The following is a 144,179-nucleotide window of genomic DNA, read 5'->3' as shown; positions in this document are numbered from 1 at the left end:
ATATTCTAAGTATATCCACCATCTTACCACAAACCATGTAATGATATTCTCAAAAGAAAGGCCCAATTCAAGAGATCAATGAACGCTTATCACAATTTACTGCATTTGTAGGCTTTTAATTTTCTCCAAAACGCACATGAATACTTAAGCAAAAGAGTTCTCTAGCTACATGTGTCAAACCACCATCTTACTACAAAACTTGGATGAGTGCATTAAGGGTTCTGTGAATGCTTCAGCAAAAAATGATTATGGTGGGTTTGGTGAATTCATGAAGATGACTATAAATGAGAATGAGTACAAATGTGAAAAAGATGCACGTGTGATGCAAATTAAAAAAAAAAATTGACACATGAAAATATATCACAGAGTTCCAACAAGCAGTTTAAATATTGAATTTGCACCACCACCCTCCAACTTAAATGAAACATTGTCCTCAATGTTTAAGAATCAAATTTGAATGGAGAGTAACTAAAAAGGATAGAATACACCTGATGAATATGTGAGTAGCTCGCTAAGCACCAAAGATGGTAACCTAAAATGACAAAATAAAACTAACCTGCAAACAAAAAGAAAAAAAACAGCAAACATAAAGGAAAAGAAAGAAAATAAGAAAAATAAAATAAAATAAAACAAACAAAAGAAATAAAGAAAAACATACATGTGTGGTGTGGTCAAGGTTGATAAACCGGATCCATAAGTGGAACGTCTTCCACTACTGGAACTTGCCTATCAATTAATAATTTAAGGCGTTGACCATTTACTTTAAAGATTCGACCATCTGTAGGATCCTCTATTTTAACTGCCTCATTTGCAAAAATATTTTTCACTACAAAAGGGCTGGTCCACCTAGACTGAAGTTTTCATTGGTGCTTATGGAGTCTAGAATCATATAAGAACACTCGATCATTAGACTTAAACATTTTTCTCAAAATATTTTTATCATGAAACGCTTTTATTTTAGCCTAATAGATTCTAGAGTTCTCATAAGCATCATTTCTCAACTCCTCTAACTCGGTCAACTAAAATTTTCTAAGCTTACCTGCTTCTCCCATGTCAAAATTGAAATGTTTGATGGCCCAATAAGCTCGATGCTCGAGCTCCACAGGTAAGTGACAAGGCTTTCCAAAAACAAGCCTATAAGGTGACATGCCTAAGGGAGTTTTGAAAGTTGTACGGTAGGCCCAAAGTGCATCAACTAATCTCAAAGACCAATCTTTGTGATCTGGGTTGAACGTTTTTTCTAAAATTTGCTTAATTTCCCTGTTTGCAAGTTCTACCTGTCCACTTGTCTAGGGTTGGTAGGCAGTTGAGATCTTATGTACCACCCCATATTTTTTCATAAAAGCCTCAAAAGAATGGTTGCAAAAATGTACATCCCGATCACTAATGATAGCATGTGGTGTACCAAATCGAGATAACACATTCTCTTTGAGAAATTTAATTACCGTCCTATTATCATTACTCCTGCAAGCTACTGCCTCTACCTATTTTGACATATAATCTACTGCCACAATAATATATTGATATCCAAAAGAATGAGGAAATTGTCCCATAAAATCAATGCCCCAAAAATTAAAAATTTCAATCACTAAAGTTGGGTTTAAGAGCATCATATTACGACGGGACATAACTCCTAACTTTTGAAACTTTTCACATGGGCGACAATAGATGTTTGCATCCTTAAACAATGTGGGCCAATAAAATCTACACTGCAGAATTTTTGCAGCGGTTTTCTTCATTGAAAATGGCCCCCACAAGCTTGGGAGTGACAAAATTCCAAGACGCTAGCAATCTTTTCATCAGGGATGCAATGTCTTAAAATTTGGTCAGTGCAATATTTGAAAAGAAAACGGTCATCCCAATAGAAATTACGCACCTCAGTCACGAAGTTCCTCTTATCCTGAGCGCTCCAATCCACCGGTATCTCACCTGCAACCAAATAATTTACAGTATAAGCAAATCATGGTAGTGAAGTAATAGAAAGTAAATGCTCATCAGGAAAATCATCCCTGATTGGCAGGTGGTCAGAGGTGTCCTCAAATGTGAGCCTCGAGAGATGGTCAGCCACTACGTTCTCCACCCCTTTCTTGTCTTTGATGGTGATATCAGATTCCTGCAAAAGTAAAATCCATCGTATTAGTTGCGCCTTAGCATCCTTCTTTGTAAGAAGGTACTTACATGCTGCATGATATGTGAAAATAATAATAGGAGAACCAATCAAGTAAGCATGAAACTTATCCAAAGTAAACACTACAGCTAGCAACTCTTTTTTAGTGGTGGAGTAATTCATCTGAGCACAATTTAGAGTTCTACTATCATAGTAAATGACAAAAGGCTTCCTCTCCCTTCGCTGTCCAATAACAACACATACAACAAAATCACTAGCATCACACATGATCTCAAAAAGTAAATTCCAATCAGGTGGTTGCATTATGGGTGCTAAGGTAAGCTTGCCAATAAGCATTTTAAGTGCCTCCTGACAAGCTTGTGTCCACTCAAATGAGGTACCTTTAGCTAGGAGGTCACATAGTGGTCTAGATATGGTGCAAAAATTCTGTATGAACCTCTTATAAAAGCCCGCATAACCAAGAAAGGATCTTACATCCTTTACTGTCCTAGGTGTAGGTAACTTAGAGATTAATTTAATCTTAGATTCATCAACCTCTATCTCCCTAGAAGAAATAATATGTCTTAAGACAATACCTGAAGGTGCCATAAAGTGGCATTTTTTCCAATTCAAAACCAATTCATTTTCCTCACAACGAATCAACACTCTCTCTAAATTCAATAAGCATGCATCAAAAGAAGATCCAAAAACAATCAAGTCATTCATAAAAACTTCCATACAATTTTCAACCATGCCACTAAAAATGCTCATCATGCAACGTTGAAAAGTAGCAAGTGCATTACACAATCCAAATGGCATTCTATGAAAAGCATAAGTACCAAAAGGACAAGTGAAAGTGGTTTTATCCTGGTCTTCTAATGCAATTTCAATTTGATAATAACCAGAATATCCACCCAAGAAACAATAGAAAGGATGACCTTCCACACGTTCAAGAATTTGATCAATAAAAGGAAGAACAAAATGGTCATTCTAGGTGGCAGCATTCAATTTTTTGTAATCAATGCACATCCACCACCCAATCACAAGTTTTGTAGGGACTAACTCTCCCAGGTCATTCTTCACCACAGTAACACCTGACTTTTTAGGAACAACCTGTGTAGGACTTACCCATTTACTATTAGCAATAGGATATATGATTCCTGCATCTAATAGTTTCAACACTTCATTCTTCACCACTTCTTTCATAGTGAGATTAAGCCTACGCTGGAGGTCTCTACGAGAGCTAGTTCCTTCCTTCAAATTAATTTTATGAGAACAGACAGGGGACTAACATCTTTTATATCATCAATGCTCCAACCTAAGGCTGACTTATACTCGCTTAGAGTCTTAATTAATTTCTCACCTTGAGACTCGGACAATTTAGATGAGATAATAACAGGAAAAGTATCACCTGGACCAAGGAAAACATGTTTTAAACCTTTAGGCAGAGGCTTCAATTCAACTTTGGGTGCTTCCATATTTGAAGGAATTTGTTTTTTCACTTTTCTTAGGCAACTCTTCAAACTTCGGTTGCCATGCCTGAGTGCCATAATCCTGAGTTCTATAAAAAAATAGCATAAATATCAACTACATCAGATGGATCGCTGATAGAATTAAACTCAGAATTAACAAGAAAATACTCAAGGGGATCAAAATCATGAGCTATAGAAACTCCCCTATCCATGAGTGAGTCAATCATGTATGTCTAGTGGCTCTCGTCATCATCTTCTGGCTGTTTTGCAATATGGAATATATTTACCTCGAAAGTCTTGTTTCCAAAAGACAGCTTCATGAGCCCATTCTTGCAATTAATAAGAGCATTAGTAGTGGCAAGGAAAGATCTACCTAAAATTAAAGAAAATTTAGAAGTAGTATCAACAACAGAGCTAGTGTCAAAGATTAGGAAATCAATAGGATAATAAAATTTGTCAATTTGAATTAGAACATTGTCTACCACACCCCGTGGTACTTTGACTGAACGGTCTGCCAATTGCAATACCACAGTGGTTAGTTTGATTTCTCCCAACCCAAACTGCAAATATATAGAATATGGCATTAGATTCACACTAGCTCCTAAATCTAGCAAAGCTTTCCCAAACTCATGATTTCCAATGCTGCATGCAATGGCTGGATAACCAGGATCCTTGTACTTGGGAGGAATCTGCTGCTCAATTAGAGCACTAACTTGCTCTGTCAGGAACACTGTCTTCTTCACATGGTGCTTTCCTTTTAACTGTACACAAATCCTTGAGAACTTTTACATAAGTAAGAACTTGTTTAATCACATGCAAAAGAATAAGATTGATTTTTTCCTGCCTTAGATTCTCTAGGATTTCATTGTTAGGGTCCAGAGTTCGCTTGCTTGATTTTAAAGTTTGAGGGAATGGTATCTTAAAAGGACTCTTTGTCACCTCAGGTTCCTTGGGCAGCTCGGCATCACTACTATCTTGATTCTTTTCCACATCCTTTTATTTGTTCGTTGTTGGGATGTGTAATGACTTACTACTTCGTGTTACAATGGCATTCACATCCTTCAAATTCTTTTGCACTATGTGTTGACCATGGGGTGTGGACTGAGCTTGAGAAGGGAACTTACCTCGCTCATTCACATTCAAGGAGCTCATCAATTTGGACACTTGGCTCTTTATCTCCTTGTTTTCTTCAACAACCTGTGTAATAAAAAATTCAAACTGTTGGTTAGTCTTACATTGTACCTCAATAAAAGTATGCAACGTGTCTTCTAAAGGATTCCTAGAAGATGAATGTGCATGATATGGTGCAGGATATGATCTAGGTTGGTTGTGCAGGCGACTGATTTTCAGACTTCCAGCTAAAATTGGGGGGATTGCGCCACCTCGGATTATAGGTATCTGAGTAAGGTGTAAAAGACTTTTTGTACATACCTAAGGCATTACATTGTTCCTCATACATCTCTCTCATCTCAGCAAGTGTGAGACACTCTTGGGCGAGGTGGTCTACCCCTCCACGAGGAACCATGAGATGGATTATAAAGGAAATCACGGTGTGAGATCAAGCCACCTAAGCCAAAACCCTAATTAATCCAATATCTAGCATTGTGTTTAATTACTTGATTAAATCACCTTTACACGCCATTAATTCCTCAAATTTATGTTATGAAATCATTATTCACCCTTTTAAACCTTAAAAAATTGATTGGGCCAAGAAAAATTGGATATGGGCTTGATAACATCTCAAACCCTAACCAAACCCTCTTTAAACCCCAAATGAGGCCTATTAGTTTAAGGCCCATGAATTTTGGCCACTTGGCAAAGCTTCTTGAGTGAGTTTTTCCTCCCCCATGGTATACCACCCTCTACCCAAAGCATGCCCCAATGTCAAGCTTGATGTGAAGCCAAAGGCCACCTTACCATCACCCTACTCTTAGATATGTCTGTGGATGAAAATCACTCACTATTCTTGTCTTTTTGTGACATAGCCACCCTATCTAAAGGTGTCATACAAGGTCATAACTTTACTCTTCATAATGTGTAAGAGGCATGTAGACCATTTCTACATTCACTTCACTACTTTCCACTCACATTCTTGCAAATAAACCCTTAGGAGCTCTCTCGGGTAGATTTCTGTGGCTTTTTACGTGCCTTTTTTGGAACCTTTGTAAGTTGCTTCTCACAATGATTTCTTCATGAAAGTTGGTTGTATTTAAGTCTAGTTTTCATGGGTATCTTTTTTAGTTGATTTAATAGTCTTTTGATAGGTCAAAAGTTGTTTTAACCGTGTAAAGGTCAATCTGGGCGACAATCTGGATAGTGTGTTGTGTTTTGGAGTTTTTGACCAAGCTAATGGACAAGTCTTGGTCCAATATTTTTATGGAGTGGTGTTCAAATTTATATATGAATTATGTTTAGAGATTAGTTACATAATTAAAGTTTTTGATGAAAGATTTTCTTAGATCTAGAAACTTAGAAACTGGAAGGGGAAAAAAACCAGTTTCTATTTTAAGAAAGTTTGAGTCTTTTGTAGTTTAATCTTACTCCAAAGGTTTTAATATTTTTTTTATGATTCTAAACCTTTTATCTACTTGTTAGGATATTGGTTTAAAATATTTTTTACGTTGGTTTCAAATATGTGAATTTTTATGCAAGAGATCATATGAGTGGGTCAAAAGGTTGATGTCTTTAGTTATATCCATGTTTTGAGTTATTTTAGTCATGTGATTTTAAGTTTAATTATTGGATCTACTTTAGGATACATTTTTAAACCATGTGATGTTTTGGTTTGCATATCTCACCATAGAATGCCTTAGATCAAGTGTTTGTCCAAAACTAGTTGGGAAAGAAATTCTGTTTTTGGCTAAGTATGGAGCTGAGTGCTTCAAGTGATGTTTTGTAATTTTTGATGACTTTTATGTGTTGATTTAAATCATGTTAGTTCCTGGAAATGTGTTATGAATATGCTAGAAAGAAGTTTTGGATTTTTGGAGGCTTTGGAAATGCTTTGAAATAAGTCAAACCTTAACATTCAAGAAATGTATTTTAGTTAAAAAGTTTGGATCTTTTTACTAAAGAGTTTCGTGATTACATGAATTATAATTTTGTTGGATGTTTCAAGCATGCTTTTAAACCTAGGATATGAGGATTTTTGTTACAATATTTCGGTCTGATCATGAGTTTTGGAGTTTGATAAAATTGCAACAAAAATCAAAGAGAAATGACTTGTGATAGTTTCTGCCCTATGGTGTTTCTCGTAGTTGTGTTTTGTTTTAAATTTTTCTAAATTGATATTTGAGTTTAGGTCAAAATTTACATGAGGAATGTAAATTTTGGTATTTTTGAGTTAGGAAGTGAAATCCTTAAGTTAAGAGTAAAATAATCATTTTTCTACATATAGAGGGTAAAATAGTAATTTTACTCTAAGTTAGCATTTCTTTATGTTTATATTTTTAGTTATTAAGTTTCTAACATTTAGAATTCCTACTTACAGTTTCTCATATTTCATGCTTTATCTCGTAAAATGGGACGATTACTGTAAGTTAGCTCTTAACTTACTATCAAATTACTGTGTATGTGTGACGAGTAATGGAACCACAGTCTATGTATGTATGTTATAATATATGCCATATTATGCCATGTCATTTGATGATTATCTGTTATACAATTTATTCTGTCATGTATTTCTATCTGTTACAAGTATATCATGTTAGGTAATGCTATCTGTTACATGTATGTCATGTTATGAAGTGTTGTACGTTACATGTTATGCCATGTTACTAAATATTGTACGTTACATGTTATGCCATATTACAAAATATTGTCTATCATATGTTATGCTATGCTACAAAATGTTGTCTGTTATATGCTACAAAATATTTTTTGTTCCATTCTACGTCAAGTATTTTGCCTCACGTTTAGGTCATGTTACGTTATGTTAGGGCTTCTGTGCTTTCGTTTCATGTCACGTTTCTTCTCAAGTACAATTTGTGTATCTTGGGAACAACCTTTCAAGTTATGTCAAGTATGTTTACGTCTATCATGACCCTGAGTGCTAGGATGAGGTAATATCCTAGTGAAACTCTTTTGTTCATGCTTTAGTGTCTAAATTAGTGTGAAATTCATTGGTTGATAAAGTACAATCAACCGGTTGCAAATGAGGCCTAAGTAACTGATCACTAGAGTACACCAGGCACTAACGCAGATGGAGCCCTATTTTATTTCACGTTATGCGTACTCGTGTGGGTGCAGATACCTGATACATGATATGTATAATACGTGTGTCCACATCAATTGTGGCACATACAATACGTGTGACCACAATAATTGTGGCACATATGTTAATGCACTCACAACTGGTGCAGATACCTGTATTGTGATGTGGTAATCGGTAGGGACACATCGCTCAGGGGGACCTGTGTAGCACCCACATGGTCACTTTAATCAAGTTATTGAACAAGATTCCAAGTTCATGTAGTACATGTTCATGCTATGATCAAGTTCATGTTCAGTCATGTTTCAAGTTCACGTTCACAATATGTTTCAAGTTCAAGTTCATGTTCAATCATGCTTCAAGTTCACGTTCATGTTATTCAGGTCAAGATTCAAGTCATGTTAGTTTATGCCATGTTACACGTTAAGTTATTTCATGCTTGCTTATAACTTTGATTATGTTTTCATGCCTTTACTGACATGCATGCATCATTAACTTGTGTGGAAGGTCTCTACTAATTTGCTGAGATTTGTATTCAAATCTCACCATGGACTACCATTCCTCCTGAATGGTAGGAGATGTGTCAGGTTGAGAAAAGAGGGAGCAGAGCCTAGCCAATTGGAGGAGGTTGATTAAACGGAACCGACGTGATGTGGAGCTTGTGGCTTCCTTAGTTAGATTTTTGGACAGTATTATGGCATCATTGGCCGAGTTGCGTGAGTTATTCGAAGAACTAGCCCGGTAGTTATTATTTTGATGATGTAATTATGGAGCTCGTTCTCCCATGCTTTGAGATTACAGTCTTCTAAGAGTTGTACTGTAATTATGGATGTTTATTGTAACGCCCCGTTCCCAGAGGTCCGAAGAGTTAGCGCTTGTAACCTAAATATCAACTCAAAATCACAACTATAAATAATCTAGAAACTCCATAAAAATATTCATTTACCCAAACCAAATATCTATGTTCCTTCATAAGGACAATACATAAATTCTTAATCAAATAAATTGAAACTCTCAAAAAGACTCAAAAATATCATTAACTCATCAAATCAAAATAACTGAAAATAACCAAATTACTAACTAAGACTCTCAAATAAAAACTTGTACCCTCAGGTACTTATTCCTCAGCGAACATCAAACCTCTATAATACTGCCTACTCTTGCTCTCCAGTAGGACCATCAAGATTATCTGAAAAGTGTTTAGAGATAAGGGGTGAGTTATCAACAACTCAATAAGCAGAGAATATATATCAATGTGTAAACATGAGAATTTACAGAGATCAGAATGCAGAACAAAATATTTTCATTTTCAGAGTGCAGAAACAGAACATATTATCAAAATATCAGAGCGAAGATTCAGAAACAATTTCATTCAAAAATATCCTTTGGCATAGCATAAATGATCATCATCGTCATCAGAACATCATATCAGAACAGAAACCATGTATAACCCCCGTGGTAGGGTTGTGCATCTGCGGATAGCCAAGCAGAACATAAAACACTCTGTCGCCAAGGTGTGCACTCAAAACAGAGACCACTACCATAACCAGTGGCAGGGCCGTATCTACTACTATAACCCGTAGTTGGGCCGTATCTACTATTATTACCCGTGGTTGGGCCGTATCCATTATTGTAACCCATGGTTGGGCTGTATCCACTATTATAACCCATGGCAGGGCCGTAACTGAACAGAGCGAAAACAAAATCAAATTCAGAATCAAAGAGTCATGCCAAAGGTTTTCAGAAATCACATCTTATCCAAACAGAATACTGAACAAAATCATATCATCTTCGTAATCAAAGCAGATCCAAAGCATATTTACATAATTATACACAAATTTTCATATTCACTCTTTTTGCATAGATCAGAAATAGAATGTCAAAAATAAGCTCATGTCTACACCAGTCATGATGGAAAATACTTTCTTCTTAAACAAAATCTCATGAATAATGCAGAACAAATAACTGAGGTAGTTCAAATTCCTTTTCATAACCAAGTATGTATATTTTTCAAAAAGTCAACCTCAGCTTATTTTATTTCAATGCAAAATCTAGCATAGGAACCCCGCTTACTTAGACTTCTTAGCTTTTTCAGAATTTTCTTAAAAAATGTCGAACAATAATTAATCGTCACCTATAAAATAATTACGTAATTCTCGTAAATTTCCAATCGAACACGTATTTCAACATTTAAGCCTAAGATGCTAAAATAACCTATTTTAATTCCTCAAAAAAACTAAATTCACATAATCCTCAAATATCGTCACATTTCTCAATTCATCAATGCCTAAATAATTAGTCCGACTAAAACACAAAATCTAACTTATTTACTAATGAAATCAAATTATAAGATTTAATACTAGCTAATATATTTATACTAAAATATTTTAGAATTAAACAACTACAACTTAGATTCATTTTGGTAATTAACCTAATCATATTTTAAAACTCATATATTTAGTAATTTAACTTCTATACTTAAACATGAATTCTTATACTGCAAATAAATCCCACACATAGCAGATGATAAAACCATGATCGGTACATACCCAATCAAGGGCATTTTGGGAAAGAAAACTCATAACTCTTTGAGAAAAATAACCTAGAATCAAAATTTACGTGACAGGGGCGATGCATACCGAAACTATGTGCAGCGGTGGCTTGGGTGGAAGTCTACGGTGGCATAGTTGGGCGGTTGTTTACGGTGGTGGGGGCGGCGGCAAAACATTGGTTAGGGAGAGAGAGAGAGAGTGATGAGAGAGAGAGAGAAACCTCACGTAGAAAAAGAGAGAGACGGAGAGAGAGAACGGAAGAACGACGAGGAAGCCGTGGCACTCTGTGAGTTTACTAGTAGGGACGCGGCGTGATAGGAGTGTCGTGGAGTGACCATCGGAGTTCTCTGTGCCGGTGGTAACGACGTGGAGGCGCTAGCACTGTGTGTGGGGGCTTTGAATGACAAGGGCACCGGTTGTGCGTTGCTCTATTTTCGGGGGCTAAAACAACGGAGTTTTTCGGTTCACTATGTAGGTGATGTCCTCGGCAATATAGTGGTGGTGTAGTGGTGTACAACAGAGGAGCTGGAGCTCCAGTGATGGTCAAGTGGAGGTGGCACAAGGCGAGGTGGAGCTGTGATCCGTGGAGATGCAGTGCATGCACAGTTGCATCAATTTTTGTATGGAAGCAGTGAGAGTTCTGGGCGGTGCACGGTGGAGATGGGTTGGTTGATCAGATGCTTATGAGGGGGTGCACTGGTGGCGGCAATACGGACGACGGAGGGCTGGGCTTTCGTGGGGTGACTCTCGGTATGGGGTGCATGAAACCGAGGGGATGGAGGCTGGGGCTTGCGATTCTAAGGTGGTGCGGCGGCAAGTGTTTGGGTAGTTTCTAATAGCATGGGATAATACATGTGTGTCTATATATATGTGAGGTGAAAACCCTAGAGATATGAGGGAGACGTGCGTACGGATGAAAAACAGAGTCGTGCGTGTGCATGGAGCGGATAAAAATATACTAGAGACGTGCAAGACCATGCATGTTGTGGACGAGAGGATGACTTAGGGGTGAAAAAAAAATAGACGGAAAAAAATAAAGCGTACGGGGAAGTTAATGTGTGAAAAAAATAAAATAAATAAATAAATAAAAAATTGAGCTTGACTGGGTCCGGGCGTCACATTTATCCTTTCCGTATGTATGGATCTTGTTTTAAGTGATTGAGATATTATTAGTTTGGTGCATAATGTTGCTCAAAGAAAAACATTTTGCTACGAATATTACATACTGTTAGATGCATATTAGAAATATTACATCTTTATCTATCATGAACGGGGGCATGTAACCTTGTGTTGCATGTCTCGACGCTTCAGATGTCCATCCGATCCCAAGCGAAATCTAAGGACGTCACAATTGATGTATCAAAGAATGCCTTAAGGACGAAATATGGACACTTTGAATTTACGGTAATGTTGTTTGGTCCAGATAACACCCCAACATCATTCATGGGCATTATGAGTGTTCAGGAAATTCTTAGATACCTCTGTGGTTGTATTCATTGATGACACTTTAGTCTACTCCAATGACAAAATTCTTAGACTAGTGATGAGAAAGCTAAGGGAACAACAGTTATTTGCCAAACTCAGTAAGTGTGAGTTTTGGTTGGAGGAGATTAAGTTCCTTAAACATGTGATATCTAAGGAAGGAGTTGCTGTAGATCTAAGTAAGATTGAAATGGTCGTGTGAAGGGATTTTCTAAACTTTGGAGTCCACTCACAACATCTACTAGGAAGAATGCTAGGTTTGTATGGACCAAGGAACCAAAGAAAAGGTTGACTATGGCTCCTATGTTAGCATTGCCCGAGCCCCACAAGCCAATGATGGTGTTTAGTGATGCATCCAAGGATGGAATTAGGTGTGTCCTAATGCAAGAAGGAAGTGAAGTGGCCTATGCCTCACGACAATTAAATGATCATGAGAAAAACTACCATACCCATGCTTTGGAATTAGCGGCGGCAGTCTTTGCAAGATATGGTGACATTATCTCTACGGGGAGGCCTGTGAGATGTACGCTGGCCACAAAGTCTGAGACACTTCTTCACCAAGAACAAACTCAATATGCGGCAAAGAAGATGGCTGGAGATCATAAGCAACTATCGCTGCAAGATTAAGTGCCATGTAGGGAAAACCGATTTGGTCGCCGATGATCTAAGTCGGAAGTTGGATTCTCTTCTCAATGGAATGAGGAGGCTCTTGTTGGAAAGTTCACAACAGGAAAATTCCTTGTCTCGATGCAGGAGATAAGGGTGATGGGCTACGATGGATTAAAGGAGCAGGAAAGAGAAAATAAAAAATTATTATGTATTCAACAAATAGTCATAAAGGCGAAAGAACCTATGCATTTCAGTCTTTGTAGGGATGGCACCCTACTATATAGAACCGATAGGAGATCTCGACAAATTCGAAGATTAAATAAAGAGTACTTGCAGAGGCTCATTCATCATTAGGGGTGTAATTAGTTTGGTTGGTCCAATTTTGGACATATTTTAGAACCGAACGGGTCTAAGTCAGTTTTGAAATTCTGAAAACTAGTAGACCAGTTCATCCAGGAAGTTGAAACTTTTGATTTTTTTCAGTTTCGGTTTTATAGGTGTGATTCATTTTTGGATTTTTTTGTTGGGCTTGTTGATTTTTCTAACCCAAATGAAAAATTATACAAAATATGTAAAAATGTACATATAAAAATGTAATTTTTTTTTTATATATATATCAAAAGCGTACTCTTATGCTTATATCATATTATATATATGTAAGTATGTGACTTGATATATAAAGATAAATAATAACGTATTATTAACTTAATATTAATATTCATGTTTAAGAGCAAGGTAATATTAAGGAAGCATAATATTAAGATTGATATTTCATATTATATTGATTTTATAATTTGTATAATATATATAGTATAAAAATTAAAAAATATATATATTTTAGTTATGTTCGGTCTAAATCGGTGTTAAAAACATGAAAACGTGGCCGAATTGATTTTCAATCGGTTTTTGTTCCGAGGAACTGAAACCGGCCGAACCAGTTGTGAATCGGATCAAACCATTCGGTTCAGTTCGGTTGGTTTTTTGATTTTTCTTACACTCCTATTCATCGTCTTATTTAGTACACCCGGATAGTACTAAGATGTACCAGGATTTGAAGAGATATTTTTGGTGGGAAGGAATGAAGTAGGTCATTGCCCACTTCGTCGAAAGATGTTCCACGTGCAGACAAGTAAAGGCAAAACATCAAAGACCTATTGGGAATTTGCAGCTCTTACCTATCCCATAGTGGAAATGGGATGACATTGGCATAGACTTCATAGTCAGGTTGCCAAGGACTCTAAGCGGAAGGAACGCAATATGGGTGATTGTGGACAAATTGACCAAAAGTGCTCATTTCTTCCAATAACTAACACGGATTCCTTAAAGAAGTTGAATCAATTGTATATTAAAGAAATAGTCAGGCTACATGTCGTGCCCAAGACCATAGTATTGGACCAATATCCAAGATTTACTTCCCATTTTTGGAAGAGCTTACAAGCGGTAAAGGGTACCAAGCTAAGGTTTAGTAGCACGTATCACCCCCGCTTGGGAGAACCATATCCCACTCATTAAGTCCACCTATAACAGTAGTTACCAAGTGTCTATCCAAATGGCCCCTTACGACACTCTATATAGGAGGAAGTGTAGGTCACCTTTATGTTGGGATGAAGTTGGAGAAGGTAAGCTCATTGGGCCATAAATAATCCAAGAAATGAAGAACCAAGTCAAGATTATACAAAACAAAGCCAGCAGAAAAGTTATGCTGATACAATGAGAAGGGACTTAACCTTCAAGGAAGGCGATTGGGTGTATATAAAGAATTTCCCATGAAAGGCATGAAAATGTTCAAAAAGAAAGGAAAATTGAGCTCGAGATATGTTGGGCCTTACCAAGTGATGGAGAAGGTGCATTACCAGCAGAATACCAAGAGATGCATGATGTATTCCACATATCCTCCTTGAAAAGTTTTGGGAACCAAGAACCCCGAATAACTAGCTCAAGTGAGATTCAATTACAATGAATCTTACTTATGATGAAATGTTGGCATGAATCGTGGACAGAAAGGAATAGAAGCTATAGTCCAAAATCGTACCTTTAGTGAAAGTACAATGAGGAAGCTCAGGAAATGAGGAGCTCATGTGGGAAAGTGAAAGGGTCACAAACGGGCAACTTTCCTATTTTTACGAGCCATAGTAACTGAGCTATCACACACTTGATAAGGGCTTTGATGCCATTTAAGAGGTTGGAAGGTGGCTATAAATAACTCTAAACCCATAACCATAGTCACTTTAGCCCTAAAAGTTTTAAGAAGTGTCACTATGATGAGAGAGAAGAAGACTGCGAGAAAGGCAGCTCTATTGCCAGAGGTGATCAGGCAAATCAAGAGACATGAGATAGAAAGGTAGTGGGAAGAATAGTGACGAGAAGAGGAAATGCATTGGAGGGCAAGGGCTTTGATCAACGAAATATTAGACTACGACGATGACATTGTGAGATCATGCAAAGTAACACATTTGGATCGAGAATGTGAGTTCCAAGAAGAGGACAAAGGTGTGGTCTCATTTGGATCAAATATCAACAGATCTAGTACATGAGAGAGTAGTAGAGGCGGATGCTGTAAAAGCAGCCGAGGTAAAATATAAGGGGGAGGACATCCTTGATCTAGTGATAGGAGGGGGATTTAGAGATGGACAAAAGATTGAGTGTGCCTTCACTGCCAATCGAAAAACCATCCACGTTGGCGAAAAGGACTACTAATGCAAGGATGTGAGGACCATGTCAAATCAAAGGAAGGAATCCCTTCACATGGGCGAAACAATGGTGATAAAGATCCAGCCAGGTGGGCAACATGTAGCGGTAGAAGTAAGTTGAGCAGCATGTTGTAGAGAGCTTGGCAGATGTGAGACCACATATGGTGACTAACGAAGGCTTGCCCTACACTAGGCGAGCAACGGTCACGTTTGGTGCGAAGGAGGGAACACCTCGAGATAACTCAAAGGTGCTCAGAGGGTAGTAGGTATCGTACCCATGGCCCATGCTCCATCAGAGACATCACAATAGGAGAACGCCTGTGGAAGAGGAACACAGACCTGTAGAGACAGTGCGCCTTGTCCCATTAGTCACTCATCTCTACCATTCTTCAAATTTAGAGGGCATATGGACGACCAAGATTAAATGTCTCTTATTCAAGAAAGTCAGGTCATAGAAACGTTAGTATCTGTCAAGATTGTGACTGACAGCTTTGCTGTATAAAAGATATTGGACAAAAGATCTCAATTTTGAGCGTATTTTTCTCTTATGTTATTCGAAGACTTTGTGAAGGCCTGGAGTTCAGAGTTTTCATCCACCAAGAGGATGATGATTCCAGAATAACCATTATCATTTAGTTGCTATTCAGGTAGGTTCATTCCCATGATAATACTAGAAATGTGGGGTAAATGTATATGAGTATGTTGGGTTTTGCATTTTCTAATTCTCATCTCTTTCTCTCATGAAAGTGCATATTTCCCACTATATTTATTGATTACTTTGATGATGTGATTTCAAGACAATGTGCTTTAGAAGTGATGTGCTTTCAATGTGCTATGTACTTATGGGATCTGGTTGAGGATTCCCTGTACCATTTTGGGCAACAAATTATCACAAGTTTCATATGGGTAGAGGGATTCCCCGGGATTATCGGGGTGGGGCATTTCTGTATGGTTTTACATGCTAATTTCGGTATAGAGAGTCCCTATGTTGATCAGATGGAATGTTTCCGATGTAATTTGATGAATATATTTCATGTGTTGACCAGGTAGAGGGATTTCCCATTTTGAACGGGTGTAATGATTCCTTGTTATGTTTTGGTCAATGTATTTTACGTATTAACCGTGTAGAGAGATTCCTCGTACTTGGTATTCTTGTGATAATTCTTGAATATGTGTTTTGTGCATATGGTGATTCTTCACCATGCTTACTAATATATGTGTCTTATTCAAAAGGTGATTCATTGCCATGCTTACGAATACAGGTATTTAACTCAGAAGGTGATTCCTCGCCATGCATAAAACATGTGTGCTTTTAGCCTCATTTATACGAACTTATGCATGCATATTCATTGTCATTCTCTCTCATTATTAGTATTGTTATAGGTTTTAACTTACTAAACATTTATTAAAATCTCACTGTATAGTCCCACTACGATTTTGCTTATTGGAATCGTAGACTTTGATGTAGATTTAGCCCAAGAGATCTACCCTAAGGAGAAAAGACCTACCTAACCTGAGGATTAGCCACGGGAGTCTGTCTCTATTTAGTTTATACCTTTGTAAATTGTTAAGATATTTATTGTAATTAGACGTCAAACAATTTATGGTTCTTCATATCTTGATGTGGGTGATAATCTAACGATGGTTTTTAATTACATATGGGATGAAGGAACAGTGACATATGGATATTTTTATTAAATGAATGTGTGTTTGTACACTTCTCTAATACTATTAAATTTGTCTCAAACTAATCCCCTTTACTTATTCTGCTGCAACTTTTGTTACACACGTGTTTGACATACAGACACCCAAGTTGCACAATATAGTAATGGATATAGCCAACTCGCTCACATTTAGGCACCGCAATTCCTAGACGGAGAACTACCTGGGGACCGAGTGCACCACATCAGTTCCTTTTTAGACAACATAACATTAATAGTGGAAACTTGGATGTTAAGCTCAGTTTGTATGTAATAGCTATAAGTCTTTGTATCTAGCTAATTATCTAAATCATTGCCTAATTTTTGGTATGTAATAGCTCATTTTTAGACAACATAGGATTAATGGTGCAAACCTGAATATTAAGCTTAGTTTGTATGCAATCTCTACAAGTGTTGTTAGATGTAATAACTACACAACTCACTACAACAAATCTAATCTTTTGGGACAAAATTAATTTCCTCCCAAAAGGTGACTTTTAGGGATGAAACTCTTCGTTCGTCCCAGAAAGTCCCAGCAGTCTGATAATTATTTGAACAAGAGATATGAAGTTCGAACAGAAGAATTTGGGGTGAAAATATATTGTCCCCAAATAGATTTATTGTTCAAACTAATGGTACACCATTTGAACTAAAACTTCTCGTATAATTGTAGTTTGAATTGACATTTTGGTGGGAGAATTATATATAGTTTGGATGCAAAGTTTTGGACGTTGTTGGAACTGAACTTTTTTCGTTCGAATGTATACAATGTTGATCAAACTCACAGTTTCCGTTCGAACTTACAGTGTTTTAGTTTCATTAAATATAAAAATAGATCATGTGTAAAAATTTTAACATGATGCCCATTATGTAAAACCATTAACTAGATAAAAACTATCTTAAAATATATAACATGTCACAAAACAAAAGCTAATGTATAGTAATTAATTTAGTCAATGCCCAGAGTCATCAATCAACTCGATCTCTTTCAAATGAGCATCCACCCTGTTTATATTTTGATCGATGAGATGCATCATCCTCCTCTCAATATCAGCGACAAGGCTCGTCTACAGCTCAGGAATTGCTGCACAAATCTCTATGGGCAGAATATCAACAATGGCAGAACGTACCTCTGTGCGCACAATATCAGTAAATGCTACACAGAGCTCGATGTGCACAATATCAATGATCTCATCTATTTGTGCAATTGCTGCTGTGGTGGTAGTACGTCTCCCTAAGGGTGGAACACTCGTGGCCTCAGCAAGCTCTGACTGCTGCCTAGTACGGAGGTGGCCCGCATTTTTGCCCAAGTTGATGATATTTATCAGGCCGATTTGTGATTGCCAATGCTCAGAAGAAGTGACCTCCACTCCTGCAGACAGAAGTAGTCTAGAGATTGTTAGCACAAATGACAGACTACTCTCGAACAAGTACTTAGACTCATCTTTGATTTGGAATAGGTAATATAGGGGCAGATCAATCAGATGGCCTTTCTCTAATCGCAATATGAATCTAGCTTGACCGATGTTGAGATTCATCGTATACTTCATCGGGTTAATATTATATGAGAGGATCGATGCCAACATTCAAAAGAATGCTTCGCAGTCAACCTGCCTGATGGCCTTGCCGACATGATAAGGAGGAGCTATATCCTCAACCATCAACTGAGTACCCCCCTCGTCAGAAAGCTCGTCCTCTGGGACAAGTTGACCTATGAGCTCCTCAGTTCCATTCTCTTGCTGAACCACTTCTAATGCAAGATATGAACTAAGCTCACGAGGGATGTGAAGAATCTCAACTATTTTATCAACTGAGAATCTAATACTCAACCCCTGTACAGTGAAGGTGAATGCCTCATATGTGGCATCCATCACATTGACTTCTTGATAAAACTCATACACCAGGTTAGGATAGGCAACCCCTGACTGGTCACAGATGGGACCCCATCCCTTATCAGTGAATCTACCTTCCTAGATGATATCGTTGAGGTCACTGAGCTTAACGGCCTCTTGATAAGTGTCGGCCTGGAAGGCTAGTTCACTACAGTCAACGATGTTCCCTCTGATGATCTAGCACGCTTCAATCCAGAAGTAGACATCATGTATAAAATTTGTGAATTAGAAAAAAATGAATGTTAATATCAATAAGTAGTTGAAGCATTCTGATATACTAGCATTTCAAGTAGATTTTGTATTTTGGTTTGTGTTCGAATGGACAAGAATGTAGTTTGAATAAGAGACAAAATTCTATAGGATCTAGAATCGAAACTCGAGTTTGTGTTGGAACTAATATAAAAGTTGTTTGAACAACAAGCAGTATGTGAACAAGACGTAACTTGAATTACGTATTTTGGTTGTTGTTGAATGAATGTGAACTTCGTTCAAACAACAAGCAGTGTGTGATAAAGTGGGAAAAAAATCCAACAAGCAGATTAAGTATCTCTTCTCGGGAGTTAGATGAAGCAAGATTGCTTAATCACACACTGCTTGTTGATCTCGAAGACGAGGCAGAAGGTTTTACACACTGCTCCAAACCCCTTAGGTATCCAGAATAGGGCCCCAAAACTTGGAAAAAAATCTCAACGTTGCTCGTTGATGATTCTGAAGAAGCAGATTCGTTGCGGAGCACGATCATCTTATCCTACACAAGAAAAATAATATTAACCAATAGATACGAGATAAATATGTAATTAATACTACTGTTTCGCTTCGTTAAGTGTGCCAACACTTACATAGTTTGCTTCTCCTTTAAGACTAGTACATTCCCCATAATGCATAGATCTTGAGCCAGCATGATAATGGATCTTAACGTTTGACCTATTCATTTTATTTACATGACTCATTTCCTACAAAATATAGCAAAATTATAAGTCGATATTACATAACGAAAAATTAATATAGTATAACCTTGAAATAATGCAATTGCTTTATATGTCGGCTCCTCAAACATAGCACATAATTTTCCCACTCACCTGGTTGTATGCCTTGAAAAGGATTCTGGCGTGCCTCCTCAGAATTTTCAAATTTCTGGTAGTGTTCCTGGCATTGACCCTTATATTTGTGGTATGCATTATTCATCAGTTCATCAACGTCTAATGCTCTTCTCATCTCCTGAAATTAATTTCAAGCTCATCCTTAAATATTACAATATAAATAATAAACAATATATATATATCATACAACACACTATATTTAATACTAAAAAAATAGTACATTTTTACTTACCAAGTGACGCTTCTTTTATGCACATTCTCATCTTGTGGAACTTTGGACCAAGATGATGTAGTCATAGGTGCGTAGGTACGAGCAAGAATACCAACGTACGACACTAGCCAAGCCGCTGGATCTCCGCTGCCACCAGTGTGGTCATCATCAATATTAACTTTAATTTTTCCCATCTTGCGCACATTGTCCAAGCCAATGCCTCTTGTAATACCTCAAGGTCTACGAGGTTGTTGACACCTGCATGACTTATGATAGAATATGCCATGTGGTTTGGGCTTCCATTAGGGCCTATTCCAATAAAGGTCTAATTGTATCATTGACTAGTCTTTTTGGAGTATAGGCCATGTGGTTTGGGCCTTCCATTAGGGCGTTACATAAATATTTTGACCAAAATAAAGTTCGGACCGTAACATATATTGTTCGAACCATATACAATTCAATATTCGAACAGATTGCATCCATCTTCGAATGCTCATTCGAACGGGTATAATAAAGCATTCGAATGCTAACAACTCCTATTCAAACAACAATAATTTGACCCAATTATGTTCGAATGAAAATGCAATACGTCCGAACCATTTACGACCACATCGTTTGAACGATTCTAACCCTAATTCGAACATAATTAGGAACTTTCTTATTCGAACGATTCGAGTTACCGTTCGAATGACCTCCCATCCCCTTCAAATGTAAAGGCTGTGTTTGGAAGATGAAATCACCTCAACCCATCTCAAACCAATCATTGATGGAACCCACTACTTTTCCAACTTTCCATAAAAAGTAAAAACCCATCTCAATCTACTTCATACATTCAAACTCATATCTCAACCTATTTACGTTCAAATACATCTCAATGAGATTCACAAAATACTACTATTTACAAACCAACTCAGATAATCTGAAATTACCTCATCATCGAAACGCAACCTTAGTGTTCAAATACTAGCCTTATATTGTAACTATTTGAACAATATTCTATGTTCGAATGAAAGTTGGCCATTTGAATGCTTTTAAGGGACGAAATGCTTTCATCTAAAACTTTTTTCCATTTGAATGAACTTCGAGCAGGTCAGGAAAATTTCGTCCCAAAATATATTTTCTAGGACAAAATTTTTTTCTTGTCCTAGATTGTCATTTGCAAAAGACTTTTTGGGACAAATTAGGGACAAAATGTTTTGGTCCCTAATTGTCTTCTAGGACAAAATCCCACTCTTTTGGGACGAAAAAATCTTGTCCCAAAAGAGGGTTTCTGTTGTAGTGATTGTTAGATGCAAACATTTTGTATGTAATAGCTACGAGTCTTTTGGGTGCATCCGTCAAAATCTACATACGTGTGATTGGAGTGTTCGGAAGACTCATCGATCTCAAAATTAATATAGGCACTCAGTGGCATAATGGGCAGCGACCAACCTCTCCTTTGGTTGTATACCCCTAGATAGTCTACCTAAATGTATTTTGTATATTGACAATAAAAAGTTTCCACCTTGAAACACTATGTACTCGTTTTATTTTCTATTAATATTACGCATACTTAATTAGAAAGAAAATATATATACAAGACATTGACCATTGACATTATTACTAAGTGCAACATACAGGATAGAAGTTGATAAGTTTTTTGATAGAATTAGTTTATTTTGCAGAAACTAAATAGCCGATTCTTTTTAGCGTCTCTTAAATTTATATGCTTAGGAAATGTCATCTAAATGGATCTGAGACAACATAGTACCATCCATCCATATTCAATAGTTGAATACATCATGTTGGAAAAATTAATAAATATGCCAGTTAGATTTTAAAAATATGACCGTTAGATGAGTAAGATAAAAAATTACAAAAACAAATTATTTTAATGATTAAACCAAACCTATAGATAATCTAATCTTATTTCAGATGTATACGAACCAGATCATGTAAAATAGAGAAGTTTCTCTTTCTAGTCAACTTTTAACAACATTACTAGTTCACGTGCAATGAAGGCTGAGCTTAGGGGTGTTACTAGCATGGTGTGGGATTTGGGGGATCCCTTCCCCAAACGCCGCCCTGCACCATGTGGGGGAGGGGTTTTTCCCCCCCGCCAAGATGCTGGGGGGCGGGGGGAAAAATGCTATCCTCCCCACTCCAGCCTAGGCCAACCTATTGGGTCTAAAAAATTATTTTTGATCCAAAAATATTTATTTAGACCCAAATTATAATATAATTTAAATTATAAACTAAAATTTATAAATACAAAAAGAATTTAAACTCATTAGAGTTATATTTTAGATTGTCTTATGGTATGCTTTGAGACCACAATTTGTAGTTTATTTGCTAGGAATATTATCTTAGGACAATTGCTAACCTTGCTATAAAGCCGCTATGAATTTATAATCATATCTCAGTAATATTTGTTTTTCTTTTTTTTTTCCCAAAAATGACTATTGTTGTAATGGAATTTAAATAACTAACCGTCAATGAGGAAGTATAGAAACAAACAATATCTATATAACACATGAGAATTGTGTTCATAACTAATTTAAAGAACATGAGAATTGTGTTCATAACTAATTTAAAGAACATGGTAAAAAAGATGGGTCTTATTTCTATGCCCATGATATGGACATGTTAATGAGTCCATTGACATGTTAGATGTTCTCTATTGGAGATTGAAAGATATCTATAATCTTTGTTTCTAGTTTAAAATAATGATTTATAGGAAGTCCATTTATTTAACTTAGGCCATGTTTGGATTGAGAAATGATATCAACTCATCTTATCTCATCATTATAATTTTCGCATATTTCCACACAATATAATAAACAATTCAACTTTTTCAAATCTCAAAACAATAATAATATTAAAAAATAATATTTTAAAAATATTTTATTTAACTTTCAACTTTCACCTTATCTCAACTCTCAATCCAAATGGGGCCTTAAACTTTCCTTAAATCATTACAATTGCCACTATTAGCGCATTGTCAGAATTGAATGCCGATCTTTGCAACCATATGTTTGCTCCAACATGACCCACACAAATGGAAGACGAGGAGAATCTCATATGACACATTAGAACTAACAGTGGTCATCACCAACGGAAAAAGCCAGCTCTTGCCAATGTATGGTTGCAACCAGTAAAGGACAATCTAGCAAGTTGTAACCAGAGGCTGCTGATATAACTTGTATGCTACAATGTCTAGGAAGTGATCAGAAAGTACATCATTGAATGAGAGAAACCAACACACGATAATTTACAATTGTGTTGTTTTGCCGTCGCAGTCATAACAATAGCCAACAGAGAACTATAGCATCAAACATAAACAGAAGCTGTACCTAGCAACATGAAATAAAAACGAAACACGAAAATTGAATAGAAAGGAGTCTTATGACATCCTTCTACGAATGCTTCAAAAGCAGTCAGTGATAAAGCACCATAGCTTTCAAAGCATTCTAACAAGTCTTTACCCAATTGCTTCAATAAATCTCCCTTTTGACTTTGGCCTTCCTTCAGAAAACACATCCTGAGAGGCACAGTTGATAAGGTTCCTTCTGCAACGATATAATCTATGCTTCCTGAGGCAAAATATGGCAACGAACTCTTCCTGTCAAAGACAATCGGTCATCAGTCAGACATCATATAAAAATTACCAAATGCCCATGGGAAACATGAAGATCTTCTCATTGTCGACAATTGAACTTAAAGAGCTGAGACACACAGCAACCAAGGACATGATCACGTATTATAAAAATAATTTTCTAATAAGGAAACAAGAAATAAAAGGAAAATAGAAGAAATAAAGAACCGCTAACAAGTTAGCACAAGTTGTAAAAGTCAAAACACATCAGATGTCCCGAGGAGACAAACGTGCACACATGATATGCACTCCTATCAGGTATATTAGCTGTGTGATGCTCCCTCGTTACTTGAATCATATCATGATTACGACTGAAGATGGACATATGAATGGATAGAACTTCATTTGCAATATTTGCAATATTTGTAACAATACGTGTGGTTTTAAACAACTTGTTATATGAGGGAACCACTTTCATGAATTAAAACAGTAACTCTTTAATGCCAATAAACATCTACCAGATATTTCAGCAAATCAATTTTTTATATTAGTCATGTGTGATAGAAGTAGGCAGTTCATGCCTAAGTTCATACCATGATTTAATGCAAGCAAGGACAGTCTTGCTCCATCACTCTCACCATGCAAATGGGGATAACAAATCCCTAGCAACACTAGGAAAGCGATATAAACTGCTACCCAATGTTAGCCTCTCCATTCACTAAACTAGTTTCATCCTTGCTGGAGACAGTACTGATTGCTTTACTGCTGCTCTTCTTTGACGTGTCTTTGTTAACGTTGTGCTCATCCCTGGTTGAGTCAACCAATCTTCTGATGAACTTCTTTTGAGGGTGTAGAGTGTCCTCTGCGGGAGTACTTTTATGGGAGCTTCCAAGTTTAGGAGCGCCAACTTTAGAATCAGGCTGACCCTCAGCTAAACCATCCTTTGGAACATTCAGAACTTTTTTAGCCGAGCTTCTTTCAGCTGTTTTTTGCGAAGCCACAATATCTTTTGTGGTGCTACCTGTATCCTGCTTTTCACTGGGACTCCCTGGATCTGTATCAGGAAGTAGTGCTCGGCGGCTAAGGCGAAGTTGTCCCTTATTGTTTACCTGTAATAAATATTCATAATTACCATGACAAATTCTATTATGCAGTTGAAATCCAGAAAAATTGAACTTCGTCAAGGAAAAAATAGGACGGCAGGAAAAACAGAATTCACAAGTATAGAATTCAGTTTATAATGTATAGAATTCACAAGTTAATAACAGAAGAGAATGAAATTTTTCAAAAACCTTTCAGAAAGGATTTCGTGATCAACAGAACAGTTACATGTGGTCCACTGTGAGACCACTTGGTAACTTTTAACATAGGTAATGTACTAGCTAGAATATGTAGTGGAACTCATGGATGGATATCTTCTGTAAATAATAATGGTATAAGGATCTCTCCTGACAAAAGAAGCAAGGATCTTCTCTTGACATGCTCTTGATGGTATATGGAAAAAAGGAATCAATCTGTTTGTCATGGTTTTGTATTTATCAGCATGTTATACATTGGATACAAGGGCACAGTTTCTCACAAAGGCATATAAGCAACGTAATGTCAAAAGCCGTCGGCCAACAGATCAAGTTTCAGAAGGGGTGGGGGTATCTGAAAAATCATACTCCATACCTCAATTAGTTTAACATCAATGCGATCCCCAACATTAACAGCCTGTCACAAGAAAAAGCATATCATTGTTACCATGGTATCAGTATAATCTTTAAAAATATAAACAAAATTTGCATGCTTACATCTTCTGCCTTTGCAAGCCAGTTTGAACTCAATTCGCTAATATGGCAAAGTCCCTGAAGAAAAATTGAAAATTAGCTATTTTCTTTTGTGGATAAATCTTTCTGACCCCCATCCCGTCTATGAAATAAATCCCAAATCAGAAAAGAAGAATGATTAATCCCATAAAGATAGATAGATAGAACATTCATATGGTCACTTCATTTAAATATTTTACCGTCGTAAGATAAAATGAGAAGAACATCATCCACAAAAACATTTTTGAAACTCAAAAAACATAAATGGTTAGCCAGATAACTAGAAGTAGAGCAAAATACCATTTTATTTACTATTTCAATACACACACACACACACAGACACACACACATATATAGTGTTTGTGTGTCAGCACAACGATATAAACAAATATCAGTTATGGGAGGGTTTGTGCTTTAGACAACTAGGGATGAAACACATACCTCTCTTCCAGGTGCAATCTCGACAAAAACTCCATAAGGAGCTATTGATTTGATCTCACAGTCCCTAAAAAGTACGAGGAAAGAAGTCAAATACCTCTTCACTTCGTAAACTAAAGTCTAGCAAATTAAGCACAAAAAATTGATGGAGCCCCTGGATCCCAGTCAACACTGGACTAAGAACATTAGAGAATTATTGTGTGCGCCTTTGTTACGCATACCTTTATCTTAAGGACCATGGATTGTCCAATCACAAATAACAATAAAGAAAAAACCATGAAGGACTATGGATTGTCCAATCACAAATAACAATAAAGAAAAAACCATAGCATCTATATATTCTTTCATTTCCCAATTAACCAAAAGAGTACCTATAGACATCACCAACCGATGGAACCATTGTCAGATTACTAATAATAGCTTTTGTCTTCTCCAAACTAGACAAGTCCTTTGCAGTAATTTTCACCTGCAAAAGCCACAAATATCTAAAACTGCAGTAATAGTTGAATTATAATACCAACATAACAAATAAAAAATAAAAAAAACCTATAGATGAGATCATAATCTGATCTTACTATTCCATCATCTTGGGTATCAATTGACTCTACCCCAGTTTCTTCAATAATACTCTTCACCTTCTTTCCGCCAGAACCAATAATAGCATTTACCTTTTCAGGTTTGACCTGTAAAACAACAACATTGTAAGTAAAACAACAACATTGTAAGGGAGGAGTACATCAGATGTTGCAGGAATTAGTTTTAGTCGGCCAAGCAATGTATAAGTTCTACAAGTAGCAAACAAACCTTCATGATGAGAATTAATGGCGCATACTTAGAAAGCCTTTTCGAGGGCGGAGGCGAACATTTCAACATTTCATCTGAATTATCAAACATGAAATAGCATTAATTTCACTTCAACTAGATAGGACAAACTAACACTCAAATGTTATTTTCGAGTTATAAAAAGACTTGTAAACCTCAACTCAAGCCACCAATTATTTGGTTCTATATATCCCAGGAGAAAGTGTAGATAGAAAGTACCCAAAAATTATAGAGTTATTTTTCAAGTAGACATGGCTGAGTTGATCATGATTAATTCCATGAAAGTTGCTGAAACAGGTTCATTATGAATCAAATCTAATCCTATATTTTGATAAATATAAGGGTATGAAAATGTGTAACATTGGCAGTGAAGAGTAGGTTGCAGATAAAGTGATGTCACACGTGCCATTCTCAAACAATTATCTCAGATGTCCATCATAGTCTTCTTCCATTCTCCCTTTGTGTCTATTTTGGATGAGTGAAAGTGGCCAGACAGCTTAGATTTCCAATTACCATAAAACCGGTCCGAACCCTTCTCTCAGTTTGACACGAGTCACAGACCACTCTTAAAAGAATATTAATCATTCATTTTTTTATAGGTAAAAAGAAACTTCTAAGTTTTAATCATTCATTTAAAACTTTATCACTTTCTCAGTATTCTAGTTCTTTTTAGATATTGGATGTAATGTTACCAATTGGTTCTTTAGATTATCAAAAAACAGTGTTATTCTTTGTTTGTAACACTACTTTCCAAACACTTCAATAAAATATGTTCACAAGCATATTTGCATTCACAAGAGTACTATGCTACTCCCCATGGTAGTATGTGTTTCTCCATGACAAGTATACGGAATTAAAGATGCCAAAAGGAGTCGGAACCCAAGTAATTCTTTTTTTAATGAGTTTTGACTTTTAAAAACTACAAATCAAGGGAGTGGGGGGCTGGGGTGAACAGCCCAAACATAGAGGATGCTGAATGCTATAGTTTTTAACTCGGTTTCACCATCCTCTCAGGGTTTTTCACTCTTGCCAAATGCAGCATATTAAGCACTAAGTAACCTTCTTTCAAGCTTCTGAGGAATGGCCCACTCAATCCCATAAAATCTTTAGCAAAATGACAATGTCGAAAGAGGCGGTCAATCCCATTTTGCTTGCACATAGAACACATTGCTATTATCACAATATGCCTCTTTCTCAAATTATCCATTCCTAAGATCTTCCCCAAAACAGTCACCCGAACAAAAAAAGCTACCCTTGCCTTGTTTTCCAAATACATTCCCAAATCACTCATGAACTGACTGGAGGGATCAGCGGATTGAAGGATTTAACATCGAAGATCCGTATTTTGAATTGGAACCAACAAATTTGATCATCCCCACCTCTACTTTACCTAAAGGAATACAACTTATCAAAGAGCCAAGAGAAAAACTCCATCCTCCAAACCATGGGCAGATCTAATAAAAGTAACATTCCATTAAGGCATACATCAGAGATTGACAAGTGTTCTACAACCAAAGCCTCCTTCATTTGAGATAGATGAAATAATTCCATGGAGACAATCCTCAAAGGCTGGTCCCCGCACCACACAGTACAAAAATTTGTTTTTCGACCCATCCCCCACCTAATATCTAGCAATACATGAAAAATCAACTCACCCGCTCCTAATGTTCTTTCACACCTCAATCCCATAAGACCCTCTGGCCTCATTTGAACAGCATTTACCCCACACGCTACCATATTTTACTTCCACCGCAAACAGCATTATTTATCATCCCCATCGAGAAACCTGATAAGAGTCCCTTGTTCACAGCAGGTGGTAGATTCTACTCTGCCTCCATTACCACTACACACAGTTCGGGGGATAATGGATCCCTCTGTCATAATTACCGAGAGCTGTTAAAGAAACCTGAGGTGGTACCATCTATAAAACTGAGAAACACATCATAAAAATGAAGTGTGTTATCCACTCGCACCATCTCCCTCCGAAGCCAAATCTCCTAAGTAAACACAGCAAGAAGCCGAATTCATGTGGTCATACGCCTTATCCAAGTCTAGTTTACATTGCACACCTGGAAACCCCATATGATTATGCTATTGAGGCATTCATTAGCGATACGTGTTGAGCAAAGATTAGTCTCGTGATGAAAGCGTTCTGTTAGGTGAAAATAATTTTCACTAGCATGATATTCAGCTGGTTAGCATGGACTTTGGATATGACTTTATAATTAAGCTCATCAGACAAAGTCCTTAGTCTCCATTGCCTCTACTACCTATGGAAAATTGCAATGAAAGTAGCATTCAGTCTCTTCTCAAACTTCCCATGAGCATAAAATTTATGGAATACATTCATAAAATCTACTTTGATAATCTCCCAATACTTCTGCAAAAAGACTAATGAGAATCCATCAAGGCCAGGAGCTTTATCACCATTCAATGCCTTCACCACCTCAAAAACTGGGAATGAAAACTCTCTAGGACGACAAAACTCCCTTTGAATTCAGAAGGGGTTTTGTTTGCCAAACACCCTCTTAGTCTCCTAAAAGGCTCTTTCTAGAATAACCACATATTGTTCATCAATGGTATCAAAGTTAAGACAATCCAACTGAAGCCTCCAGGAAAATTGTTCAGAATGTGTTAACTGCAATAACTGCAATATATTCTCACCACCTTTCCCCATCAACAACTAGAGAGTCAGTCATGTGGTTTCTGCAATTTGAACTGGATGTCCAAAAGTTTTTTCTATTCCCGTCTCTTTTGAGTCAAAGAGCTCTTGGCTTCTATCTCCTACAGTTTACAGAAGCATTACTCCTGCCATCAGGATATAATTTAGCAGCCCTATGCATATGATATTGTGCATATGATATTGTTAATTTGAAAAGTATTCCAGATGATTTACATCCTTGCTAAAAACAGTAACACCTCCAGACAATAGAAGAGAAAAATTTCTACGATTTCTAGTCCTGTGTCCTATATAGTTTTGTCACAATGTGCTTTTAATAAAACTACGTTACTTGCAAAAGAAATTAATTTCCAGGAATTCTAGTAATCCTCATTAGTGAGCATACCGAGAATAAGCTTTCGGCCATCTCTTGCTTGTAGGAGTGCCTTTCTCATAATGGGTACAGTAATTCCTCCCACCTATCATAAAAGAATGGTCAATTCCAACAAATGCCCAGAAGAATACAGCTAAATTGGATTCCCTTTTTTTTGGGTCAAATACTGAAGTAGTTCCTGTGGTTTGGTCTTTAGACGGATTACTCCGACTTTTAAAAATGAACTTTTTCATCTTTATAACTTTCAACTGTGGTCGTTTTGATCCTTCCATTACATATTCGTTAGATACACTTTGGAACCCCACAACCTAGCTCGTAACTTACATCACCACCAATTAAAATGTGCCACATGTCAAAACAAATAAAAATTTAATATTTAATAAAAAAAATTTAAAAAAATCTAAAAAAAAAATTAATAAATTAAAAAAATAGGAGGGGGAGGGCCACTCCCATTTTATCTTCGTTTTTTAAGTTCATTTTAATTTTTTAACTTTTAAATATTTTAATTTTTTTGTTTTAATTTTTTATTTGCTATGGCACTTGACCCATTTCAATTGGTGATGATGCGGCTTAGGAGTCATGTGGAGGGGTTCAATTAATTTCTAACGGATTTGTAACGGAAAGATCAAAATGACTGAAATTGAGAATATAAGGATAAAAAGTTCATTTTAAAAGTCAGAAGTAATCTGTCTAACGGCTATTTGTTTTTTGATAAGTTGTCGAATGGCCAAATTATAGGAACTATTTTAGTATTTAACCTTTTTTATAATAAAAATTATTATTATTATTATTATTATTTTTTATTTCGGGGAACCTCTCCAAGGCAGGGCCCTTCGGACCCATCCCTGCAGAGTAAACCCCGGTCTCGTTTCCCTACTCGAAACTAATAAAAATTATTGTTATATATATATATATATCATACTAGGAAGGAAGAGAAATTTAGAAGAACACAGAATGATGTATTCATGGACAAATGGAAGTTACCACTAACCAAGCAATGGAAGAAACAGAGACAATGTGATGAACATATAAAAAATAGATGCTATCTCACCTTTATGTCCATCTGAAAAGCAGTTATTCCTTCTTCATTTCCAGCAACCTACAATCATTAAGTTATTTAACTACACGTGTTATTCTTTTCATCTACGTTGTGTGGCATGGAATCATTTCTGAAATTCACATCGAGTTCCAAGTATTTTCAGACCTTATAGAGAGCATGAAACCAAAAGAACATACAAAAATGCAATTAATTCTGTGTAAAACAACCTTAAAATCCATATCTCCAGAGGCATCTTCAGATCCAGTTATGTCTGATAAAATAAGTGGAGCCCCATCTCCCCCACATTCCTCAGTGTCCAGAACCATACCCATTGCTATCCCAGCAATAGAACACTTAATTGGGACCCCAGCATCTTGCAATGCTAAGGAACCTCCACAAATGGATGCCATGCTGTTACATAGCAGACCTTGAAGTTAAGTAAACCTTCATATCTAAATTACATAGTGAAGGGCACAATATTCATTTGTTAGAAGAAAATGAGCAGCATACCCTGTACAAATATTAAAGACATAGTTGCAAATGCCGTTAAAATTTGAGACAACAATTAAAATAACATAAATTGAGAAAATCAAATTTTTAAAACTTTGCTGATCAACTCAAAAACTGATCTACCTTGAGGAGCCATTGCTTTCCATGATGGTACTCTCGACACGTATGGTGTAAGGAAAATCATCATCAGAAGGCAGGATTGGTTCAAGAGCTCTCTCTGCAAGCATTCCATGACCAATTTCTCTTCTACTAGGTGCCCCAATCCGCCCAACTTCCCCAACGCATGAAGGAGGAAATGAATACTGAAAAGTTAACAAGTTCTTAACATTCAGCTAGGTTCTGAATGTTTCCAGGAATATTATATTGAAGTTATAAATAAGATATAAAGTTATAATTAGCTGATTCATCAGCATGTCGAGAAGTTCTGTAAGATAAGAGAAAAAAACTGAAAAAAAGGGAAAATGAAAGAACATCTACTAAATTATCATAAGAGGTGCCTCTTATTACTTATCATGACTAGTCATTCAAGCAGTGAAACATTGAAGCAGGAGCAGAATACAAGAGCACCAAATAATTACAACGATTATTCAAACTCCACTTATTAGCGTTGCATGTAACTAAGAAAAAAAAGAGCTAGGAATATCGAAAGAGTTGTAGGAAGAGGAACAGAATAACAAGTTTACATAAACTGTATCCACAAAAAAGTTGGAAATAAACTGTAACCTATCATCAGTGTATTGGTTCTTCCATCATGACATTCTATTTCATATTTAATTGTAATGGAAAAAAAGCCTGAGTATGATCTCATGATTTTCAACCAGGAAACTTCACCTTTTGAAACTACAGCATATGGTCAATAGTAGCAAGTGAGAACTCAAGAAATAGTTCTAAAATGAAAACAGAACGAAAATCCAGAAGTGACCTAGGATTGCTCAAACAGAGGTTTTGTCAATCAATAGACCTTTCAGGACATTAATATTTATAGGGAAATGATGAAGTGACAAAGATTAAGTGGATGAAACACCAATTTAATTCCATAATAAGGGGCCACAAAGGGATCAATTTAAAAAAAACTGCTGGCAAAAATAGACTCACAAAGCATCATTATAGCTGCAATTGACAGTGAGTGAGACTATATTTTGCCCACAAGAAAGGTTCTCCGGATATTATTCAACAGGACCAGAGTTAGATTTAGAGACCTGAAGATAGAAACTCTTCAATTCATCTGCACCCTCAAGGTTGTCTATTCTTTGTGCCATCTGTCTATCACCAAGTGTAACCACTGCCAACGACTGTTTCACCAAAAATAAGAAGTAAATGAATGTAAAGTTATAGAGACATTAAATAAGAAACATTAACATTAGGGGCATAAAACTGCATTCATGTTTACTGCTGTGCATCTTATTATGAAAAAAGGACATCCAACATAGTCAACACCCAGAATAGGACTCACCGGTCTTACTTCTAATGCTGATTAAATGATGAAGACAGTCAACAAAAAAAGCAATCACATTATTAAAATCCAGTTATTTGCAGTGAGCCATGGATGCACAGGACAAAGGTATAAGGCTCACTCACACAAAATGTAAACGATCCTGGAACGGTAGAAGTAGAATGACAGAAGATATTGCAATGAATTTGTGTTATACATCTGATGGGTACAAATTCTAACAAATATATGGATTATTAGGTAGCCAACAAGTTCTGTTTAAATCAATTTCTGATATATTACAATCATGGTCATTACCATAATAAATGAATGACACATACATGCATCCATCAAATGCTAAAAGACATTCAAAGAACAAGCCAGGGTACTGCACCCAATTGAAGATGTATTCTAAAATTGGGCACACTATCGTGAAGTTTTGAAAACATAATCACAGAGTACAATTGACAGCATTCAACACTGATGCCATAAAATTTGGGCCCCTAGTTGAAACATCTATCAGAACAGTCGCACTGTATTGTAAAAATAAAAAACGTAATGTCTGACATGTGAAATTTCCATAAAATGATCAGTTATAAGGCATCAACGAGCACAATCAAAAGGCATCATTTCCATAGGATGGATAACTAATATTTATGATTATTGATTGATAAAACTAGAAAATAAAATAAACAAGGATCAACATAGAAGTGTCAAATGCGACTGGGCAATTGATATTGTAACCGAGAGTCACAGAATATGCTACATAACAATTGAACTTTAGTGCACATTATCAAACAGCACTAGGGGAGGTAATTAGATTTGAGGAAAGCTGATAGATAGGCAGGCTGGTTTAGAATAAACACGCTACAGAATGCACAGAGACATACAAAAACTCCACCCCTTTAAAAGTTCTATAGAAAGTTTCTCTGCTGCCCTGACACCTATACCTCCCATGGGCTGAATGTGGAATCTCTCCCAAACAATGCATGGACCATATAGTTTTTTTTTTTCCGCTTTGTTTCTTCAAAGCAATCATAAACCTCATCAATCTCTTATGAAGGACAAGAGTTACCACTTAGCAAATGTATATATTTTTTTCTGTTTATTTGTGTAACAGAATTGGAATACTTATTACATTAATGATACTTTGTATTCATAATTTTCAAATAGCCATTTATCCCAAATGCTTAAATTGATAAAAAAAAAAAAAGGTAAATCTAATCATTTAGTTATATTCTAACACTCTAGTTCATGTATGGGTCATACTTCCCCTCACTATATGTCCATGAAAATCATTATGGTTTATTCCACATGGTTTGTTTTCAAAGTAAATAAATCCTCCATACATAATAATTGTGAAATTCTTCACATTATAAATATTAAAAAATAACCATGAAGATTTAGAAGTGAAAGTGATGGGAGGGGAACTGGTGATGAGGACAGAGGAGGCGACATTGCAACCCATGAGTAGTTGAAGATACCAGGAATTCAGTGGGGTAACTGGGTAAAAAGGCGCATGTCGAAGTGAGAGGGTTAGGTCCAATCAGAGAGAGAAAGAGGAGGCAATGGGTGGGATCAAGGTTTTTTCTTTTGGGGGAGGGGGCTGGTGGGGATGGGTGGGGGAATCAGGTTTGGAATATGATAAAAAAGAAAAAAGAGAGAAAGCAGAAGGGAGGCACCAACCCACACTGTTTGTTGCTTTAAGGCTGCCATGGTCAGTTTGATACCACTATTCCTCTATGCCTGCCATGATTAGAGGTTACTGCACATATAGCACTTTTTGACTATCTTTTTTTAAGAACTTATTACACAGGCCACAAAAAAGCTATTTCCACCCTTTTGAGAAGTACTAGTTATTCCTAAAAGAGAAGTTGGGTATAACTACACTTGTAATCAAGTGCAACCAAAATAGAATGACCAAACCTATGGTTAGCTATTCCATTACAACACTCCAATTGCATACCAAACCTGTATGAACTTAATCATTTGGACATGTTTCTGCAACAAACTTGTAACCTAGATAAAAACAGCAGTTGCATGTACAGATGCAGAAAACCAATCATCGGTATGTAGTCATCACGTCATGCACTCAAAATCAAAATTACATGCATCATACCTGAGTTTCCCCTCGGGTGAAAAGAGCACTTCCATGTGCCCTCGGAAGCAACCCACATCTCGAGTTAATTGGACGTATTTCATCTGGGGTTCGTCCATCACTTCTTCTTCCACCCTGCAACAAGTGCAGCAAAAAAGAAGTGTCAAAGATGACTTGGTTGTCATCAATCATGTTCAGTTGACAAAGTGATTTGCTTGTCTGGCGTAGCCCCAATCCCAAGCAAAAGGGATCCCAGGTTTCCAATGTTCATCCATCTTCTAATCAATCAATTTGTTTCAATTAAATACTCTACACAACGCTCCTTACACTCTCCTAAATAAGCCTAAAAACAGTTTTATTTAATTGTTGTTGCAATGCTGGTGAATCTTCTCCAGTCTGTCTTATTTCCGTCTATACAAGCTTACATTCAAGAATAAATTACTACAATTTAATCAAACAAAGTACACATTTAAAAACATTCAGAATAGCAGAACCTTTGAAGTATGGGCTGGAAAATCGTTACAGGTTTATATGTTTGGAACTGCTAAGAAAGATAGCATTCTTACCTCCACGATGCGCTTTCGCAAAAACTTCGATGTAACTTCCTTAAAAACCAGCTTCACATCGACCTCAGAGAAAAACTGGAAAAAGGACAATGATTGTAATTTATTGGAGTCTTGCACCACAACATGCAATTGGTAAAATTAGCATAGAAGATATATGGTGGTAAGGCATTTATCAAATTAAAAGTTCCAAAAACATTAAAAGAATAAGAGATGGATCAGATTCGCCAAATGAACTGTAAATATTATTTTTCCCTGTAGTTTTGAACCCATAAAGTCAAAATAGGATTGCAAAAATACATTAATTTATGGATACTTAAATATTTGTAACAAAATCAAGATTAATGCAGGTGCTATATAAACTCAAAGGGTATTATTATTAACCAAACTGTATATGCAGCAGGCAACCTAGCTGTAGCAGATCATAGCTGCAGGTTAAATGTCAGCTGCAGTCTGCGTCCCCTAGTCATAATGGTTAACTTTATCTCTTGCTAAAAAAAATAATTAATTAAAAAGCAGAAAGAAACTAGATATGCACCCAAAAATAAAAGGAAGACAGTCTCAAGCTATCACCAAACTGCTCCAAGAAGTCAAGAAAAGTTGAGAAAGTAACAAGTCCCAATCAATCAACCATACAGTAGATCAACACCAAAAAGAGGCAACACAAGCGACAGTTCTCTAGCTTTGAAACAAAGAAGGGCTAACTGATTCCCCACTACTCTCAAACGTAATACCAATTCAGGAAATTTATTGGTAGTTTAGCAACACTAGTTGAAATATTATGTCATGTGTCAGGACCTTAGCAAAGCACCTTTTATTCTAGTCTTCAAGACTGGACTATACCATAGGCAGCACAACTCGGGAACTATCTCACATAAATGAAATCCTTCATGTGCATAGGGTTATCAATGAATTGACTCAAACTTTGAAACTTGATGAACCATAAGTAAATAATGGATGATAATCTCTCCAAAATGGAAGGACTCTCTTATTTGTCTTTTGTTTTTGTCAATTTTTCCCTAAAAGTGATATTCTGCACATATTACCCTTCTCCTACTTCTTGTTGAATAGAATTGATTGTTCATCTTAGTGGATATGAACCTGCTTCGCTAAGGAAATATGGGAAACTGTTTGTCAGTTTAGTTCTCACAGTTTAATGGCTCATGTCCTACATGGTTTAGGAGAATTCCCACAAAAATAGCCAAACACAAAAAATAAAAATAAAAAAATTGAAACCATTCTCAAAACTATTTTTACAAAAAGGAAAATCCACACGTTTCACATAAAAAATAAAAATTCACCAAACTGAGAGTCAGCGCCAGAAGTAATTGGACATGTTCCTCTACCTCCATCCACCACTGTGTAACAGAGAGAAATCATCACTCACAACATAGCAGCAAGGTAAAATCCTCCTTCCACAGTGCAAGCATAGTGGCAGATTTTCCCCAATCTGCCCTTGCTTCACGCATGGAGAGGGGACATCACCCCCATGATGCGATGGGAAAGATCCCTCGACCGTTCGGGGTGGGAAAATATCCCCCCTTCACCCTCCAGTTCTTTTTCAAGATTTACCCAGTTAGAAAGATATTTCACTAAAATAAAAAATGCAACTGCGACACTTTTTAGGGTGCTACAGTACTAAAACAAGAAAACATTTCTTGAAAATAGTTATCAAATGTAGTCTTATTGTTTCCAATGAAAGCACATAGAAGTTCAAAAGACTTGCACATAGAGCAGCAAGCCAGTATGATAACATATTCACCAACCTGCATAAAAAAAACCCCTATTATGATCTAATTTGTGATTGCCGCACATATCAACACATTGTATGCAGCCACATGTCAATTATTTCCCCCTATAAATAGACCTCCCATGCCCATGACGCTCTCATCCCAACTTCTCCCCTCTTCTCCTAATCTCTGTGTCCTCCCCATGTATATGTGTGTGTGTGAAAAATCAAGTTAGAACTTGAAAGAGAGCATACTAAGGGAATGCTCTCTCCAAAGGAATACTTGCGAAATTAAACTTCAAAGTATATTAGATGGAAGATGAAGCTTTTACTTGGTGGGAGTTATTGAAAGTGACGCAAGTGAAAGACATGGAAAACTAGATAAGAAAAAGAAAAAAGGAAGCAAAGTAGTGTTGGAGAAATTAACTCTAGCAAATGCTTTTTAAGATTTATTCATTAATAACCACAAATATAAATGGAAGTACAAATATATTAATTTATTATCATCTTGTGAAGGCTGAAGTGTCTAATAATGTGCCAAATTGTCATTCATAATGTTTCTACAGCAACAAGACGATAAATTCTCCCACTGATTAGGAGAAACCCTTGGAAATGAGAGTGCGTTTAAGTTTGTACTTGGGTTTGGAAAAGTCTAGATTTGAAAAGGCATAACATTCCAGATCCTTCCAAAGCCATTTTCCAAAACTGGAGAACTTTCCATCAAACCAGATCAAGAAAAAGGTATATATAAAAATAGCATCATCTACCTAAACATAGGAGCAACTACAGTAGAAGAATTTCAATTTACCAAGGGGGTGGCTTTTCGTGAGGTTGGCTTTATATGAACATCACCTTCATCCACTTCACCATCCAGAACCACTTCCTCATCCTCATCCTCATCCTCCAATAAATCTGGTACTGTTTCAGCAGGTCCTGAAGCTACATCTGGTTTGACATACCCCTCTTCTGTGAGTATAGTCAGAACATTTTCTTCTAATGAGGAGAGAGCCTTTCTTCTAGGTATTTTGTTCCTGATTTGCAAGACCTTCACCAACTCATCTCCAGCAATCTCCTGCACAGGGTTAACCAACCATTACTATTCACATTCGAATCACAATTATTATACAAAGTAGCACGTACGAACAATGGAGAACGGAGAAATATCAAGGATGTAGTGCATATGAAATCCCAGATCATAAGATGGCAAGTGTGGATAATTCAGTTCATCTAACACCCTTGACTCTTCTTTAATCAAAATTCAGTTGAATGATTAGCATGTGTATAATATAAAAGTGGTTTTAGGTGATGTACAAGAGGGAATATATGTTAAAAAGTTTAAATGAAAATAGGGATGAGAGAATTCCAAAAATCATTAAGAATTTTTTTTTTAAAAAAAATAATCTTGGTGGATCCAATAAGGATGAGGAAATTATAAAAGATGCTGCTAATAGAAAAAAAATTGGATTAGTATGTGCAATAAGCATAAGATTGCATGTGAATGATTTTGTGTGAGGTTTACAGCTTGTGAGGTTACTGGATATGGCTTTGATGGATTATACACCATCAAAATTAGCAGCAAGAGAGAAGATGCCAAAAGGAACAAGTGGAAGGTCATTCAATAGATTCAGTCACTAAAGCAAACTAACAATTCAATTATTTGACACATGCCTCTGCCAAGTACTCTAAAACAAGAGGTGTGGTTCTTGTATATGTCCCATGTACTTGGCTTTGTCTATATTTAATAAAATTCCTATTTACTGATAAAAAAAAAAGTACTCTAAAACATATCATATAAATCTTTACCATAAATAAAGGCAAGAACTCCATAAGTGAATTTTGAGAGATCAAAAGCCCTTAAAGAGGTAGAAGTTTTAAGACTTTTAATGAGGGATGATTGCTATGTAAATGAGAGATGGACCAATTAAAAGAGAGAAGAAACTTTTTTTAACCACTATTATAACTATGTACCAGGAAAAACATATTTACTTTGTAATAGTTATCTATACAGAGAAATTTACAAAGAGTTGTAGTTCTTTAAAGAAAAAAATAGGAATCATAAAACGATGGGATCTACAAACTACTTGATTTATATGTATACAAAAATCAAGATAATATATGTTCTACAACAAATAATTATTTGATTAACTTCTAATTTTTGTTTTTTTTTTTAATGGGTAAAAGTAAATTTTATTGATATAAGAGGTATTGCCCAAGTACACTAGTAGTATACAATGAACATGCCTAATTACATCTAAGCACTAATAAGAGTTACAAGCAAATCATGAAGGCTGTCCGTATTACAAATAATGGCCAAAGCCCAAGAAAGAAGTGTATTGTAGAAAAATCGTTTCAGCACATCCACAGAATGCTCCATATCTTCAAAGCACCTCTTGCTTCCCTTCAACCACAAGCACCACATAATGCAGTGAGGTATCATTCTCCACACAACAGTGAGGCAGTGAGGGATTAACTTCTAATTTTAAGTGGGGTTTACAAGATAATTTCAAAGGTGCTTGATAATCATATGAGTACGGTAATGGAGCAAATTATCTCTAAGCCCCAAAATGATTTTGTCCGGGGAAGACAAATCCTTGATTCTGTTCTTGTTGCTAATGAATGTTTAGACAGTCTTATGAGAGAGGGAGTTCTTGGTGTTCTTTGTAAGCCTGATATGAAAAAGGCGTATGATCATGTGATTTGGGAGTTCCTTTTCTACTTGCTTGGGAGATGTGGTTCTAGGGAGAGGTGGTGCATGTGGATTAGACTTTCTCTACTGCCCAGTTTTCAATGTTGGTTAATGGTAATCCATGTGGTTTTTTGCATGGTTATCATGGTTTGAGATAGGGGGACCCTTCATCCCCTTTCCTTTTTGTTATTATCATGGAGGTGTTGGGTTGGATGGTGGAGGCTGCTCTTAGGGGGGGGGGGGGGGGGGGGGGGGTTTCCTCCACGGTTTTTCAGTGGGAAATGCCAACAATGGATCTATCACACTTTCTCATCGTCTTTTTGCATGACTCTTATCTTTTATGATGTGGATTGTGGTCAGATTCAAGCCTTAAGGGCTGTGTTATTATGTTTTGAAGCTATCTCGGGCCTTAAGGTGAATCTTGGTAAGTCGGAGAAGGTTCCGGTGGGGGAGGTGCACAATATTAATTGTTTGGCAAGCTTTTTGGGCTGTAAAGTTGCTGCTCTACCAATGAAATATTTCAGCCTTCCGTTGGGGGCATTCTTTAAGGCTAATGCTATTTGGGATGTGGTGGTTGAGATAATTGAGAAGGTTGGCTGGCTGGAAGTGGCTGTATTTATCAAAAGGGGGCAGAATCACTTTAACAAGATTACTTTCCAAGCTTCCAACTTACTTGCTATCTTTATTTCCATTGTCTGCAGGGGTGGCTAACCAGATTGAGAAGTTATTTCATGCATTTTTGTGTGGTGGAATGGGAGAGGAAACTAAATTCCACCTTGTTAGTTGGAATAAAGTTTGCTCTCCTATTTCGAATGGAGGTTTGGGGTTTGTATATGAGAATTTTCAATAATGCTTTGTTGGGAAAATGTTTATGGAGATATCAATCGGAAGGGGAGTTGATATGGAGGGGGTTATTGATTGGAAATGATTTTTTTTTTTTTTTTTTGGGGGGGGGGGGTGGGGGGGTTTGGAGCTCTAAGGAGGTTAGGGGCTTATGGTGTGAGTCTTTGGAAGTTCATTGGAAAGGGGAGGGAGAGTTTTGCTAAACATGTTAGCTATGATGTTGGAGAAGGGATCCATTTTTGGTTTGATATTTGGTGTGGTGATCGGGCCCTTAATAGGGTGTTTCCAGCTATCTTCCGTCTGGCATCTGTTTCTGATTTGTTAGTCTGTTCTAACAGCTCCTTGCAGTGGGATGTTTGTTTTACTAGAGCTATACAGGATTGGGAAATTGATGATGCTTCAGCTTTTTATATTCCTTGAAACTTTGGGGTAATGATGGGGATAGGATGTTGTGGAAGTCCAAGGGAAGTAAAAGATTTACAGTTCGTTCATATTATAAGTTGTTGACTGTTCAGCATAGTCCTCCTTTTCCTTGGAAGCGTATTTCCAGGTCTCATGTGCCTTCCAAAGTTGCTTTTTTCTATATGGACTGCTTCGCTTGGAACTATTCTGACGATGGATAATTTGAGGAAGTGCGGCCTTATTGTTATGGATTGGTTTTTCATGTGTAAGAAGCGTGGGGAATCTGTGAATCATTTACTTTTAGATTGTGAGGTGGCAAGGGCTTTGTGGGATGGAGTTTTTAGTAGAACTGGGTTGGCTTGGGTTATGCCTTTGAGAGTGGTTGATCTTCTTGCATGTTGGAATGGGCTATATGGTTGCTCTAAGTGGCTGCGGTATGGAAGATGGTTCCTTTGTGTTTTATGTGGTGTATTTGGTTGGAAAGGAACAAGCGGAATTTTAGTGATAAGGAGCGTACCCTGGAGGAAATTCAGAATTTTGTTGTGTACTCTTTATTGCATTGGTTCTCTGCTTTAGTGATTAATCGAGCTTCAGCTCATGACTTTTTGTAGTCGTTTTCAGCTTCTTATAATGTATTATTTTGTATACATCCTGTGTACATGGGCTTCACCATTTCATTCGTTTTAATAAACTTGTCTTTCTTACTTAATAAAAAAAATTTTAATTTTAGAAAACAAATAGTGAAAAAAAACCTTGGTAAGGTTTCATGTGTGAAGCATGTGCTATAATACCAGTGATATAAAAACCATAAAGCTCCAGTGATTTATAAAATTAGTGAGCAGGAAAAAAGAAAAAACGTGCTGTATAGAAGCCAACATAGAAGTCTATATATGTGAAAAGCTCGACCCTTTCGGTTTACAGTTCCTAACACTTTGAACTTGTGTTATGACTAACCATCCAAAGACAAGACTCCGTAGCTAAATTGAGGATACCATCATCCAAATTTTACATTCATCACCCACTCAACAAAAAAGATTTTTTTTTCCATCGACACGAAGAGAAAACACCCTATTTACTAAGCTGTATAATTAAAAAAAATCACGTTTTAAGAAGTATGCAATAAATATCAATATTTAACAGGTGAGGGGGAAAGTGAGACTAATAAACCATTAACAATTGATCCATGTGGCTGATTACAAGGCTAATGAATATAGACACACACACGGACACCACACCAGGGAAGGTATAAAAACATACTTCAACATGCTTATATAGCTCAGGAGGAGGTAATTTGATTGCGTCGATCATTTTAGGTTTCCCACACTTCTTAACCAAAGCCTCCACCTCATTGCAAATTACTCGTACTGCATCCTGAAATTAGCAAATAGGCAAAGGTTTATCCATCTATTCATTTTCTGGTTGGGATACATCTAACAAACACCCAAACAAAGAATTGCCAATCAAAACTCTTGCTGAAGAACATTTTCAAAAATCCCAGAAATGACAATTTTTTTATCAAAAGGTTTTTCAGTTTAACAAATACAGGAGGTGAAAAGTACCTCAGCAATTTATGTGACTCAAAGCCCAATCATCCAAAGGACCTCTCATACACCACTCCCTCTTTAATTACACGGTAGAAAGATTTCAAAACATATGAGGCAGGGAACATGTACAGGAGAAAGACAAGCACCTTTAAACACAAAGCAAAAATAAAACCAAATAGCTATGTAGCATTTACTTCTTTAAATTAGAAAAAAGAACTAATAAGAAACGCTATATATTTTAAATGAATAACACAACCTGCCCAACTTCTACAGCTCGCAGCAACTTTTCCTCTTGGAGAAAATTACAGTAACCCTGCAATGAACAAGTTCACACACTGAGATTGAGAGTCGGCATGAAAATGAGCAAGTACAGTAATCTCATAAGATCATACTGAACCCAGAGCTAGGAGAAGACAAGCAATACATTCTTCCAAGAAATTTCTCTATATCGCTAATATGGTAAGGTGTGATGTATTGTTTTTAAAGTTGATAAAACAAATAACAAGCATCTCTGCATCACAGCATAGTTATTTCCTTTCCAGAATGCCATTTACTATATTATTTAATATAATTTACAGTTGTAGATATTTCCAATGAGATCTGATCCAATAGAGAGAAGTCATATGCTCAAAACCACTGATTTAACTTATCAATATCAACGAAAAAAACTCAGGCTTTTGGTGTAGACACAAAACCCTACAGAAAATGAGAAGAGGGAAAAAAATACCTAAAATCATGAAGGGATTGGAACTTGTGATGGTCTCACAGACGACAGCGGTGAAGGAGAAAGGGGCTTTTAAATCATGTCGTGGTAGGAGGGAGAACATAAGGGATGATGGTGGTGAGAAGGGATCATGATGGACTTCTTTGAGATGAAGTCACTCCCACGTCCTGTTTGAGATCCAATTATATCTTCAAAATTGTCCACACTAACAACCCATCCCTCTCCGCCAAAGGGAGATTTTAGTAAATAATCAAATATACCACTAGGGCTAAGGGTCAAGTTGGTAATTTTCTTACATCTCCACTTCCTGGAGCCCAAGTATCTTATATACCTCCAAAACAAAAAACCCTGAATACTAAAACAAAATCACCCATAACTAACAAAACTAAGTGATTACCCACAACAACAGCAGCATATCTTCATCAAAGTGTCCAACATTTTTTATCAGGCCATCCACAATTTTCAAACAATTTTGAGCATTTGGAAACTATTCAAGCCCTTTTAATCCTTGGATTTATCAAGCATATATAACATATATATGTAACTATGTTTGATAATATTCATAGAAATTCTAATAGTCCTAGATAGGTGTTACCTCTTGTATACCATCTTGTGCACTTGGGCTATGCCTATTCTTATTAATAGAATAGTTTACTTATATATAAAATAAATAAATTCTAATAATATTACATAAATATTATTTTCTTCAAGATCCAGACAAAAAAATATTGTACACATACAAACACTTTCGTATCACCAACTCCAAGTTAAGCTGAAATAGAATTTGATTAGATTAAATTGTCTTCAAGATCCAGATGGTGTGTGGGTGTGTGTGTGTGTGTGTGTGTGTGGAATTGGAAAATATTTTTTTTGTCAAGCATGATACCATAGAACTTAAACGATTTGAAAGTAAATAGTGCATTCAAAGACTGAAGACTAAACTACGGATTCTATGAAATCTGAGAAGAGTTTTTGGTTCAAAAGTGCTCAAAATAGTTATTTGGGCCATTAGAAATTTATTCTGTTCTATATTTGGCTCTTCTTTAGCCTAATGAGCCAATAAAAAAATTTATTTAATACATGGGTTGTTGCCAAGGTCCCTGCCAGGTACATTATCGGCATGCAAGTCTTATTGAATCAACAAGCCCTTTCTTTTTGTCTAGCCTTTAATTTACTATTAATATCTGGAGTATTAGCCAGGGAGAGAGGGAAAACTGAGGCCCCATATCTTTTTACATATGCCATCATACTCGAAGGAATTTAGAGTTGACTCTTTGCGGGATGCATAGCTTCTGCCCTTATCTTACTCTTCTCCTCTTTCTACATTTATATATCCTCATGATATTGTTCATGTTGCAAGAGGAGCCCCATAGCCTTTCCTTTTCTTGACTCTTATTCGACTCCATAACAAAATCCTTATCTTCCACCCATTGAAACCCTGATATATAAGTTTTCTCCAACCATTAAGCAATCAAATAGCACATTGAAACGAGCCATACAACGCCATCTGTGTGGCTCCCACGAAAAAACCTCCAACCTTTTCTTCAAGAACATCCCTTCTCTCCCAAAAAACAGGAACATCCCTTCTTCACAACTCTATATCGTATCTTTTCCAAACCATCTGAAAATTCAATCCCTAAATTACAATCTTCCTTCACCTTATTCCACCCACTAAGCACAAATAATTTTTTTTTTTTTTTTTTATTGGCACCGGGTGTCCAGTAACAGCGTCCCAACTAATCCCGGGGGTGCATAGGCCCACTAAGCACAAATAAATAGGTTTCCAAATCAATCCAAGTTGAAGCCGAACTTTAACTGCTCCTATAGAATATCTTAATCATACTTTTACCTAAGCGATGGTTAAGAGGGATGGAGAATATAATAAGAACTAGAACTTATCATGAAGAACTACGGCTACAAGAATAGACACATCCAACGCAAGTTATTAGGCAAAATTAAAGGAATTTTGATTAAGAAAAAACTTGTATACTTCTTATGTACTTGGGTTGCACCTTTCGCTATTACTTACAGAAATAAATAAATAGACATGTCCTGCTAAGCCTAACTACTATATTTATCTTCTATATATCAAATCCTTATCTGGCATATAAAAGTTCTCATGACAAATGTATGATCCATATACAAATAAATCGTAGATTATTTGTTTTCTCTCCGTACACTTTTGCTTGTTTGGTTGGTGATGATCTTCATGGGAGGTTGAGTGACTGTTTAACGCAAGTATGAGTAGGAATACGAGCATGTTGAATGCTGTTGCGATTGATCGTAAGGTATTTGAGGTAGTTAGAGTTGGGCGATAGGTGAATATTACAGAGAGGGGCTGGAAGTTAGTGAGAAGTATGCACTTGGAGTTAAGCTCGGCTTCTTGGTTCACAAAAGCATTGGAGGACTGCATAAAGGTGGGAAGTAGGGAGTTTTATTTGGCTCACAGAGAAGGGGACAGGGGCTACATAGCCCAGAGGTGTGTTAACTCCCAAGGGGCATTCATGGCGTTGGTGGAGTTCAGACAGGGGGGTCGGAGAAATAATCTTCTCATTCCTGAAGGGACAGATGGGAGGGGGTGGTGTAAGCTGGCGGAAGTGTTGAGGATGGCAGGCAGTGGCTGTGTAGCGGAGTCCTCTCCTCCATTGGTGGTAGCAACGAAGTCAGCCCAGCCCTCGACATCGTATCTGGAGGCCCTGAAAAAACAGAAGGCTGTTTACCCACCCTATCAATCTGTCAGCTTGAGAGGAGGTGTGCTGTTGCAGGCTGGAGACGTCGCTTCTTCAATAGAGGTGCAGAAACGGGAAGGGGCTAGCAGTGGACTTGTCGGTGTTAATAAGGAAAATCTTTTGCGGGTTGTGTTGGAAATGTAGAGCAAAATAGAAGAAGTGCATGCTGATTTGAATTTATTGAAACGGTGCGTGGAAGATTTATCAGGGGTGGAAGTGGGTGTGGGCCAAGGCTTTCAGAATGGGCCATGGTCAATGGGCCAGCAGAATGGATACAAGAGCTTTACGCAGGCCTCAGGCAAATGGGCAATGGGCAAGACGATTGGGCCTAGGCCCGTGTGGTCAAATGGTCAGCCGAAACATACAAGGCCCTTGTGGAGGAGACGCGGTGTGTCTGCTCCAGGCCCATCGGCGGGTGGGCCTCTGCCATTGTTGCCGGCGAAGAGCTAGGAGGCCCCGGCGAAGGTGGCGACGCAGCCGACTAAGGCTAGGTTGCCGGAATCTACTCCGGCGGGAAATGGAGGGTGTGATTTGGATCGGGATCTTTCCGTGTGTGATCCCGCCATGTGCGATTTGGATCAGAATCTTTCGATGGCCACAGAACTGACGGCGGCTTCTTTGCCGACAATAGTGGAGGGGTGCGCTGAGGCCTATTCCTGCGGGGGGGGGTGTACAAAGAAGACGCGGGATGGCTGTCAGGGGGAGTTGGTGGTGCTACTGACACTGTGTGACGCCGGTGTTGTCTCAGGTACCCAAAAACCGCCGATAACCATGATGGGAGGGTCCTCTCCCTAGTCGGAGGTCCAGGTTCTCCCCGAGGTCCATCTTGACTCCATCGTGGTGAGGAACTTCGGCTCTGAAGCTTAGCTAGAGGTTGAGGAGGCAAGGGAGGAGGTGGTTCCCGAGACCTATTCTGGCTGTGAGGTGTTGATGGTCCCTGAGACTCAATCTCCCACTTGTACTGCTGTGGTTGAATGAGAGGGTAGTAATCTTTTCGGAGAGGAAGGAAGGGGGGCGAGTCCCAATCTGCAATGGGCTTCTAGTGATGGGGACCCTATCCCACTGAATCGTTTGCTGCCAAGTGAATCGAAAGCTCCGGATTGGCTGTTTCATAAGGTGAAAGAAATGCAACACTGGATAGGAATGGAATGTGGGGGTTATGAAGAGCAATTTTTAGCTTTACTTACTGCAATTGAAGCGGATCATACGCAGTCAAAGAAGTCAGCGTCGAAAAAACAGCGGGAGCTCAACAGCCTAACTTGGTCACTGAAATATGAGGGAAGCTCAAGTCGTAAAAAATCCAAAGGGAAGGGGCTCGCCTATTCTTTATGAAGCCGAAAATTGTATCTTGGAACGTCCGCGGGTTAAATGAGGCGAATAAGCGGCTTCGCATAAAAAACTTGTTGAGAGAATGGAGGGTGGATATAGTATGTTTGCAAGAAACTAAACTAAAAAGTGTTTCTAGAAGATTAATTCGAAGCATTTGGAGTTGCACTTACGCGGATTGGGTTTATCTAGCTTCAAATGGGGCCTCAAGTGGAATTCTAGTGATGTGGGATAAAAGAGTTGTTGAGAAAATGGAAGAGTTTGTGGGGGAGTATACAATGGCATGCTCTTTTAAGAGTGTGGCTGATAATTTTGAGTGGACTTTTGAAGGTTTATACAGTCCAAATGTAGACAATGATAGACGTTTCCTATGGGAGGAACTTGCTAGGTTACATAGCTGGTGGGAGCTTCCTTTGTGTATAGGAGGGGATTTTAATGTAATCAGATTTCCTTGTGTACGATCAGGAGAGAGTAGGCTGCGCCCAGCAATGTCAGAGTTCTCAGATTGTATCTTTGATCTAAACTTGCTGGATATTTCTCTACTAGGGGGTTCCTTCACTTGGTCGAATAATCAGACATGGTCACGAGTAGACAGATTTCTAATTTCACCGAAGTGGGAGGTGCACTATCCGGAAGTGTGCCAGAAGAGGCTGCCACGTCTTTGCTCGGACCATTTTCCTATAATGTTGGATTGTGGTGGCATTCGAAGCGGGCGTCGATACTTTAAGTTTGAAAACATGTGGTTAAAAAGTGAAGGCTTTGTGGATAAGGTTAAGCAATGGTGGTCTTCTTATCAGTTCCATGGTAACCCCTCATACATCCTAGCTTGTAAGTTAAAAGCTTTGAAACATGATCTTAAGCTTTGGAATTCATAATCCTTTGGAGATATTGGGGAGCGAAAGAAATCCATGGTGGAGGAATTACAACAGCTTGAACTAATTTTGGAGGCTAGAGCCCTTTTACCAGATGAGTTGTTACGTAAGTCAGAGCTGGTTGCAGAATTAGAAAAAATTCTATCCCTAGAAGAGATTTCATGGCGTCAGAAGTCGAGAGCTTTGTGGCTAAAAGAAGGGGATCGGAGCACTAAATTCTTCCATAGAGTTGCTAACTCTCATAGAAGAACTAATACCATTGAAAGGATGAACATTAATGGCATGGAATGTAAGGAGGCCCCTTAGATTTGTGACCATGTGGTGGATTTCTATGAGCAATTGTCAACAGAACGTGCGGGATGGAGGCCAAAGCTGGATGGTCTTGTGTTTGATGCTATTGCGACTCAGGAAGCCTCTTGGTTGGAGAGGCCTTTTGAGGAGGAGGAAGTGTATGATGTAGTCAGACGCATGAGCAAAGATAAAGCTCCAGGCCCTGATGGTTTCTCGATGGGTTTCTTCCAATCTTGCTGGGAGGTGGTGAAAGCAGACATTATGAAGGTATTTCAGGAAGTATTCTTGGTTGGAAAGCTTGAGAAAAGCCTAAATGCTACGTTTATCGCACTGATCCCCAAGAAGACTGGAGCGGTGGAGGTTAAGGATTTTCGACCCATTAGCCTTGTGAATGGGGTTTACAAAATTATATCCAAGGTGCTCGCTAACAGATTAGGGGCGGTTTTGGACAAGATTATATCGAAACCACAAAATGCATTTGTTAAGGGGCGCCAAATTTTGGATTCAGTCCTTATAGCGAATGAGGGTCTGGATAGCAGATTAAAGGCTGGCTCCACAGGTATTATTTGCAAGTTAGATATGGAAAAGGCATACGACTATGTAAATTGGGATTTCCTATTGTATTTGTTGGGGAGATGCGGTTTTGGGCCTAGGTGGTGTAATTGGATTAGATGGTGCATTTCTACAGCTAGATTCTCAGTGTTGATTAATGGTTGTCCTACCGGCTTCTTCAATAGCTCTCGAGGTCTACGACAAGGAGATCCTTTGTCCCCACTTCTCTTTGTTATCATTATGGAGGCTTTGAGTAGGATGACATCGGCGGCGGTTATGCATGGGTTTGTGACTGGATTTCCGATTGGCGACCCCAATAGGGGCATTATCACTTTGTCTCATTTACTTTTTGCAGATGATACACTCATATTCTGTGAGGCAGACCAAAACCAGTTGAGAGCTTTGAAGGCTTTGCTACTATGCTTTGAAGCAGCGTCAGGCTTGAAGGTGAATTTTGATAAGTCAGAGCTAGTGCCAGTGGGGAACGTGAGTAATACTAGACAGCAAGCTAGTATTCTTGGGTGCAAGGTAGCCACTCTTCCTATTACTTATTTGGGATTGCCGCTGGGGGCAACAGCAAGGGCCTCATCCATATGGGATTCAATCATAGAGAAGATAGGAAGGAAATTGGCAAGGTGGAAAAGATTGTATTTATCGAAAGGTGGCCGCTTGACTCTTATCAAGAGTACCCTTTCCAACTTACCTACCTATTTTTTATCTGTGTTTTAGTTGCCTGCCAGGGTAGCGGCTCGGATTGACAAGCTGTATTGTGATTTCCTATGGGAGGGATAGGGGATGAATTCAAATTCCACTTGGTCAGCTGGGATAAGGTGTGTACATCACTCTCGTCTGGTGGCTTGGGTATAAAAAATCTGCGAATTTTCAACCGGGCCCTGCTTGGGAAGTGGTTATGGAGGAATAATAACGAGACAAAAGCGTCATGGAAGCAGGTGATTGACTGTAAATATGGAAGCATGTGGGGGGGTTTGGTGCACTGAAGAGGTGTATGGGGCTAGAGGTGTGGGAGTTTGGAAACACATTAGGAAAGGGTGGGGGATTTTAGTAGCCATTCCAAATTGGTGTTGGGGAGGGGTTCTCGCATTAAGTTTTGGAGGGACATATGGTGTGGAAATGAGGCCCTAAAGGATACTTTTCCAGCTATTTTTCAGTTGGCATGCAACCAGAAAGCTTCGGTAGAGGACCTTATGCTTCATATAGGGGACCATGTGCAGTGGAACGTCACATTTAGTAGAGCGGCGCAAGACTGGGAAGTGGACATCTTTGAGGCTTTTTTCAGTTTGCTTTCTTCTGTAAAGCCAAATAGTCAGCAACTAGATAGGCTGTGGTGGACTCCTGCGGGTAAGGGCATTTTCTCAGTTCGATCCTTTTATAAAAGTCCCTTACCCAAACTGCCACCACCCCGTTCCCGTGGAGGAGAATCTGGAGAAATAAAGCGCCTCCGAAAGCGATCTTCTTTACTTGGACAGCAGCGTTGGGGAAGATTCTAACTACCGACAATCTGAGGAAGCGCCGATTAGTTATACTAGACTGGTGTTGCATGTGCAAGAGATCTGGTGAGACAGTGGCACACCTTTTGCTACATTGTGAGACTACTAGAGCCTTGTGGGTCGAAGTCTTCAGCCGGATAGAGTTAGCCTTTGCTATGCCTGCAACGGTGGTAGATCTATTGGCTAGCTGGACACTTCCGAAAGGAGCGCAACAAATCAAGGCGGTGTGGAACATGATCCCGATCTGTATTATGTGATGTATATGGCAAGAGCGCAACGATCGGACTTTTGAAAACAAAGAGTAGTCCTCGGTGGAACTTAGAATGCTATTTTTCCGTACTTTATTCCTATGGGCCATTGCTTTAGATTTTAATGGCCTGAATTTTCATGATTTTCTAGTTTCCCTTTCTTCAACCTAGATAGGTTTCATCTCTTGTATACCATCTTGTGTACTTGGGCTTTGCCTATCTTTATTAATACATCTTTGATTACTTATAAAAAAAAATATATCAAATCCTTGAAAAAATGAACAAAACTTATTTTTTTTTATAAGTAATCAATAAGTTTTATTCATAATAATAGGCAAAGCTCAAGTACACAGGAATTATACATGAGAAATACCTATCTATAATTTACAATTGAAAGAAGAAAATCATGGACATTAAGTCCATTACAAACAATAGCCCCTGCCCAAGAAAACAATGTTTTAAAGAAAAAAACTTTCAGCTCCTCCATTGTTCTCTCTTGGTTTTCAAAGCTTCTATCATTTCGCTCCCGCCAAATACACCAACACATACATATAGAGACCATTTTCCATATTGTTGCAACTTGTGTATTTCCTCGAAGGCCTCTCCAGCATGCTAGAAAGTCCAACAATCTGCCGGGCATAACCCATGATAAACCAAGTCCTGTATAAAAATCATCCCAAAGAGTCCTAGCCACCTCGCAATGTAGAAACAAATGATCAACAGATTCGCCATCTTTCTTGCACATATAACACCAGTCTAATACCATTAATCGACGTCTCCTGAGATTATTCGTGGTGAGAATTTTGTCCAAAGCTGCTGTCCAAACAAAAAAAGCTGCTTTTGAAGGATCTTTGGTCTGCCAGATGCTCTTCCATGGGAATGAGAGCCTACCCGGGTCTGATAAAACTCTATGAAATGATCGGACCGTAAATTTACCTTTTTTGGAAGGGCTCCAAAACATCCTATCCATCATACCCTCGGTCATACGTACTGAATACAAAGTTGCATAGAAGTCTGAAATAACCTCCAACTCCCAATCTTGGGCTGCCCTAGTGAAGTCCACATTCCATTGAGGGGAGCCATTAGAAAAAGCCAAAAGGTCCGCTATCGCTGCATCCTTTACTCGTGCTAACTCAAAAATAGCGGGGAAGGTGTCTTTGAGACAACTTTCACCACACCATTTATCATGCCAAAATCTGACGCGAGAGCCATCGCCCACAACAATGTGTCTGTCTCCTAAAAATCTCCCAACCCTTCCTAATGTTTTTCCACAACCCTACCCCATGTGAACCACGTAGCTCATTCGAGCACCAACCACCCCATGCTTCCCCAACCTGTACATCAATAACAGACTTCCACAAAACCCCCCGTTCTTGTTGGTACCGCCACAGCCATTTACCCAATAAAGCTAGATTGAATTTCATCAAATTATGAATACCCAAACCACCCCTAGAAACTGGAATGCATACCGTGTTCCAATTGACCAAATGGAACTTGAACTCATCATCCAACCCACTCCACAAGAAATCACGTTGTAACTTCTCAATACGGTTGGCAATCTTTGCTGGGAGTGGGAACAATGACAAAAAATAGGTGGGTAGGTTAGAGAGAGTACTTTTAATCAATGTAAGCCTACCACCTTTCGATAAATACAACTTCTTCCAAGATGTCAGCCTACGCTCCACATTTTCAACCACTGGATCCCAAATCTGCTTTGATTTGAAGGAGGCACCCAATGGTAATCCAAGGTACTGAAGAGGTAAAGAAGATACCTTACACCCCAAGAGAGAGGCTAGAGTTGCCACATCAGGAACATTACCCATTGGCACCATCTCAAACTTTGCCAAATTAACTTTCAAAGCTGAAATGACTTCAAAACAAAGAAGTAGAGCCCTCAAAGATTGGATATGCCCAAGATTTGCTCCACAGAATATAAGAGTGTCATCAGCAAACAGCAAATAAGAAATATTAAGAGAACCATTCCCCACCGGGAAACCGTGGAGAGAGCCGCCTTCCACAAGACCTACAATCATCTTACTGAGGGCTTCCATGATAAATAGGAAGAGTAATGGTGATAGCAGGTCTCCCTGTCTCAACCCACGAGAGGAGTTAAAGAAGCCCGTTGGAGAACCGTTCACCAAGGTAAAGAATCGAGCTGTTGAGATACAAAACTCTATCCATTTCCTCCATCTCTCTCCAAAACCACATCTTTCAAGTAAATAGAGCAGAAATTTCCAGTTGACATGATCATAGGCTTTTTCCATGTCTAGTTTGCAGATTAACCCAGGTTCCTGAGATTTGAGACGTCCGTCCAACACTTAATTTGCAATTAGAACCAAGTCAAGGATTTATCTACCTTTAACAAATGCGTTTTGTGGCTTCGAGATTAACTTCTCCATCACAATACTCAATCGGTTTGCTAGCACTTTGGAGGGGATCTTATGGATCCCAGTCACAAGGCTAATAGGACGATAATCACGAACATCCACTGACCCCACCTTTTTTGGTATGAGTGCTAAGAAGGTGGCATTGAGGCTTCTTTCAAAACTAGCATAAAAATGGAACTCTTGAAAAACCTGCATAAGATCACCCTTGATCACTTCCCAACAGGTTTGGAAGAAACCCATGGTAAAACCATCAGGGCTAGGGGCCTTATCACTAGCCATGCCACGAACAACTTTGCATACTTCGTCATCTTCAAAGAGCCTCTCCAACCACTCTGCATCCTCTTGATCTAAAGCTGAGAAAGTCAACCCATCTACTAACGGTCTCCAAGATTGTTGTTCGGTTAGGAGAAGTTCATAATATTGTCCCATGTGCTCCTCAATACTTGGCTGATCCGAAAAAACTACACCATCAACCCTTAAAGTATCTATAGCGTTGATCCTCCGACGCGAATTAACCACCCTGTGAAAGAATTTTGTGCATCTATCTCCCTCCTTAAGCCATAAAGCCCTAGATTTCTGTCTCCAAGATGTCTCTTCCATTAGTAATACTCATTCAAGATCTGTAACTAACTGTCTCTTGCGAACTTTTTCAGCTTCGTTCAGAATTCTTGCCTCCTCCTCCCCCTCCAGGCCCTGTAACTCCTCCGTAAGGGAACGTCGCTGTAATATAATATTGCCAAACACTTGTTCATTCCATAACTTCAAGTCATATTTCAGCGCTTTTAGTTTCCTTGCCAGAATGTAGCTTGGAGATCCTTGAAATTCATACGAAGACCACCATTGCCTGACCCTGTCTACAAAACCGTCAGATTTAAGCCACATATTTTCAAATTTGAAATACCTTCTGCCTCCTTGGATGCCTCCACAATCCAAAAGGATAGGGAAGTGGTCGGAACAAACTCTAGGTAATCGTCTTTGAATAACTTCAGGAAAGTGTGATTCCCAATCTGAAGTTAACAAAAATCTATCGATTCTCGACCAAGAAGGGATATCCCGAGTGTTGGACCAAGTATATAAGCCTCTCGTTAGTAGAATATCCATGAGCTCCTGTTCTGAAATGAAACTAGAGAATTCCCTCATAGCGGGAGTGATGTAGGTTGTACCTGACCGTTCACTCGGGAAACGAGATACATTGAAGTCTCCCCCCTATACAACTTGGTAATTCCCACCAACTAAGGATTCCGGCCAATTCTTCCCACAATAAGCTTCTTTCTGAGTCACTATTCGGACCGTATACACCTGCAAATGCCCAACGGTACCCATCTTCTACATTTACAAATGAGCACGCCACAGTGAATTCACCCACACATTCCTCTACTCTTTCCACCACTCTTTTATCGAACATAATAAGAACAACACCCGATGCACCTTTGGAAGGTAGATACGACCATCCAACATGCTGCCCTCTCCACAAACTACGAATTATTTGCCTTGTAATTAGTTCAAGTTTGGTCTCTTGCAGGCAAATGATATCACCCTGCCATTGTCGAAGTAAGTTTCTGACTTGGAGTTGTTTGGCCTGCTCGTTTAGCCCCCATACGTTCCAAGATATAATTTTTGGTTTCATAACAAAACCATCGTAGCCCTTCCCTTCCCACGCCCCCGACAAGAACTACGCTCCCCTCTATCATCATTCATATCCCACATAAGCCTCTTAAGTTCTCTCTCTCTCTTTATGTCCAAAGCCTGCGAGGGATCAACTTTAGTATGTGTATTTGCAGCTTCAACAGCTGTGAGTAAAGCCAAAAATTCATCTTCAAACCCCACACATGTAATCCCAACAAAATGTTTGATCTCCATTGCTGTTTGTATTACCCAATCTGAAACCCTAGGATGAAAAGATTTCAATGGAGTGGGTTCTATCCCCTCAACAGGGCATTTGCCCCTCACTGTATTCACCCTTCCTTCGATCATCATCTCCCCTCTATTTGGAGGGTCACAAACCACCAAAATACCTTCCATTGCACTATCCTCTGAATTACCCAGCCTTCCCCCACTATGATGGTCCTCCAAACTAAGTTTCACGGCAGCTGGAGAAAGTTCCGGTGTCAAACACACTATCTGGGCAGTTGAGGACACCAGGGGTGGCCCAGAACTTACTGTTGGCAAGTTCTGTGACTGTTCACCGTGTTTCAACCCACCCAACAACTCTCCCATCCTTTTCGTTGTAGCCTTTCGCGGGATAGAATTTTCCATAGACGCCGATGACGACGTTATCGTCGTCGTGATGACAGGAGGCAACCCAAATGGGTCCGTCGCACCCTTCTGTGCCACCCCACGAGCCGGTGATCCTCCCGAAGACATACCAGTTCTCTCCTCTGTAACTTCATGCGAGAACGACGTTTCCACAGATGCCGACGACATCATTATTACCGTCGTGATGGATGGAGTCAACCCAGAGGGGTCCATCGCACCCTTCTGTGCCACCCCACAAGTCGAAGAAACTTCCGGTAACTTCCCCATCAGATGCGCACCATTCTCTTTACGCAAATCTACTTCCGACACTAGGTTTCCGCCGCAAATATCACCAAAAGCGATCCCTGAGGACGACGGCGCCAAGCCGTCGATGGTTGTCGGCGACAATTGCCGTTGTTGGGCCAGCAGCCCACACGGCCCAATGGCTTTCGGGCCCTTCACAGGTGAAGGCCCAGCCCTCTTGAGGCGCCACCTCATCTTGGGTTGGGCCTAGCGTGAATGACCTAGGCCCAGGCCCATCTTGGCTTTCAGCCTTAATCCAGCCCCTTGATGACCCAATCCCACTCTTAAGCCCCATTCCACATTTCCTACAAGAGCTTCAATAGCCTTCTTCAGACTACTAAGTTCACTCTTCACGTCTTTCAGTTCCAGTTTTAAATCAAGAAGTCATATTTTCCTCCCTTTCAACTGTGCAGGGACTTGACAAGACAGCTCCAACTACTTCTGGTAAGGGGGTATTGTCAACACGAGAGCACTCCCCTACACCCCCTTTCTCTTTGTCCTTTTCTCCAAAATGAGAAATCATATTCTGACATGTATTGCCATGCACCACTATCCTACTGCCTACTCTACCACCACCTACTGTCTCCGCATAGGACCTGGCTTGCCCACCCACCTCTTTCCCCTTCCCTCCATCTTGAACCACTGCCTGGCCCTTAGAGGAACAAGACAGCATAAGCTTCATATCCATGGACAAATTTTTCCACCCTTGTCCTTCCTTCCTTGCCGGGAACACAAGCATTCCATGACGTCCATGACCATCGTATTCAGTTACTTCCAGGTAAAGCCCGAAGGAATTAACACGCCGATGAGCAACTAATGCCATGGACCCAGCTCGAAAAGTCTTGTAGAACTCCTTTCTTCCCTCTGCAAGATAGCACTCCTCCATCGTATTTGCCAACCAGCGAGAATAGGAAGTGGTGAAAGACATCACCTTAGAAAACTTCCTACCTCTTTCAGTAATACGAAAACAGTTGCCCCCCTCAAGAGAAAAGATGAACATCTTATTTTCTACAAATAAGTGTTCTACCGCACCCATCTTAACTCAAAAACAATAACAACCTCACAAAAAAATTAGATGATTCCAGAGGAAAAATAGCCAAAAAGCTCACTCATGTTAGAGAAACTGTACGGAGAGAAAAAGACCTTTAACAAAACTTATAGAAACCTCACGAACTTCCTAGAAGATAGACCCATGAAAAGTTCCGATGAAAGCCGAGCCACATCTAGGAATTTACTCAAAGAAAACTAGTCAAGGTTTATCCCACAGGAAAAAAAATATATAGCTTCAGAAATAACCAGATGAGATGCCAAAACATCCTAGAATTGTGGTCTAGTTTCCATATGGGCTATAAGTCTCACCATTTGTAGGCTAATTTAGTTACTATTGATTCTTAGTTTTAAGTTTCTTTATGTGAGAGAGCTGCTGGATCAGTATATTTGGTAGTTTGTTGTGGTTTGATTAAACAAGCTAGAGGCAATCTAGTAGTTTCATGAGTTGCTGGAATAGGTTGTACGGCCTGAGTCCTATTTTAAATTTCACATTCTTTTTCTATTTTCATCCAATAGTTTCTACTTGGTTTTAGTACTTTTAAAATATATATATATATATATATCTAGAAATTCTAGTCTTTGTCGGTATAGAAGATGCAATAGCTTGTATGAAAGCCTTTATGTAATCCATTAAAATTTGTTGTACTCTGCATTCTGTACATCAAACAGCTGTCATATTCCATCAAGATTCAACGTAACCATCCCCTATATCCCCAAACATTGAGTTTCTTCCAAGAAGTCCATCAACAACCTAGAAAGGAGACTAATCTTGTGCTGAATTTATAAAGGTTCTGCATGTGAGTTGGTATCAGAGCTTAATCCTCCTCCTGCCCTGCAACCATTCGTATCAAACTCACTACTACTAACCAGCATCATTTAACCGACATTTTGGATTCAGTGCAGAGGCTGCATCAGAGCCATGGTTCTTTTCTTTCTTCTCATATGGAATGCAGGAGGGGGATGTAAAGCAGGCTTGAGTTGTGATAATTAGAGATACTGCTTGAGGAAATGAAACCTCGTGAAGAGGCTAATGAACTTAAACTATGGTGTTAAAGCTGCTATAGGTTTTGGATTTAATGCTCACAAAGGGAATGCACTTGTAAAGAATAAAGATAAGTTATCATTTGTTCAAAAAAAAGAGAGAAGAAACTAAAACGGACATATATGCACATTCATCCACGAATGCTCAGTAAGAATAGAGAATAAAAGTGAAAAACAGAGAACAGAGAGAAAGGTGTAAGAGTTTACCTCAATCATCAATATTGCATTGTCTGTACCAGCTAGCAACAAGTCCAACTCAGATTCTTCCATCTCCTTCATTGTTGGATTCACAATATATTTATCACCAACAAGACCGATTCGAACTCCTGCAACCGTTTCTGAATTGGGAACTTCTGAAAGAGCTCTGTGGTTTGTAAATGTGTCTTAAATACAATCACATATATCCTACATCCTCATAGAATAGGGACAATATAAAATTTGATCAGGCTTACACTGCTATTCCAGCTGCTGTGACTGCCAAAGAATCGGGAGAGTGCAAACCATCATAACTCAAAACCTGTAAGCGTGATTTGGGAGTTGAGCTTCTAGGCAAGATGAAATAGAATGCTAGCAAGATATTAGCTCTCATGTTTGGTACAGACTGCTTGCACTGTGTTTTTGAGTTGATAATTATGCTCTTTCTAAAGTACTTGCATTTTGTAAACAACCAAAAAATTAATAAAAAAAGGATACTGTTCATGTTAGCTTCCAAGATCAGATTAAAAAGACCTTTCATTGATATAACTTAGGGACTAAAATGGGATTAGTTTTCTTTAATTGGTAAGATCTGAGAATTTTCTGATTAATTTTTGTGCTCTTCAGAAAACACATCAGTAAAAAAAAATCTTAATGCACCAGAATGAGCGACGGTTGGAAAATAAATTAAGTTCAGAAATTCAATTTCAAAGTGAACAACAACTAATCAATCAATTGTTTCCAAAGGTCAGAGCACACAGGCATCTGATTTCTAAACGAAGCAAGTTGACTATTTGGGAGCTTTCTTTGAAATTTTAACCCAAATAGGATGAGTGCTCATACTTTCATGAGCATACCATGAGCAAAAAAAGAAAAGAAAAGATCAGTTTTTGCAAAGATATTATCAGGACAAATGGTAAAAATGAAATTTTTTATAGCAGAGCATCTCGGTGAAGAACTGGTTATGGAGTAATTGGTTGCCTTAAAAAGTTGCATTACCATCATGGCTTGTAAATTCAAGGCACTGAAAAAGGATTTAGAGGTTTGGAACAAACAGGCATTTGGCAACGTGGAATGTCAGAAGAACTCTCTTACATAGGAGAGTTATAAAGCCTAGAGGGTATGGAGGCGGCGAGAACTCTTTCTGATGATGAGAGATTATGCAAAGCCCAAGTGATATCTGATCTTGTGTGGTTCATCTTCATGGAGGAGATTTCAAGGAGACAAAAATCGAGGGCTTTATGGTTGAGGGAAGGGGAAAAATGCACCAAGTTCTTCTGTTGTGTGGTAACTCACAGAAGAGGAACAATACAATTGAGATGAGGGTGGATGGTGCTGTTTCATCAAATCCTATGGAGAGATAGAGGAACACATTGTGCAATACTATAAGTCCTGGTTGAGCAATTTGCATGGCAACCAAAGCTTGATAAGCTTGCATTTGGGACTTTAGACCAACAAGGAGCAGAGTGGCTAGAGTGGCCATTGAAGAAACAGTTACTTTCGCTGGTTAGGCTAATCATATAAAAGCTACGATGGATAGATACGGTATTCTAGAATCCTAGTGAACATGGTATACAGTACTACTTGATGGTAGTACTGGTATATATCTCGCACATCAAATAGGTATCATGTGTCGTATAAAAAGAGTTCAGGAAGGTATCTCTGCAGTGCACTATGGTACTGAGGGTTTGCTTTGTCAATGATATCTATATATGGCAGTAAATATATGTGGCTGTAAATAGCATTAGTTGTATATATGTGTATAGGCGCCAACTTAAGTTTTATTTCCTTTCTTGTATTGCTTTATTCTTTCCTATTTTACAGATGATTAGTAGGTTGTAATTAGGGCTTGGCAGTTTATATAATATATGGAAACTCTCATTTGAGGGGTATTCAAGCAAACTTGACATGCTTGTCTTACACACTAGTGGTGATTAGAAAAGTGCTAAAAGGAATTACTAGTGATAAAGCGCCAGGCCCCAACAGTTTTACCATGGCTTTATTTCAAACTTGTTGGGATGCAGTTAATGATGATATTATTGGAGTATTTCAGGAGTTTCACTCAAGTCGGCAGTTTGAAAAATCCCCAATATTTTTAGCACTTATTCCTAAAACACCAGATCAAGTGGATGTCAATGATTGCCGGCCTATTAACCTTACGAATGGGTATATAAAATCATATCCAAAGTCTTGGCCAACACAATGAGCATAGTAATGTAGAAGATTATTTCGAAGTCCCAAATGCATTTGTAAGAGGGAGGTAAATCTTGGATTCGGTGCTTATAGCCATTGAGTGCTTGGATAGTAAGCTCGAGCCAGGAGAACCAGGGATTCCGTGCAATCTGGACATGGAGAAAGCCTACAATCGTGTCAATTGGAAAACCTTGTTGTACTAGGGAGATGTGGCTTTGGGGAGAAATGTTGTTCTTGAATAGAGCATTTGTATTTCCATAGGCGCTTCTCTGTATTGGTGAATGTCACATTGAGAGGTTTCTTGGAGACAAGACAATCTTATATCTCCATTGTTTTTTTGTCATTGTTATGGAAGCTTTCAGGTTTGGAGGGAGACTTCTTTATGAGATTTTCAGTGGGAGGCTTAACTAGCCATCTCCCACCTTTTTTGTTTTTGATAGGAAGAAAATTTTATTAATAAGAACGAAATAGGCGAAGTCCATGTACACACGACGTATACAAAAGAAAACACCTAAATACATTCTAGGAAGCAGAAAATGATAACAAAAAGTCGCGAACGGAAGCTCCATTAATCGCTAAAGCAGAAAACAATTGCAATAAAGAGTACACAAAAAATTCCGAATTTCCTCCAAAGTACGCTTCTTATCAATAAAAAACCATTCCTTCATTTCCAACCAAATACACCACATAAGACACAAAGGAACCATCTTCCACACAGCAGCCACTTGAGAGCAACCATATATCCTGCTCCAACACGCATGAAGATCCACTACTCTCAAAGGCATCACCCAAGCCAACCCAACTCTACTAAAAACTCCATATCCCACAAAGCCTTTGCGACCTCAGAACACAAAAGTAAATAATCCATGGATTCCCCTTGCTTCTTGCACATGAAGCACAACTCCATAACAATAAGGCCACGCCTCCTCAAATTATCCATTGTCAAAATGTTCCCAACTGAGGCTGTCCATATAAAGAAAACGACTTTGGAAGGCACATGAGACTTCCAAATATGCTTCCAAGGAAAAGGGGGGCTACGTTGAACAGTCAACACCTTATAATATGAACAAACCGTGAACTTTTTTCTTCCCATAGGCTTCCACAACATCCTATCTCTCTCATTACTACCTATTCCCAGGGAACATGAGAAGCTGAAAAAATCAGAAACATCATCAAGTTCCCAATCTTGTGCATCTCTAATAAAACAAACATGCCACTGCAAAGAACCATTAGAATGAACTAACAAATCAGAAACAGAAGCTTGCCGATCAGAAACCATACAGAAAATAGCCGTAAACACCGTATTAAGGGCCCGATCTCCACACCAAACATCAAACCAAAAACGGATCCTAGAATCCTCTCCAACATCATAGCTAACATGTTTAACAAACTCTCCCACCCCTTTCTAATGAACTTCCAAAGACTCACACCATAAGCCCCCTAGCCTCCTTAGAGCACCAACCCCCCCCCCCCCCCCCCCCCCCCCCCCCCCCCCCAATCACACCCATATTTCCAATCAATCACCTCCCTCCATAACTTCTGATTGATATCTCCACAACCAATTCCTCAACAAAGCCTTACTGAACATTCTCAAATTACGAAACCCCAGCCCTCCATTCGAAATAGGAGCACAAACTTTATTCCAACTTACAAGATGGAATTTAATTTGCACGCCCATGCCACCCCACAGAAATGCACAAAATAATTCTCAATCCAGTTTGCCATCCCTATAGGCAATGGAATTAAAGAGAGAAAGTAAGTTGGAAGATTGGAAAGTATACTTTTGATTAAGGTAATTCTGCCCCTTTTGATAAATACAACCGCTTCCAACCAGCCAACCTTTTCTCGATCTTCTCAACCCCCTCATCCCAAATAGCCTTAGCCTTGAAATTTCTCCCCACCAGAATGCCTAAGTATTTCATAGGTAGAGAAGCAACTTTCCAGCCCAAAAAGTTCGCCCAATAATTTATATCCCCCCCCCCCCCCCAACCCCACCCCACCGAAACCAACTCCGACTTACCCAGATTCACTCAAGGCCCAAACCAGCTTCAAAACATAACAACACAGTCCTTACGATTTGAACTTGATCACAATCCGCATTACAAAAAATAAGAGTATCATCTACAAGAACAAGGCGAGAAAGTGTGATAGTCCCATTATTGACATTTCCCACTGAAAAACCGGAAAGAAACCCCCCCCCTACAGTAGCCTCCATCATTCTACTCAATGCCTCCATGATAATAACATAGAGGAAAAGAGATAAAGGATCCCCTTGTCTCAATCCACGAGAACTATGAAAGAAACCACACGGATTGCCATTACCTAGCACTGAAAACCGAGAAGTAGAAACACAATGTCTAATCCATGCGCACCACCTCTCCCCAAAACCACATCTCCCAAGCATATAGAAAAGAAAATCTCAATTCACATAATCAAACGGCTTTTCCAAATCAAGCTTACAAAGAACACTAGGAACACCCTCCCTCAATCAACTATCTAAACATTCTTTAGCAACAAGGACAAAATCAAGTATTTGCCTACCCTGAACAGAAGCATTTTGGGGCTTAGAGATAATTTGCTCCATTATCGTACTCATACGATTAGTAAGCACCTTTGAAACTATCTTGTAAACCCCACTTTTAAGGCTAATAGGGCGGAAATCCTTCAACTTAGAAGCCCCATATTTCTTTGAAATGAGAGCAATGAAGGTGACATTAAGAGATTTTCAAACTTATGGAAGGAAAATAATTCCTAGAAGACTCACAACACATCTTCTTTCATGACATCCCAACAAACTTGAAAAAAGGCCATGGAAAAGCCATCCAGACCCAGGGCTTTATCTTTGGCCATCCCACTAACCACATTAAAATCCTCATTTTCACCAAACGGTCTCTCCAACCAGCTCACACAACGAGGATCTAGATAGCCAAAGACCAAACCATCAAGTTTAGGCCTCCAAGAAGCTGGTTCGGTTAAAAGCGATTCATAAAACTGCACTATATGATCTTGGATCTCAGGTGGAGATGAAAACACATTGTTATCAGAATGGAGTAACTCTACGGCATTACTATGCCTATGAGAGTTAGCCATTCTATGAAAAAATTTAGTGCATTTATCTCCCTCTTTTTTTTTTATAAGTAAAAATATATTAATATCAATAGGCATAACCAAGTACACTGAGTGTATATAAGAGAGAACACCTAGCCCATAATAGAGAGCCCCTAAATGAATATTACCCAAAGAGGGAGAAATTAGAAACCTATCCAATATACACTAAGTCCTATTGGGACAAAACACGCCTTCCCAAAACAAAGCAACTCACTGTAACTACCCCAACCCTATGTCTCCCACACAATTAATACTTCACCCGAATTATCTTACGAGGACTGAGGAAGGCTTTATGCCTTCCCTCTAGTCCTCCCTCGACTTGTACTACCTCCCTTTGTGTCGTAGTTGATTGCCCAAGTAAGACGCTTTAACCTCCTGCTCTTCTTAAATCTTGATTTTGTTTCAAGCGAGTGCCCTGCCTCAATTGCAGTGAGTAGTGCTGTGAATTGGTCGTCAAATCCCCCACAAGTAATCCCCACACACTGCTGTATCTCCTTAACCTTTTGCAAAACCCAATCCGATGATGATCTAGCTATATTGTTTAATGGAGGAAGAGATAACAAGGGGACAAAACATATCCGAGGCTCTACGTAATTCAACAACAAACTTCTCCCAACCCAGACCTTCATACCCTTCAAGAATGACTACAACACTCCGCCGGCCTCCTCCACCATATTCAGTGACAGTTAGATACCTCTCATGCACATTGGAGCATTGTTGAGCAACGAATGCTCTGTTTCCTTCGTGCAAATGTTTTGTAAAATCCAAATTTCTCCCCGCCTGTAATACTGCTTCCACTCTAGCCACCAGTCATCCTATACCACTCCGACCAATAGCTACAGGCCTCCAAACCCTTCTACTCCTCTCCACAATTTTTAATGAGGACCTCCATGCTTATGGTAAAAACTTAAAAGCCTTTGATTCCACCCAAAAGCGCACCGACTGACCCATATTAAGTTCAAACCTTCGATTTCAAATGTAGGGGCTTCCCAAGCTGAAGGGCTTTCCAAGCTTCATTCCTTTTGAATGTTTATGCAAAGATACGAGCACAAGCTTCGGTGCAAATATGAGCACAAGCTGGGAGAGGGACATGGTTGAAGAGCTACAGAGCCCAGCTGCGGATAGGGCTTACGAGACTAGATCTTGACAATGGAGTACTCTCAGCAGACTCGCTGGAAGCCAGCGACTCTTTCTGTGTCAACAGCACGGCCAACGGAGTCGTCAGTAGTAAGCACTAGTACACACGGGCTCACTCTGAATGATGACAGAGAGAGAAACTTGCAAAAGTCCAGGTCGTCGAAGGGAGGACCGACACCTGACAGCCCTCAACGAAGTCGTCGGGGGCTCGTTGACCTTGTCTGTTACGGTGGTGAGGTGTCACAGGCCAGCTAGGGTGGCGGCGGGTTTGGGTGCCCTAGGGTTTTCTCTCTCCGTACATAGTCTCTCTTCGTTCTCTGTTAGGGCCTTTCCGCATTAATCTCCCTCTTTCAACCAAAGGGCCCTTTACTTCTTTTTTCCTTAACAATGCCTCCTTGGAGATAACCTCATTTTCCTCCACAACCTCCAAAACATGCAACTCCTACAAAAGAGAATTTTTCTAGTTGTCAATATTGCCAAAAACTTCAACGTTTCACTTCTTCAAATCAGACTTCAAAGCTTTAAGTTTACCAACAAGAATAAAACTAGGAGTGCCTGAAAACTGATAAGAAGACCACCAACTCCTAACCCTATCAACAAAACCATCAGCTTCTAGCCACATGTTTTTGAACTTAAAATACCTCTGATCCCCATGAATACCTTTACAATCCAGCAAAATGTGAATTCGGTCCGGTCCGATTGGTCCAGAGGGGGTTTTTGGGACCGAACCAAACCCCTTCGGTCCAGGATTTTCCCACCCCTAACTGGATTGAACACCCATAGGGACCAGACCGGACCGGACCAAGTGCATACACCCCTTACAAGGGATAGATCCAAGAGCTCCAAATCGAAAATAAACTTCGAAAAATCCTCCATCACCGAAGACATGCTAGGTTGTCTAGAACGCTCACTAGGGAACCGAATAATGTTGAAGTCCCCACTCATACACCACGGCATATCCCAAAGATAATACAAACCCGCCAATTCCTCCAGCAAGAGACTCCTTTCCCTATCCGAATTTGGCACATACACTCCCATATAAGCCCACTTCCACCCATCCACAACATTTGTAAAAGAACACGCCACAGAAAAATTCCCTACACTCATCCACTAACTCCACCACTCTATTGTCCCACACCAAGAGAACACCTCCAGAAGCGCCCGAAAATGCCACATAAGCCCAACCCACAAATGAACACCCCCACAAAATACGAATTATACTTCTATCAATAAAACATAACTTGGTTTCCTGTAGACAAACGATATCAACCTTACAACTACGAAGTAATGACCTAATACGAAGACGCTTGTTGGAGTCATTGATCTCCCTCACATTCCAAGAGATAATTTTAGGCTTCATGTGAAAAATAAGGTGTCCTCCCTTTCAATCTGTCCCTCCCAACAATTCCCTCTTTAATGTTATAATTAATGGAACATTTTAATCTTCTTAATTCCCTTTCCTTCTTAGAAGCCGACTTCAAAGCCATGGAGCGACCAGATTCAACGGCAACAAGAAGAGCCTTAAATTGCTCTTCAAACCCATCACAAGATATCCCCACACAAGCCTGTAATTCCTCAACCTTCTTTAGTACCCAATCAGAAGCAATACTGGATAGAGATTGAGGTGGGAAAGTGTACAAAGGGATCAGACCACCCACCTCCTCATCAAAGCTGTCCCTCCCACAAGGACCATCTGTAAATTGGACTCATCCACCTCCCCTCCAGACAAGACATCATACTGCACTGCTTCAAAATTAGACAAATCTGAAATAGAAACTCTATTGTCCATCTTTGGTTGCCGAAAGACCTCAACAAGAAAAATAGGTGTGACAAACAGAGGAATAGACTCCAAAGGACTCAAACCCTTAGCCAAAGGAACCAGAGACAGCTTAAATCCCCTCTATTGGGAAAATCATTTTGATATCAACAAGTGAGGGAGGCTTTGTGGACGGTGATAATAGACTCAAAGTTTGGTGTGGCTTGGGGCAAATGGTGCTCAAAGGAGGTGTAAGGGCCACGTGGGGTGGGGTTGTCGAAGCATATTCATAGAAGTTGGCGGTATATTCTCCCGTTACACTCATCTTGAGGTGGGCGATATGTCAAGAATCAGATTTTGGCTTGATCTATGGTGTGGAGATAGACTCCTTAAGGAAGCTTTTCATGGTGTGCACGAGATGGCAAGGGAGCAGGAAGCTTCCAAAGCTGATCTTTTCGAGCTTTCCAACGGAGTTGTGCATTGGAACGCCAGGCTTTTTAGAGCAGCACACGACTAGGAAGTAGATGCTTTCATAAAGTTCTATAATCTGCTAAACTCTAATGCTTTTCCATGGAGGAGTATCTGGAAGCGAATTTAAAAGTAGCTTTCTTTGTATGGCTTTGATCCGCTTGATAAGCCGCTACCCTTCCCACCTTCTCTATTGCTTAGAGACATGGTCACTTTCCATGATGTAGTCTCGGGTTAGAGGTAATAAACTGAATAGGTTGTCGCCTCAAGAGATGGTATGCTCTAGACTGAATATAACATAGAAATCTTCGTGATAAGGGGCTTTGTGTGTTATGGATTGCTTCATGGAGATAGGATGTTTATTTTGGGTATGGTTAAGATAGGATTTTTCTGACTATTGGTTGCTATAAGATGATTTATTATGAGATTGATCCTTAGACTATGAAGTATGTATTATGGGAAGTTACCTGTTATACTTTTGATCATGGGCTATGTTAATTTTTAATATTAATAGGTGTTACCGGCTAATAAGGAAAGTGAACGACAAGTTAAGACATTATGCACAATTCATGTACATGTTTAATTATGTATGCACATTTTTCAAGAGAACCCTACATTTATAACATGTTTACTATATAATGTGTTGCTTATTGAGTATTCGACTCATTTTTGTGTGTTTTTATGTTTTAACCACCCAGATGAGGGTCAATATGAGGATGGAGCTACATGACAGGACTTGGATCAAGTAGATGATGCAGAGGCCTAGACAATCGTTAAATCTTTAGTTTTAAGTTATTTTGTTAAGCAAACAAGGCTTGGATGATTTTAAGAAGTGCTTCTGCAGACTCTTTCTTAATTATAGTTTTTTAATAAAGGAGGATTTTGTTTTATTTTATGAAATATTTTATACCAAGCTTCTACAGTATAGTGTTTTAAAAAGGTTAGTAGTATTCTGGGTCTCCAATATTTCTAAAAATGACATTAATCTTAAGCCAAGGGGGACGAGGTGGTACAAATTAGAGACTTTTGCAAACATGGTTGCAAGTCAATCTTCAAATTTCACAAATGGTAAAGATTCAAGCGAAAATCTTGTCTTGGACAAACTGACAATCAACCTGAATATGTTTGGTCATGGAAAATGGGTTGGAGGCAATATGCAAGGCGTGTTGACGACCACAATATAATGGAATAAGAGTTGAATCCAGGAAACCAATTTCCTAAAGCAAACGCTGTAACCCAGTTAGCTACCTAAAAGGGTGCATCATTGCCCTCTATCCAGCTTCTGAGATGGATTGTTCTACCACTGGTTGTTTCCTACTCCTCCATGTGACCAACTTATCGCCTAGAAAAATAAAAGACCCAGCAGTAGTTTTTCACACTAGTGTGACATAAATGTGGAAATATATAATCCAGTCGAGTTAAATTCCGGTCTAACACAAGTATGATATTGTGAATACTGCATTATGTTAAGGAAGTCCTCCTATAGCAATTAGAATGCAAATCAGCAGAAAGGCTTGAAATAAGACACATTTGAAGCATAGTAGAACAATTTAAAGGCAACATATAAAAAGGGAATATTGCAATTCTTTAGGAGAAATAATCAAGGTGCGTACCCAAGATAGTATCTGAGTTTCATGGTAGAAGCCCTTAAGCATAGTTGGACGCAAAGGCCTATCAATTAATCTACAAATAAGAACCTGCAGACAGTAGAAAGTGCAAAAATTTAATAACGAAGCAGTTTAAAGACAAAAAGGCTTGAGTTATAGCATACAGATGCCACTGGTTTTTGCAAAGAAAGAACCGCTATTCTTTTTCTTTTATCTTTCGCATTTTGGCTACATATACCTAACTAGAGCTGTAAATGAACAAGACTAAGCAACAGGAACGTTGAAGTCGGCTTGATTAAACTCGAATTAGACTCGATTATTAAAAGATACAAACTCGTCTAAAACTCACCCGGCTTGATTAATGTTCATGAATAAACTCATAAAGCTCGGCCGACTCGGTACCTCGCTCATATATTAACACATATATATTAATATATAAAACTACATTATAATATGTGTATATAGTTCACTATAAATATGGTATGTGTACTAGTTATGATAAATACAGGTGTAATATATCTAGGATAAATATTGTTATATAAACAGCTCACTATTTTATGAGTATAAATATATAAATGTTATTTTTTTTATAAGTGGATCTATAAATGTTATAAATATGCTAATATCTTATACAAGTATAATTGATTAGAGTTGGATATGAGCCAAGTAAACATTTAATTGTATTGGTAAATAATTATGCATAATTGTGATTGTGAGAACAAATTTGTGTCTAATTGTATCCTGTGAGTAAGTCTATTCTGTTTTTTCTTTTTAAATTATTGTTTTTTAAAAAAATTGATGCCAAATAGAGTCGAGCTTTTAACCACTTGGCCTGATTTTTAGTTTGAGTCTCAAGTCAAATCTGAACTTGAGAATGTCTTTCTCAAGTCGTGTACGAACATCCAAAACAGCTTGAGCCCAATCTTTTAATAATCAAGCTGAAATGGTTCTTGAATTACTATTACAACCCTAGATTAGAAAAATAAAAGAGGTAAAATGCCCTTTGCTTTGTCACCTTTTCTGCGATATGGTGCTCAAACAACCACTTTCGGCATATTGTACCTCAAAACTACCACTTATTATCATATGCAAGGCACCTACTTCAGAAACTGTCCACCCCGCAAAGGGGGTGGAGAGCAGTGAAACCAATTCCATGCAGGTGTTTTTCCCCTTCCCATTCATTTGAACCAATCAATTTCAAAACATTTCTTTAGCAGAGAGATTGCAGAGACAGAGGGACCAAAGGAGTAAAAGGAAGAGAAAAATAGAGGAACCATAAAACAAAATAAAAAAACCAAAACCCTTATTAGAGCCCAAGAAACAGAACAAGAAAGAGAGAAATCTACACTAACTCATGCACCCTAATATCTGCAACGAAATGCAATCAACTTCATTTTGGTTTGAGAAGGAGAAGTTGCGACGGAAATCAAGGGAGAGTGAGAGATGGAGAGACCAATTTCACGTCATTATGGTAACTAGAGGAGTGGAACTATTGACCAGCACAATGACTCTTTTATGGTAGTGGGTTGAACATAATGAATCTTAATTCTGGCACTCTCCTTTAACAATCTTTGCAGACTTGGGCATTACATTCCCACCATATATATTTTTTTTTTTTATCGGTAGACAAATTTTTATTGATCAAAAGAGTAGGCAAATAGCTCAAGTATACGGGAAATATACAAGAGCAATGCCTAAGCCTGCTAGTTTAGTGAACACAATCCCACCATATACACTGCGTCAAACAAAAAGGGGTCATCTTCCAAAGTTAATCCAAACCTCTAAATTGTCATGACTTCTCAATGGGTTGTGCTGGAAAGCCATAAAATCCACCGCCCATACAAGCATGACACACTTAATACAAGAAGTACTAAATTTGATTCCCAAAATCCCAAGCCACCTTGTTGTGAAACTAAAGATGCTCGATGCTTTCTTCACCATTAAGATCTGTCCAAAGTTGCCAACCACACAGAATGGTATACTTCGCGATGCCTTAAATGGGTCTTCTAGGCAATCAGTGTGTGGTCAAAGGATGACCCCCAAGGTCCATATTTGAATGAATTCCAACAGATCGTATCAGCTCCACCTCTTCTAAGATCATGTTTAGGAACAAAAAGTTTTTGAAATTTTCTTACTCTAAATCAAAACATCTTTAAACCAAAACAATCTAAGGCCCCGTTTGGATTCAGAAAGTGTTTAATCTCATCTCATCTCATCATTACAACTTTCTCAAATTTTCACACAAAATATAATAAACGATTCAATTTTTTCAAATCCTAATTCAACTTTTTTAAATCCCAAAATAATAATAATATTAAAAAATAATATTCTAACAATATTTTTTTCAACTTTCATCTTTCATTTAAAACATCTCATCTCTGAATCCAAACCAGCCCTTAATCATCAAAACATTTTATCTTGATTTTGGCAACAAACAAAAACCAAAATAATTTTCCCAAAACTAAGGAAAAAAAACTACGTACTAAAATTTTTTATCCCAAACATATTTTCTAAAACACCCTGTCCCCTATGGTTAATAATAATGCCATTTTTAGAAAAACAAGGGACCCGGGATGCTACTAACATTTAAAATATTTATTAGAAGCCCGGTATAAAGATTCCATAAGGTAAATTAACTAAAATCATGCTTTATCAGTATTAACACTTAATTATGTGGGTTCATATGATCCGAACCTTAATGTATATGTCGGATTTCTAGGAGATAAATTAGGAAGTTCTATTTTAAATAAAATCTGAAATAACTATTTCAGATTTTAGATATTTCTGTTTCCTGTTTTCTAGCCTAGAAATTTGCTGATTTGATTTGCTGATTTTGTGGCCTTCCTGATTTGGTGGCATTCCTCTTCTATTTATATTGTAATCATTTCTCTTGGAAATTAAAAAGAATGATTATTCTTCTTCTCAAAAACTACATGGTATCAGAGCTTTGTGCTCTTTTTCTATTTCCTTCTCTCTTCTGATGATGTTGTATAAGTCGGCGATGACCAGCGCCCAAAGAACTTCTACCGTCTCTTCAAACTCTTCTGGTATTTCTGAAACCATTCCACCCAATCCCACTATTCCTCCCATGTCTGTATCTGTTGATTCCTATTCCCAGAATTCAGCCCTTTATCTCATGGCTACAAAACTCAATGGGCACAACTATCTTGAGTGGGCTCAGTCCGTAAAATTGGCAGTCGATGGCAGAGGCAAATTTGGACACTTAACTGGCAAAATATCAAAACCTGTTGCTGGTGATCCTAATCTGAAAAAATGGCAGTCAGAAAATTCTCTTGTTATTGCTTGGCTCATCAATTCCATGGAACCTGCCATTGGAAAACCTCACCTATTTCTTCCCACTTCTCAAGATGTCTGGGAGGCAGTTCGAGATCTTTATTCGGACCTGGAGAATTCTTCTCAAATTTTTGAGTTGAAAACTCAACTCTGGATATCCAAACAAAATGATTGCGATGTTACTACTTATTATAACAAATTGGTAACGTTAAGGCAGGAACTTGATCAGTGTTATGAGGATGTTTGGGAAAATTCGAATGACTATGCTCATCACAAAAAGAGAGAGGAAAATGACAGGGTTTACATGTTTTTAGCCGGCCTTAATCAAAGTTTGGACAAGGTCCGAGGCCGCATTCTCGGCCGGCAACCATTGCCCTCTATTCAGGAAGTTTTTTCTGAAGTTAGACGTAAGGAGTACAGGAGAAAGATCATGCTGCTCAATACCAAAACTGGTTTAAACCTGGAACCTGAAAATTCTGCTTAGTGTCAAGAAGTGTTGATTCTGACAATGACAGGCGTAATAAACCGTGGTGCGAGCATTGCAAAAAATCGTGGCATAGGAAGGAGACGTGTTGGAAGCTTCATGGTAAACCTGCAAATTGGAAGCCAAAATCCAAACGTGATGGTCATGCCTACCAAGCCACTGCTGAAGAGACTCAGGAGCCTTCTACCAACTCGGATGCAGTACCTTTTACCAAGGAGCAATTAGAGCACCTGTACAAATTATTTCAATCTCCAAAACTGTCCTTAACTCCGTCTTGTTCTTTGGTACAGAAGGGTAACCCTCTTGCTTATGCGTTTTTAGGTGTTATTCCTAACTCTATTCATTCTTGGATAATTGATTCCGGCGCAACTGATCATATGCCTAGTTGCTCCAATTTGTTCTCATCCTATAGGCCATGTGCAGGCAATAAAAGGATCAAAATTCCAGATGGTACACTCTCGATAATTGCCGGGATAGGAACTATCAAACTCACTTTGTTGTTAACACTCCATGATGTGCTCCACGTTCCCAATTTGTCTTGCAATTTGTTGTCCATCAGTAAACGTACCTCTGATCATCAATGTCAAGCTAATTTCTATTCTTCTTATTGTGAATTTCAGGACTTGACCACGGGGAAGATGATTGGCAGTGCTAAGGAAAAAGATGGACTCTATTATTTTGAAGATGGACCTAACTCGAGTAGACGAGGTCAAAGTACTTGCTTAAATTTTGTTTCTGTTTCCAAGGATAATGATATTCTGTTATGGCATTATAGGTTAGGTGATGAGAACCAAGGTAGGCCTACTCTTAAAGATCCTTTGCAAGTTCCAGATGGGCCAATTACAAGATCAAGGGCCAAGAAGATCAAGGAAGCAATGCACGGATTGGTTCTTGAAACGAGTTCTCATCGGGTTCATATCATTAGGCCATCCTAGTTTTCAGTATTTAAAATACTTGTTTCCCAATTTATTTCGGAATAAAAGTCCAACTTCTTTTCAATGTGATGTCAGTTTGCCAAACATCATCGTGCATCTTTTTCCACCAACCCTACAAACCAACTACTCCATTTACTGTGAAAAATAGTGACATCTGGGGCCCATGTAAAACATCTACGCATTCCGGAAAAAAATTGTTTGTGACCTTTATTGATGATCACATGAGATTAAGTTGGGTTTATTTGATGACGGAAAAATCTGAAGTGGAAACAATTTTCAAAAATTTTTACACCATGGTACAAACACAATTTCAAAAAAATATTCAAATATTGCGGAGTGATAATGGTCGAAAATATTTCAAAAACATTTTGGGCCAATTTCTCCTTGAAAAATGAATTGTTCATCAAAGCTCTTGTGTCGACACTCTGCAACAAAATGGTTTGGCTGAAAGAAAAAACAAACACTTATTGGAAGTTGCTCAAGCATTGCTTTTTACCAGTCAGGTACCTAAATATCTTTGGGGATAAGCCGTTCTTACTACTACATATCTCATAAATAGAACGCCTAATAAGATTTTAAGCTTTGCAACACCTTTTGATATTTTTCATAAGTGTTATCCAACAAATCAGCTTTCTTCCTCTTTACCACTAAAGATGTTTGGATGTACCACTTTTGTTCATATTTATAGTCATAATCAAGGAAAACTCAAACCCCGGGCAACAAAATGTGTGTTTGTTGGTTATGCTCCCACTCAAAAGGGGTATAAATGTTTTGAACCTATTTAAAAAAAAAAATGTTTGTTACCATGGATGTTACATTTTTTGAATTACATCCATATTTTACGCCTCATCTTCAGGGGGGGAACCAAAACAAAGATTCGGCTGGTTTTCATGATTTTTTCCAAACTGAAGACTTGCAAAATGATCCTTCTCCAGCGTATTATACCAGGGGAAAGTGAGCCGAGTTGTTTAGATACTAAAAAGGCAGGTCTCCATGCAGTGCCATCTCATGATGTTCACAAAGGAGAAACAGAAACGGAAAACACAGCGTTGGTACCATTTGATATTGTCTACTTGCAACAAAAGACAACTCAAAAGAAAGGGTCTCCCAATCCTCCGCACTGCCTAGAATCCATAAACCCTCCAACTAATGTCCTCACCGAGCCCTTTCCTCATGTTCAGCCTATTTCATCTTCTAGTTCCGAACACGAGTCTGGGCCTAATTCTGAGTTCAATGATTCTGAACTTCCCATTGCTGTCCAGAAAGGTGTGAGATCTTGCACCCAACATCCATTATCCAATTATGTGTCATATGAAAATCTCTCACCTGTTCTTCGTGGTTTTACCTCACAATTGTCTTGTATGGAGATTCCTAATACTGTGCCGGATGCTCTGAAAGTTCCTGAGTGGAAGGAGGCTGTCTTCGAGGAGATGAAAGCTCTTGAAAAAAATGGCACGTGGGAGTTAATTGATCAACCAAGAGGAAAAACAAATGTAGGGAGCAAATGGGTGTTTATAGTCAAGTATAAATTTGATGGCTCTCTAGAACGGTATAAAGCTCGATTGGTTGCCAAGGGATTTACTAAGACCTATGGCATTGATTACTTAGAGACATTTGCCCCAGTCGCAAAGCTAAACACTGTAAGAGTTCTTTGTCACTTGCGGCTAATCGTGACTGGCCTCTGCAACAGTTGGACGTAAAAAATGCATTTCTCAATGGAGATCTGGAGGAAGAAGTGTACATGGATGCACCTCCAGGATTTGGTGAAAAGTTTGGCACAAAGGTGTGTAAACTAAAGAAGTCCTTATATGGGTTAAAATAGTCACCAAGAGCCTGGTTTAAAAAATTCACTCAGTTTGTTAAAAGTTAGGGGTATACTCAAGGACAAGGTGATCATACGATGTTTACAAGAAATTCACAGGATGGGAAAATAGCAATACTGATTGTGTATGTAGACGATATAATTCTCACTGGAGATTAGGGCTGTAATCGAGCCGAGCCGAGCCGGTCTTTGGTTTGCTGAGCTCAGCTCGACTTAAAATCAGTGTTTTAAATTTCGTACCGTACCGGCCGGTATGGCCGAAATTTTTCGTTTCGGCCGTCTGGCCGGTACAGGTACTATATCTGTTCCATACCGGCTAAAATACCGGCCGGTGACCTGAATTTCGGCCGGTACCTGCCGATATTTCGGCCTGTGTTTTTTTTTTTTCTTTTTCATTTTTTCAAACTACAAGCTTATTTTTTAACCCTCAATTCAGACTAGACTATTTATAATTTATATATATGTATTTATATATAATTTATTTATATATAGACTATTATTTTGGAATATAATTTTTATATATATTTATATATAATTTATTCATATATCGACTATCCCGAAACGTTATCCCGAAACGCTATCCCGAAACGGTACCGGTATCTAAATATTTCGTTTCAGTGCCTTGACCGGTACGGCGTCCGGTACGGTATTCAAAACATTGCTTAAAATACTCAAGCCCGAGCTCGAGATTTTTTTTTTATTATTTGTTCGAGCTTAACTCGATAAGCTAAACTCTCAACTCGAACTCGAGCTCGTCCCACAAACGGGTTTGAGTCGAGCCGAGCCCGAGCTCGAACTCGAATTGCTATTTTTTTATTTTTTGAATAAGATTTAATAATTAATAAATTAAATAAATAAATAAATGAAAGATCTAATATTGAATTGATACAACTAACAAGTAGAACCTCTATTAAATTATAAAATTTTAAAAAATTTATAAATAATTAATATCTAACTAGTTGATATTTATCCAAAATACCAATATATTATATGCCTACATATATTATTAATACATACACTCAATATGATAGCATATATCTATTTTATATATGATTCTCACATACTAGTATATGAAATTATTAAATTTTATCGACTAATTATTATACAAATTATAAAATATACTTATGAAGTATATTCACTATATAGACATAAGTAATTAGATTACATATTATATATTTAATTATAAAAGTGGTCTGTATATATTTATCAATATATGAATAAGTTTTAATCAAGTCAAACTAATGAGTCCACTCGAGCATAAACAAGTGGACCTTAATGAGCCTTAGCCGAGTCGAATCAACTTTTGTCGGGTATATGTCATTTACAAATCGAGCGGGTATCTGCTTTCACGAACGAGTTTTTTATTTCACGAGTCGAGTTTGATTCGAATTTAACTGAGCAACTACCGAGCGGGCTATCGAACGGATTGGTTCATTTACAACCCTACTGGAGATGATGTACTTGAGATGAACCAATTGAAGACTTCACTCTCATCAACATTTGAGATCAAGGACTTAGGATCTCTGAGGTATTTCCTTGGAATGGAGGTTGCTAGGTCGAAGAAAGGGATTGTTGTCTCCCAACAAAAGTATGTCCTTGACCTCCTTAAGGAAACTGGAATGAGCGATTGTAGGTCAGCAGACACTCCAATTGATCCAAATCAGAAACTTGGAGATGACAAGGAAGGTGATCTAGTGAATACAACTCAGTACCAAAAGTTGGTGGGAAAGTTAATTTACTTATCACATACACAGCCCAATATTGCTTTTGCTGTGAGTTTGGTAAGTCAGTTTATGCACTCACCCTACGAGAAACATCTTGAAGCAGTTTATCGGATTCTCTAATACTTGAAAAGTACACCAGGCAAGGGTTTACTCTTCCAGAAAACCACATAGCAGAACATAAAGGCATACATTGATGCAGATTGGGCAGGCTCAGTTATTGACAAGAGATCCACATCAGGGTACTATACTTATGTTTGGGGAAATATGATCACATGGTGAAGCAAGAAACAGAATGTGGTTGCAAGGAGCAGTGCCTAGGCAGAATATAGGGCTATGGCTAACGGAGTTTGTGAGATGCTATGGCTGAAGAGAATTCTTGAAGAGCTACGGATGCCGGTGAACATGCCAATGAAGTTGTATTGTGACAACAAAGCTGCCATAAGTATTGCTCAAAATCCAGTACAAAATGATTGCACTAAGCATGTAGAGATTGACAGACACTTCATAAAGGAGAAGACTGATAGTGGCGTTGCTTGTTCCTACTAAGCAAATAGCCGATATCTTCACCAAACGACTTTTCAGACCTAGTTTTGAGCTCTTTGTAAACAAGTTGGCCATGATAGATATCTACACTCCAACTTGAGGGGGGGGTGTCGGATTTCTAGGAGATAAATTAGGAAGTTCTATTTTAAATAAAATATGAAATAACTATGTTATTTCAGATTTTAGATATTTCTGTTTCCTGTTTTATAACCTAGAAATTTGCTGATTTGATTTGCTGATTTTGTGGCCTTCCTCTTCTATTTATATTGTAATCGTTTCTCTGGGAAATTAATAAGAATGATTATTCTTCTTCTCAAAAACTACAGTATACATCCATATTCAAGCCTATACTACATGTCACTTGAATTGCTCATGATCTCTCTTTGTAAAGTCTGTCCCTATCTTTAAACCATCAAAATCGTGGGTCTAAGTCCTCAAATATGCATGATTTCATTCAAAAAATCATCCTATATGTATGCTTGTCCAATCCCATGCATAAATTTGCATTCTAATGACATAAAACCTAATTCTAGGATGTGTATTTCCTAGCCTTATATGAAATCTGAACTTCACCAATTGCATATGATCTCATGGCATAAATCTAGCATACCTATCAGATAAAGAGAGAGAGAGAGAGAGAGAGAGAGAGAGAGAGAGAGAGAGAGAGAGAGAGAGAGAGAGAGAGAGAGAGTGTGTTACCCAAAAGATGAGCTTGATTAAAGGTTGGGTTGGAGTACAAGGATTGACTAAGTGATTTGGGTCTTAATCTTGTTGCTTAGGCTTAGGGTGTGAGCATCGTAGCAAGGGATATGAGGATTAGGGGTTTTGGTTTTGACAAAATACAGGGGGAATTTCGTGGTCTTGGAGGAGGGCATACTTGGGGCTCATGTGATGATAGGTAGGTTCTCATATAGGTCTATAAATAGAGTTTGAAGGGTGTAGAGTCCAAGGGGTGTGGTAGTAAGACTATTCATCTGGGTCCGGACCTGGGTTTCAAATCCAATCCGGGTATCGGCCAAAATTAACCCGGGTTACGGCCCAGGCCGATACCAGGAATAATCTGGGTTTTTGAAACCTGGAATCCAAGTACCCGAACTGTACTCAGATTTTGGTAAACCAAAACAACAATAAGTTAAATCATGGAACAAATAAAAAAGAACTTCCAATTTTGTCCATTGAAATTGTAGAAAGAAGAAAAACAAGGCCCATTATCGATCACTCTAAGCATGAGTACGAGAAGAAAAGGAACGATACAAAAGGGAGGCGCAAGATGCCAAGATCTGCCATGGTCTCGCAATAATTAAAGCCATAAGGAAAGGGACTAAAAGTAAAAGGGGTGTTCATTTATAACATACCTTTAAATGGAAGCATTGTTCCTAGTGGTAACTGGTAAGGGAGGCACATATGGGAGTTGAGCTCTAAGGTGGTGACAGAGTAAGGGAGATGATTATCCAGTGTCTCTTCTGAGCTTGACGAAGACACTTCTATGCCTAAAGTACCAATTCTTGTTTGGTTGTTGAGCGAACAATTCTGAAGAGACCTCTCTAAAGAAGCAATGATGGTCGCCATGTTAGGAACTATCATTACTTTTTTTCTGTGGAACAACAAATTCCAGGATATTATAGACAAAAGATAAGAGAGAGATCTAGAGAAAGAGTAAACTGCTTAAGCAGAAGGACGAGGTGTTTCCTGTGAGGAATTTTGGTACTTGGGTTTAAACCAAAACATGTCAGTACTAAATTTAATTAAAAAAAATACGGGTAAAAAACCCAGTACCCAGGTATCATACTCGTACCCAGCCCAGGTAGGGCCAGTTGAGTGATGCGATTTTCGGCCGCCGGAAAAGAATTCGGCCTGGATGAACAGTCTTATGTGGCAGTCCTAGTATTGTGGGTTTAGTGGAATGCTTGAATGTGATTTGGAGTCCTAGTTACCATAGGAATTGGGGGTTGCCTTAGGAGTTGTGGTTGGAGTAGGAATAGGTGACTTGTAGTAAGGGTAGATTTAGACTTGTGGCTACCTCGAGGCATTGTAGTTGGAGTAGGACTAGACTTTTGCATGCAACTAGAAGTACAAGGCAAGTAAGTTTATGGTATGACATATGTGGGCTGAATTTCATGGGTTATCTATGGGCTTGGCAAGGGTGATACTTGGGCCTAGTGAGTTTGGGCCTAGTGGGCTTGGGCCTAATGAGCTTGGTGGGATTTTTTCATAAAACTAATCCTCCATAATCCAAGAGTCTAATTCTAGGTCCCCGATAATTATCCTCAAAGGAATGAACACGGGCTCAAGGGCCTAATTTTAAATCTAAACCTAATTCACTCTCTAAATATAAAAACCCTAATTATAGTGTAAACACTAACTTTCCTAGATTAGGAACCTCAAAAGCTCAGGGTGTTACATTTTCAATGGGCCCCACTATTTTTTCAAATCCCAATAAAAACTTTCTTAGTCTAATTATATTTTCAATGGGTTCAACCATTTTCAAAAAAATCTCTAAACCTCATCTTTAAAAGTTTTCTAAAAAGTACTGAAATTTTCAAGAAAAATTAGCATCCAATCATTCCTCTTGGCATAAAGGAGTATAGACACTTAAAGAATGAAGAAGTCATCCTCATCTTGAAACTATGTGCAACAATAATAAAAGTGACATTCCAATGAGATCAATTCTCATAAATTTGCAAGAGTTCTACTACAGACTTCAAAATAATGTTAGGAAAATTTTCTTCAAAGGCTTATCCACGCACCATATATCATACTACAATCTGATCATAGACCCATGCCTAATCACATATTCAATACAAAAAGAGAAGACTCCCCACCCTCTAAATAGAATTCAAAAACCAAATAATACAAAAAAATCACCCTTTTGTGGCACCCACTAGGGGGGAGATCCTCTCCCTTTGATACCCACGAAAAGGGAGGAGGGGAAACCCTCCCCAACCCTCAAAACACCCTTCCACATATAAGCCTTTCAATGCCTACTGGAAGAGGAAGAGCAACATTAACAAGTAGGGAAATTCAACAAATTGCTCTTAATCAAAGTGATCCTTCCCTCCTCAGACAAATAAATATCTTCCATCTTGCCAAGCATCACTCCATCTATTCAATGATGTATCCACAAATCTTGGCCAAAAAAGAGCTCCCAAAGGGAGACCTAAGTACATCATAAGCAATGAAGTGATCCCACACCCAAGGATGGTAGCTGAGCCAGTAACATTATCAATGGAACCAACGGGAACCAACTCAGATTTAGCCAAGCTAATCTTCAAACCAGACATCAATTCAAAACACAGAAACAATGACCCCAAATTGCATCATAAAAATTTAGTGCAAAAACCTCTTAAAGAAACTTAAACATTAAACTCAGGCCTCGTTTGATTTTACAACCATTTTCATCTCATCTTATCTCATCTAATCATTACAACTTTCCCAAATTTTCACACAAAATAAATAAACAATTCAACTTTTTCAAATCCCAAAACAAAAATATATTCTAATAATATTTTATTCAACTTTCAACTTTTATCTCAACTCATCTTATCTCATATGCGAAAACAAACAAGGCCTCAGTCTTCGATACGAAAATAGCATATTAAATATGAAGTTTCTACTTTTTTAAAACGTTTAGAATGTTGAATTATGATGGTGCATTCCTGTATGACGAAGTTGACACGTGTATTTTGCAAGTAGCAGTGTATGCTAGAACTTAATAAGTGTCATCATGTGAGGTGATCCTTTAGTTTATTAGCCACTAATAAACCAAATCGGGATTCAACGTTGAGTTATGGTAGGATTTAGCGGTGAGATCACGGTTGAGCAGTAAGTTGTAGGGGACATAGAGAAGGATGGGGTTCATAAAAAAAAAAATTGGTTATAGAATCGAAAGCATTTGTTTTGATAAAGGATGGAAGTTTCTTGCTGATAACAGAGAGAAGTTGGAAGATAGAGAAGGAAGTGAGACTTGGAATGGTATTGGTGCAATGGTTTGCAAAAGCATTAGAGGAGTGTTTGAAGGGGGGAATGAAGGATTTTTATACTACATCAAGAGAGGGTGCTAGAAGTTTATTGCACAAAGGAGGATGGCAAGTGCATTGAGGGGGAAGGGGGGGGGGGTGTGGGGGTGATGTTTCGTAACACTAGTGGAGTATCACAAACATCGTTGGGGGTGGGGACCTAAACACAAAGTCGATCGTACAGGGAGGCCCTAGTGCAGACGACGATGTTGGTGCAATCCCGAGAGCAATATATGCATGGTGTGGCCGGCAGTGGTACAAAGCAACCCACCGTGCGACACATTCACAGTCAAGGGACTGAAATAGCCCTTCAAACCACTGGTACAATACGTGCACACTGGAAGGGTTGTGGTGGCAAGCCCGTTCTCACTCTGGCAGGTGATGATGCTCACAGTACCTTGAAGGACATGAAATCCCAACTGATAGCTCCGCAAGAAAAATTGGATGCTCTAATACGCTGCGTTGAGGAGGATAAGGCTATGGGCTTGGGCTATGCAGTTAGAAGTTGTATTGAGCCTAATAAGAATATGGATGTGGGTCGTCACTCTGGGTTTCAACCCGTGGGACTTAATAAGGACTCAATGGACCTGGACGATCCTCTAGGCCTCGGTAGGTTCGTTGAAAGAGAGTGGAATGGATGGTAATATTGCAGGCCAATCATTTGGGCTTCAGCCTGTGGGGCCTGACAGAGGGCAGGCTAAGGTTGGTATTCAGCCCGTGTGGAGAATTAGAAGAGGGGACGTGGCTAGGCCTTCCAACAGCGAGACTCAGCTGTCCTTGCCAGAATAGGTCCCAACAGACATGACCCTGGTGGCAGAACCTTCAATGGTGGCCCAAACAACGGAGTTGATAGAGGGGTAGTTGACGGCAATAGTACCAGAATTGGATCTCGTTGACGCCAAGATCCCAGGCCCAACAAGGACAAACAAGGCCGACAGGGAGAGTCCTCACTTGAGATCTAGGTGGTTTCCTCTCCAACGAAGGTTGCGCAGCATCTTGACATGGCCCGTGTTTTGTTTACAAAGGCTGGGAGTACATATGAAGTCACAGTGGGGCCATCTTAGATGCTTAGTGCCTATAATCGACCCCTCTGAGTTGGATGGTAGGTTCAACTGTGCTGAGGAAGAGATGGGGGTGCCGTTGAAGTCACAGTGGACACCAAAGGACGAGATAGACATGGTTAGGGAGCCCGTACCCCTCAACTGTCTTCTGCCAGGTTAGAAGTGTCTCCGATTGGATTTTACACGAGGTGAGTAGGGTTTTGAGGAACAATTCATGGCTTTGCTTACAACCATTGAAGTTGGACATGTTCAGCAAAATAAATCAGGTTCTAAAAAACAAAGGGAGCTCAAGAGATTAACTTTGTCTCTGAACTATAAGGGTGGCTCAAGCAAAGAAAGATTTAAAGGGAAGGGGATAGCATCATCTTTATGAAGCCCAAAATTATTTCTTAGAATGTCTAAGGGCTTAACTTGCTTCGTGAGTGGAAGACAAACATTGTGTGTGGAAGGCAAACATTGTGTGTTTGGATAAAAAAACTTGCTTCGTGAGTGGAAGGCAAGCATTGTGTGTTTGCAAGAAACTAAGCTGAAATATACTACAAAAAGAATCGTTCGAAATTTATAGAGCTGTACATATGTGGATTGGGCATATTTAGCATCTAATGGGGCTTCAGGAGGTATATTAGTTATATGGGATAGAAGGGTGGTAGAGAAAATAGAGGAATTCATTGGGCAGTACACAGTGGCATGTTCTTTTAAGAATGTGGAAGACAATTTTTTGTGGGCGTTTGGTAGTACTAATGGGCCGAACTTAGATAGCAATAAAAGACTTCTATGGGAAGAAATAGCAGGAGTTCATAGTTGGTGGGAACCCACCCGTGGGTAGCTCAAGTGGTAAGGGCGAACTTGTGTGAATGTGCCCCATGTCACAGGTTTGATTCACCCTGGGATCAAACTGCGATCTCAGCGGGAGGCCATGGCGGTGGGTTGTTGTGCTAGTCTCCCCAGGGGTTTTAGGTTCAGGACTCTGCCGTGCGGTGGTTCCCCCATCATATAAAAAAAAAAAAATTCTGGTGGGACATACCATGGTGCATAGGTTGTGACTTTAATGTTACAAGGTTCCCATGTGAATGGTAAGGAGAAAGTAGGCTGCGACCTGCAATGATGGAATTTTAGTCTCATCGGAGAGGTTGCCTCACCTTTGTTCGAATTACTTTCCTATCTTGCTAGATTGTGGTGGTATTCAAGGAGAGCATCAGTATTTTAAATTCGAAAATGTGGCTGAAAACTGAAGGTTTTGTGGATAGGGTTAGGCAATGGTGGTCCTCATATCAGATTCATGGCACTCCAAGTTTCATTTTTGTAGGTAAATTGAAAGTTTTGAAACAAGATCTAAAACTTTGGAATATTCAAACCTTTAGTGATAAAGGGGACCATAAGAAGTCTACATTGGAGGAGATATAGGAGCTAGAAAGGATACAGGAGGGTCGGGTCCTTTCCTTGGAAGAGTTATCTCAGAAGGCAGGGTTATTGTCAGAATTTGAGAGGGTTATCTTATTGGAGGAGATCTCTTGGCATAAAAAATAAGAGCATTGTGATTAAAAAAAGGAAATCGAAGTACGAAGTTCTTTCATAGAATGGCCAACTCTCATAGAAGATACCATTGACATGCTGAATATAGATAGTGTGGCTTGTACGGAGGCCCCTGTGATTCGAGAGCATGTTGCTGATTTTTCTGAACACACTTACTAAACAGGTGGGATGGCGGCCAAAGCTCAATGGACTAACCTTTGAGTCCACATAGTCGCAGAATGTTTCTTGGTTGGAGAGACCCTTTGAGGAGATGGAGATTCATGGCATGGTGAGGAAAATGGTTAAAGATAAAGCACCTAGTCCTGATGGATTCTCTATGGGATTTTTCCAAACATGTTGGGACATGGTGAAAGAGGATTTAATGAAGGTGTTTCAGAAATTTTTTTCGGTTGGAAAATTTGAGAAAAGCCTAAATGTCACTTTTATTGCACTTATTCCTAAGAAGATTGGGGCAATGGAAGTGAAAGATTATCGACCCATTAGTCTAGTGAATAAGGTGTATAAGATCATATACAAGGTGCTTGCAAATCGCCTGGGGAAGTGTTGGGAAAGATCATTTCGAAATCCCAAAATGCATTTGTAAGGGGTAGGCAAATTCTAGACTCAGTTCTCATCGTCAGTGAATGCCTAGACAGTAGATTAGAATCTGGCATTAAGGGGATCTTATGTAATAAGTTGGATATGTAAAGGGCTTATGATCATGTGAATTGGAAATTTTTAATTCACTTGCTTGGTAGGTGTGGATTTGGGGAGAGATGGTGCTCGTGGATCAGATGGTGCATCTCAACAGTGAAGTTTTCAGTGTTGGTAAATGGCAGTCTAGTTGGCTTCTTTAACAACTCGCTAGGCTTAAGACAAGGGGATCCTTTGTCCACACTCCTGTTTGTCATTGTTCTAGAGACGCTTAGCAGAATGATCTCAGCCTTGGTTAACAATGGTTGTGGCTGCATTCTCAGTTGGTGACCCAATAGGGGTATTCTTAACAATTCTCACTCATTGTTTGCAGATGATACACTAATTTTTTGTGAGGCAGAACAAAACCAGATGAGGGCATTGAGGTGATACACTGATTTTTTGTGAGGCAGAACAAAACCAGATGCGGGCATTGAGGGCTCTCTTACTCTATTTTGAAGCGACATTAGGTCTAAAAGTGAACTTTTACAAATCAAAGTTGGTGCTAGTGCAGTTGGCTAACATTCTTGGATGTAAGGTTTTCTCTCTTCCCATGAATTACCTTTGCTCTTCCGTTGGGGGCAACATCAAGGGCTAAATCGATTTGGGATACAATGATTGAGAAGAATGAATGTAGATTGGCTAGTTGGAAGAGATTGTACTTGTTGAAAGTAGGTAGGATCACCTTAATTTTCGAGATCCACCGGTACTATTCGTTTCCAAGAGTCTATACACAAATGGAATGAAGACCCTCAAGGAAAGTTCTCGATACGCTCCTTCTATGACTCTATTACTATGCAACAAAGGCACAATTTCCCTTGGAAGAATATATGAAGGAGTAAAGCACCAACCAAGGCCGCATTCTTTGTCTGGACAGCAGCTCTAGGAAGATTACGACCATAGATAATCTTAGACGACGTGGCCTTATAATCATGGATTGGTGTTGTTTGTGCAGAAATAGGGGTGAAATGGCAGACCATCTACTTTTACATTGTGATTTTATTTGAGATATTTGGAATTACTTCTTCAGCAGAATGGGAATAGCTTGGGTAATGTCGGGTAGAGTGGTGAAACTGTTAGCAAGCTGGAAATGGATCACTGGGACACCACAGATCGCGGCTATGTGGAAGATGGCTCCCATATGTATTTTTCGGTGTATTTGGTGTGAAAGAAACAAGAGGCTTTTTGAGGATCATGAGCGCTCCTAGGAAGAGTTTAGGACTTTTTTCTAGGAGACTTTGTTTTTGTGGGTCATTGCTCTAGATTTGAATGGTCTCAGCTTCCATGATTTCCTTGTAACTATTTGTAGTTCTTAAATAGGTATATTCACATATATACTTCCAGTGTACCTAGGCTATGCCTATCTTCTTATCAATGAAATAATTTATTACTTATCCAAAAAAAAATGAATTCTTATAAATTATGTCATGAGTAACTGTCATACATATGCCATGAAGTACATTGTCATGAATACATGTCACGACGCATGGGACTCCTCCTTGCATGGGGATTATGCCATGAAGTACATACTCAATGGATGGGGGATTATCCTAGTGGAACTCATTTGTCCACTCTTGAGTGATTAAAAATGAAGTGGAATCTCATGGGTTGACAAAGAATAGTCAACAACTTCAAATGGGATCATGATGCCCCGAAGCGAAGGTAAGAACACTTCAGCTGGTGGGTGCGCAAGAATGCTCATGGTGAAGGACGTTTATGTGAAGCCCGAGTATCTCTCAAGACGTAACCCCAAACAGGCAAAACCTATTGTGGTGCAGAAACTAGTAGGTACGCATGGTCTTAATGGGGGAACCATAAGGTACCACAAGTATGATGACACACGGTGTCTTATGAAAGAAGTATGGTATAAAGTTTTATGAAAAGAAAAGTATGTTATGATGTTTTCTGTAAGATGATGAGGAATCTGGATGGGAGAAAAATATAGTTTTTGCATATCAAGTTCACGTTCATACATACATGCTCATGTTTACGATTAGCCATGTTTATTTTATTTATGTGTAGGTTTGTTTTATAACTTTCTGAGATTTCAATGAATATCACCTTGATAGTCCCAACTACCATTCCCATCCGGAATGGTAAAAATTTTAGCAGGGCTGAAAGTAGCTAGTCAGGATGATGAACAAAGCCAATTGAAAGAAGTTGACTGAGGATGAGCTTGATCCAGAAAAGAGAATGGAGCTAGCCATGATTTTCTTGGAGATTACTCTGCTTCTGATAGCAGAAATTAGAGAAATGAATTGATGATTTCTTTTTATGTTATTGGTACTTGAAGAAAATATATGATATGCTGGTGTGTATTAAGGAGTTTGATACTCCATTACTATGCTTCATGATTCGGTTTATGCCTACTTGATGGATGTTGAACAAGGTTTGCTTTTAAGTTATTTATTATGGGATGGTAATGGGGAGGAAAGAAAATTTAATTTGGTGAGTTGGAACAAGGTTTGTCAACCGGTTTCATGTGGAGGTTTGGGTGTGAGAAATTTAAAACTTTTCAATAAAGCTCTACTTGGGAAATGGCTTTGGGGGTACCATTTTGAGAGTAATGCATTATGGAGACAAATTGTGGATATATGGGAGGATGTGAGGGAGCTGGTGCACAAATGAAGTTAAAGGGGTGTATGGGGTGAGCTTGTGGAAGTCCATCCGGTTAGTATGGGGGATTTTGTTAAAAACATAAAATATAAAGTGGGGGGATAGGGCAAATATTTATTTTTGGCATGATACTTGGTGCAGGGATTCAGCTCATAAGTACATTTATCCTAATTTATTAAGGATTGCTAGAGATAAAGGGGCTGTAGTGGCTGAGTCTTTTAAGATTTCTAATAACATGCTTTAGTGGAATGTGGATTTCAACAGAGATGTGCAGGACTGGGAAGTGGGTGAGGTATCTGATTTTTTGGGAAGATTATGGCCTAGTTTGGGTACTAAGAATACCTCAGGTATTTTACTACTATTTATTATTTTATTATTACTTTTCACATACTTTTCACTACTATTCACTACTTTCAACATTCTATCATTACTTTTTCATTACTTTTTTACTACTATTCACAAAATACCTGAGAATACCTCACTGCCCGGACGCAACCTATATGATATGAAAATTGATCAGAATAGAGAGGACAGCCTGTTGTGGTTGCAAACAAACAACTCCAGATTTACTGTAAATTTTTTTTACAAGGCATTAATTAGTGAAGGAGCTAAAGACTATTCCTTCCATACCTGGAAATGTATTTGGAGGGCAAAGGTGCCTAGCAAGGTTGCTTTTTTCTATTGGTTGGTGTCTCTTGGGAAAATATTAACCACAAATAATTTGAGGAAAAGAGGTTTATTTGTGGTTGATTGGTGTTTTATGTGTAAGAAGGATGGTGAATCTGTTAACCATCTTTTTCTTCACTGTGAGGTGGCGACAATATTGTGGAATGAGATTTTAGCGAGGGTAGGCATTGCTTGGGTGATGCCTATTCATGTGGTGAATTTTTTGGCTTGCTAGCAAGGTTCAATGGGATGTAGAGGCAATGCAACAGAGTGGAGGATGATTCCCTTATGTTTGTTTTGGTTGTTATGGCTAGAAAGAAATGGGAGGTGTTTTGAAGATTGTGAACGTTCTATGGGGGAGTTTAGGGGTTTTTTCTTTATCACTTTAAGTTTTTGGGCGAAGAATCTTGTAAGAGATGGGAATATTTGTAATGTTTTATTTTAGTATTGTTTTTTTTTTAGCTTGTATTTAGGTGTACTCATTTGTACGCATCCTGTGTACTTGGGCTATACCTATTTACTTGGAAGAAAATTTCTTATTAACTATCAAAAAGTTATTTATGAAATTGGTATATTAGTTTATTATGTGGTACAATATTTTATGGAGTCACTTATTCCGCTGCCATTATTACATATTACTAGAAGCATGCTACATGCATTGCATATTATCTGTCATGTACGGGAAGTAACCCAGCGTTGCATGTCCCGACACTTCGATCTCCACCAAATCCCAAGCGAGGGGTTGGGGGCGTCAGGATGAAGCTGGGGAGTAGGAAGTTTTCTTTACGGTCATTGTATAAGGTTTTTTCAATCCAAAATCATACTCCGTTCCCTTGGAAGCCTATTTGGAAAAGTAAGGAGCCACCTAACATTACCTTCTTTGGCTGGACAACATCTCTTTGGAAAAAAGTTTTGACATTGGATAATTTGAGAAAGAGGGGTCTCGTCGTAATTGATTGGTGTTATATGTGTAAGAACAGTGGGAATCAATGGATCATCTTTTACTTCACTGTGAGGTGACAACACTGTTATGGGTGGAGATCTTTTATAGAGCGGGCATTGCTTGGGTAATGCCCAAGCGGGTTTGATTTGTTTGCATGTTAGCAAAGATGTAGGGCCAATTCACATATTGAGGATGTATGTAGGATGTATCCTCTATGTATCATGTGGTGTTTATAGATTGAAAAGAATGGCCGAAACTTTGAAGATAAGGAGTGTTCTCCATATGAGCTAAGAAGCTTTTTCTTCCCTACTTTATTTCTTTGGGCATCCTATTGTGTACTTAATGGAGCTTCCTTTAATGACTTTCTTGTATCTCTTTCTACCTCCTTTTTATGTAACTAGGTGTATGTTGTTTGTATACCTCTTATGTACTTGAGCTATGCCTATTTACTTCTCTCAATAAAATGTTATTTTACTTATAAAAAAACAAATAGTCAACTGATCAGCCCAATTTTGCAATAACACCAGCTAATAAATCTTGGGCTCTTCTTATATATTAGCAAGGGTGTGTGAGTGCAAGATCATTTGTCACCAATAAGGGTGTACAGCATCGCCGATCAAAACCAGAGACAAAAATATTTAAGACTAAGTGCACCATGAAAAGCTCGAAAAAACCAATATTCAAATAATAGTCACGCCCTATTGAAATCTCAGGTGGAATATCCATATTTTATAAAGACAGCTTTAGCTGCCAGCTGGGATAAATGATTCTTCTTACTCAAAAGTCAAGGGCTAGTACCTCGTGATCTTTTGCCCTCCCTTCTCGTTTGAAAAACCCACCACTGAGAAAAAAGGAGACACAAGATATAAAAAGACTCTTACTTCATCAAACAAGTAAAATAATAATTGAAATGTGGAATAAAAGGTTCAAGACACACCTAGTCCGACCTGCGGCTGAAAAACGCTCTTGATAATTAACATATAGAGGAAAAAAGTCTGAGGGCTCACTTGGAACATCGGCCAAACAAACAGATGTGTGCACAATCTGCATGAAAAAATATGAATCTGTTAGTTCTTCACAGGACATATCGTCACTGTTCTATTCTTATTAAGAATTATCTTCTGTTTACCCCTACGACCAAGCACTCCCGCCCCAAAAGCGGAGACCGAACAACCACTGGGTTGTCGAGGATACGTCTGAAGAGGAACGCAGGCTCCATTTATAAAAAAAAAACCCAATTGGTAATATATCTATGATTACTACCTTTATCATATTCTATTTTTAATTTATAAACAGGAGTGATCTTAAACTGTTTAATCAATCAAGAAATATAATGAATACATCAGATATTTGGCAGAAGACAGGACATAACTAAATTGAAAAATAAAAAAGCCATATAAAAAAGACTTGGTATTGGGACATTTGTCCTATATGTCCAGTAGAACATAACTAAAATTGACTACAAAGGTAAATTTATGAATTAATTTCTTTTAATTTAGAATTGATCTAATTATTTAAATTATTTATACATTCTAATTTTAAAGAATGTATAAATTAGAATCTAAGGATAGATACCTTTGGCAGCTAATCCAATAGTACGGTAGTTGCATCTAAATGTGCACATGTACTATACACACTTTTCATGGTTAACCATATTATGCCATCATGTTAATAGCAATACTCAAATAGGCCTATCTTCAATGGAAGTTTAGGATCCTTAAAAGCACTCTTAAAGCTTATGTTACACTCATAGATGCATGCAGCAATTATCTGTTCATTCAGCCTCTTGGCCAAATAATACTACATGCCAAATGCAGGATTTCTAGCATGTGTATGCCATTATGCTGTGGCTTTAGCACTCCAATGTGGATGGAACTGTTACAGCTAGCTCAAAGGTCTTTTAGACACTCTAACGCACCCTAGTCAGGTCTGGTCTAGGTCCCAAAAGCAAGCTTTTAGGACCTCAAACTTACTAAGTGTTTACGGGTGCATGTGGGTTGTGTAATTACCCTTGTTTTTGTGCAGTTTTGCTTGCTGTAACTCCATGATATGCCCTGACACTTACGAAACTTTGAGTCATTGGGGGTAAACGTACAACCTTATAAGCTTAAAATATTTGTTTAGGGAGGTCTAAACAGCAGCCCTTTAAGGCTGTCATAGTGATGCACTAAGCTGTAGTCTTATTACTCTTCACAAATCAATTCCAGTCTCGAAGCTAAGGCACAATTTATGCATAATCATGTTGGATAATATGGTCATCTTATAAATTATATTGTTGAAACAAAGTCGTAGAGAAATCAATTTCTTTTTCACTTCCAAAGCAAGCATGATATTTATTAAACGTTAAGCCTTGCTTCCAATTCAATCTTTCATATGTCTATCATAGGATAATACTTTTTTTTTATAAGTAAACAATTGTATTAATAGAATAGGCATAGCCCAAGTACACATTATAGGATAATACTTACAAATCATAACAAAGCCTCAACAAGTTCTTACCTAGACTTAAATACCTGTCTACTACGGAGAAAGTCAAGTGGCAGAATCCCACTTTGGTTTCTCTGATAAAAGTTCAGTTCCTTGCCCTTTATAGCCTTAAAATTCAGTGCATTGTCATATAGAAACAATGAGGGAAAATTTGGATTCACTATAGATAGAAAATTCGAAATATAGGGAGAGTACTCAATGAAACTTTCTTTGAATTCAGTTTGAAGGCTGCAAAAAGGTGAACAGCATCTAGGAACCATTTAAGACTTGAAATATGTGTTGTTTGAGTGTAAAAGGAGTAGAAGACATAGGGTTAAATTTCTGTTCTGGCTGCTGGAACAAAACAATGGCTGTTTCACTCAAAATTGAAGAAACCTACTTTTACATACCAAGTAGTGGTGGCAGCAAGAGGAAAAAGAAGTTGCAGCCTAGGATTTCGAATCTAGGAGACTCTAATCTGGATAGAGGCATCACGAGGAAAATGTCCGACTTCTTTTCCTCTTCTTTGGATTTTTTATGGGGAAAAGATTGAACTCAAAAGGTTTTTGCTCACCTATGGCTGTGGCAGAACTGGAGGAGACTTCCAGTGTCTTCTCGTTGAATTCTTGATGAAAAGGTTGAGAGGAAGTATGACTAAGAGGCGCAGCAGGCATTGGGGAGAATAGGGTTCATTTTTTAAAAGCAAAACTACTGTTTATATAGAGGAAAACCTTCTGAACCTAGGTTTTAGGAGTGGGCCAGTGGCAGAAGATTCAAGCTTCATAGAAACTTCCGTATTCTGATTTCAGGTAAGGCCCAAGTTCCTACATATAGTGGGAGGTCATGACAGCCCCAAATCCTAGGTTTTAGGAGTGGGCCAGTGGCAGAAGATTCAAGCTTCATAGAAACTTCCGTATTCTGATTTCAGGTAAGGCCCAAGTTCCTACATATAGTGGGAGGTCATGACAGTCCTGATTTGTGGCTTCTAAAGTCCTGAAACTCCTAGCATAAAATATGCCTCATTACTAAGGTGAAAGATCCAAAAATGGAAACCAAGTACTCAGGTACGACATTCTCAGCCACACACCACCATGTCATCACCAATGCACCACCACGCTGTCACCCATGAACCATCAGGTCTCCCTAACTCTTTGAAACCTTTTCCTTTCTTCACCATTGCTGACACACCACAATGCCATAGTCCATGTCCCTTTATAATAGTCTCTTGATTTCTTGGTAGCCAAACAAGGTAAGTAGGAATGAAGTTTTCCTCTATTAGGTTTTGCTTTAGTTTTTTTTTTTTTTCCAAAATCAATGTAGCTCAAGGTTTCATGGACAGGATCCAGCAAAATGCCTGTCCACTAGGGATATGACCGGTGTTGGCCCCCATTGGATGCCAACCTCTGCTTAGGGGTGGATATGTGCTGATGGCTAATGTCGATATCTGCCCATAGGGCGTGGTAATCAGCCCTAGTAATGCATGTTCCCACTATCTGATGTCAAATATTAATAGCTAAATCCTTATGTAGTACAACTTGGTCAAGTAATTTTCAGTTTGAGCTTGCAACACAGTGAGCCACTGCTTATACGCGAAGGAGATGAGGCTATGCCATGATATTGTCATTGATTCATTTTGTCTTTTATCTTAGCAATTTTGATTCAGCCTTCTTCATTCCAGATCCACATTAGAATAATTTTCCTCAGCTTCTTAAGTACAGCCAAAGTAAAGCAGTTCCAACTGCCTTACAATCCGAAACTAAACTTCATTGTAACCAGAAAAAACAACAAAGAATTTATTTTAGCAGTAAAATTTAATCTAAAATGTGAAAATCTTAATAAAACTCCAATTAAATTATTAGCAAAGGAGAACATACAGTTTCTCCATCTGTTACTGTAACAGCACCACTAGCTTGTCTTCCCATATGGCCTGTCTCAACCAAAATCTGTAAAATGCAATAGGAAATTAGAAATATATCCAGACTACGTAATTTAGCATACCTTTTTCTTCATACACAGATATCTATAACAGAGTTCTAAGTAAAATGAAAGGTCTACATTGTGAATAAGGTTACACTTGTTTTGACCAGAAATTTCCACTGAAAAAATACTTCAACGTGAATTTAAATTCTTAAGGGTTGAGGAATACAAGTTCAGTACGCTGCACCCTCTCAAAGATCCAAGTGCTAGGCTAAAACTACAAGCAGCCCTATTTAAATATTTAAAAAAACGATCTCCGAGCTACCGAGACCAAAATTTGTTAATTTTATGCAGCATCTCTATCTACATTTCTAGGGTAGGTCTTAGACATTTTAGGAAATTATATGATTATTCCTACAAGACAAAGTAGACCATTTCTAAAATCCCAAAGACACCCACCAAAGAAGTAATTGGTCGGGATGCTGTTCTTGGACACCCGGCGCCAATCAAAAAAAAAAAACCAAAACCAAAATCCTTCAAAAGAGTGAGTCCTAACTGCACAGTGCAACCACATGGATAAACTTTTTTCTTTTTGTGAAATCACTAGTCAAAAGCTTAAACTGATGGGAATAGGTAAATTTTATTATTTACATCATATTCTTAGCACTCCCCCTCATTGTGGGCCAATCTCTCCCTCAATGAGTAAGCCCAACGCATGTGGAATATTTAATTAAATTGGATGAAGTGTAGAGTCAGAGTTCGAACTCAAGACCTTTGCTCTGATACCATGTGAAATCACCACTTATCCCAAAAGCTTAAGCTAATGGGAAAAGGTAGATTTTATTATTTATATCATATTCTTAACACTTTTGATAGGTAAAATAATATTTTATTGATAGAAAAGTAGGCATAGCCCACGTACACAAGAGGCATACAAAGAGAAAACTTATCTACAGGCTAAGAACTAATAATGGATACAAGGATTTTTTGTTTTTGTTTTATAGGTGTAATGGATACAAGGAAATTATGAAAACTAGCCCCATTAAAATCAATTATAGTAACCCATGAAAATAGAGTGATGAAGAAAAGTCTCTTAAGCTCGTCCAAGGAATACTCCCAATTATCAAACCACCAACCATTTCTCTCCATCCAAATACACCACATAAGACAGAGAGAAATCATTCTCCACACAATGGCAATTTGGGGGCTACCCAGAAGACCTCCCCAAAACCCAAAAAACCCACCACCCTTCTAGACTACCCATGCCACTCCAGTTCAATTGAAGATGTCATCCCATAGAAACCTAGCTACTTCATAATGTAATAATAAATGACCCACTGATTCCCCATTTTTCATTCACATATAATACTAGTTCATAACAATAAGGCCTCGTTTGTTTTCGCAAATGAGATTAGATGAGTTGAGATTAAAGTTAAAAATTAAATAAAATATTGTTAGAATATATATTTTTAATATTATTTTTGTTTTGAGATTTGAAAATGTTGAATTGTTTATTTTATTTTGTGTGAAAATTTGGGAAAGTTGTAATGATTAGATGAGATGAGTTGAAAGGAGAGGAGTTGTGAAAACAAACGAGGCCTAAGTGTATGTTTAGGTGTTGAGCTCATCTCAACCTATCTTAAACCAACCATTGATAGGATCCACTACTTTTTCAACTTCCCATAACAAGTTAAAACATATATCAACCTACTCCATACATTCAAGCATATCTCAATAGACCCACAAAACCCACTCAAACATCTTAACTCACTACTATTCATAGATCAACTCAGATCATCTAAGATCACATCAGCACCCAAACGCAATCTAAGACTACGTTTCATCAGATTATCAGTGGTAAAGATTTACCCAAGGGTAAGCAATCCACCCAAAGAAAGCTATACCTTACTTCTATATAGGAATAAAGATTAAGTTTTGTCTTGATGTTCATACCACATATGTTAATCAAGAAAAGAGCAACTGGAGAAAACTAAAAAAGTTGAATTTGAGTTGATACTATAACATCCTGACCCATATTTTTAGGCTTTATAAGTTTGGACTGCAGGCCCATTTTTTAAGGCTTTATTATTTGAGGATCTAGTATTGAGGAGTTAGGATTGGATATCAAATTATGGACCTAGATTCAAAATGGAGTAGGTTCGACCCATTAGGCCCATATATGGATGGTTAAACCCAAGTATTTACTAGCCAAAGCCCATTTGATTTTTGGCTGTTAGTTTTGTGATAATTGGAAATCAGCCCCATTTAAAAAAATAAAAGAATCAGCACTGCAGCTTCTTGATCTCTTGCAATCTATAAAGAGGGAAAGAAAAACATTCTTAAGAGTCGTATCCCCACACCAAATATCAGGCCAAAAATTAATCCTTGTTCCACCACCCACCTTGAATTTAATATGATTAGCAATTTCCCCCCAACCAATCCGAATAGACTTCCACAAACCCACACCATACCCTCCTCTAACTTCATGAGAACACCAACTCCCCCACATCCTCCAATTGAACATCAATAATATTCCTCCATAACGCACCCCTCTCAAGATGATACTGCCATAACCATTTTCCAAGAAGATCTTTGTTGAAAAGCCTCAAATTTCGAACCCCCAATCCTCTACAAAAAACCGGTGAACAAACCTTGTTCCAACTCACCAAGTGAAACTTTCTTCCCTCCCCATTACCGCCCCACAAAAATTCCCCTCAATTCTATTAGCCACCCCTGCAAGCAAAAGAAAAAAAGAAAGGAAATATGTTGAAAGATTAGACAACATACTCCTAATCAAAGTAATTCTTCCCCCTTTAGACAAATATATCATTTTCCAACCAGGCAGCCTCCTCTCAATTTTCTCAATCACCCCATCCCATATCATCAAAGATTTGTGAGGAGCTGCAAAGGAAAATCAAGATATCTCATAGGTAACGATGAGACCTTACAACCCAAGATATTAGCCAAATCCAAAATATTCAGTACAGAACCCACAGGAACTATTTATGGCTTAAATGGTTAACTCTTAAGGCTAGAAACAGCTTCAAAACAAAACAAGAGGGCTCTCAAAGAATGAAGATGATCCTGATTAATCTCATTGAAAATTAAAGTATCATGATCGAAAAGAAGATGTGAGACTTTTATGCTACCCCAAGACATATATTTGTTAACCGAACACAATTACAAAAGTAGGTAACACTCCTAACCAACGGGAAGGGGGTGTTAGTGAAGGTTTTTGGCCTTCGGCTCAATTGATTTACTAATGAGTAGAACAAACCTAGAAGCTCAAGGAATAAAGAAAGATTTAGCAAACAAAGGATTCTATTTAAGTTGGAGGTGGCACAAGAACAATGGCAAGGCCAGGATAAAAGACATGATGATCTCCAAAGAAAATTTATGTGGCCGTTTGTGATTAATTTGATAAGTGGCCAAGTGACCTACACCTGTTTGGCACTAGAAACATGGATAATCACTACCGGGTACAAGCTGAGGTCCTTTAAATAAAAAGAAAAATAAAAACTCTTCATGATAAAAGCTATTACCAGTGGGGACTTCGATAACTATATAAAGAATGAATGAAAATACGGCCAAAAATCTTTTAACGAACGAGAGAGAGAGAGAGAGAGAGAGAGAGAAGAAAGTGGCACAATGTGAATGCAAATTCCTCCAACTTACATGCCTATCACCAACCGGGATTTTGACCGAGTACGACTGGGGGAAAAACAGCGCATCATCGCTGGCGACGGACTCCGAAACACGGGGTTCTTCAAGGGCTCTGATGCCAAAGAATCCTTTGCTCTGCTTTCTCCATAGAATGCAAGAAAAGGAACGGTGCTCGGGTTTCCTTGGGAAGCGATGGCAAGAGGGAGAGGAACCAAGTTTGGAATGTGGAAATGGAGAAAGGAGAGCGGAATTGGGAGTGTTGCAGAGGATGCTAGTGCAAGGGTTTACTAACATTTTTCGCACTACTCTTCCCTGCCGCTGCTGTTGCTGCTACTGCTTCCGTAGTGAACGCTGGACGGTGAGCGGGAGAGCAGGGAGGCCGAGAGCGTTCGAGTCTGCCAGACTTATCCGCTTTTGGTTTACAGGCGCGCCAGGTTTTTATTTTTTAGCTATTATTATTATATCAAAAAACAAAATGTGGGCAATCCCGGCCCCCGGGCCCCAAAATGAAACAGTAGTATTTTAAAAGTGATTTAGATTTAATAATATTATTATTTTAAAATTTAAAAAAAATTAAATTAAAATTTAAAATAGTTAAATTATTTTAAAAAATTTTAAAAATTATAATTATGAAATAAAATGAAATATTTTTTAAATATAAACGGCCCTTAAGGTTAGAGCTTTTCCATCAAGCATATAAAAAGCCATCTGGTTCACCCTCAAGCTTCACCCGCGGCCTCTTTTTTAATTTTAAATCTTAAATAACTAATCAAAACTCTTTATATCTATTATAGCTACATTTTTTCAATGCAATAGATATAAGTTTATTGATTTTCAATATTTCTTCTAACTTACAATATTTCTTCTAACTTACATTAAGTATATAATTTATAATCTCATATATTAATTTGATTGTAGTATCTCGTAAATTGAAATAATAAAAAATAGCCCAAATTAAAAAAATTAAAAACAAAGTTGATAACGAAAAAAATGCCCATCCTATTTTTTGTGAGCTTTTTACCCTTTTCATGTTCTACTAAGTTTTTATCTTGAATATTTATCTCTTTATCATAAGAAAAAATTTATAATATTATTATGACTTTCTAATCACTTAGCACTAACATGGGCTTGACTATCCCATTAGTTAAAATTTGTCTAATATCATATCTTTTGTCTTTTATCTATTCTACTCAAAATCTAATTTCACATTGAGTTATCTATCTAAATTCTATATAATAAAATAAAAAAAAATATTTTTTATTATTATTATTTTTTATCTAAAATATTATTATTTTATTTGTTTTTCAGTCTATTTTTTGAATGCATTTATTAAATCTATCAAACTAACTTCATTTTCATTTTCATTATTTAAAAAAAAAACAACCTTTACACTAATGTAACACCCCACTTAAAATTAGCTTAGGACTTGGACTTAGCACCTAAGATCCTAGCTAGTCTAAGTAGTGATCTTTTAAAAAAAAAAAATGAAATTTTAGAGCTTAATTGGCATAAGAATTTATACCATTTGTTTAGTTGGAATTATTATAGGATTTTAGTGTTTTAATAATTTTATGGATAAATGACAAGAGGCCAATAGTTATATGACACATGGCATATTGATGGACAGTGTTGGATGGATTTAGAGAAGCCCAAGAGTATTTTATTTAGGGTCTAACTCGCTAAGGATGAAATGGACTAATGATAGATAGAAACGGTTGCATATGTCACTCAGCTGAACCACCATCACTTTTGCTTCCTTTCACTTTCTGCCCATATATGATCACTTGGCAGCCAATCAACCCTCCCTTCCTCACCTGAAAAGCTACCAAATGAAGTCATTATACCTGCAAAAGAAAGCCACAAGAATGAGACAAACAGGTGAACAAAAACTGATCAGCATGGAAGAATCAAACCCGTCGGCCTCTAGCATGATTTCCTTTTGGAAATCATTTTTGTTTTGTTTTAAATTCTGAACCAAGGCAGCCCCTGCACCCATAGACTCATTGCATCACTTGGCCAAGAAGGAATCATGAAGTTATTTGGCACTATTTAGTTGACCAAGCATGACAAAATCTGAAATTTTGCACTCATCACTCCACCACTCACAAGCTTCACCCTTTAGCCAAGCCAATGCCTCTCACCTTCTAGGGAGTCCTATAAATACTCCATTCACCCCTCACTCCCTCACACCACTCTTCAAAGCATTCCTTTAGTGTTCTTGAGAGTCATTCACTCTTAGTGTAAGAAAAGTGAGAAAACAAGTGAGTTGAGAGTTGTTCTTGAAGTGAGTTGAGGGTTGTTCTTGAAGTAAGTTGAGTTTTGGAGCTCAAGGGCCACGTTTTCTGTAAATAATCTTACCTTATATTTTGTTAAGTGTTAGAATAACATGTTAGGTTTTGAGTTATGGCATGAGAATGGGAATTTAATTGAGTTTAGATGAGGTTTAACTTGAATAATGCAAATCAGGTCAAATTCGAAGTATTGGTAGAATAATTTGTTTTGGGATAAAATTTTAGCTATGGCATGTCTTGTTATCATTTTGTGTCAATCATTTTACTGCTAGATGAAAGAGATAGACTCACATGACATGGTTTGCACGTCCTTATTGCCTGCCTCCATGTCTTCAGTCTCTCCTCGACTAAGGGTCTCTCACGTGGTGTTGGACCATGCCTTTGGGTTAGATGATATGATCTGTCGAGTCCTAATTTTTTTTGCAAACCCACTCTAGATGTGATTCTTTAGATAGAGTGTGGGCTTCTGTATACGATAATGCCACCTTCTGAACATTTTCATGTTGTTCCAGAAGCTCCTATATCTGCTTCAGTCCTTCCTTGACCATTGCTCGCCTTGAGCAGGTAATTTTCTTTCTCGCCCGAGCTACCAGCCTCTTCTACTCCTCGTTCTTGCTTTCGAACATTAAGCGGCTTTTCTAGCTTGTCTACCATAAGGTGAAAAGTCATTTTTCACCTTGCGCTAGTTAGCGATTGTCTGACTTTCTACAAAGTGTTTGCACACCCATATGCTGGACTCGCTGCTTCCGTAACTATTTTTTTTCACCAAATCAATGAAGTGTTTCTCATCTTTCCATTCCACTCACACTCGATTGGTGATCTATCCTTTTGCACTGGTGCGGTCCTCATATTTTCCCCTCCTTACAAGGAATTTTGTTCTCGCAATTTAGTGAGAGTTCTCCGTTGATCTGGCTTTCCAAGGGAGGGGATCTAGACAAGAATCCATCGATGCCTACGATTGTCTTCGAATGAATAGTAGACTTGCCCTCATTTGGGTCAACAGGTTGACCTTCATCGTTTGAGACCAAGACCTAGGATGACTCATCACGTCTCCTTTATCTACTCCATTGGCATTGGTTGCTGGTTGTGCCTCTCGTATCCTATCTCCTTCGCTAGATTCGACTTTATAGGATATTGATGACTCCTTACGCTTGTCCTCATCTTGCTAGTCACGTTTTGGCACCGCTCGCTTATCACCTTGTTGGGACACGCATTTCCAATATTAGGGCTCTAGCCTTCCGAGTACTTTCTTCCTCTTGGTGGCATTGTTCCCCCATTCTTCTTCGTTCGGCTTCAAATCTAGCAGTCTCCCATGCCAGATGAGAAGCCAAGATGAGCAACCAATATATCATGTATCTAAGAGTGCATACATGCACAACTATTAAAACGCTTTTCTTACATCTGTCATGGTTGCATTTGTTTTTGTTTTTCTTCTTTTGCTTATTTCGAAGGGCAAAGAAAAAAGAGTCACTACAACAAATTAGATTTTTAAGAATTGAAATTCATCCCAAAAAGTCATCTTTAGGGATAAAATTAATGTTTCATCTAAGTAGTCCAATGCATGTTCGAACAACTATTTTTTTGATCAAATGGTTTTATTTGGGATGAAAATATATTGTCCCCAAATATGTTATTTATTTGAACAGTTGCTTACCCATTGGAACGAATAAAAGTTTCCATTCGAACTTCTAATAGGAGCCCGAATGGACATGGACATGTTGATGAGACAATTGCATACGTCTAATAGTAGCCGAAATAAAATAAAAAAACTCCATTCGAACAGAAATTAAGTACTTGAAACGAGAATATATTGAGATTTTGAATGAAAATCAAGTAGTTCGAACAGAACATCAATGTCGTTCAAACTAATGCTTGGAGTAATGATTTTCAATACTTATTTTAGGTTTGTGTTTCTTGACAATATAATAAAATATGCTACTACAAAATTATATTATAAATATTGTGTAGGTTAGTAATTTCTAATTTCAACAAATATGAAAATATTACTCATACAAGATAATTATTAAAAAAAAATAACTGGTCTATCTTTCTTTTTTTTTTTTTTTTTTGAAAAACCATGTATTTTATTAATTTGGGACTTGACTAGTTTGATAAAATGTCAATGAAAATAAATTAAAAAGTATGACAACTTCGCTCACCTCACAACTTTTAAAATGATAAGGACACTGATTGAACAAAATGTAAGATATTTTATATTATATTTATTTTAATGGACATATATGATGAAATATGATTTATGTTTGATTTGTATTAATGGGATAAAAACAATGACTAAAAAGTTGTTTTGGATAATTGTGAATACATCATGCTAAGGGCAAGCAAGAAGATAACTTGATAATTGTTCATTCCAAAAACAAAAAATAGATGTAGAAACATTTTTACATGCTACCCATTGTTTAATACCATGAACTATATTTCAAAACACTTAAGAAAAAAAAACTTGATTTCGAAATATAGCAAAATATAGGCTGGTTTTGTCTGTTGGAGGATGTTCCCTCTGATTTACCATGTTTTGTTCCACAGGAGGACATGATTTTAAACAATATGTTGCAAAAAAATAATTTTTTTTGGAGCTTTTCCTAAATGGATAAATCTTTATGCAATAGATCCGATAAATAATTAATGTATTTGGAGGCAAAAACATGTGCATTCAAGTGGTTAATAAATAGTTCAAATGTGGGGAAAGAACAATTTGAACAAGAAAATGGACCATTCAAAGGACTACACAAGGTTCAGACATATTAAACTAACCTTCAAATAGGTTTAATGTCCTTTTGAACGGACTATGTACTATGCTCGAGCTTTCTAGTTATAAATTGCAATGGGTTGGTCGGACTCCCTGATTTTTTCGAAACGCATTATTGGGTATGTCAATCGAAGGGAAAACTGAGAATACAGTGAACTCGTGCAAAGTTTTGTTAAAGATGAATATAAGAAGGGAGCTACACTTGCAAGTAGATGAAAACTTAGTTTATATGCCTCTTGGATGATATACATTATCTAGTAATGAACAGAAACCATTTTGTCAGTGGTTGATGGGAATTAAGTTACCAAATGGATGTGCCTTAAACATGTCCAGATGTGTGCGAACTCATGAGTAGAAGATAATTGGGTTCAAAAGTCATAATTGTTATGTATTTTTACAGCGCTGGTTAATAGGTGGAATTCGTGGTTTGTTGAACAAGGGTGTACATGTAGTATTGACAAATCTTGTGTCTTTCTTAATGATTTATGCTGTAGAACATTGAATGTGGTCTTCTGGGACATACCTGTAATATTGTGTAAATTGGAAAATATATATCCACCATCGTTCTTTGATATAATGGTTTATATAGTTGTCCATTTACCTCATGAAACTTTGCTTGCTGGACTAGTGTAGTATAGGTGGATGTATTCAATTGGACGGTTCCTCGATAAATTAAAGCGATCAATGGGAAATAAGGTCTGCCCAAAAGGATAAATTACAGAGGCATATATTGATAATAAGTTAAACTTTTTATTCTATGTATTTTTGTGGAGTGGACATGTAACATACTAGTCTTGGATTTAGTATTTATAGGTAAATCTAATAGTTATATTTTTTTATTTTTTATTTCCTATTATTATTATTATTATAATTTTATTAGATTTTATATTTATTTATTTTAATAATTACTATTATAATTTTGTTGAATTTATTAGAGTTTTTGTTTTATTATTATTTCTAATAATTATTACTAGATTTTATCAGATTTTAGAGTTTTGGTTGAATTTAAATTTTGTTCTTCCTATCCTCACCCGTAAGCTTCATCCATATCTTTCGAATTTGTAATCCTAACCTCATACTCATTCTCATCTCTTAATTGGTAAATCCGAGTCCTACTAGGACACCAACTCACATCAGAAAAATCTTACCATATATCCTCCCCATCATCTATAAAATCTCACAAAAATCTCTGTTTTTAAACACACGAAAATACGAGGAAACTCACTTGTGCCTTTTATACTCTGTCCAGCAGCCATTGCAGCTTCCATCCCAACAACCAGCAGCCACCACAGTAGACCACCCTCTCCTTGGCCATAGAAACCGACGACCTCCACCAACCTGTCGCACCCACTCCATTCTAGAAACTGATTGCATCGCCACCCTTTCTCTCTCCCGCTCTCGGCTTCGCACCTCCCTACCCAGAGAAACGGTCGTGTCGTCACCCACCTCCAGCCACCCAGAGCCGCCATGCATCTCTCCTCTCTCACGGTAAGTTTCTTTTCTCCGTCCGCCATTCTCTCTCACTTTCTTGTTTTTGGTCAAACAGTTTCCCTCTCTAAACTCCCTCTCCCTCACTCGGCGTCGCACCACTCTGCCAGAAGACCCAGTCACATCGCCTTGACTCCCAGTCGCCGGAACCACCACACCGTGCAACCCCTCCTCTCTTGGTGAGACCATCATTCTTCCCCTCCCTCGCAATTTCTTTGTTTGTTTGGCCCGAATGTTTTGATTTCTATCCTTAAGTTCATGATGGGTCGTGGGTCTTAAAGCCCATCTGGTTGAAAGCCCTAGTTTCTAGTGGATTTTTTCATGTAAGCCTCAGGGTTTCTTGTCTTTTTTTATGAAAGGGGCTAAATTTTTTTGTAAACTGGTATATGTTTTTAAATGGGCTTGGACTCTTGTGGGATTGATTATTGCAATTGAATTGTGCTTAAGAAAATGTTTAAGGAATTTAAAATGTGTTTTGAAGTATATTATGGAGCCTATTATTTTAATTAATATTCCTTTATCTATTTAGTTGGATGTTAATAAAATGATTATGTTATACTTTAAAACGAAATTAAGGAATAAGTTATGAGTGTTGAATAATATTATGATTGAGTCTACTTTTATTAATCAAATGTTTCCACCAATTATTTTAGATTCATATATATATATATATATATATATATATATATATATATACAGTTAAATTATATTTGAAAGATTAGATATCATCTTTCAGCAGTAAAAGTTTTTAAATTATTTTGAACACCTTATTAAATGAGATTCTACTGTCTACTTTAATAGATGTTGATATATTTATGCTATTAGAGTTGTAAATTTTTTAATAAAGAAACATGTTAAGAATATTTAAATGATATTATTATTTCTTGTTTAATTATGTTAATTATAAGAAATGAAACCTATTTTAAGAATTGAAGTTTTTATGACTTATTTTTAATAAAATTGATTATATCTCAAGTATTATACTAAGTTATATTTTGAAAGTAAGAATATGCTATTAGTATTGTAAATAATTTAAAATATCAGTATTCATTGATTTTTGTGATAAACAGAATATTTATTTGATTATGTTCTACGATGTGAATTTAATTTAGTAGGATATTAGTACATATTGTTCCTAAACAGATTTAGTGATAGTTATTATTGCGTATAGGTGTCGAGTTACGAAGTGATATTCAAGAAGAAGCGCAACGAGGTAAGTAATTTGATCATAAATTAGGATCATCATAGTTCAGCTTATATATAAGTATTATTCAAGCCAGTTCATTTCCAACCATTATTTATGCACCACTCATGTCATATGCAACATGTCATCCAGCATAGCATACGATTATGTCATTCCGCATCATGTTTAAATTCAGAAATTATGACTATGTATGTAATATGTCATGCATCTCATGTATATAACACACATAAACTATCTTAAGTTCAAGTGCAAGATAAAATAAGATCAGTTAATTAGATGGCCATTTAGATGCATGGTACCAATGCAGTTCAATTTTAGGGTGGGTGTGCAAGCTATGTGCTCAAGCGTGGTCCACCATAGTATGCTAGAATACTATCAGCGGCTCCCCTTGTGGCCGTGGGACATGGGGCCGGTGCACAACCTCGCACACAGGGTTAAGTGTGTTGGCCAGTCAGATAAATCAGCTAAATCAGCCAGATTAGTCAGTTAATTCAGTTAAATCAGTCATGCATAGCATAAGCATCAGTATGAATAGTCATGAATTTAAACTCTCAGCATGAAAATTTTTATGAAAACCTTATATTTATTATGTTTACATTGTGATGATTTCTTGCTGAGTCTTCGATTCATTTTAGTTTGTTTTCATGTTTTTAACCACCCAAGTGAGGATGATGAATATGAGTAAGCAAGCCAGGATTAGAAAGAGTAGTTAATTTTAGTTTCAGACTTTCTAAAATAAAATTTAATTTTATGACATGAATTTATTCAGTTTATTCATTTAATATTTTTGGAAGACATTTTATTAGACGTTTTTTCTACAAAATAAATTTCTAATTTCATTTATGAAATATGAGATCTCTTGCCGGACTTATTTTTATGAAAAATACGTGACACTCCTAGCCTATGGGAAGAGGGTGTTACAGAACACAAGGTTTTCCAAGCAAGAAAAAAACTATGACAGCAAGAATCATAGCAAGAATGAAAGATGATTATGCTCACTTTCGGTTTTTGCACAAAGGGTTCGTCCTATAGGTGCATAAGGTGGATATGATATATGTGGAATAGAGTTGGATAGAGCTCGATGGTATGTGTATTAAAAAACTACATGGAAGTCGACAACTATTTGAGATAATTTTACTATTACTTATAAATGTCCCTCATACATTATTCATAATCACGATCACTAATACTAATAATAATTGACCGTATAATATTACACGTGATGTGTACATATGAATAAGCTAAAATCCAAGGGTTTCATTGATGTATAGAAAAAATATTAGCAATAATTTTCATTGTGGTTTGAATTAAGGGTTGATTTCAAAAACTAGTACCCCATTATTCCATTAACTTCTTATTGTAATAAACAAATAATTATCATTATATGTAGATTGTAGAGATGTATGGTCTAATTCTGAGACAAGCTCAAATGAATTGTATACTTTGGCACGTGGTCTATTGAGACGTACTATTCGATACTCTGGATGTATTGTGTAAGGCTATAGATTTCACACCTCTGATAGGGAAGGAAATAGAAGAAGCAAAATAGTGGTGTCATGGTTGAAGGTGATCATGGGGATGAAAATATCGATTTTTATGTAGTCTTCACTGATATAAGTGGGTTAAAATACTTAGGAGAACACATTGTTTTGTTGTTCGAGTGTGATTGGTGGGATGTAAGCAATCCGAGATTGGAAATTCATACTATGAATACTTTATCAGTGTCAATACATCCCGAGAATGATATGAAGATGACCATTTTGGGCTTTCTTGCAAGGCAAGTCAAGTCTTTTACTTGGATGATCTTGAGTATGAGAGTGCTTGGTGAGTGGTATAAAAATTCTCCCATCGTAATATTTGTGATAATATTCCAAAAGTTTAGGAAAAAAATGATGAATGCGAATTTCCCTCTAGCATCGAAACTTATCAAGAAAATGAACTTGTAATTTCATTATTTATGGATCTCAGTCAATATGACATGGTTTCACTTTGTAGGGAAGACATTGAGCCTAAAGTTATTGATGTATTAATTGCAAAAGGTAGTGAATCCTCATATGTATTCGTTGACAATGAGGGAGAATGGTCAAGCGAAATTAATACTGATTGATTGCCGCATGTATAAAATATCAATTTGAATAATACTTGAAAGTTATTTACACTCTAAATTTTTAAGAGTTCTAGACAACTATGCCACCTAAACGTAAAGAAATCTGTTTGCCTACACCAAGTCCTAACTCCCCATTGGACTCACCTAGTGAGGATGACATATAAGCATCCCAAGAATTAGAACACGATATGTTAATAAAGATTAATTACATATATTAATCAGAGCGCAGTATGTTAATTAAGATTAAGAAATATGCGAAATATCTTTTTCATCAATCATGTAGTGATTACAAAATCTTGTAGAGGCCCAAGTGTTACCAAAGGCATTGGCTTGGAGAAACTACAAAAGACAAGCAAAATCAAACTTAATATTGATGATGACCATATTGGAGGTAGTGGAGATCCAGCAACTTGGCTCGCTTCTCATGTTGGTACTCTTACTCATACCTATGCATCTATGACTATATTATTTTGGGCCAAAGTTTCCTAAGATGTTAAGGAACATATAAAGAAGTGTTGACTGGTACATAAACACTTTTTGCTTTTGCCTATTAAATGTGGTGTGTCGTATTATGTTTGGGTTGCTTATTAATTCCATTCTAAAAATATTTTCAAGGATGAATTTGAAAAATCTTGGGTGACGAGGGGAGTGAAAGACCATTGATGAGCTAAGATGAGTAATGCATGCCACAAGTATAAAGGGAGATGCCACAAACACTATCAGAAACTTGAAAACACTAAGGAGCCGCACCAAAATCCTTTACAAGCATGCAAGTCGATGAGTGGAAGGAACCTTGTGATATGTTTGAAAAGCCGGCATATTAAGTAAATGTTATATTTTATTATATTGTAATTATTTTTCCTATATCATACTGTCTAATCATTTTGCTTCCTTTTGTATGAGAGAAGTTGTGTCAATCAAGTAAATAGATCAAACTTGAAGATCCATCTTTAGGTTGGCCCAAGATCTTTCCATCGTCTCTTAAAGAAACTGGTAAAATTAATTTTTTCTTCTTATAATTTCACTTTCCTCATTCTTTAGATTTTATTCTTTTATGTCCATAGGAAGAAGAGACTCTTGTTGAGTATAACTTAACGACATTTGTCATATGTTAAATCACATACTAATCATTATGCAGAATGAACTTATCCTGAAGTACAATCAAATTATGCAAGAGTTGAAGAACCCTTTGTGAGGGTCGTGCCAACGCAAGGGGATAGATCATCAATAAAGTGTGAGTGGAAGGAAAATATGATAAACCACTTTATTGGTGTAGTGGAAAAATAGCTGCAGGTATTGCAAAGTGCAGCTAGTCCAGCATATGGACGGGCAACACTATGTAGAAAGCCTGGCTGACACGTCCCAATGCGAGGTGATAAAGGACGTTTTCCTTAAGGTAGGCGATCTAGAAAAGCTGCATGATGTACGAAGGCTAAGAATGAGCTTAAGGCGAGCAAAGGTTGATGACAAGACCCTTGATTACACCTACGATGTTTCTAGGACTATATGGAAATGTTTAGAAGGTGGCAGTGTCGTAACTAGAATCCCACACTCAATTTGAAGAGTCACATTTAGAATGAGTCTGCTGAAAGGATTATGACTCGACATATCATATCGTTTAAACCCAGAGATATGTTCTAACGCCATGTGGGAGACCTCAATTGGAGAGAGAGAGACTAAGGATCAAACACAAGGTAAGTCTAAGGACGTGCAGACCATGCCCTGCCAGTCTATCTCTGTCATCCTGTAGTGGGATGATCAAGACTAAAGGACTCGTATTCAATTACATCTGGAGATAGAAAGATGTCAGAAGGACATCTAACGAACTCGTGTTATAAAAAGCTCAAGGCTAAAAGCCAAAATCTCACTTTTGAGATCGTAAACACCTTGGAGTCAGATTCTTCAAAGGAAGCACGTGACTTCAAAGGAGAAAAGAAAGGAGCAGTGCAGCGCCATTGTGATTTTAAAACAATGAGATAGGTTAGCTTTTAAGATAGTGTCGAGAAATGGGGGGTAAAGACCCATTTGGATACTTAGAATATCTCAGTATATATGTGAATAATAGTGAAATAGTTTGAGTGAAGATGTTTTCTTGGGTTTATGAAAAGGAAAGAGAAAAAAATGAATAAAATTATTATAAGTTAAAAAATTGTTTGAATATTATTTTTGTTTTGAAATTTGAAAAAGTGGTATTTTTTTTTTTTGTGTGTTTTGTTTAGGAGTTTAGGAAAATTATAATGATTAAATGGAAAAGTTCAGGATTTGAATTTGAAAAGTGTTCTATTTGAATGATGTTTGGTAGGATATAACCGGTTTGGTTTTGTATATTTTTTAGAACCGAACTGATATATACCGGTTTTAAAAATTTAAGAATCGATACTAGAACGATTAGCTATCAAAACTGGACCTTTTGATTTTTTTAATTTCAATCCAGTCTGGTCTGGATTATCTATGCTAGTAATAATATAATGTTCACATATACTAAACTATTAGTCTATTTATATTATAGTATTAGAACATTATTTTATAATAATTAACACATATAGTATAGTATTGAATTTAACTATAGTATAAATTCTAGACTTTTTATATGAGTATATATGATAAAATGTGTAAAAATGTATTTACAAAAAGAATATATATATATATATATATTATAATGTATTATGCCAAAAATGTATTTATCATTGATATATATATATATATTATCAAAAGTAAGTTTATATTAATACTTAATATTAATGTTTATGTTTAAAATTAAAATTTTATGTTATATTAATTTTATATTATAAGATTAATTTTATGTTATATCACATTTCATATTAATTTTATGTTATAAAATTAATAGACTTAAATAATAAGATTAGAATTTCATGTAATATTAATTAGCAATTTAACATATAATATATATAATATAAAAAATATATATAAATATACATACAGTCTGGTTCGGTTTAAACCGCTTTTTAAAATATGAAAACCGATATCACACCAGTTTAGGATTAGTTTTGGTTTTTAAGAATTGGTACTACACTAGACCGATTACAAACCAGACCGTACCAGTTCGGTCTTCTCCGGTTCAACCAGTTATTCAATTTTTTTGACACCACTAATGTTTGGGAATGAAATATTTGAAAGTACTTGAAAATAATTGTCGGACTCTAAGGGCCCATTTGAGTGATGTTGAAGGAAATATATAAAAATATCTAAGAATACTTGTGAACAGTTGTGTTGCCAAATGGATCCTAAATGTTGTGTGAGAATGTTATGAAACTTTGGCATATGCATACTCTGTAATCTCTCACTTTCGAATCATAAAATAATAAATGTTTTTGCCATTATGTTTACGAATATTTTTACTCTTTTTGAGATTTAAGTGCATTTATTTTCCTTGTTAGCTCTGTGTGAGTAATTGTATCGTGTGTCAATCATCATGGGAAGGGAATGAGAACTCCCCGAACAATTCTTGCGGTACGTCGCTACTAGCTTCATACGGGTAGAGAAAGTCCCCGTGAATGATTGGGGTGTGGCGGTATAGTTGGCCTCACCTGATAGATGGGATAAAGAATCCTCCGGATGTATCACTTGTTGGTGCCTTCGAGTTGGTTGGCCGGGTAGACGTTCCCCAGTGCAACATGTATATCTCTGTGTGAGAGTCCACTTATGTTAGGGACAGACGAGTTGACTTGCACCATGTTGGTCAAGTGGGGAGAGATTCCCCAATTTCAAATGGTGGAGCAGCTCATACCCTATTGGCCCATTAGGCGAGGAATGTCTGTGACGAATATCTATGTGATAACTGTGAACTGCTATGGGATTAGTGTTACGAGTTTTACGTGCCGGAGAAGAAGGTGATTCCTCACATTGGTGACATGTACAAATATATACATATGTATTGAGTTTTGCATAGAGGGTAATTCCACATAAGGTGATTTCCCGCATGCTTACATAGATACGTTTTACTTAGAGGGTGATTCATTGTCATGTTTACAAATACATGTGCTTTTTCTTGAGAGAGTGATTCCTCACCAAGCACGCACCAATACATGTGTTCACTAATTTTATACATGAAACTATTCATTGCATATTCATGGGCATTGTTTCTCATTGGCAGTTTTGTCATAATTGCATAACATGCCTATTGTTTCAGTATCGAAACCATAGATTTTGACACAGAAATAAACATATGACTGATACCCAAGAAGGAAGAGCCAATCGAGCCCGGGCAATAGGTGAGTAGGCCTATTAATTGTTGTAGGACCCGTCTGTCTATGGGATTTGTATTTTTACATAGTAGTCAAGCGACCAAATGTGTTTGGTCAACCTTATTTGGGGTGTACAAATCAAACAATTGGATATGTGTATAATTATATGAGGAATGAAGTGTCATGTGAATATTGTGGAAATACATTTACTAGTTTTTTAAACTTCTAATATTATAACGTTTAGCCTTTAGACTAAGGGTACGTTTGGAACTTAAAATCATTTCAATTCATATCAACTCATCATTACAACTTTTTCAAATTCCAATACAAAATATAACAAACAATTCAACTTTTTCAAATCTCAAAATAATAATAATATTTTATTATCTCAACTCAACTCAGTTCAACATCCAAACGTAGCCTAAACCTCTACTTTTTTGTTGCGATTCATATATTTTTCCTTACACATGCACTTCCTAGTGAACATTGCACACCTAACCTGATTCAAACCTTGAGTGTTGCCATATGGCTGGCACCCTTGGCACCACGAATCCTCACCATGTCTTTTATCGAGAGACGGGGTGTCACACCTTTAATTTACTATTAATTACATATTTATCTCATAGCTACTAGCTTAAATTACTTTTTACTATATAGGATAAGATGATCACACTCCATAATGGCTTCACTTAGGAAGAATACTAAGTGAGTGACGCTGAGATTTTTTTTTTCAAGTTTTGAGACCTCGTTCTGGATATTTGAGATGTTTGGGATGTTGCGTGAAGACATCAACAACAACAGGAGTTGCGGAGGGAGATGGTACTTCAGCGCTAACAAATGCTTCAAGAGATGCATTTGATGATGTCGCAACAATTTATTCCTCCACCATCTTAAAAAAATTTTAAAACATTTTCTAGTATATTTTAATATTTTATATTAAGACCATCTTATATTTTGAGGGAAATTTCAAAAATTGTGAAATTACTTAATATTTATTATATTTGAATTTCATATTTATTTTAATTTATTGATATACATTAACTGCCAGTCATCTGAATGACAAATATATTATTTTAATTTTCGAAAGGATTGTTTCATATTTGAATGGGTATTGGTTCGAGTAACATATGGTCCCAACATGTGATCAACCGCTCATTTTCTTTTTGATTGGTCTCGAGTCTCGCCTTTACATTTTAAATCTTGAATTTGTGTTTTAAGTTTAGCAAATGATTTTTAAAACGAGCCGAGTATTTTAAAATCCGCAAAATATTTTAGAAGTCCAAAATTATTTTAAATAGGGGCATTTCTAGTGTTATTGGACCAAGCCTAATTGTTAAAATAAGTCTCTTTATATTTTGGAGCCCCGAAAATAATATAGTTTTAGCAAAACATTTTATTTAAACGATTTTATTTCTTTAGGAATATTATTTAATATTCATTATTTATTTTATGTCAAAAATTCTATTTATCAGATGCTTTTATTTCTCTTAGAAATATTTATTAAAACTTATTATTTTATTTTATGGTGAAGAATATTATTATTTGATCAAGAATAAAATGTTTGGTTTTAATACTTAGTATATTTACCTTCCATTTATTTTCTAGTCTTTATTTTCTATTTAGTTTAATCCCCCACAGTTGGATCTAGGTTAGCAACTCTAGATGTAGGGTTAGAATTAAAACCCTAATCCTTTTTCTTTCCTCTCTTATCTCTCTCACCTCCCTCCAGTGCCGTCGCCCCCTCCCAATTAGAAACTCCCCATCGTGCCACCCTACCAGCCATCGTGTCGTTGCCGTTGCCGTTGCCGTCGCCAGCACTACCGTGTCTCATCAGCGACAACCCCTTCTCCCTCTCGGCTTCTCCCATTCCTGATCCCTCTCTTCCCCTCTGCATCTCATCCCTCGATTTCTCTATTTTATTTAGAAATTTTTAATGATCCAAATCTATTTGTTTATATATATATATATATATATATATATATATATATATATATATAACCCTCGGCTCATCTAATTAATATATAATTGAAAGAGATAATAACAGTTAAGAACTAGATTATCTTGAATTATTGCCAGCTATTGAGATGTATTCTAATCTCAGCATTTTCTTTTTGGTTTTTTCTTTTATATATATATACTAGTACTAGTCTCCTTAAAGGATACCTTTAAATATAGATAAACGATATATTTCAAAAAGTTCTCTAAAATTTTTAAATATTTTTAAAATTTCTCTTAACCTGCGAACATATCCATATGTATATGTAATATAATATACTAAAATGAAGTGCGAACATATCCATTTAAAGGACATCATAATTCCTTCTTCTAACATCCTCTCCTCAACTTAATCATGCTCACCAATCTAATCCCGGTCCTCAGTCGGACTCTCCACATCATCTGAAAATATTATGAAGATAGGGGTGAGTTATCAACAATTCAGTAAGTAGGAGACATATGCTAGCGTGCAAACATTAGCATTTACAAAGTACAATATACAGAACAAAATATTTTACAGAGTTATCATGCAGAACAAAACATGTTCTCCAAAAGTAACAGAGCGATGGTTTTAAGACAAGTAAAACCCGTAATACTTTGGCATAACATAAACCGAGTATCATCATCATATCAAAACAGAGCATCACATAGAGCAGAGACCATGTTTCACCCCCGTGGTAGGGTTGTGCTAACCCCGATGGCCAAACCGGACAGAGACAGAGGTGAATTTTTTCCTTTATTCTTCTCGGAGCCCCGAGTGTGCACACAAGAAAGACCACAATAAAACCACTTTGTTTCCAAAGTGGGTGTACTCAGAGACAGAAAAGTTGATACCAACCCAAACAGAGCAGAGCATAACAGAGCAAAGCAGAGACAAAGTCAGATACAAAAACCAGTATACCATGCCAAAGGTTTTCAGATGTTATATCAAAATAATACAGAGTACCAAATACACACACTGAAAACAAAAGTCAGAACATCTTTTTAAATAAATGCACAATTTTTCAAATTCTCAATATTGCTATTTTTCAGATTTTAGAAACTACATGACAGAATTTAGCTCATGTCTACTCAATGCATGTCAGAACATATTTTTCCTTTTTCACATAGATTTCATGAATAATGCAAATAAGCGACCGATGTTGGTTTTTCCCAAGTTCTCATTTCATAACAAAAATATGCAAAGTTTTCAGAAAGTTAACCTCAGTCCTAATAATTTGTATAAAGCCTAGCATAGGAACTCCGCTTACTTGACTCTTACAGTGTATTATCTATGTCTTGAATTCGACCTCTAAAAATCTTGTCACCCATTGATAGAAAATAAATATACACCGAGTGTTAAAAGAAAATTGACACAACTTCCATCTAAATAATTAAAACCCATAATCCCAAACCATATTATAGCAAAAACAACTCACTAAGACAACCATATAGTAATCTGGACAGCACGCATTTCAACCCAAAATACCATATACTAATCTTAATATTGACCTATAAACCCACCAAAGTAAACGTCAAACACAAATAATCAAAATATCAACCCTACTTCAATGGCCCCTAACTCCAAGCAATCATCACAACTCAACCAAAACAACTCAACCAAATAATTTAACCTCCACTCCAACGGTCGTATAAAAATCCGAATAGTACAAAAACAACCACTACTCAATCCCGAGTATCATTTGGTTTACTGCACGTCCAACCCAAAATAATCCAAAACTCCAAGACCATTCTAACACAAGGTGTTTGCTTACACACAAAAATGCCCGAGAACTCACGAACTACATATTTCAAATATTTCATTGAAGTGAAATAAACTGACTTGAAGTGAAAGTGTGTGTGCGTGCGTAAGAAACCGAGAACGAGAATGGCCTACCCGTAAAAGCTAACTTCTCCAGTGATGGCTTCAATGGTTACACGAAAAAAAATTCGAGGACCCACGGAATGCAATACCCAAAAATCACAAAGCAACAACAAATATGCAAGTGATGAGACAGAGAGGGTCGGCTGAGAGGGTTGTAATTCAGGGTCTTATATGTAGAATAAAAGAGAGGGAGAAAGAGATACCTATAGGCAGAAAATAAATACCAAGTGGAAGAGGAAGAGCCGCGTCTGAAGAGGGAAAAACCAACTGCAGAAAATAGAGGTACGCGAGAGGGAGAGACGCCCAAAATCTGCAGCAATGGAGGGATGCAAGAGAGAGAAACTGATTATGAGGGAAAAACCGAATGGGAGGAGAATGAAATGGAGAAAAATGCTAGGCATTACCTTCGGACTCAAGCACTGACCCAACGAAAATAAGAGATGGAAACGGGAAGGGAAGTGGGTAACATGAGAGAGAGAGACACGGGGGAAACTAGAAAAAGAGAAACCGAAAGAGAAAGAGAGGGAGAAGGAATCGGGGAGTTGAGGAAGAAGGAAATGCTTACCCAAAATGGTGTCGTTCCGAAATACATCCAAGAAAAGGCTGGGCCTTTCGCGCACTGGTCCGGACTCACAGACTGGGCCTCACATATATATATATATATATTATCTTCTAAAGAAGATGATGATAGACCCAATTTTATTAAGAGCCCTGGTCTCTTGCTGTGTAGAAATAATTATTATAGGAAAATAGCTTTTAGGGTTACAAAGAAAACCTGGCCCAGGCGCTTTTGTATATATAAATGTCTTATATACTATAATAATTATAGTTCAATATCATTAATTACTACAATCAATGTGGCGCTATGATGCCCCCAGACCCCACTTGCGATTTGACAGAAACTTCAAGAAATGCCTTTAACTATGGGCGAGGTGGGCGATCCTCACGCTTGCGCTTCCCCATTGTTATCTTCTTATCGTTCATAGCTTTTCCAATTCCGGGGGGAACGGTAGTGGAAACTAATATAGTGAGATTTCAAGAAATCTCAACAACTTAAACAAAAAACAAACATAAAGATAACATAAACATGTATAAAGTAAACTATGAGTATGAATGCATAAGCATGAACATGTATTTTGCAAAACACATTTTTTCCCATCCGGGTTCTTTTTCTAAAACATGTAAGAAAGTAACAATATAACAAAGTTTCATCTCTTATTAATCACTTGTAATCTCATTCCATATAACAATGTGGGTGGACACCTCATGGCTACCCCGAAGAACCGTGGGCTCCCTACTAGTTATCACATCACATTGCCAGTCTTTTGATTGGGTGTGAGTATGCCTAATTCAATATGATACTTTGCAATTTGCCTTCACTGTGTTTTCAATGTGTTTCACCCACTAGTGTTAAGTGTGGCTACTTCACTCCGGAATCCTTTAAAAGAAAAACCAAATCGAAATCCGTTGATTACTTCATCAACCCAAGGGTTACCGCTCCAATTTAGGTACAGAGGAGTGGACAGAAGAGTTTTCCACTATATTCTCTCATCCTAGTATTGGGGTCGTGATAAGAATCTTTTTCTTTCAATGCACAACCCGAAAACATGTGACATGTACTTGTAATGAGACCACGCAACTTTTCATGTAAGCATGTCATGTACTTGTATTCTATATGCCATGAATGCATCACATGAACGACTTGAAATAATTAGAACATTCCGAGACAAATACATAAATATAACATATGAAGACTCAACATAACATATATCATTTTTTAAAACTCCAAACATGTCATTTAAACCAGAATTTCCTAGAAGTATATTTGGGCATAGCATGATTATACTGCAAAGATATAAACCAACTAGAGCATGCAACATTTGAGCATAATCTTTCATTATTCAATACAAACAACAATATGCAATGTTTACACAAAGACATAAGTATATTATCCAAGGGTACGTTAGAGGCTAATTTACAAAATTCCAAAACAAAGATTTCCAACTGTCAAGCAAGTTGAAAGTATATGTTAAAGCATTAGGTTCTTGAAATCAAAATACTGAAACTAAGCGTGTGATTTGTGCGTCAAGGGTTTAGACTTCCTAACCCTAGTCGGTTAAAAGTCCTCTTTTATCTACTGATGACCTTTGTTTCTAGTTCCATGCTCTTATGATGGTTCTCATGAACAAATAAGCACTAGTCGTGGGAACCCTAAGGCTGAGTAGTATGTGTGTGACAAATGTGACTTCATCCAAACAAAACCCTAATGGCTGAAAAGTGTATGGCTCTCAAGATTGTGTTTCCTCAAATAGTGAGTAAACATAAAACCCTAGTTGTGACCAAATACTCCTTAAGCATCCAAGGCATTCCTTCTTTACTTATTTGGCCATCAAGGACCCAGGTTTATAAAGAAACTCAAGACAAACCATGCTCAAATCTTGTTCTTTAAGCGCGGTCTATCATCTCATGGCCAAACCTACAACCCTACATTCTTCTTTGTGCTTCTTACAAAATGCAACATAACCCTTTTTTTGCTCAACTGAAATATTCCACAAACTCCCCTTCGCCAATGCATGTGTGTGAGAAGATAATGAGGCTAGGGTTTGAATGTTCTCACCGTGCCAATATTCACAAAAAATGTTCTTGAATCTTCTTCCTAAGTTTGCACAAATATGTTGTTTGGATGGAGAGAAAAATTAGAGAACTACCCTCTAGTGCTTGGGCGAGATGGAGAGGAGAGGAAATGAGTGAAAATGCTGAAAATGACCTCTGCTCTACCTCTTTTCCTTTTGTATGGGGCGTCGGCCATTTATGGTCTTATTTATAGCTCCTCTCCTCTCTTTCAGTGTCTCATCATTACTATGTTACAAAATCTCAAGAGTTTATTGACTTGTTTCATGCATGGGCGCCAAGGGGCATTCTTGTAACACAACCTACTAGAAATTCACTGGTGAAATTTCTATTGACTTTAGGAACTTCGTGAAAACCTCATAAGTTTTTACAAATCGACCAATCGCACAGGTTTTAGTCTGTCAACATAATAGTGTTATCACTCATTATGGTGCTAGAAACATGAGTTTAATTATTTGAGATAGTTAGAAGTGTCAGAATGTGTTTTGGTCTACTGCATTAGACTCAGTTGATTATTTAGGATTTTATGGCGCAATAACTCATTTTCATAATTTCGGACAAAACAACTGTTTGAAATTGTGAAATTATTTTTAAGGGCACTTCGAGGTTGAATTTTGGTAAACAATTTTCACTATAGGTTAATATGAATATTTAGAATTTTTCAGTTCTAAGTTTATTAGGTTTTTTTTTCAGAGTGAATAGTAACCTCGAAAAGCGCACACAGTGCAATGTTTTCGAAATCACAGTATGAAATGTCCAAATTAAGTTAGAGAAACTTTATTTGGCCACTTGGCAAGATCATAGCCACACATAGTGAAAAGTATTAGACACTTGGCACAAAGAGGAACCATTAGACAGATTTGTGAAGGAAGTGAAGGTGTGAGATCATGCCACCTAAGCAAAGCTTTGTTTCATCTGATCAAACAAATTGAGCCAGACCAACGAGGCTTTCAATCCTAGAGAAACCCTAAATGGTTGGGATCCAATTTAAATCCCAAAAGCTTGGTTGAAACCGAAACCCTAAATGGTTTCTCAAACCCTAAAGTTGGCCTCCAAACCCTTTCTAATCCGATTTATAGCATTGTGCTTAATCACTTAATTAAATTACTTCTACATGCTATTAATTAGTCAAATCCTTGTTATGACATCATTATCCAACCTTTTAAACCTTGAAAATTTCATTGGACCAAGAAAAATTAGATTTGGACTTGATAGTATCTCAAACCCTAACCAAACTCCCTTTAAACCCCAAATTGAAGCCCACTTGGTTGAGGCCCACCAAGGCCCACGAATTTGGCCACCTTGGCCAAACTTCTTGAAGAAGTTTCCTCCGCCACGTGGTAGACCATCCACTGCTATTGGTTACACCCAATAGTGCCTTGATGTGAAGGAGAAATCCACTCCATCAACCTCCATCTCTCACAGCTGCTGCAGGCAGTCCTTGCCCCTCACTATTCTCCACTTTATGTCAAATAGCCACCTCCAATCAAGGGTCATTTAAGCCTAGAACTTCCCCCTCCAGGATTCTAAAGTCATGTAAGCCACATTTCACTCCATTTCACTCTATTTTATCACTTCTTTACCCCGTTCTTAGACAGAAACTCAAAAGAGCTCACTAGGGTAGATTTCTGGGTATTTTTACGTAGAGATTTTAGACCATTTTTATGTATTTTATTATGATTACTCCTTCATAAAAGTTGTTCTTCTTTGAGCTTAGTTTCCGTAGATATCTTATTAGTCTCATTCCATACTAATTTGATCGGTCAAAAGTATTTTTAACCATGAAAATGTCATTCTGGGCGTGAAACGAGAGAGTATGTTATGTTGTGGAAGTTTTGACCAAGCTAATGGACATATCTTGGTTCGAAAATTTTATGGAGTGTTATTAGCATGTTTTTATGAATGTTCATTGAGGTTTTGTTGCATGAATAAAGGTTTTGATGATAGATTTCCTTAGATCTAGGAACTTGAAAACTGGAAGTGGAAAAATAGTTTTTGTTTTGTGAAAGTTTGAATATTTTGTGATTTAATCTTATTCCAAAGGTTTTGATATTTTTATGTGATGATCCTAAGCCTCTTATATACATGTTAGGATGTTAGTTTAAAGATATTTAGTATTAGTTTTAAAGATATTATTTTTCTATGTAAGAGGATTTCGGTTAGGCCTAATATTTTATGTTTTTGGGTTACAACCATGTTTTATTGAGTTTTATCCATGTGGTTTTAAGTTTGATGGTTGGATCTTCTTTAGGACATATTTTTAAACCATGTGATGTTTTAGTTTGAAGATCACATGTCTTTTAGCCATGGATCAAGAGATTGATCAAAGTTGGTTGAGAGAAAAGTGTAAAACCAAAAACTCCAAGTGTTGTTTTGTGACTTTTGTTTGATGATTTAAAGCATGGTTGATCTTCGGATGATGTTATGAATATGTTAGAAGTAAGATTTTATTTTTTTGGAATTCTTGGAGATTTTTTATTAAGGTCAAAACTTGTGATTTAAGAGTTACTTTTTGTTAAAATGTTTGGGTCTTCTTACAAAAAGTTTGATGTTGATGATTAGCTTTTTCTTAATAGATATTTTAAGTGTGTTTTTAAACTTAGGATAGGAAGATCCTTGTTACAAAATTTTGGTTTAATCATGGGTTTTGAAGATGGAAGAAATTGCAACCAAAATCAAAAGAATTGACCTATGAATGTTTAAGCCATTGTGAGTTTTCCATAGTTGTGAATGGTTTTAAATTTTTATGAGTTGATATTTGAATCTAGGACAAAATTTACATGAGGAATGTAAATTTTGGTAATTTTTAGAGTTAGGATGTGAAATCCTTAACTTAGGAGTAAAATGGTCATTTTTCCACATGTAGAGGGTAAAATGATAATTTTACTCTAAATTGTCTCTTTTCACATTTCTAATTGTTAGTAATTAAATTTCTAACTTTTAGAATACCCTCTTACAGTTCCTCGTGTTTTGCACTTTATTCTCGTAGAAATCAACCAACGAGGTAAGTTAGCTCTGAACTTATTATTAGTTTACTATGTATGTGCGATGGGTAAGGGAACTACAGTTTATGTTCATATGTTATTATATATGTCATACCATGCCATGTCATGTCATCACATGTTTATCTATTACACGAATTATTCTGTCACGAAATACTTATATGTTACACAATATATTTTGTCTCATGTTACTAAATGTTGCAAGTATGTCACATTAAGTTTGCCATCTGTTACATGTATGTCATGTCACGTAATATTCACTGTCACATGTTACAGCATATTACAAAATATTGTCTGTTACATGTATGCCATGTTATGGAATGTTGTTTGATACATTTATGTCTCAAAGTATGTCATGTCTGTCTTTTTACTTTCATGTCACATTACGCTACGTTAGGACTTCTGTCTTTTATGTCATGTTCATGTCATGTCACATTACGAAATGTCATATATGCCAATTAAGTTATTCATGTCAATTACGACCCTAAGCGCTAGGATAGGGTAATATCCTAGTGGAACTCCTTTGTTCACACTAGAGTGTCTAAATAGGTGTGAAATTTCTTAGGTTGACGAAGTACAGTCAACAGGTTGCGAATGGGGCTTAACTAACTGGTCACTAGAGCGCGCTAGACACTAACGTCGATGGAGCCACACTTTATTTTATGTGTGTCCACAGCAAGTATGGCACAAGCAATTCATGAGGCCATAACAACTGTGGAGTACGTATTAACGCACTCACAGCTGGTATAGACACCTGTGTTGTGATGCGGTAATCGGTAGGGACACACGGCTCAAGTGGACTTGTGTAGCACCCGTATGGTCACTTTATCTTCTAAAAAAGATGATGATAGACCCAATTTTATTAGGAGCCCTGGTCTCTTGCTGTGTAGAAATAATTATTACAGGAAAATAGCTTTTAGGGTTACAAAGAAAACCTGGCCCAGGCGCTTTTGTATATATAAATGTCTTATATACTATAATAATTATAATTCAATATCATTAATTAATACAATCAATGTGGCGCTTTGATGCCCCGAGACCCCACTTGAGATTTAACGGAAACTTCAAGAAATGTCTTTAACTATCGGCGGGGTGGGGGATCCTCACGCCTGCGCTTCCCCATTGTTATCTTCTTATCATTCACAACTTTTCCAATTCTGAGGGGAATGGTAGTGAAAATTATTATAGTGAGATTTCAAGAAATCTTAACAACTTAAACAAAAAACAAATATAAAGATAACATAAACATGTATAAGGTAAACTATGAGTATGAATGTATAAGCATGAACATGTACTTTGACAAAACACATTTTTTCCCATATGGGTTCTTTTTATAAAACATGGATCTTGTAAACATGTAAGAAAGTAACAATATAACAAAGTTTCATCTCTTATTAATCACTTGTAATCTCATTTCATATAACAATGTGGGTGGACACCTCATGGCCACCCAAAGAACCGTGGGCTCCTTGCTAGTTACCACATCACATTGTCGGTTTTTTGATTGGGTGTGAATACGTCTAATTCAATATGATACTTTGCAATTTGCCTTCACTGTCTTTTCAATGTGTTGCACCCACTAGTGTTAAGTGTGGCTACTTAGCTCCGGAATCCTTTAGAAACAACCGATTTGAAGTTTGTTGATTGTATTAAATAATATTTTTATTTTAGAATTTGAAAAAGTAAAATTATATATTATATTTTTGTATGAGAATTTGAGAAACTTGTAATGATAAGATATATGAGATGAGATGAGATATGTTTGTATATAAGGTGGGTTTGGATGCTGAGATGAGTTAAGATAAATTGAGTTTTTTATAAATAGTAGTGAGTTGAGATTGTTGAATGAGTTTGATGTGATTTACTTAGGGTGAGCTTAAAATGTTTTTAAATGTTAAAATGAATTTAGATATACTTATGAGAAATTGTAAAAGAAATACGTCTCACCGTTATTTTATACCGTTTACCTGATAGTAAAAACGGAAATTGTCTCTGCACCAAATACATCAAAGGAAAAAGGAAAATGTTTTATAAAAATACCCCTCATTTAACATATTATTGTACAATGTGTTGTACAAAATATTGTGGGTATATCATTACTCAAGGAAAAATAGAGAGGGGAAGAGAGAGAGTCAATGGGTCCCACAAATTAAAGAGAAAGAGAGAGGAATAGAGACTGTCAATGAATCTCACAAATTAAAGAGAAAGAGAGAGAGAAATAGAAAGAGAGTATCAGTGAGTCCCGTTACATTTTGAGAGAAAAGAGAAATAGAGAGAGAGTTGGGATATTTTTGGAGAGAAATAGCGAGAATGTCAGTGGGTCCCACGAAGTCTCAAGCCTAAAGTGAAGACTCAAGTGTGTTCTCTTGCGACCTGTTCTCAACTTCTCGTTGCTATAAACAGGGCACGTCTCTGCACAATTAACGACACAATCCCAACTTTTATCGTCTTCCCAAAACTTGAATTTCTAACATCGAATCCATTTATCTGTAGAAGACAACATATACGATGTCAAGCAATGAGATATTAGATCGAGATCAGCAACCCTGCAGTAATGGCGTGCTCCTGAGCCTGATCATATCCATGTCCGACGGCCAGCTCCTGAATCAGATTTATGAAACCCATCTTCCTCCTATCCAAGATTTTGATCCTACTTCTCTTTTCACTCACATCAAAGAAGTGCTTTACCTCGCAACCCATACTGTCAACAATGCTTTACTGGTATTTATAAGATTTATGTTTTCGCTTTATTTTCTGATCCTCTGAACTACTCCATTTTATCTTCCAGCCCAGAGGCAGGATCCAAACACCGTAATGATAAAAGGGATGACCATATATAAGGAATTTAATACATTTATTCTACGTGTGGAAAGATAGTTTGTTTAATTTGGTTTTTATTTTATTTATTCATATACTCTTAAATTTTCTCTTGAATAAAATTACTCGTGGATTTCAATAGGGTACTCAAGACCTGGACTTGGAGAACCTGGGGGGACAAGAGTTTTGGGATATGGAAGAGTACATATACAATCATCTATCGTGCACACTCGAGCAAATTTCCTCTGAGGTACCTACGTAATTTCAAAAAAAAAAAAAAAAAAAAATCATGCAAAAATACGTTTCTTTATTGTTTCTTTTCCCTCCCTCCCTCCCCGTCCACACATGATTAGCATTTTTTCCATGATAAGAAATTGTGTAATGTTAGCTCGCAGCCAAGTCTCCCGATGGGGCAAGCGAACTCAGAAAAACATCAATGTCGATACTTAAGAAAGTCTCAAGCTATTATTCATGGGCAGCAAAGGCAGTGCTGACTCTTGCAGCTTTTGCTTTGGACTATGGAGATTTCTGGACCCTTTCACAGTTAGACTCATTGGACCAACTGGAAAAAGCAGTGGGAATCGAAAAAGTACTTGTACTTGATCTGCCCTTAAAGCGCCCGGACCTTCAAAAATGGGAGAAAGAGATTGGTGAGGTTAGCAATCTGATCAAGGACACGTTGGAAGTAATCGAATTCGTTGTTGAGTTGGAAAGGCTATCTAAGTTGGCAGATACCCACGGAAATATACTTGCATTGACAACTGCCAAGGATTGTATCCCACTACATGCCTATTGCGCTATCATAACTGTTGTTGCTTGCACGACTCAGATGTTTTATCTCAGTAGCGATAATAAGTAAGTTCTTGTCTATTACACGTGCTGTACTTGCCGTTATATATCCTTTCGATCCTTAAAAGTGATTGCTTAGATCTCCACACGGAGGGAAAATAACAAACATATTTTTTTGTTTTCAAGCTGACCATTGTTGCTTGATTTCAGCGACAAGGAACTGGAACTATCTCCCTTGACTCAGAAAATGGACCTCAACCTCAACTTACTAAAGAAGAACATAAAGGATTGCCATCAACAAATAGGTCAGCCATGCATATTTACTTGGGTTGACGATTTAGTTCTTGAGGGAACAAAATGGCTTAAACATATTTATGGGCCATGCACAATTAACGCTGACTGGCCTGGTATTCGTGTTCACTGCAGAGGAAGTGAAGAAATATCAGCAAAAAGAGAGAGTTCCGGAAATACCTAAGAAAATCCTGGAGGGCTTCAAGGCGATGATTTTTGCGGAGGAGAATTTGTAGCGAGTACTTACCGATGGTTCTACCAACAAAATGGTCACTACAAGAAAATCGGACTTTTGTGGCCATTTAATTGTGACGAAAAGACTATTTGTATAACACCCCATATTTTAATATATTTTCACTGAAGGATTATTTTTAATAATTCAAAAAAATTATTCTCTTATTTTATAATTATCGGATATTTTAAATGGGTTATTTTATGATCTTTAAATTGTGAAAATTAAATTGTTATGTTTTCTTAATATTTATTTATTGTTATGCATTTACATTGTTCTTCTTTTAAATTAATTGATTGTTGGATTTAATTATTTTATTTGCATTGTATCATTACGTTTAAATTATTTTAATTGAGCTACTGTTTTGAAATCATTTTCGTTGGATCATTTTTATGACTCAAGATGTGGGGACTGGACCTCATTTCTTTTCCCCACTTTTTTTTTTCTCTTTCTCTTTTTCTTTCCTTTCTTTCTTTTCTTCTTCTGTTCTTCCCCGTGCACGACTAGCTCTCCCTCTCTCTCCCCGTGCTTTCCGTCGCTCGCTCAGTCGCCATGCACCTCCGTTAGGCGACACCGCCCATCCCACCTCCTTCCCCACACTCCGGCGATCTTCCCCACTCCGGTTTCCCTTACCCACGCTCTCTCTCTCTCTCTCTCCCCGCTGGCTGTGTCAAACTCATACGGGTTGTAGACTTTCTGCGCCGCTGTGCACCACCGTGCACCTCACCGCCCCTTCCTCCTCCTCCTCCACCCACTAGCGGCCATTCCCCTCCATTTCCAGCTCCTCCCTCGCCGCCATTGCCTCCCTCGCATGATGCAAAGCCGCGGCACTCTTTGAGCTCCCTCGCCGCCGCCGCGCAACCTCTGGCCACCATCTCTTCACCACTTCATCCTTGACCTCCTAGCAACCCAATGGACCCAACCTCAGCTCCGATCCGTCACCGGTGAAGCACATCCAACCCTATTTCCGATTTGGGTATTTTTAGCCTAAAACCACCATTTGCGCCGCCACCTACGACAAACCACCACCACCATTGGCTTCACTGACCTCTCTAGGCCCTACCCTATCAATTTCGGGTCTTAGTTTGTCTCCGTTGAAAAGTGAGTTTTTGAGACCCACAGCCACAGTGTATTTTACACTGTTACGTTGCTGAGCCGCCACTTCTTGCAGCTTCGTGATCCTTCGAAAATTATTATATAGCACTATAAGTATTTTTCCCAAGAACTTTCGTGATTTAAATGTATTTTTGCACTAACACATATTATTGTGATCTGGTTGGACATGCCAGACTCAGTCCGAGGAGTTCGGGGGTCGGATGGATTATGGACAGAGTTGTGTGTTTGGTTGGTATTGTGAATTGTTAGTTGTTGTGGTGTTGTTTCATGTATATGGCATATTTGCACGCATGTTCATGTTTGTAAATGAAAACTGGGTTTTCACATGATTGCATACATGTTCATGTGTTTATCTGAAAATTAGATTTTCATGTGAAATGATTTGAGTGTGTTTGAAACAACTGGATTGACTGGTTTGAGAAAAAGGAAAAGAGACTGTAGGGATGGTGGTAGAGTCCCGCCTGCGATTCCCGCCTACGGTGCACGCGGTAGGGATGGCGGTAAGCAGGGATGGTGGTATAGTCCCGCCTGTGATTCCCGCCTACAGTGCTCTGATAAGTATTCATTGTGTGTGATAAATATTCATTGTGTGGAAAGGAACTGTAGGGATGGTGGTAAGCAGGGATGGTGGTTGTGTCTCGCCTACGGTGCACGCGGTAGGGATGGTGGTAAGCAGGGACGGTGGTAGAGTCCCGCCTGCGATTCCCGCCTACAGTATCCGATAATTGGTTTGTTTGTGTGAATCATTTTCTGAGAAATGATAGACTATATTTTTGGGCCAAAATAGAATTTTGGCGTGTGTTGGAAATAATCATTTTTGGGAAAAATGGTATTTTATAGCTAAGTGGATTTTGTCGTATGAATGCATGTTGGTTGCATTAATATGTTTTTATCCCGAGAGTTGTTTGGTTTATACTTACCTGTGGTATGGTATCGCAGATTTTGATGCAGATGAGGATGACGAGCCTTAGCTTGGCTCCGTTGGTGGAGTGATCTGGGATTGCTCCTGTTTATCGAGTTTCGTTTTTTATCAATTTATGTGTTGCCTTTGTAATATAATTGGGATTACGGTATAACTCTTTAAAGATAATTTATTTTGAATATTTGTATTTAAATTTCTGGTACTTAGATGACTTATTTATATTATCCGCTGCGATTTTTATTGTGCACTTTTGCATGTTGCACACACTTGAGCACATTTCGTTGGGATGCGTGACCCGTGTTGTCATCATCCTGACGTCACGATTCTCTTGTTTTTGTACGTGGGAGTCGGGGCGTCACAATTTGTGATCAATACAGACTCATTTTAGCTGTAAATAGTCATTTCGCTGGAATTAACTGGTTATAAATAAACAGTTTTCTTGTAGTAGGTTAGGCAGCTAACTGCATATATATGTACACAGTAATTTTATACACCGGTAATTAAATTAAAATATATAGCACACGATCGAGGGGGATGCTTAGTTTGTTTAAAAAAATATTTTTAATATAAAGTATATAAATTTAAAATCTCCAATATATTTTATTTAGAAATTTTTAATGATCCAATTCTATTTGTTTATATATATAATCCTCGGCTCATCTAATTAATATATAATTGAAAGAGTTAATAACCGTTAAGAACTAGATTATCTTGAATTATTGCCAGCTATTGAGATGTATTCTAATCTCAGCATTTTCTTTTGATTTTTTCTTTTATATATATACTAGTCCTTGTCTCCTTAAAGGATACCTTTAAATGTTTTATTTTTTCCAAGATTTTTTTAACAATTTTCTATTAATATAAGATTTCGCTTCAAGTTTCTAAGAAAAATTCTTGTGGAATCTAAGAAAAGGTTTAATCACAGAGATTTTTAAGATATAAAACTAAATTGCTAGAGTCAAGTTCCGTTTAATTCGGGGGTTATAGGCCTGAAAATTTAAATGCATTGGGAAACATTATTCTCTCTATTTCATATTGTTTATATATTCTTCATTAATACTACTATTTTCAATGTATTAATTTTAATATTTGCCATCCAATCATTTGTAAAACTTCTTTTACAAAAAACAAAAAAGAAATGCCCTAAAAAATTATATTCAAATAATTCATGAAATCTAGTACTTATCTACTTTTATAAACCATGGCACAAAACATATTTTAAAATATATATATATATATATATATATTTAAGTTTTGCGTACGCTTATATATATATAAACAATATATTTAAAAAAGTTCTCTAAAATTTTTAAATATTTTTAAAATTTCTCTTAACCAAACATATCCATATGTATATGTAATATATACTAAAATGAAGTGTAAAGCAAGGTCTTTTCTCATCCATTGACAATCAAGGCCATGGCCCTCCCTAATTACAACTTTATTAATTGTGCTATAGTTTTGTTCTTCAAATTTGTCGATCAGCCGTTAGGTTTACTTCATTATTAATGCTTTCGACTAAAATTATCAGCTGAGTTTGGACGTGCTGAAAGGGAAGAATATTCTATTATTCATTTCGGACATAGACATATCCGTTGAAGAAATCTCAATTTTGAAGCCAATTTATGAGGGAACAAGGACAGACGACCAATATAAAATTGTATGGATCCCAATGGTGGAGCAATGGACCGATGATACGCAGACCAAATTTGAGATGCTACAGTCCAACATGCCATGGTACATTATGCAGCACTTCTCGAAAGTAGTAGACATCGGCCATGACTCCTTCAGTACTACAGAGGGGTGGAACTTAAAAAATGAGCCTATCGTCGTGAATATAAACCCGCAAGGTGAGGTGGAACACCCAAATGCTATCCGCATGATTCGGCTATGGGGAATGAATTCCTTCCCATTCACCATCACAGCTGCAAAAGCGCTAATACCTCCAGCTCCCAGCGGGAAGCGTAGATCTAAACGGAGGGTACACATCAGACAAACAGGACCGAGCGTGGTAATAAAGTTGTTTTTACGACTCTAAATGCATCTATATACAAACATATTGATGAATCATGCATGCATGCAGTTTTAATTAACCTATTCATCCATGCACTTTTAATCAAGAAAAAATCGTAATTTATAATGTGCTTTCCAATTATAAATTCGAAGGTAGCAAGCTAGCTATGTTGACATGCTACATTTTTTAATTTGGTTCAGAATTTCGATGAGGAGGAATATCGTTTTTTCTATAGATTCACCAACATCAAGTGGAAGCTGTTGGAGTATTGCATCACATATAGATAATATGGAATTAAAGTCCAAAGTGGAAAAGGCTAAGGCTAAAATAGTCAATACAATGTAATTAGTTAATTCTGTTAGTTTACATTTTCAATATAAATATGATGTAATAGCAGACTTAGAACTTCACTTCTTTTCATTAATTCTTCAATACAATTCAGAATTCCTTTCTTTTCCATCAGTTCTCAAACTCCCTCTACATTTGATCGAGTTCTTGTCATGGTATCAGATTAGAAATTCCACACATTGATTTTCTGGAACTCGATTCATCCTTTTTCATCTTTTGATCATTCTCTTTATATTTCCTTTCTTCTTTGCATTACAACTTCTTCAAGATTTTGTAGTGATTTTTTTCTGCATAGCCTCTTCTCTTGAATTCTGTGATTCTCAATCTTTCTTTCTTGGAATGCCTTATGAAAGTTCTACCGATTCTGTTATCACAAATCCATCAGATATTTCATCAAGTCCATACTATTTGAATCCAAGTGATAATCCTGGTGCACTTCTCGTCTCATAAATCTTTACTGGAGATAACTATGTTGCTTGAAGCCACTCGATCACCATTGCTTTATCTGTCAAGAATAAAGTGGCCTTCATTGATGGTTCAATTCGACTTCCAAACACTTCTGAATCTGTTCTTTACACAACTTGGTTGAGAGCTAACAACTTGGTACTTTCTTGGCTTATAAACTCTATTTCCAAAGATATTCGAAATAGCTTGCTCTATATAAATTCATCTCTTGATCTTTGGAATGAATTAAAGACTCGGTACTTAAGAAGTGATGGACCAAGGGTTTTTCATCTTGAAAAATCTTTGAGTTGTATCAATCAAGGTTCTTCCTCTGTCACTGAGTATTTCAGTTCCTTCAAAACTTTATGGGATGAATATGTCAGTTTTCATCCCTTACCAACATGTACTTGTGGAAAAATATCAAGATGTACATGCGATCTTTTCTCTTTTATATTACAAAGGCAACGAGCAGATTATGTTCTAAAGTTTCTAGTTGGTTTAAATGATTCTTTTGCCCCCATAAGAAGTCAGTTGCTTCTTTCAATTCCATTACCACCTATGGCTAAGGTCTTTTGCTTATTGCTCCAAGAAGAAAGCCAGAGACAATTGACCAACTCAGCTCCTACTAAAACTCATGCATTGATGGTTAAACAGTCGAATCCTGCAGCAAACCAATACAGATTTTCAAAAGAAAAATCCAAGAAATCTACCCTTCATTGTACACATTGTGGATACAATGGACATACGGTGGACAAGTGCTTCCAGCTTCATGGATACCCTCTTAGGTGGACTGGACCAAAAGGAAAAAGAACTCATTCTGCTGTCCATGCTGCAATTGCAACTGATGAAGTCTGTAATCAAAACAGTAATGAGTCTCACATGGTTTCTTTGACTTCTGAAGATTTTAATAAACTACTAGCTATTGTAAATTCCTCTCAACCATCTCAGTCATCTCAAAATCCTTCAAATACCCAGAATACATTAGCCTGTAATCTCGTTACTTCATCTCAATTTTCTGGTAATTCTTCTTGCAACTCAGTTTCTTCCACTTCAAAATCCAAATGTTCTTGGATATTAGACACTGGTGCAACAGATCATATGATCTGTTCACCCCTATTCTATTGTTTTCCTCCTAAACCAATAAATGCATCTATAAATCTGCCCAATGGACAGATTATACTAGCTACACACATAGGAACAATTTGCATTTCTAATAATCTTTTCTTACAAAATGTCTTATGTGTACCATCCTTTACCTTTAATCTGTTATCTATTTCTAAGCTAACAAAAGATTCTAATCTTTCCTTGTCTTTCTTTCGTACTCATTGCCTTTTACAGGACCAATCAATGAAGAAGATGATTGGGATTGCATTTGAGAAACAAGGCTTATATTACTTCAATCCTGCTTGTGCAAACTCTAAGACTAGTCCCACTCATTTTTCTGCTGCCTCTCAAAAGTCATTAGACTTATGGCACTAAAGATTAGGACATGTGTCCCTTTCTAGACTCTCTTCTCTTAAACACCTTGATTCTTCTATCTCTATGGATTGTCAAAATGTATGTGACATTTGTCCCTTAGCAAAGCAAAGAAAATTAACATTTCCTGTATCACACAGCAAGTCTAATAAAATGTTTGATTTGATTCATTGTGACATATGAGGTCCATTTGGAACCATTTCTTATTCAGGTTATAGATTTTTCTTAACAATTGTGGATGATTTTACACGTTGTACTTGGGTTTATATGCTTAAAACAAAATCTGAAGTTCCATTCCTACTCAAAACTTTCTGTAAAATGATTAAAACACAGTTTGACATTGCTGTCAAAGTTATAAGATCAGATAATGGACCTGAATTCATTCTCACAGATTTCTACCATAAAAATGGAATTTTACACCAAAGAAGCTGTGTAGAAACCCCACATCAAAATGGCACAGTTGAAAGAAAACATTAACATTTGCTAAGTACAGCTAGGACTTTAATGTTTCAAGCAAATATTCCATTATCTTTTTGGAGTGACTGTGTCCTCACAGCAGCTCACATTATCAATAGGATTCCTACCCCTCTTCTTAAAAATAAAACTCCCTATGAAATGCTTTTCAATAAAATACCAAAGCTTGCTCATCTAAAAGTATTTGGTTGTCTTTGCTTTGCTTCAACACTTCAACATCACAGACACAAATTTGATCCTAGAGCTGTCAAGTGCATATTTCTCGGGTATCCCTTTGATATAAAAGGCTACAAAGTAATGGACCTCCATACTAAGAAAGTCTTCATTTCCAGAAATGTTATATTTCATGAAAACATTATTCCTTTTACAGTTGTACCGACTGATCCTCAAAATCACTCTTTTCTATTCCCTCCATCAGAAAATCCATACAGCTGTGATATTTTCCATAGTAATCCAGTTGCTAATCAACCTATACTATCAACTTCACATATTGATGATGACCATCAAAATTCTCCTATACCTCAAAACAATCAGATTTCCAATAATCCTATACCTCAGAACAGTCAGATTTCCAATATTCCTGAACAACCCAGAAAATCCACTCGACTTAGACAAGCACCTCACTTTCTGCAGAATTATTATTGTAGTCAAGTTTCTTCAAATGCAGCTCCTTCAACCTCTTCTACTGATGGTTCTAGCAAAGGTAATTTCTACTCCATTTCCCTTTTCCTTTCTGCAAATAGACTCTCATTATCTCATAAAGCTTTTCTTGCTTCTATCACAACTTCATTAGAACCCAAAACATATAAATAGGCTGCTCAATATCCAGAATGGCAAAAAGCTATGAAAAATGAACTTGATGCTTTAGAGTTAAACAAAACATGGGAGCTTGTTACTTTACCTAAACATAAACAAACCATTGGTTGTAAATGGGTGTTTAGAATCAAATACAAAGCTGATGGAACAATAGAGAGACACAAAGCAAGATTAGTAGCAAAAGGTTACACTCAATAAGAAGGCTTAGATTTTTTTGACACCTTCTCACCTGTTGCTAAGATTACTTTATTAGACTTCTATTTGCTGTTGTTGCAATTAAGAATTGGCACATTCATCAATTAGATGTGAACAATGCGTTTTTACATGGTGAACTACATGAAGAGGTTTACATGGATTTGCCTCTTGGACTGCCAAATCAGAACAACAAAGTTTGTAGACTTTTAAAAAGTCTCTATGGTCTTAAGCAGGCCTCTAGACAGTGGTTTGAAAAACTGTCTACCTCTCTTATCAGCTATGGTTTCTCTCAAGGTAACTCTGATTGTTCATTATTCATCAAAAAGTCAGCAACATCCTTTATGGCATTAATAGTATATGTTGATGATGTACTGTTAGCCAGTAATAGTTTACAAGATATTGATCTATTAAAGAAATTTCTGGATGATCAATTTACAATTAAAGACTTGGGGCTATTGAAATATTTTCTTGGATTAGAGGTAGCAAGATCTCACACTGGGATCTCTCTTTGCCAACGAAAATATGCACTAGATACTACAAGATACTGGCCTCATTGGTTCCAAACCTATAGCATTTCCTATGGAATCAAATCTTAAACTAACTATTGATGATTCAGAACCATATGAAGATCCTTCAGCTTATAGAAAACTGGTTGGCAAATTGTTATACTTAACAATTACCAGACCATATCTTGCCTATTCTATCCAAGTTTTGAGCCAATTTTTGGCAAAACCGACAATTAATCACCACAAAGCAGCAGTACGGGTCCTTAGATACTTAAAGGCTACTCCTAGACAAGGTTTATTCTTTCCTTCATCTTTAGAACTTCAGATAGTGATTGGGTAGGTTGCATTGATAGCAGGAAAAACATAACTGGTTTTGCAGTGTTCTTAGGAAATTCTCTAATCTCATGGAAGTCTAAAAAGCAGGCTACCATTAGTCGATCCTCTGTTGAAGCAGAGTACAGAGCTCTTGCAACTACAACTTGTGAGATACAATGGTTAATCTATGCACTACAAGACTTACAAATTGATCACTCTCAGCCAACACTCTTGTATACAGATAGCAAATCTGCTATGTCCATTGCCACAAACCCAGTACAACATGAGAGAACCAAGCACATACAAATTGATTGCCATTTAGTTCGAGAGAAGCTGCAGGAAAAGCTCATTAAGTTATTTTATATTCCCTCTCAGCTACAGTTGGCAGACATACTTACAAAGCCACTTGGATCATTGCCTTTTCACCATGTCCTTCGCAAGATGAACATTCTTAACATTCATCTTGAGGGGGTGTTGGAGTATTGCATCACATATAGATAATATGGAATTAAAGTCCAAAGTAGAAAAGGCTAAGGCTAAAATAGTCAATACAATGTAATTAGTTAATTATGTTAGTTTACATTTTCAGTATAAATATGATGTAATAGCAGACTTAGAACTTCACTTCATTTCATTAATTCTTCAATACAATTCAGAATTCCTTTCTTTTCCATCAGTTCTCAAACTCTCTCTACATTTGATTGAGTTCTTGTCAGAAACAACAATTTATTCGTCATATGACTATTATCTTTCATGATTCGACCATAAAGGAGTCAGAAACTCGCATAAAGTGGTATTGGATTGGAGAAGGTAACAAAAAAGAGGATGTACAGAAACTTGTGAGTGGGAAGCATGATCCTAAAAAAATCCTCCTTCCCTTCAAAACTGATAATGGATGGGTTTATCAAGCTTAGTGACTCTGCTGCGCATTTGCACAAACAAGAGGCAGGCATCACGAGCATATCACTGCCAGCGTGAAAAAAAGAGCACTGCCATCAGCCACGCATTACAACAAAAACGCACCAACGTTACAACAGAATTTGAAGAATATTCTAGAATAAGCACTGTAGAGAAATCGGTTATTTCTTCTCTCAAGTTGTTTGTAACAAACCAGCATTCTTTATTATTTTATTGTGTATAAATACCACTCAACGCACTCAATGAAAATCAGAGAAGTTTTTCCATTTTCTTGTATTCACTTAACATGGTATCAGAGCCAATAAACGACTAACGTCACTCTGAATCCATAGTTGTCTCATCTGCATCCTCTACCCTTTCTTCCTTCTCTCATATTGTTACAATCAAGTTAACAAATGACAATTACCTTTTCTGGAAGGTGCAAATCTCAGCCTATTTGCACGGACAAGAGCTCTATGCTCATGTCGATGGCTCACTTCCTCCTCCTCCCAAATTTCTTGCAAAACCCACAACTCCCACACCTACCCTCAACCCAGCTTTTTCATCGTGGCAGCGTACAGACTAGTTGGTTCTGAGTGTCCTTTTCTCTTCCCTCTCCGAATCCATACTTGCTCATGTACTTTTCTCAACAACTTCTCATTCCCTCTGGACCTCTCTAGCATCTATGTTTGCCTCTCACTCTCAAGCCAAAGAGTTTCAGATCAGATTTCAACTCACCAATCTCTCCAAAGGTGACCAAACAATCTCAGACTATTTTGGGAAGGTACGTTCCCTCGTGGACTCCTTGACTACTACTGGCAACATTCTTCCTGACAAGGAAGTTGTCACTTTCCTTCTCAATGGATTGGGTTCCTCATATGAAGCTTTTATCACTTCTGTAACTACACGGATTGATTCTCTTTCCTCTCATGAATTATACCAATTGCTTCTTATTCATGAAAGTCGATTTTCTCACCAAAATAGGAGTTCTATCTCCTCTCTTGAGCTCTCTGTGAATTTCAGTACATCTGGAAATAGGGATCAGCGTGGCCGTGCAAATTTTCGTGGAGGCAGATAGGGACGTGGATGGGGGCACTCCTTCAATAACAACCGAGGGGGTAGATCTGTCTCTCAAGCAAATTCATCACATCAATATAACACTCAACGACCTACCTGTCAAGTTTGCAGCAAATATGGACATGTTGCTTTACAATGTCGTTACAGATTTGATCACTCATATCAGTTTGAAGCTCCAAAATCCTTCTATGCTCATTATACTGCACCTAGCTCTTTATCCCAAGCCTCCTGGTATCCTGACTCTGGCGTTACGCATCATATCACAAATGAGCTCAGTAACTTGAATATTTCTTCAGAAAATATAATGGTAGTGACTCAATCCGTGTTGGAGATGGCTCGGGCTTACTTATCCAAAATTTCGGTGACTCTTGTTTCTCATCTAACACCTCTTCCTTCTAGCTTCAAAATTTATTGCATGTAACTACCATAACAAAAAATCTTGTGTTTGTTCTACGGTTTTGCATAGATAATTCTTGTTATTTTGAATTTCACTCATCTCACTTTTCTGTGAAGGACAAACAGACGGGGAAAGTGCTCCTCACAGGGCCCACATATAATGGACTCTATGTTTTTCCCTCACTTTCGCCTCCAGATTCAAGCCCCTCCACACATCTTGGTGAAAGGACAAACACAGCACAATGGCATCGAAGGCTTGGACAACCTTCCTTGAGTCTTGTTTCCAGCGTTCTACACCAATATTGTCTACCCACTGTCTCTACTTCTTCTACTTTTTTTTGTACTGAGTGTCCAGTTGCAAAAGCTCATCAATTACCTTTTTATAGTAATCAGACTACTTATACCAAGCCTCTTGAATTATTATGTGCTGATGTTTGGGGCCCAGTTCCCCATATTTCTAGACTTGGTTTTAAGTATTATCTTTCATTTGTAGATCAATTTACACGTTATACATGGTTCTTTCCTCTCAAGTTCAAATCTGATGTTGCCCAAATTTTTTCAACCTTTTTACCTTATCTTGAGCGATTGTTTAATACCAAACTTTTAACACTTCAAACTGATGGTGGTGGGGAGTTCAAATCCCTTACTCCAATTTGTCAAAAATTTGGTATTATACATCGTTTCTCGTGCCCTCACACTCATCAGCAAAATGGACTTGTTGAACGCAAACATCGACATATAGTCGAAACTGGGCTAGCTCTCTTAGCCCATTCTTCTTTGCCTTTCTCGTACTGGGCTGATGCTTTTGAAACAATTGTTTACTTAATTAATCTGTTTCCTTCTCAAGTTATTAAAAATAAATCACGTGATTTCCTTGTTCATCATTGTGAACCAGATTATAATTTTTTAAAAGTGTTTGAATGTGAGTGCTGGCCTAATCTTAGACTGTACCTTTCAAACAAATTAAATTGTAGATCTGTTTCTTGTTTATTTTTGGGCTACAGCTCATCTCACAAGGGATACAAATGTCTTGATTTACAGAAAAATCAGCTTTATGTTTCAAGGGGCGTCATCTCACTACAACACAATTGGTCTTTAGTGACGGTTGGGAAATTGTGACAGTCCCCAAACCGTCACTAAAAGGCCTTTTCTGTGACGGTTTTCGTCACTAAAGATAGATGAGGTTTTTTTAACGTTCGAACGTATTGGAAATTTACGTTCGAACATTCTGGCAACTTACGTGCGAACGTGAAATGTTTTGGCGCCAATGTTCAAATGTTAGTAATTAACGTTCGAACATTAAATGTTTTGCGCCAATGTTTGACCATTAATTAATAACGTTCAAACGTTGATTGTAAATTTAAATTAATTTGACTCTAATTTAAAAATTATGTGGTTTTTATAGTGCATAATTTGTGAATAAGTCTAAAAAATTGACTTGTATATATTTTTATATACACAATTTGTAATATATAACTATATATTTATGTTTATATATATTTGAAGTGCAACGATTTAGTATTAAAGTTGGAAATTATAACATTAAAGAAGATTAAGAATTGAATGGTGAAAAACCATAGAAATATTAAATAACATTTTTCTTTATAAATAATAAAAGTAAAATACAAAATATGATCGAATTTCTTAAACAACACTCAGATGATAGCGTTGTTCGCGAAATTCGAACTCCGTACTTCCTCAGTCAAGGTATCAACCTTGTCGTTGAGGATACCTACACGATGGGCGATCTCAGATACAGACGCCTCTATAGCCGCAAGTGATCGATCGATCTTATGATCGATATGTGCAGTCAGCTGTGAGATCACCGCATCAACCCAAGCAGGCCATGCATCTCCCGCAGATGTACTCGGCAGCTGCTGACTACTACTCCCCACATGACCTGGCTCAGGCTGCGTCGAAGGAACTAGATCCTCTACAAGGGGTGGCTGACGTCCCCTAGCCTGTCCAATGCTACGTCGATGCATGGTCATGTCGAGGGGGCTCATCTGATCTTTCACCCGCTCCTCTGGTTGAGTTGGCACTCCTCGTGCAAGTAATAGCCGGCTGATCAGGACATCGTATGAGAGATTATCCGTGGAGACGATGCTCGCCTCATAACGAATCCTCTCAAAGATGTGAAGTGGCAAATCTATGGGATCTCAACGTGCCACTCGTATAAAAAACTATGCCCGAAGCCGACTAAATGTGGTTTTATGTGCCGCAGGATCCACTTTTGTTGCAATAATAAGGTGCAACATGCGGAAGAAAGGTAGCAGATGGTTCTGGTTGAATGCGTTCTTTCTCTCGATCTGCATGCAGTCCCTCCCAGTGAGGATGTAGAAATCCTCGTCTCGGTCATCGTCTCGAGCCTCGAGGCCAGTATCCTCAGCCTCTGATCGGTCTGCATCTCTGGCTGATGCTGGCTCAAATGGGTGGCCAGTACATGATGCAGAAGTGGCTACATCCTCACGGGATGTAGCGTGTGCAGATGTCTCAACTCCTCAACGAATTCCGAGGTGCTCTGAGATGACATCTGGTGAAATCTCAATGGAAACACCGCGTATAGTCACGGTGTGAGAGGATGTGTCCTGAGGCATGGCACACATCCCCATATAGAACTCCTGAACTATTGAGGGGTATACCTTCCCCCTCATTGTACAGATATTTCCCCAGCCTCTACTGAGGAAAACATCTCTCAGGTTCGTCTGCTCCCAAATGAGTTCGTCGAACTCATTAATCAGGACCTCTTGCTCTACCATAACAGTATGAGCCCCGATACGAGCAGTGTCCTGAGTGGCTCATTCCCTCCCTTGTTTCCTAGTATGCAGAGGATGAGCCATATCCTAAAAATAGAGAAAGAAAAAAAATTATTTACATTGATGCATTTTTGTGTTAATTTTAAGTTACTCTGTATTAACGTTCGAATATAGTAAAATATACGTTCGAACGTTAAGATAAAACGTTCAAACGTGTTTCCTTTACGTTCGCAAGCAAAACACATACGTCCGAATGTATAACATACACGTTTGAATATAAGCAGTAAATAAATATTGGCTGACGTACGTTCGGACGTTTATGTTATACGTTCGAACGTATGTGTTTTACGTGTGAACGTAAATATGAACGTTCGAACGTTAAAGCATAAATAAAGTAGAAAAGTAGTACGTTCGGACATTATAATTAAACGTTTGGACATAACTTTTACGAAAATAGTGTCCGAATGTAAAACAATACTTGTTCGAACGTATAAGCCTTAATGGCTATATAATTGTAACGTCGTATGTTCGAACGAGTTGGTGAAACGTTCGAACGTAAATAGCAAATAAATTTAAACGACATACGTTCGAACGTGTATCTTATACGTTCATGGTATTGTTTTTCATGCAAACGTAAAGGATTTACGTTCGAACGTTGAAGTTTAAATAAGGTTAAAAAAGTAGTACGTTCGGATGTATTCATTAAACGTTTGGACATAAAATTTATGAAAAATAACGTCCGAATGTAAAAAATTAACGTTCGAACGTATAAGCCTTAACGGCTATGTAATTGAAACGTCATATGTTCGAACGTCTTGGTGAAATGTTCGAACGTTACGAGACAGAATGTCTGAGTATACACTTCAAGAACCATTTTTACGGTGACGATGTGGCCAATGGCAAGCCGTGGTGGCCGAAAAATGGAGTTGAAAATCCGGCTATCACTTATCCATTTTTAAACAAAACTCAATCCAAATCTCAAATAAAATACATGCTATTTGATTAAAAGATGAATGCCTACCTTTTAGTGACGGTTGTGGTGGAGTTTAACGGCAGCGGCGACGAAGGAGAAGCGGCGTGCAACAAAATGACGATGATAACGGTAAAAATGAAGTGGATGCCGTTCTGTTTCCACCTTATATACATAAAACGTTCGAACGTAATTCTTAGTACGTTCGAACGTTTTTCGATTTATTTTTCAAAATATTAACTATAATATATTATATTATTAATATATGTTATATATTATAATGTTATATATAGCATTATAATATATATAGTATATTATAGTATATATATACTGTGTATTATATAGTATATTATATATATTGTATTTTATATAGTACAGTATATATCTAATATTATATAATATAATATATAATATATTCTATATATATATGATCTATTATAAACTAATGAAATCAACATTAGAACCACATGCTCTTATTACTTGTCTAAAACAATATACTTTATTATTACAATCTAGTACCCAAAATTCTAGTGTACAATTTCCTAAATAATTTGCTTGGAATCAAATTACTCTCTCTAATGAATGACAATTAGATTAATTGGTTTTTTTGAATTTGTGAGTGCTAGTTATATTTCTAAAGTTTAGCAATATGTTTATATATGTTATTGTGATTTTATGCTTACTCTTGAAATAATTGTGATTATTGTTTGTGAATAGTTTGAGAGTTTATGGTGTTCATTGATGAATTAATATGTGTATAAATATTGTTGTGAGAATATTGTGAATATGTTGTGATATGGATTTAAAATATTGTGATTATTGTTTTTGAATTTTTATTGAATATGTTTAACAAGAAAATTATAAGTTTATGATCTTAATTTAAGTAAAGATTAAAAACATTTAATATACAGATAATATGAAGTTTAATATTTAACATGGAGTAAGCATATATAATATATTCATACTAATTTAGTTAGAATATGATTATTATTCAAATTATAAGTATAGTGTAAATAATGTCTTAAAAAAAATAAAAATAAAAGTATATAACTTAACTATATATAAAGTATAATACTTTTTTCATATAGAAGGAGATCAAAGACGGGGCTGGCCATTGGATCAGTAAATAGCAAGGTGCTTTTTTTTGGGGAGGATCGATCCATTTTGTTTTCAAAGTAACGTTCAAACATCCTCCATAATTGTGCATGTTACAAGTAATAAATATATAGAGGACCGACTAGTTAGCTAGCTTGGTAATCACGTTGTAGTTGCGTACCTTCATTTGTTGCGTTTGTGGCTATGAAGTGGGTTGTACGTATCTTCAGACATCATGATAGGTGTCCATTAAGTGGTAGCCCCAGCCGTACTGTAACAGCTGATAGTCGTTGAAAGTCGGAAATATTTATGAACGGTATAGAACTGGGTTGGATGAAGTTGAAAGTCATATATTTGGATGCAGTTGAAAGTTATACAAATTATGACCCTCCGATAATGTGATTCAAGAAAATCATTACTATATAGTATTTATATAGTGCATTGTATATATATATATATATATATATAAGTTTTGTTGTTCGTTTTATTAATTATATATCATTGATTTATATATATGGTATAGTATATATACTATATTAATTATGTTTTCATCTAAAGTATTATGCTATCATATATATATATATATAAAATATAGTATATATACAGCACTATAATATAGTATATAATGCAGAATTTATGGAGTAACAAAGAATATCTCGAACAATCCGGTTGTATGAAATAAGAAAATAGTGAGAAGAAGTTGATTTTTTTTAACTTTTTTAAAAAAAAAAATTATAATAAAGAGAAATATTGTGAGTATCTAGAAAATAATACGTATATATAACTATTATATTAAGGAATACTAACTATTGAATAAAAATTTACGCCTGACCATGATTTTTTAACGTTCTAACTTTAATAATGTATTCCCGCTGTATTTTTTATATCTATTAGGAAGGGTACGTTCGAACGTTTCAATTATATAGTTCAAACATTAAACTAAAAGTGCGAGAAATTTCCCATTCGATTAAGGTGATGATCTAAACGTTCGAACATTTATACTGTACTTTCGAATGCTAGTGACTGAAAATCACTAGAAAATTATAACGTTTGAACGCCAAATTTCTGAACGTCCAAACGTTAGGAAATTAGTGTGGGAAATTTCCCACTCGATTATGATAACTCTTTGATGATATGAACGTTCGGCGTCCAAGTTGTACGTTCGAACGTTAGTCGGTGAAAATCTATGAACGTTCGAACGACAAATTCCTTAACGTTCGAACATAAAAATAAAAGTGCGGGAAATTTTTCGCTAGATTTCATGCTCTATCATACGAAGGGTACGTTCGAACATTTATATAAAACGTCCAAATGTTAATCGCAGAAAAATTATCCTATTTTCTTACGTTCGAACGTCATATTAAAATTGGGCGGGATAATATAACGTTCGAACGTATAACTTAAACGTTCGAACGTCTGGTTTAATAATTTTAGACTTAATGAATACACGCACGGGAGGAAGCGGCTCATTTCTGCTTCTCCTATGCGTGCAATAGAGAGAGAGTTGAGAGAAAGTCTCCTGCAGGAGAGAGAGAAAGGGTTGGGTGAGAGAGGGACGTGAGTTAGGGAGAGCGAGACATAGAGTGAGAGTCCCGTTGAGTTTTGGTAAGAAAAAAATATTGAGTTTTTGTCTTTTTTTTTTTTTTTTTTTAATTTTATGATATTTGTATTGTATTTTTGTTATATAATACAAGATAATAAATTAGTGTTGTATTTTTTTGAAGGATTGGTTGTTTTGGCAAGTTGGAAGCTTTGGATTTGTAAGAGGATATTGTGAGTGCTAGGTATATTTCTAAACTTTAGCAATATGTTTATATATTTTATGATTACTCTTGAAATATTGTGATTATTGTTTGTATAGTTTGTGAATAATTTGTGAGTTATTGTTAATATGTTGTGATATGGATTTGAAATATTGTGATTATTTTTTGTGAATTTTGTTTGAATATGTTAACATGTTTAGAAATATATTGTCTTTAGGTTTTGTTAATACATGGTTATTGCGTACTCAAGTTTAGGAATATGTTAATACATATTGTTATCATTTTATGCTTACTCTTGAAATAATTATGATTATTATTTTTGAATTTTGTGTGAATATATGTTTATATGGTTAGAAATATATTGTGTTTAGTTTTTCGTATTTATGTGAATTTTTTATATTATAATTTTTTTTGTGTTTTTTAAATTTGTTCTTTGACAAGAAAATTATAAATTTAGGATTTTAACTTAAGTAAAGATTAAAAACATTTAATATACATTTAATAAGTATATATAATATATTCATACTAATTTAGTTAGAATATGATTATTATTCTAATTATAACTATAGTATAAAACTTGCTTTTAAAAAAAAGAAAAAAAAGTATATAACTTAACTATATATAAAATATATATATACATACAATAGCTACAATTAATAATTACTTATTAAATATAAATAACTCACTCAATTAAAATTATATAATAACATTTGGAATTAAGTATAACAATTAAAATAACTCTTTAAGAATTATAATAATTAATATTATATTATAAACTTTGAAATTAATTATACCAATTAAAATAACTCTTTAAGAATTATTATAATTAATATTATATTATAACATTTGAAAGTAAGTATAACAATTAAAATGATACTTTAAGAATGATAATAATTAAAATGTTATAATAACATTTCAAATTAAGTATAACAATTAAAATAAATCTTTAAGAATTGTAATAATTAATATTATATTATAACATTTGAAATTAAGTATAACAATTAAAATTATATTTTAAGAATGATAATAATTAAAATTATATTATAACCTTTAAAATACTCTTCATTAAAAAAGTCTTGTACCTACCAAATAAGTAGAGTTGGAATAAATATACATCTTTATTATAAACTAAAGAGTAAGTAAATAAAGATCAAATAAATGCTTATATAAATATTACATACTTATTGTATATATAAATAAATAACTCACTCGATTAAGTATAACAATTAAGATTATAATTGTGGAATGATAATAATTAAAATTATATAATAACCTTTAAAATTATATATAACAATTATAATAACAATTATATAATAACAACAAGGCAGAATGATCTTGAAGAAATGTCTATCAATTTGCTTGACTGTCATTGTCTCTCCGGTCTTGACTACTCTCTTCTGGTCTTGACAATTACTAATTAAGAGTTGTCAGGACTGGAGAGTCTATGACAGTTAAGCAATTAGACTAAAATATAGACATTTATTCAAGATCATTCTCCCTCGTATCTACTCATGATACGAAACTTGTGAATATATTCTTCCATCTCTCTCTAGTTTAACAATATAACATGCAATACTATTTATTTGACAATCTAGACACAGAACATGAAGATATTGTTTGTAGTATTTTTTTATAGATGCGTGTGACATTGCATAAATAACCTTAGACCCGTTTGGGAATTAGTGTACATTTATGTGTCCACTAATTTCTGAATTGTCCAGTGTGGACAGTTTGAGTTTATATTATCTGTATTGTACATTTTTGTTACTCCTACTTTCCACGTTTAATATGAAGTTTCAGTGTCTTCCCTCTACTGTTCTCCGGGTATACTGTTTGTAGGGTCACAATCCCTCTATTTGAACATGTATACTTGGAGAACTATGGGGAGGTGCCGCCGAAATTTCTACTAACGTGGAAAGTAATAGAGTGACGAGATTTGTGCAATATGGATAATATAATCTCGAATGGGATAGGACCAACTACCTTATCAAAAAAGCAACTTCGTATTGGAGCATGACATGTATGTGAATTTTCTATGTACGTGTTATTAATAGATAGATGCTTTTAGAAATGGACAAAACTTGGATGCGTCTCGGCAATAGACTTGGAAATGATTACATACCCTATGCGCGTGGAGTAAGAACCTTCATTGATTTTGCACGGGCCTCTGCTGATAGTCGTGGTTACATTAAGTGTCCATGTCGAGAGTGTAAAAATTTATGTGCGATAGGGTTGGATGAAGTAGAAAGTTATATATTTGTGAATGGT

At 37.1% G+C, this 144,179-nt stretch overlaps 2 protein-coding genes across 4 annotated transcripts; one reads left to right on the top strand and one right to left on the bottom strand.

Annotated features, from left to right (window-relative positions):
* Positions 1 to 23,481: 23,481 nt before the first annotated feature.
* Positions 23,482 to 97,089, bottom strand: LOC121264644 (polyribonucleotide nucleotidyltransferase 1, chloroplastic). 2 transcript variants are annotated; one of them, XM_041167919.1, is made up of 25 exons: positions 96,661 to 97,089; positions 92,943 to 93,011; positions 89,540 to 89,646; positions 89,401 to 89,443; positions 68,300 to 68,383; positions 58,282 to 58,346; positions 58,037 to 58,193; positions 42,820 to 42,876; positions 42,277 to 42,390; positions 37,897 to 38,160; positions 35,363 to 35,437; positions 34,818 to 34,931; positions 32,469 to 32,561; positions 31,393 to 31,571; positions 30,987 to 31,170; positions 30,772 to 30,819; positions 29,733 to 29,805; positions 26,650 to 26,723; positions 26,421 to 26,528; positions 26,217 to 26,311; positions 25,849 to 25,912; positions 25,393 to 25,446; positions 25,271 to 25,312; positions 24,193 to 24,708; positions 23,482 to 23,626 (listed from the first exon to the last, which is right to left on the bottom strand). In XM_041167919.1, the coding sequence occupies exons 1-24, from the start codon at positions 96,940 to 96,942 to the stop codon at positions 24,292 to 24,294; spliced, it is 2,862 nt and encodes a 953-aa protein (XP_041023853.1). In that variant the 5' UTR covers positions 96,943 to 97,089; the 3' UTR covers positions 23,482 to 23,626; positions 24,193 to 24,291. The 2 variants fall into 2 exon arrangements, with proteins under 2 accessions (XP_041023853.1, XP_041023854.1); XM_041167920.1 differs by lacking the exons at positions 92,943 to 93,011; positions 96,661 to 97,089 and having other exon boundaries at positions 89,401 to 89,442; positions 89,540 to 89,566.
* Positions 97,090 to 122,617: 25,528 nt separating this feature from the next.
* LOC121264007 (protein SIEVE ELEMENT OCCLUSION B-like) lies at positions 122,618 to 128,641 on the top strand. 2 transcript variants are annotated; one of them, XR_005940434.1, is made up of 7 exons: positions 122,619 to 122,923; positions 123,162 to 123,269; positions 123,408 to 123,874; positions 124,019 to 124,113; positions 124,235 to 124,368; positions 127,901 to 128,380; positions 128,584 to 128,641. XR_005940434.1 is itself a non-coding variant. In XM_041167025.1 (6 exons), the coding sequence occupies exons 1-5, from the start codon at positions 122,711 to 122,713 to the stop codon at positions 124,333 to 124,335; spliced, it is 984 nt and encodes a 327-aa protein (XP_041022959.1). In that variant the 5' UTR covers positions 122,618 to 122,710; the 3' UTR covers positions 124,336 to 124,368; positions 126,818 to 126,940. The 2 variants fall into 2 exon arrangements, 1 of the variants encoding a protein (XP_041022959.1); XM_041167025.1 differs by lacking the exons at positions 127,901 to 128,380; positions 128,584 to 128,641 and adding an exon at positions 126,818 to 126,940 and having other exon boundaries at positions 122,618 to 122,923.
* Positions 128,642 to 144,179: the final 15,538 nt, after the last annotated feature.

The sequence above is a fragment of the Juglans microcarpa x Juglans regia genome, chromosome 5D (assembly GCF_004785595.1).
Source record: "Juglans microcarpa x Juglans regia isolate MS1-56 chromosome 5D, Jm3101_v1.0, whole genome shotgun sequence".
Classification (NCBI taxonomy): domain Eukaryota; kingdom Viridiplantae; phylum Streptophyta; class Magnoliopsida; order Fagales; family Juglandaceae; genus Juglans; species Juglans microcarpa x Juglans regia.
This window is presented reverse-complemented; position numbering and strand designations above follow the sequence as displayed.

What these genes read in the sequence shown, in the direction of transcription:
- LOC121264644 (XM_041167919.1), bottom strand. Translation starts at nt 96,942, where the DNA reads ATGTTAGTAAACCCTTGCACTAGCATCCTCTGCAACACTCCCAATTCC. An exon ending in TCAGCCGCAGGTCGGACTAG is followed by an intron (nt 89,444 to 89,539) that starts GTGTGTCTTGAA and finishes CTTTTTTCTCAG; the next exon opens with TGGTGGGTTTTTCAAACGAG. An exon ending in TTGATGTTAAACTAATTGAG is followed by an intron (nt 24,709 to 25,270) that starts GTATGGAGTATG and finishes TATTTATTACAG; the next exon opens with GTAAACAATAAGGGACAACT.
- LOC121264007 (XM_041167025.1), top strand. Translation starts at nt 122,711, where the DNA reads ATGTCAAGCAATGAGATATTAGATCGAGATCAGCAACCCTGCAGTAAT. An exon ending in TCGAGCAAATTTCCTCTGAG is followed by an intron (nt 123,270 to 123,407) that starts GTACCTACGTAA and finishes GTGTAATGTTAG; the next exon opens with CTCGCAGCCAAGTCTCCCGA. An exon ending in GGATTGCCATCAACAAATAG is followed by an intron (nt 124,114 to 124,234) that starts GTCAGCCATGCA and finishes TGTTCACTGCAG; the next exon opens with AGGAAGTGAAGAAATATCAG.